The 129,856-nt window shown below is 40.4% G+C and overlaps 2 protein-coding genes and 3 long non-coding RNA genes across 17 annotated transcripts; 1 reads left to right on the top strand and 4 right to left on the bottom strand.

Annotated features, from left to right (window-relative positions):
• Positions 1-20,770: 20,770 nt before the first annotated feature.
• Positions 20,771-76,630, top strand: TPD52L1 (TPD52 like 1). Of its 12 annotated transcripts, none has more exons than XM_080586272.1 (9): positions 21,121-21,163; positions 22,043-22,127; positions 42,329-42,444; positions 48,256-48,404; positions 59,308-59,409; positions 65,719-65,733; positions 68,412-68,450; positions 70,500-70,560; positions 74,816-76,630. In XM_080586272.1, the coding sequence occupies exons 3-9, from the start codon at positions 42,370-42,372 to the stop codon at positions 74,945-74,947; spliced, it is 573 nt and encodes a 190-aa protein (XP_080442398.1). In that variant the 5' UTR covers positions 21,121-21,163; positions 22,043-22,127; positions 42,329-42,369; the 3' UTR covers positions 74,948-76,630. The 12 variants fall into 12 exon arrangements, with proteins under 12 accessions (XP_080442395.1, XP_080442394.1, XP_080442398.1 ...); XM_080586273.1 differs by lacking the exons at positions 21,121-21,163; positions 22,043-22,127 and adding exons at positions 29,404-30,507; positions 30,614-30,737; XM_080586271.1 differs by lacking the exons at positions 21,121-21,163; positions 22,043-22,127 and adding exons at positions 30,987-31,094; positions 31,822-31,993.
• Positions 68,565-74,809, bottom strand: LOC308192566. Its single transcript, XR_013948893.1, has 2 exons — positions 70,467-74,809; positions 68,565-70,429 (listed from the first exon to the last, which is right to left on the bottom strand). It is a non-coding gene; the product is annotated as an uncharacterized lncRNA (long non-coding RNA).
• A 2,603-nt stretch (positions 76,631-79,233) lies between the features above and the next one.
• Positions 79,234-88,998, bottom strand: HDDC2 (HD domain containing 2). 2 transcript variants are annotated; one of them, XM_080586276.1, is made up of 6 exons: positions 88,844-88,997; positions 88,520-88,641; positions 87,495-87,597; positions 85,153-85,221; positions 80,600-80,738; positions 79,234-79,373 (listed from the first exon to the last, which is right to left on the bottom strand). In XM_080586276.1, exons 1-6 carry the CDS (start codon positions 88,904-88,906, stop codon positions 79,279-79,281), a joined length of 591 nt encoding a protein of 196 aa, XP_080442402.1. In that variant the 5' UTR covers positions 88,907-88,997; the 3' UTR covers positions 79,234-79,278. The 2 variants fall into 2 exon arrangements, with proteins under 2 accessions (XP_080442402.1, XP_080442401.1); XM_080586275.1 differs by lacking the exons at positions 79,234-79,373; positions 80,600-80,738 and adding an exon at positions 82,861-83,273 and having other exon boundaries at positions 88,844-88,998.
• Positions 88,999-101,159: 12,161 nt separating this feature from the next.
• On the bottom strand, positions 101,160-105,048 carry LOC308192759. Its single transcript, XR_013949120.1, has 3 exons — positions 104,244-105,048; positions 104,048-104,089; positions 101,160-103,618 (listed from the first exon to the last, which is right to left on the bottom strand). It is a non-coding gene; the product is annotated as an uncharacterized lncRNA (long non-coding RNA).
• Positions 105,049-105,979: 931 nt separating this feature from the next.
• On the bottom strand, positions 105,980-114,412 carry LOC308191962. Its single transcript, XR_013948427.1, has 3 exons — positions 113,921-114,412; positions 110,175-110,329; positions 105,980-106,868 (listed from the first exon to the last, which is right to left on the bottom strand). It is a non-coding gene; the product is annotated as an uncharacterized lncRNA (long non-coding RNA).
• Positions 114,413-129,856: the final 15,444 nt, after the last annotated feature.

The following is a 129,856-nucleotide window of genomic DNA, read 5'->3' as shown; positions in this document are numbered from 1 at the left end:
AATGTTATACGTGTAAGTGCCTTATTGCTTGAAACAAAGGAAAGGTGTTCTCCACCCTCCCCCGATAGAGCAATATGGGGATTTCTGTAAAGTAGTCCTACACACAGACATGTTAAGCCAAACTAAGTACTGCTTTGCTCAGAAGGTTGAAGAACGTTGTGAGTGAACAAGGTATTTTTTTAAGAATGGCAAAGTTAATCTGGCATGCCTATTTTAATCTGCTGATCTTCATCTCATTTCAGAAATATTTTTTTTCTAACTTCCTATTCATCTTCAGACTTCTGCAGAAATGCATCTTATATGTGTTGTCAGAATGAGTTTGGTCTTCCAGCATACTCAGCTAGGAGTTTTCAACCACTAAAAAGAACATGCATTTTTTTGGAAAAGAGACTTCAACTGAAGTTAAGTTACAGCAGAGCCTTGAGTATGTGTAACCTCAAACTCCAAGGCTCTAATGGGTCCTGTTCACACCACTCTGTGCACAGGGACGCACTGTGGCTAGGTTGAGGTTTGGAGCAGTTTAACAGCATTTCAGTGGTATCCAGCTTGAACTAATGTATCCTGTTCGTACAAGTCTGTAATTCCTCTGCAGCAGATACCTTGATGGACCAAACCATCAAGGGAGGTCAGTGGAGCAGTTCTTGAATCTCTGCCCTGCCCTTCATTGCAAGATGATATGGAAAAATAACATCATTCATTTTACCATCTTCAGATACCTTCAAAATGTCTATTGTAGGGTTTTTCTTTTTCTGGGATTACTGTCCCAGAGGTCGGTGGAATTTTGCCTTTTGTGATCTAGATTTTCTAAAGGATCTGCTTTTTTTTTTTTTTTTTTACCAACATTGCTCCCACTTTTTTGTCCATCTATTTGAAATCAGGTGCCAAAATAAGCTACTTTCATAAAATTATCCCGAGTTATATGAAATTCAGTTACAAATTATCTTAGGAAAAAAAGAAGTTGGAGCTACAAAATACTAATTATTGGAAGGAAGTTGACAGCTGGTAACTGGTGAGGGTTAGATGAAAAATGATGTTTATGAATCTACGATAAATACTTTTTAATCGTAAAACGGTTTCACTATGTTCAGTTTACTCCACTAAGAGTTTGTGAAGGAGAAAAAGAAATGAAGATGAGAAGATTATCTTCTAGGACCTTTTCTCCTGAAATTCATGAGGGTTTTTTTTAGAACAGTAGAAGAGGCCTTTTTCCCCCATGGAGTTCTTAATTAGTGATATGGCTGTCACTTAGAGTGTTATTTCTTCATGAAGCATCATACACGAGTGCTTAATCAGGATTCAGCTTACAAATCTGAAGTTTTTGGTGATAGGTAATTTGATTTAGTGTGATACTGAATAAAATTTTAAGTGAATTATCACAATATCTTAGTAGCTTTTATTTCAGTATTATCTCCAACTGCTAGGCATTAACTCGTTCTATAACCCACTGAATAGGAGGCACCATGTATCAAAGTATGTCATTACTGTCAAGAGTTACTGTTTATTTTCAGAAGTTATTTCCTTGAATGTCATTCTGCTTTCTTAAGACCAGCAGGCACACAACCAAAATGCTGTTAAGTTTTTCTGTTACCCGTCTTTTGCTTTTAGCTGATAATTATATTTGTTGCATAGTATAGCAACAATGGTCTTCATGCTAAAATTTGACAAAGATGTTCAGTATTCCTGGGCAATATTTTACAAATAATTAATGTTCAAGTTGGTATTTCAAATTTATACCAATAACCACTGTTGAGTATGCTACCTTTGTGGCTGTTTCATTTTGTGTCGATGTTTTGTAAGGATTGTTTTTTGCTACCCTCTTCAGAGTGCCTTTTAATTTAGGAGGTCTAGAGACAACTCACTGAAGTCTTCTGTTGAATCTGCCATAGTAATGTCTGATTTTAAACTTGTACTGATGAATGTATAATTAAAATCCTGTTCTTTAAAAAGCTATAATGACACAGGTTGTATATGCACATGTACATGCATGGATACAAGGGAAGATGTTCTGCCAATGTTTGTCCTGCTGGACAGGACCTTTTGAAAGTAAGTGAATTTTTTAACAGTTTATTTTCAAAATGTTACCTCACTAGTATTCAGTAGTAGGTATGTCTCTGTACTGCTTCACTTTGCAAAATACAATCACATTCATGGTAGGCAGTTTAATTTAAAAGGCTGTGCGATGAATCTGGTGTCTGTTTTGAGAGTGAAGTTCGTAAGTCAAAACTTGCGGTACTTCATTTATTTTCAAGGCATTCCTTTCACTTAGACTGATATCCCAATCCCCTGTTATTAACAAACTTAAGAAGTGCTTCCCCATGATGAAATGGAAGAATGTAAAGTAGCATTTGAATGCACTCCACCTGTCTTAGAACTAACATTCAGAAATTGGGGGAGGGGGGAGGCAGGGGTGCATTTAATGAATTGTGGGAAGACATGTATTGTAGAGTTCATTCACTTGCACACAAGGGGTTTTACAATGTCATCTAGTAATGTCTACCTAATAAAGTTTTGAAAAAGGGAAAAAAAGCTGTCTGAATGTTTCAGTCTTTTTCTCCAAACAATTGTATGCATGAATGGTAGTCAGCCAGCTCCAAGGAGTCCTGATTAAATCTATAATCTTATGATTATTATGTAATCATTTGTTTTAAATGTATTGAAAGACATGTACTTCAGAATGTCTTCACACTGTATTACAATCACTACAATATTAGTCTATTTTAAAATTTGAAGTTAAATCAGAGGTAAAAATATTAATGACAGTAATTTTTATATTAAAAAAAATGCTAGGTTTTGTCATCCATATGCTACTGGTTTCATTTTTAAAAGCAAATTAATACACAAGAACACACAATTTTAGTTTCCTGTGAAGCATGTTTTAGCATAAAGTAACCTAATAAAAATGAGGAAAAAAATGCCATAGTCCAATTTTCCCATTCCCTTGTAGGACCACTTTCTAAGCTCCGTTGTTCAGTGACAGTCTTTTAGATAAAGTAGTCTTTACTGTAGCTAGCCATAAAATTGAAAGGTGGGCTATTAATTGAACCAGGTGTTGTTCTCAAAAGGAGCTTGTCTTAGTTTCCATGCTAGTGAACTGACAATACTGATGTGAAGTTTTGCCTAATGTGTTGGGCATTTTTAAACACTTTTAAAAATAGGATTTACATGTTCATGCACAGGCAGACAGGTAGCAGACAAGGTAACACACTCCTCTACATTTTGTTTCTGTATGATGCAAAGCTGGAGAGGAGAATAGGGGCGGGGGGATCACGGCAGTGAAATACACAGCTTGAAGTCCATGCTAGGTTCCTCTTGGCAATGATTAATCTGTCTACTTTCCCTCTTAAGTCCCCCCAAAACAGCCAAGACTTGCAACCAAATGTCAAGGGCATCATACCAGAGATTCCTTATCTGCAGGAATTTTAGCGTGCAATCTACAGCAATGAAACGATGGTCAGGAGTCCAAACAAAGTAATATTCCTACAACTGAAACTGAAGTTAGATTTACTTCTCATTTGCAGTCTCAAACTGTTTGACAAGAAACAGAAAAGCAGGTTTTGATTATAAATCTGATACTTCTCTAATAGGACAAATGTGCTCTACAGAAATTACAGAACCACAACCATAACTTCAGACACTTCCCTTCCAATGATTGACAAGTGCTTTTGTGGGTGCTTCAAATAGTGAGTAAAGGAAATAGATGTGTAATGATAATGAATGGATTTATACCTGCTTGTAAGAAATTACATTTAACTATTAATAACTAAATTAACATTCAAAAAACTTTGAATAAATCCATTTGAATTTGTCATGTGTTTGCTTAGTTCTTTGGCTTTAGCAGCACAAACAGGCACCGATGTGTTGGAATGTAGGACATGTGAAATACTGGTTAATGAGAACATAATTAAAAACTAGAATTAGCAGCCCATGGGTAAAGTTGTCATGCTTTGGAAAAGTCAACATCCTCACCAACCTATCAAGTTTATTTGGCAGGGTCAGCAAGTATGCATTTAAGTCATCTTGTTTATATACCCTATTCTAAAATTCTTTGTTGGAGTTCCTCAAATGAAACTAAGTAGATGTGCGCTAAGGAAGAGTATCTCACATAGACGTTGCATTGTTGGAAGGTAAACAGGGCAGGAGTTAGTAGCTCTTGCAGTGAAGGAGGATGTCAAATAAATTCTGCAGAGATCTCTGCTTGGACTTTGCTCTCAAATATATTTGTAAAGCAATCTGAAGAAAGGGGCAAGTGATGGGGTAACAAAATGCTGATGACAGAGAGTAAAGATGAGAGAAACAATCAACTGCATGCTTTTTGACAATGAACAGTGAAGTAGAAGAAGGCTCGTCACCACTGAAATGATACAACTGATACATAATTATGATTGTAATAAATGCCTCTGTATTTGAGTGCAGCAGAAAAGATAAAGTAGTGACTGAGTATTCCTTTATCAGATGAACTAGAAAGCATTAAATGAGTCTAGCAGAATCTGTAACAAAGAAAAGATTAGTTTTTATGCAAACAGTGAAAGACTGGTGGAATCTCCTGCCAAGGAATTTTGTACATGGTGATGTGGACAGCAGAGCAGCTTATAAAAGAAACCCATTTTTGACTCGAATGTTTGGAGGCCTGGACAGGAGTGTTTGGTTGCGTTACCTTGCATCCTTTCCCAAACATCTGGTTTTGCTGTCAGAGGTAGGATGTTGAGCTCCCTGGAGCCTTGATCCAGTGCCGTATTTCTAGATCATTCTCTTATTATATTGAAGGTCACTAGGTAGGGTGAATGTGACAGTAAACTACAGCAGTTATCCATTGGGGATGGCCTCCCCTATCCTACTTGCCTGTGGGAAACACTATCCCACTTCTCAGGCGGACATGCTGACAGGTAAGACGCTGATTTGCAAAGTTGAGAAGTGGTTTGAGCCTGCCCACTGTGTAGCGTGCTGTTCTCACCACCACCTCATTTTGTTTCCTGACCTGAGCAATGTTTTTGCCTCAACCTAATTTTCACCTAGGTTGCCCCCTTATCCTCTTTTGGATCCACTCATCACCTCAGCCCAGGCTGTTTTTCTCCCTCCTCCTTAACAATTACACTATTATAATATTAAAGGATCTGAAGCTAAGCTTTGTTTTCATTATCCCTTAAGAGTGATAAAACACATGGAAGTCCATGTTCTGTACCAGTCTAGGCTTTACCTCCTTGACCTACCTGCATACAAGTAATATTGCTTGTCTCTAGAAGCTGCTGTCTCTTAGCTGCAATTTTAGATGCCCACTGCCCACTTTTGTCTGCCTTCTGTCTCATCAATCACATTTTATTTATAAAATGAAGTTTTCTATTCTCTTTCATGTTGAAAAATACTGGACACTACCCAATATCCTAATGGATTGTAGGAAAAGCGTAGTATATCAAAATGAAATCATAAAGCCAATTAAGACTAGGAAGCACCCTTGTGTGATTGAATGGAGAACACTCTGCTGATCGCTCGTACACTCTTCATTTTATGATTTTTTTTTAGTATGTTTATAATGCATCTAGTTGCCTGCATGGTGGTTTGGGGTGGCTTGTGGGGGCGGATAAAGAAATATTACGTTAGTGAAGGGTGGCATCAAGTCTGAAATCTCGTTGTGGATGGGTTTTAATGATGATACTGGTGACCCACTGCCTCCTGAACCCCAGTCCCAACATCACTGCATGGCCCAACTCATGCTACCCATTGCCCTTGGCAAGGCTGACAGGGGTGGCCACAGGAATGAGGCACCTGTAGAGAGCGGGGCAGAGCTGGGAGTTGCCAGCGGGGGCCAAGTGGCCACACCACCCAGCCTAGGCACCCCCTGCCCAGCCTGGCTCCCAGCCGCGGGGTGCCTGCTGCCTCCTGGGGCCTGCCCGGGGTGAGAAACCCCAGCTGGCAAAGGTAGGGCAGCGTCCAGTGCAGGCCCAAGGCTGGCTGCAGCCATTAAATGTTCCCTCTGTGACAGGAAGGCCCTGCCACCCCTGAGGGGAGCTCTGCCCAGAAGGTTTAGGCTTGGTGAATGCAGCGTGGGCCTGGCCCTGGGTTTTACCTTGGCCAGCAGCCAACCTGGCTGATGGCTCCTCTCTGAGCTCCCTGCTTAACCCAGGGAATCTTCCTCATCCGTCCTCCTCCTGCCCCCATCTTCCTGGAAACCTGAATGCAGATTTTCTTCTTTTAACTCGTATCTTGTCAAATAGCAGTAATGGGGGTCTCAAGCGTTTGGTGTGTTGCACCAAAATAACTTTACGAAGCAGAAAACGTTTAAGCCTGTGAACTGCTGGAAAGACTCTATGTGCTGCAGCAGCACACTGCTGGGGGCAGGCCCCTTGCTTCTCAGAGCTTCCCTCAAGGCTTCTTGATTTCAACTTTTTATTTTCAAACAATACGTACTGTAAATTTTAGTTTTACTATATGTTTATTATTTATTAAAAGTACTTCTAAAAGCACGTCTTTGTCATAATTTCATGTGGCTTTTATGAGGTGATGGACAAGTCAAAGCTCATAATACACTGCCTAGTGGCGCACTTTTGCCAAATCAAACATTTATTTGGTACAGCTTTCCAATAAAGCCTTCAGTGTTTCTGACCTGCAGTGTCTGCCATTGCCTTTTTTCTCAAATTCCTTTACAACAAGCACTTTATGTCACCACTCTTCTTACAATGATATTTTTAAAGAACAGGTTACTTAGATGACAGGCAACATGTGGCCTCCATTTAACTATCATTTATTAAATCATGTTTATCTGTTATCTTTCTTATAGCAGTAAAAGGAGACCAGACAGAGAAAAACTGACTTTTCTTCACCAACAACGAGCATTCGAGGATTAGACGTGATTGTCATAACTGTAATTCATAAACACTGATCTTCCACAGGGTCCCCTTGTGAGCCTGTGGCAGGCCTCTGCCTGAGCAGGGGATAAGCAAGGACCAGCTGCCTCTACCAAAGCTAGTAATTCAGCTGATAGCCTGACAGATGCGGAGTGCCCCTAAAAAGGCAGCTTAAATGTGAGCTGCAGTAACTGCTTTGGTGCTGGCTGCCTGTCCTTAGCTTCCTTTTTCCCTCGCTACCTGAGGGGTCAGCATGGGCGCAGAGCACTGGGCTCAGAGTGCCTCCATGGGCTGGCTGCTGCTTGCACCACAGGTCTGGCCAGGCAACCGAGAACTCTGCACCTCCTGTCCCTGCTGCTGGAAGCAGGCGTGGGACCCGCTCCTGTCAATGTGCATCACTGGATGGGTATCATTTTGGGATGTCAGGTTTTCAGACCACTATGTAGATAAGTAAATGGGTGCATCCTTCAGAACCTTCAGAACAGAGGTTGTACGTCTACTATGAAGTTAGCTGATTAATATTCCTCGATCTTAGGGGATATAAATTAAATTATTAAATGCTTTAGCGTTTTATAAGAACGCACATTATGCAGTTTATGGCCTGTATGTGCAATCAAGTCACACACAGTATTACAAGTGTGGTGTGAAAGCTTTTGCTCTCTTACAGCCTGTTTTTATACATACATATGCAAAATATGATAATTATGTATTGTAATAATTTATATATTACATTATATTTTCATATATAGGTAGATAAAAACTGCAAACCGGTATCATTTTTTTATTCCTTGAAGGTTTGTCATGCTACATAACAAAAGAATTGTTATGAAATAATTTCACCATTGCCTGTTTTCTTACCCATATACTTTTCTAGCTGTTTAAATTCATTATTATTTTGCTAGTTAGCTCATTTCAATGGCAGTCTTTGGCACTGATTATCCACATTCCAGTGTGGAAATGTATTTCTTTGCTTAAGCAGTTGCCTTTTTATATGATTATTATCCACTACCTTTAATATAACAAGAAGAACTGGAAGATTGTTGTGGATGTGAACATATAGATATTTTAAAGTGAAACAAGAACTACAAAAAGGATTCAAAGTTATGAAGTTGGTGGCAACAGATGATTTCCAAGAACGGAAAATGAGTGTTGTGAAGACAGATCTCATGAGAATTGTACATTGTTGTTTAGGTTAGAGACCAAGCATATTAGACATATAAGAAGTGATAAACTTAACACAACTCACTGATGAAAAGCAGAGACCAGCCATTGTTTCTGCTGGTTCCTGTGAATATTGGGCATACAATATTTAAAATGAGCTGTTCCACGAACAGAAAGATTAATACAGTCTGGTTTCTTGTGTATTTATTTTTGCTGTCCCTCCACTATAATACATCCTATATGTACATCCTATAATACATCCTTCACCTAATACATCCTATATGACCTTATTCCTCCTCATTAAATCTCTAGAACCTGACAGTTCTCGCCTGACACCATCTCCAGCTGAGCAAGAAGTAGCAAGTGCTCTACCTTTTTCAGAAGTATATATGTGCCAGCTGATCATCTAGTACAGCTGTGCTGATTGCCAGATCAGTTTTCAGGAGTGGGTAGGCTGGCTGGCCAGGTAATGGTGACCTAGTGCTGCAGTCTTTCTTTCTATTGAAAGCAATCCTGCTGTAGTCTCTCTTGCCCAGGTACTGATTTTTCACAACTCATGTAGAAACTTGACACCTTTAAGGTTCATTATTCTATACCACTGTGCAATGTGGTGTTAAAAGCCCCATTTCTTTAGAATCCCAAGAAAATATGCAGATTTCCATGCATGGTCTTCTTCTGCATGTATAAGCATTCCCTTTAACTTCAGTGTGAAATTTCATATTTTTGAATATTAGTATTAAAGCATAGCAATGGTAATTAGATCATTGAAAGTGGGCCAACCGTATGCTGGATACCACTATGGCTGGTGGGTATGAACATGTATAAAGATGAGGAGAAGAGATAAACAGAAAAACACAATAAGAATAAATCCTTGATCCGGGAACTGAAAAGTACAGATAATTTTGATCTGATCTTTCACAGCTATGGAGACTATTTGTTCAAGCATAGGGTCTGAATATATCAAGAATCTCCAGTAACAATTTCTGGAACTAGAATTTTCTTATTCCTTTGTGGTGCTTTGGATGTCACCAGCCAAAAAGTTGCTAGAGAAAGATATCAAAGAAAAGCTGGTGATAAAATATATATTATATTTAATTTGTTATTAATATTTTTCTTTAGATTTAAACAACAACAACAACAAAAAGTGAAATCTAGGTAACAAATTAGAAGTTGCTTAACAAACTTCACTTTTATGCATCACTGCACAGACTAAAAGACCCGCATATTTTCAGCCGTGGATTGTTTCTGAAACTGAACAAATGATAAAAGACTGAAGACTCCAGTCTTCCCCTGGAGTATATCTGTTGTCATAAGCTTAAATGCTACAAACACTATCGCCAATATGTGTTTTTCAACTTTCTTAAAATTATTTTTTCTGTCATCATAACAGTTTCCTCTGAAATTTTCTGATGTTGGAGAAAAAGACAGATTTCAGCTATCTCCCCTGATGTTCTCTTAAGGCATTTCTCTCATTAAAAGAAAAAGCCACAGTTAATTACTAGGGACTTAAAGACACTAAGGGAAAAGCAATAGACCAGCATAGCTAAAAATGAACAGTTATTTTCTGTAGCTATGCCAGTGTAAGTGCACCTTGTGGGCATTCTGTTCTGGAGTAAAGTTACTTTATCTTGGAAAAATCTTTATTTTGGAAAAAAAAAAAAGGTTTTTTTTTTGTAATGTTGATCCTGAAGCAAGTGCTCACTTGCATGTTCTATTCCAGCCTGGTGACAGTGGAATTATTAGGTGATTGTAGCCTCACCCTTCATTTTCACCTAGCAGTTGAGTATCCACAAAATATCCAAGTATCCACCCATGAGCCATGCGGTCCACCTAAGTCTGTCCCCTTACCTAGAAGGGGCTTAACTTCAGTAAGGAAAGCAGATCACTTTCAAAAGCCCCAGTATGGTTAAATATAACTATATATGGAAAAAGCTTTCTGATTCAGTCTGGTTATGTTGGCAAAGGCATGACGCCTTAAGAGACAAAGCACTTCATTTTGCTAAATCTGTCATGTTCGTGCCTGCTTATTTTATTGACAGCCCACCATGCCAGAAAAAGGAAATGATCAAGTGGGTTAAGAGACGTGACATGAGATTTATTGTGTGTTAGTGGTTTACATCATGTTTAAGTGATATTGTATGACACGGTCTTCTGTTACCAGGCACTTAATGAATTTGTGCAGGAGTTAACGAAAGTTAAAAATGAACTAGTAGAAGAACAGCACATCAAGCGTATTTGTTATTATAAATCAAATTAAGGAATTTTTATGAGACATTTTGCATGTAATGAAAAGGAAAAAAATGCAGCCATTGCACTGAATAAGGATATTGTGCTCTTTGCCCAAGAACAGAAAACTAAATTGGAGTAGACATAATCACTGGAGTACTGTTCAGAAATGCATTGAAATGGGATAGTGTCTCCGTGCGACCTCAGTGGGTCTGATGGATGTGAGGTATCTTTGAAAAGATGCCATGTACTTGGGAGCCTAGCATCAGCTTATCTTTTTCAGGAATGCTGCCCAGACTCGCAATTTAAAGGAGAAGGAGCTGTTTGAAAAATGTTGGGTAAAAGCATACGTCTTCAAAAGATTTTACATAGAGACTATAATTATGTTTTCAAAATAGATTTTAGCCAGATGCATACTCTGCATTTTATTGTGCATGAGTTCAAAGGTAGTTGATGTTAGAATTACCTCCCTTTTTTATGCATAACTGAACAAGAAAGATATTTTCACTTACTACATATTTCTGTTGACTTTCACTGGGGGCAATGTACCCCTGTCACTCAAGGTCCTTGGTATGTTGCTGCCTCAGCACAGAGCTCTGGCTTTCTGCAGATTTGACCTAGTCCATCGCAAGAATAATTTTTTCCTGCTTTTCCTTTGGATAAGGTATATTAAACATACAAATAAAGATATTTCTTAAGTGAAGTTTCCCAATCATTTTTGAACAAATGCAAATTTTCATTAATAAAAATATCCTGTGGCAAAGAGTTGCACAGCTCGGTACATGTTACTTGAATCAGTATTTTACTCATGTTTATTTGGAATTTGTGACCTTATACCAAGCTTAGTTGCCAATACTCGTTATATGGGCATGGACAGTGAACTATCAGCCCCATGTCACTCGTGAGACTTCCCTGCTGTATATATCATTTTTTATCATTCTCCCTGTTCTCCCTCACCCAATATGGCTTTTCCAAGCTGAAGAACCCCAGCCTGTGAGATGCTCACAGAACAGATGGTCTTACAATGCTCTTATTGTCCTTATTCCTCTTCTCCATACCTTTTCTAGTTCCATCAGATTGTTTTTGAGATAGACAGTGTAGTACAGAAGGTTGATGAGAGGTACACATAGTACTGAAGTTCTGGGAAACTGGAATTTTATAATGGCTTAATCATTCATTATGTGTGATGCTTTTTTGACTGCTAATGAGCAAGGAAGTAAAAATTTTAAAACATCTGCTATAACACCAAGATCTCATTTCTGAATCCTACTTAGTCTTTACTAGACTGAGAACTGGACAGGATCCTTAACACAGTGAAGAGACAATAGAGGAAGGAGGTTGTTTCAATTTCCTTCATTGAATCTTTTATTTCCCCCATGCAAAAAGAAGAAAATTAGTTTTGACCATTTATTTAATGAAGTTATTTGTTACTACTTTTTCTCACATGTAGATTTTTTCACTATATATGCAAATATATATATCCTGTCTTCGCAGTATTATGATCTAAGGAATAGCTCTAATAGAGTAAAGCAACTATTCCTTCTGTTTTACTATTCCTTCTCCAGCAGAGATAATCCCTCTTGATTATTACTTCCAGATTAGCAAGAAGAAACTCTGCAGTGGGCAGCTGATACATCACCTGATAAAAGGAAAAATCCTCCTTCCAAACAGCAGTAACTAAAAGACTAGAATGTGCTCAGATGGAAGAGAGGTTGGGTCCTTCCCAATTCTTTTTCAGAGTTCTGACATTCTCGTTTATTCAAACAGTTTTCAAACCCCACTTATCTCTCACCTATAGGAATAAAGATTGTTTAAATAAACGATTCAAAAAGTTCTCTTTTTACCTATCCATAGACTTTTTATATAGCCTTACAGATTTTTTTTCCAAAAGGAAAATTCCCTGCTTGTCTTTTTCTCCACCCACATTAGGAAGTTAACTCATCGGAAAAACTTCCAGCCTGCTTATTGACATTGTGGACATATCTGTACAGTAAAACTCAGACTGAGCAATTTGTTTTGCTTTGAAGGTTATGCAAATTAGTAAAATAATGAAATAATATATTTCTTATGTGCAGATTATTTTCCCGTATAAGTTATCTCTATATTCTTATTACATGTTTTAGTATTCATTAAAATATTAAAATGTTACTACATAACTATTATATGTGTATGTATATAATTTGAGTCCTGTTAATTATTGAACTCTTTTTTTTTTTTAGTCCTATCTATCTGACTGCACTACGTTTGTATGGGGTTATGTTTGTTCTCACTCATGTTTAAGCAGCAGCACTGGCAACAAGGCTGCATCGAACTGTACGTGCAATTACACTGAAACATTTATGCTAACCGATCCTCCCCACCGCAGATGACCTAAGGTTAGGCCAGCTCTATTTATTAATTGAGAACAGAAGCTTTTCATGTCAGTGCCTATTGGAAGTGCTAGCCTGAACTGAGGATCCCGTCTGAGCTAAGCAGGGTGGGTGCTGAAAGGCAGAATTGAGTAGGAAAGTAGTGATGGTGGAGGTCTTCCACTGAACAGACAGAAGTGTTCTTTTAATAAAACGTAGAGAGGTAATGCCTCAGAGACTGAGCTTGTCATTACTACACGCTGTTTTCAGTGCAGCAGATTAAAAAGCAGACCTAACTGAACAGTTAGAAGCTGGAAGCAAGAACTGTTTTCCAGGAAAACCTGCCTTGAAAAGTGCTTTGTGTGCATGTCAGGGTTTGGGAGGCAGTGGTGTGATTTTGCAATTTGATTCTAATTGTGCTCTGGCAGGCTTGTGTCTTCAAGCTCTTGGGTTGGGGCAGTGCTTGAGAACAGACACATTTTAATATGATTTGATTAGACTTCCGTGAAGCAGCTTAGTCATACAAAAGTAGCAGACAGATACAGTGTGCATAATGGTAGTGAGAATATTGTGCTAACGTATGTTTTGCAGATACTCCAAAAGTTGTACAAGTTATTGTCATTTCTGAATATGGTTGCTGATACCAAAATCAGAATCAGAATCAGAAGTAAATCAGAGTAAAGATGATTGCAGACACATAGCTGAGACATCTCTACCTTAGTGGAGAGGTCAGAAAGTGCAGTCATGCATCCTTTTCCCAAATTGCAGTAAGACAAAAGGCATCTTTCATAGGTCTGATAGACAATTTCACCTTGTGCATAGAATGGTGCACACACATTTAGGCCTGCACCTGAGTGTAACTCTTTTTCAGCTAGACAACATCCTAACATCTTCAAGGCGTCCTCAAGACAATAGCCTTCTGCACCCTCCTGCATTACATTTCCTTGTTTCCCTTCTTCTGCACTCACATAGCTTTCACAGTTTCCCTTTACGAATATTGTAAACACGTTGTTCATGTTCTACTGAAGCAGGGCAAGCCTGTGGACACCTTTTCTCTGAGATCTAATATAAAAAGGCTAGGAGTAGCAGCACCTGGGCAGTCTCTTTCCAGTAACATCTCCAAAGAGCAACCACCCTACAACAAAATGTCAGTTTGTCCGTAAATCCTGCCTCCGTCCTCCCTAACATGAGTACGTACAAGATCCTTCTCTTGCTTCCATCCTTGCTGTCTTTTACCGCACACAAGTCCTACAAGGCAAGCATGGATCCCCACCCATACCCTTTCTAATTACCACGACTGTTCCTCTTCTAATGCTGAATTGCCCCTAAACTCTAGTACCACTCACTGTCCCATATCAAATCTACCCAACTGATTTTGCTAACCAAGACTAGAGCTCCCTGAAAAATCTTGCTCTTTTCTCTTCCAACTCTGCTCAAGCTAATTGCTAAGCCAAGGACTGAGTCAGCCATCTTCCACGGTTGAGTCAAGCTGCTCAGGTATGTTCATTTTGTCCTAGACTGAAATATAAATAAGAGCCTTGCAAATGGTGAGGACATGATGCTGATCTTGGAAATGAGATGATAACTATGTGGTAGACGTGCTGGCAGGGATGCATATATGCAAAAGGAGCACGTTAGAGAGCTGTACGTGCCTGGCTGTCATTACCTACTGGATGTAAATACCCAGTCGGTGGGGAATTGAGAGGGGGAGGCCAGATGAATCACTGGCACACATACCCATTTAAAACAGCTTTCAGTGCTAAAGTTACAACAGGTGAACTGTAATGCTTAATCTTTAAATACCCATGATATCAAATGATAAGTGTATGTTTCCTACAAAAATGAAATACGATTCAAGCTTCAACTTAAACTGTATTTCAAAAGGTGACTCCATTTTTAATGTGTGTTTATAGCATTGGTTAAGAGTGTAAAACATTTAGCACCATCAAGTGGTAAAACGGTGTACTGCTTATTCATAACAGTCTAGATGATTAAAAAAGCAGACAACCGTATAGTTGAATACTACAAATATGACTAAAGAATCTTTGAATACAATTTACTGAGGTTATATGAAGAAGTTCCTGAGCTTTTCTCAGAAAAAGTTCATGATTTAAATACTTGTGCTTCCAGCCAATCTGACTTGGATCAATCATCGTTTCAGTTTGAATGTATTATAATATTCAATATTGGTGTTTTTCAGCCTAAAGTACTGAGGCTGAGTTTATTTACAGGTGATCAACATGGAAATAATGTTTGTTTTAAGGTAAAAGCTGGTGTCGATTTCTCAGGTATTCTGCTCTTTGTGATGCCTTAAAAATGAAGTTCTGTGAAATGGGAACAGAACTAGTAACCTGCATTGTCATTAGTCTTGCTTAATTTTTCCCCACTGGCCATTGAATATGCTTGAATGCAAGCAGCTACTGGTAAAGGACATCTGTCTTCAAAAGCAACAACTGTAGACAGACAAAAGGAGTAGAAATTAAATATAGAATTTAAATCAGCACAGTTAATTTGGCTGTAGATGAATAACAACAACAAAGTCCTTTGCTAGGCCAAACCCAATTCTGCAATCTGATGAGATTTTAAATTATGCAGTAATCATGCATCATTTCAATTAGCACCAGCCTGGATAAAGGTAACACTTAATATATGCATAACTTGATTAAAGAAATAATTGACCTACCTGTGGGGTAAAATGATCTATAATTATCTTGGTTGATTGTTTCATAAATGTTTGTAATTTTGTCAGTGTGTGCTTATCAAATAAGAATGAAAAAGACCTTTTTTTGTGCTAAAAAAAAAAAAAAAGGTTTACTCCATTAAATTCACATTTTTCATTTCTGAAAAATTCATTTTAATGAGAAACAGGCCTTAGTGGATGAGATCACACAACCAAAGACAAAGAAGAGACAGACAGGCAGGTCTCTGACAAGGAGATGGAGATAATTTGTGCCAGGCAGGGATTAAAATTGTGGCAAACCAACCTGAATAACAGTGAACAGAAAATCCTTATGTTACATCAAAGATAGTTTTCCTGATATCTCTGAATAACTCAAGGCATTTAATTGGCTTGACTCCTCATGTTTATCTGAGGAGAAATATCTGATGCAGGGAACATTTCAACATTTTGCTGTGGATACAAAAGGAAAGAAAATGATTTTTGTTACAGTTTAAATTCCTTTCTGTAAATCTACTCGTTAGTCACATAAGCACAATATCTTATTAACAGGTGAAAACTTAGTTCTCTACTTCTTATTCTTAACTAAGCCTAGGATTCTGGTAATGGGAAGTAGAGAGCATGCACAGCCTTTATAAACTCTTTGAAAGCTAGGCAAGTCAGCTTTTCTTGTCTGCCTTGGAAAGCTTTGGCAGGAATACTCTGAGAATTGGAGTGCTTCATTTCAGGCCTTTGCGAGGAGAGTGCTTTATAGATCACACATCCTCCAATTTGATCCTCACATCATCTTGACTCTCCCTGCATGCAGAATTCAAAACACCATGGAGCATGCAGGGGTGTCACATTTATTGCATGGATAAAAACATGGATTAACAAGAGGAACCTGCTTCCACTAAGAAAAACACAAAAGTACACAGACATCTCAAAAATAAAGATGTGGTCTGTGATGTAATTGTATTATATTTTGGTTTTAGTGATCCAGATAATAGGCAGGAATGTTTTCCAGTTGGTTCAGTCGTTCTTCATCATGTGGCAGGATGCACTTCCACTTCAGTCTGGAGATGTAGGATTTAAACCCCAGAAATGTGCATTAAATCCATCAATACAGCAAAAATTAAATGTGTTAGGCATTCCATCAGTATCAAGAGTGCTTCAAAGAGAGAACTCCTTTAAGAGGCTGAATTAAATGCTTCCCAAACGTATCTTGTGTACCAGCTTCCCAGTGCATACATATAGATGAATGTTTTCTAATCCCATAAAGAATCTAAACAGTCCCAGTCACGCATCCCACTTCTTAGCTACATACGAAAAATAAATTGTGCCCTTGCTTTTAGGATAGCTTATCTTTTGGATATTAACAAAGATTCAAATATGAGTTATGCTGAATTAAAATTCAATTTCATTGGATCTCTCTGTCAGAGATTAGTTTTGACCCATTAAAATTTTAATTCTAATATAGATTCACTATTTTGCAGTATTTTTCCATACAGTGAGTTTATTGTATAGAAAAAGTGACACATTGCTAGGTAAATGGACTCAGAAATGAACTGAAAACTGTCTTGAGCTGCTGGCCTTGAAGCAGTGTGATCAGCAGCAAGAAGCACAGGGACACCACAGGACAACGGCGGTGTCCTGGGCTGCCTGAGCCAGTGCGGTGCCGGCAGGTCGAGGCAGGGGATCCTTCCCCTCTAATTAGCACCATCAATGCCAAACTCGGCGTGCTGCCCCTGGAGTGCTGCACCCAGTGCCAGGCAGACATCACCACACTGGAGCGAGTCCAGCGAAGGGTCAGGAAGATGACAGGAATTGTTATTTGGGGAAAGGCCGAGAGAACCAGGACTGTTTGGCCTGGAGGCTCAGGAGGGATCTTATCGCTGGGTATTAATACCTGATACTTGCAGTGTCAATGGGCAGTCTCCAGGCTTTGCATGGTGCTGCAGGACACGGCCAACCCTATCTGCAAAACACAGACAAGCTGTCAGTGAAGAACATGTGCATGGGGACAGTGCAGGGAAGCTCGACAGGGAATCCAAGAAAAAGATGACATGAACCAAGAGATCCAGCCACTGGGGCCATGAATCAGAAGTTACACTTCAGGTTTCACAAAGGGTGGTTGGTAGGGGGACCTTCCTCTGTCCCCAGCTGTGGGGAACGTACGGCTACCTGTGAGACTACTACAGGGTGCAAGCTGGGGCTAGGTGTGCTTCTTTATCCTTAGGTCAGTATGTACAAAGGTTTTGTCTGCCTGAGTTAAATCGATTGGCGTTTCATTTCTGATGTATGTAGTAGCGGTGTGTCAGTAGACACATCTATGCCACCACTTCTGTTAAAAGACATTTACTGTGCTCTTGAGGAGGTGGGTCCAAGTGTACCTGGACCACTGATCTAAAAGGAAAACCAGGTTCAATACAATCAGGGTTTTAAAACAATCTGTAGCAGGGGACACATGCCTCAAGTTGCAGACTAAACAGGGAAATTAATTTCTGAAACAACCTTTGAACAGTTAAAGCATCTTTCTGCTGTGTGAAGGTCTCTCAAATCCCCTAGGGACTGCCAAATGACACTGGATATTTATCTGTAGGTGACTGAATTCTCTCTGTATGGAATAACTCAAGTGCCTAAAGTTGGACATCTAGTGGTATTTCAGATATCTTAGGGTATCCTGCCTGTCCCAAGATGACACTTCACAGATCTCCCATAGATCACATGGCAGCACTGTGTAGGCATCTCAGGCATCAGTTTTGAAGCTCCTCCCCACATTTTGTGGGTTCTTCATAGGTGTGTGCTGATTTTGGATGTCTTAGCACACCCTTCAGGAATGACTGTGATTAATCTCTCTATCTTGTCCAACCTACGTGAGTCACTGGGATTTAGTCGTTGTTTCTATTTCAGATCTGACACCCGTAGGTGTCAGCCACACATGCCATTTTAATAGCCCTTCTCCTGATGGTATTTTGCTCTTATGCATTCACATTTGTTCTCCATCCATATAAAAACATTTGTAATACAATTTTCAACAGCCCAAGATTTCTGAGCTTCTATATTCTAATGCATTGTAGGCACAATCGTACCTTCTGGAAAAATTATCACCTTTCAGCATTCATAGCTTTTCTTTCCAAAAGTCTCCAAGTTTTTAGTATTTCAGCAATAAATTACAGTTAAAATCCCACTTCCTCAAAATTACAAATGTAAATTAGAATTCAATTCTATACAATCACTTTGTCTAAAAATTCTAGTCTGATACAATCTTCACATTCTCTCTCTCTATTTTATTGGATTCTGGTGAGCTTCCTGGTGTGCTTAGCTACTTGCTCAACATCCATCGGTCACCTTACATTTTATCTAAGACAAACTAGGAAAAAATTGAGAAGGTGGGGAAGAGACAGTTTCCATTGACAAGACAGTCAGAAATCTGTTGAGTGGTGGAAAAAAGTATTTCTTTTGCATCTAAATAATCTTCGATTTAATCTCTACGAGTTGCCATAATACTGTGTTATTGACTGTCATACTAGCCGTTTATCAAAGACTACCTCAATGGTTAATCAGAATATTATTGGTTATAATAGAGATGTCAGTTGACATCAGATAAAGATCTTGATCCAGGTTCTTTATGCAGCATTTGTAGTTGGAAGCAGCTGCTGATTTTCTCCTGATAGCAGTACAGTGATCAACGCCAAATAGCCAATACGAAGTTCAGTTCCACAGACCCCCTGTTACGAGAAAGTCAGCATGTTCAAGAGAAAATTGATCTATAGAAGAATCAGACAGGCATTTTTAATTCTTACTAATAAGAAGAAAATAATTTTCTGCACACGGTTCCACCACAGATCATGCTTCACACAATGCTAAACACTGGAACAACTTCAAAACAACAGGAGGTTTGTATCTTCATCTTACATTCTGCTAGTAGCAGCTGGAGAAAATACGTTTCATAGGAAGAAAAAAATAAACTACTTGAATACTTTGTCACCAGACCATTAAGCTAATTTTGAAAGTAGTTTCGTAACTATTAGAACAGTCATGAAAATCTGCTGATAAAAGTGTAAGAATGTAAGATTTCAAAAACAGATTAAATTGCTAAAGAACAACTTTTTCAGGCATTTTTATTGGTTAGAATTGTTGACATCCAGTTCCAGGTACTACAGGGTTCACATGAAGGTAAAATAAATACATACTTTGAATGCATTCTGTATGATTTTACATGTCCCTAGCACTTCCTGTGCAGCCTGGAAGAAACTTTAGGGAAGTCTGGTAGACAGATAAGAAAATCCATGCTGCACAATTGCAACTTCTTAACAACTTCTTATGGATCAGTACTCATGCAAAAGACAACATTGTCCCAAGGTAGACATAGCAATGTGAGAAAATTACTGTGATGCTTCTTGTTTCCATTGTGCCTTTGGCCCCTGCCCTTTCTTTCCTGCATCCCTGAGGAAGGGATTAGTATTTGGTTACTGCGGTGGGCTCACCTCATCTGGGTGCCAGCCACCCACCCAGCTGCTTTCTCACTCCCCCTCATCAACAGGGCAGGGGAGAGAAATAAGATGGGAAAACAAAACAATAATGACAACAAACAAACAAACAAAACAACAACGACGACAACAAAAACACCACCACCAACAACAAAAAAACTCGTGGTGATGGTAAAGACAGGGAGATCACTAACCAATTAATATTGCTATTGTTATAGCCCTGTCAGTAAATCAGCTGCTCAATTTCCATCACACTTCACAGAAGTGTACTTTACAGACAAGTATATGTTGTAATTACACCAATTGTTTCACCTGTTGAGAGAAACTTCTCAAGCTGTTTCATACATTTATTGCTGGACTTGGGTTTGAGTTTTTCAATGCAGAAGCTGATGGCATTTCCGAGCTCAACTCTTGTCACGGTAGGATGTCTCATTATTTGAAATGATACGAGCACAGGAATTCATTCTTCTGACAACCTCTGATATGCTTTTGTAAGTGTTAAGTTCTAGCCTAAGGAGATGTCAAATCACAATGAAGAGAGGCTTGCCTAGAGAAAACAATTCATGTTTTATAATAATTCAAATTCAAAACCACCAGCACATGCATGTTAAAGCAAAACATTATTATATATATATATAGAAATCAAGGCTGCCTTGGCCTTAATTTTGTAAATTGTTAGAAAAACGGATTTGAGAAATAAGTTGACACTATGAAATGTTCCACAATGTTTTAAGGCAAAGAGCTTATTTTCTACCTCTTTAACGTCACTGCATAATCATTTTCTTTTGGATTTGCTTCTCTTCATCTAAAATGTTACCTGTTAAAATAAATTCACAGAGAAATGCTGAATGCTTCCTTGGTGTCTTTACTCTCTTCCTTGGTCACTTTTGATATTAAAGGTGTCAAGAAGCTAAGTGTGCTCAGTGTGTCCTGGAAGGCATCTGTTAGTATCAGATACACAACGGGTTGCCCAGGGAGGTGGTGGGGTCACCGTCCCTGGGGGTGTTAAAGGAAAGGCTGGACATGGTGCTTGGGGACGTGGTTCAGTGGGTGACATCGGTGGTAGGGGGATGGTTGGACCAGATGGTCTTGGAGGGCTTTTGCAACCTGAGTGATTCTGTGACACGGAGGCCTTGGAGCCTTGCCCCCGGCCTCGGGGTGCCGGCGGGGTCCCAGGAGGCGCCTGGACCGTGCCCTCACAGGCCGTGCCGTGCCGTGCCGTGTCAGGCCGTGCCGTGCCGTGTCAGGCCGTGCCGTGCCGTGCCGTGCCGTGCCGTGCCGTGTCAGGCCGTGCCGTGCCGTGCCGGCAGGTGTCGCCGCCCGGCTCCGCGGCGCGGGGGCGGGGAGCGGCGGCCCGGCGCCGTCAGAGAGCCGCTGCTCGGCGCGGGGCGACGGCGGCTCCGGTGGGGCCGTGCGGGGCCATGGAGCCGCAGGCACGGGGTGAGTCCGGCCGGCGACGGGACAGCGGGGACAGCGGGCGGGGGGAGGCTGGACCCGGTGCCGGGGGAGCTCAGCCCGGAGCCGCGGTCCCCCCGGGGGAAGGCAGGCAGGCAGGCAGGCAGGCGGCAGCCGGGGCGGCTCTCGCCGCTTGGCAGCGAGCATCTCCTTTGGGTGCTGAGGCTCCCGGGGTCAGGGCAGCCGCTCGTCCCTCTCTGGGTGAAACTGATCAGAGGAGAAAGTTTTCGTGTGAGGTTCGGGTGAGGTGTGGGTCGGACGGAGGTGTGCAGCCTGCACAGATCGCGTTCCTCTCAAGGTCTTGCTTGTGTTTTCTGAAGAGCCTTTTGGCTTCATCACGCGTGTCCACAAGCCCACAGCACTAAGCAGGCGGTAGGACAAATATTTCCTTAAAACCGGAATGCTTAGAAACTGTGTTATCTCATCTGTCTAATAAATAGGGGGAAGAAGGAAGGGGGGAGACATTTCCCTTTTGAAATTGTGTCAAAACATTCTTCCAGGATAGGTAAAAAAAAATTGCATTAAACAAAAATAAAGGAGGCAAATGGGTACTGCAAGTGCTGTTGTGCGTAAAGGTTTTACATCGGGAAGGTGCAGTTCCTGATGCTTGGGAAGGAGAAGGGCTTTCTGGCTAAACCATGCTGCGTGTGCCGTGGCTACACGCAAAATTGTGGCTCTTTGTGGCTACATTGGCAAAATAGACATGTTGCTTAGTTTCTGGTGGTTTTAGAAGTCAGCATAAACATTATAGCGAAAGGCTGTTATCTAAACCAAACACATCTGTACAGACACAACAGCGGGAGATCCTGTTCTTTGAGCGGGAGCTTGGTATGGTAAAAGTTCTGATCGTTTCTTGTTTTGCAGAGTTGGTGGAAGATTATATCTGATTCCAGTTAGCCAGATAGTGGTATATATTCATTTGAATTGCCTTTCCCTGACTAATAAGCATGTAAGTAAATACGTTAGAATCATAGAATCAGGGGGGTTGGAACTAGATGATCTTGGAGGTCCCTTCCAACCCAAGCCATTCTATGATTAAGGTTGGAAAAGACCTCCAAGATCATCTGGTCCAAGCATCCCCCTACCACCAATGTCACCCACTAAACCTTGTCCCTAAGCACCACGTCCAACCTTTCCTTAAACACCCCCAGGGACCACCTCCCTGGGCAACCCATTCCAATGCCCGACTGCTCTTTCTGAGAAGAAATGTCTCCTCATTTCCAACGTGAAATGTTCTTAGTTGTGTTAGTATTCTTAATGTTCTTAGTATGTGTTAAAAATTCAAGCCAATAAAATGTGTCTTCCTAATCTATGTTGTGGTCAGTAGCTCTGTTGTTGCCACAGGAAGGTCTTTTTCTTTAATAACTTGATATGAATGAGTATCTGTTAGATACTGGGGGAATATAAAAGCATTTTGTATTGCTTGGCTTTATCTAATTAGGGATTCTTAACTACCAGTGCAGTGTTTTTGTTGTTGTTTGTTTGTTTGTTTGTTTGTTAATCTTAAACTTAATTTTAGTTGACAGAAAGATGAATACAGGCCTCTTCGAGGCTATACAGTCAGTTCTTCTCAGTTCTTAAGTCACTTTTTTCTTCTATTTTTCAACTGTTTGTTTTATTCCTGCAGTTTCTCAGAACAGTCTTCCATTACTTTAAAAAAAAATAATAATCTTTCTTTGATACACTAGCAGCACAAGCTAAGAGTTTTGTGGTAAGTATTTGCAAGTCAGCAAGTTTCTGTTCCAAAATGTCCTTTTTTCCTTGTAGACTTAATTCACTGCATGCTACTGCAGTTACGGAGCCTTTTGGCAAAAAGGGTTTAATATATATGTCTCTAATACAGTTGAATTCAATGAAGTACATCCGAGCACTGTGCAAAAATCTGAATTTTTCAATTCCACTATGCCATTTGCAGAGCACAGTTATGGGAGGTTACTAGCAAAACAGTAGCAATTTGCTTTGGAAAAAAAAGCAAAAACCAACAAACAAACAAAACCACTGAATTCAAGTAGCTGCTTAAGCAGCTGGAGAAATATTTATACATTTTAATGAGTTTATGAATTACTTCTAAAGAACCTTCAAATACCCACAGAGAAATGAATCCTGAATAGTTTGTTCCAGTGCGCTCTGCTGGGGGATTGCATTGCAATTGAAAAGACAAAGTAAAATCTATACATTTGAAAGCACTTCTGAATTGCTCCTATTTAGCATTTTGAAGGCTTTCTTCAAAGGGACTTTTCTAAATAAATCTGTGCCATTTTATATCCTCCTGAAGGGAGGCCATGCCTGGGTAGATCAACTTCATGTTCAAGAAATATAAAACATGGATTTCTTCAGAACAGGAAAATATGTTTTGTCAGAATTTTTACATACTGGCATGAATCAGCCTTATAAATCTTACTCCAGCTGTGCGGGAAAAAAAGTATTATTCCATGTAACTGAGTCAAGGTACTGCATAGAGGTCACAGCAAGTATCAGGAGGTTGTGTGGTGCAAGGCACAGCATGTTTGCCTATGGTCCAAAGATTGTGAAAGTTAAATGCTCTGATATTTAGCCGAAAGCAATAGCAAGGTTTCATGGACTGGAACGGAATTACTGTTATACTTAAGTGTATTAAATATGTCTTGCAGCATTTGATGCCAACTAGATAAGACAGACTACCAGGTGGAGAATATTAGTAATTAACATTAAAATTATTTTCTACAGAAATAACCATACCTTCCATGTAAACAAATTCACACATAATAAACATCATAAATTGTACTTTGCGTAAGTTGTACCTTTAAGCCTCTGGCTGCTTGTCTTACATCACTTTTTCCTCTGAATGATCCTTGGAGCTAGGTGATCCTGGGAACGTCAGCTATACATAGGTACGTGCTAAAAATTCAGTAACAATTTATTTGTTTTTCTTCTGGCTATCAGGCATTTTTAAAGAGAAAACTTTGGAAGTCAGAAGAGCAGCGCTCCTGTCTGAGAGACAGGAAGATCAGAACTGTGTATTTGTGTCTCTTGATACTTGTTCTGCTTCAGGTCTAGATTAACTCACTGTCCTGTGTAGTCCTGCTTTCTAGTTTAAAATTGTAAATGTCCTCTAATTATCATAATACTATGGATGTTTTTGTCTGTCCTTTATCAGAGGATTCCATGTTACTCAACTCTGGAGCTTTGCTCTTAATACTTTTCTCTCCTTTTGCAATGCTTCTCCTTTTTTTTCTTGTATCCAGCTATAGTCTTACTTCCTGTCATACTCCTCTTGTGTCATCTCTTGACTCAAACTCTGATGAAGCTCTGAGGTGCATCTTTCTGCTCTTTACCCTTCTACCTACTCAAAATCTTTGCAGCTGTTGCTGTTATATCTCTGGCAAAACCTGGTCAAATGATAAAATCTAGTTTGAAGTACATGACATGCACAGCTAAACTGGGAACTTGCAACAAGGAAGACAGGTACTAGCTCCAGTGAAAGACATTAGAAAACTGCAGCTAAAGTTCCTTTTCAGTTTTCTCCTAACTTGCAATTTATTCTACCATATATGTGCTCTTTCCCACCGCTGAAAAGTATTTGCCTATGCTTGGCAGGGCATCTCCCTGTCCTAGGAATTCTTCTTACAGCTGTTCCTGGCACATCTGCTGCCAGTAGTTACGCATTTTAGCCATAGTGGTGTGCCCAGCTAGAGTAAAATACAATACCTGTCAAGTACTGGGGTGAGAGCTGTAATAAGTTTGTAAGTTAGACTCATCCTCGTTGAGTCCTGTGTCTCATAAGCCTGTAGCACAGCATTGCTTTCCAGCTGATGTGCTCCACCTGTGGTCCTCAGGCCAGTCACATCTGGCACGTGAGGTTACAGAGCAGGACAGGCAGCACGTGCCCTTTGTCTGAAGCTTATGATCAGAAGAAAGTCGTTAGAGGCTGCAGTGTTAACACTATGGCCCTTTCCAGTCATACTGGCACGTGCTATCTCAGTCTGATGGTGTTAGCCTGGTACGGTGTACAAGACTCCTTGGAACAGGGCACTGGCAGCTTGGGCAGCATTCTTTTCCATTCTTGCTCCTAAATAGAATCACAGAATCGTTAGGGTTGGAAAAGCCTTCCAAGATCATCTGGTCCAACCATTCACCTACAACCAGTATCACCCACTAAACCATGTCCCTAAGCACCAGGTCCAATCTTTCCTTGAACACCCCCAGGGATGGTGATGCACTTAATAATAAAAAGATAATGAATCTGGGTAGAGGATCTCACTGTGGGAGAGGTTGCTTGGCAGCAGCTCTGTGCTGTGACAGTCTCACCAAAGGGCAGTCTTACTGGGGAGGGCAGCAGCTTCCCTTAAGTTCGTGTTTGAGGTTGGTAGCTTTACCAAGGAGCATTGACTTTTGTTCTGTGTTAACCTTTCCTCTAGGTGCTGAGTCAAATCACTGGCTTGGGGCTGATTTACTGCAGTTGTTCTATGAGAAGAAAATCCCTCTACTCTGTTGAGTCCATCAGCATAGGTTTGTCAGTGTTGATACATGAGATGAGGCAAGGGGAACCTCAGTTTTCTTGCCCAGCAGCAGCTGCTAGGTCCTTCTGTTGTGAGCAGTGCATTTATATTCCCCACCTACCTTTACAAGGGTTGGGTGTGCCTGCCTCTGAGGCTTCAGCATCCACTCTGTTATCCAGGAGTTTGTGCCATCTCCTTGCTGCCCTCTGGAGCTCATCATTGCCCAGCTTCGGAAAGCAGGAGAGAGGACTTACCAAAAAGGTCAGGAGGATATTGGGATAATTGGACTGGCCAGCGAAAACCTGTACGTATGACTGCGTGGTGGAAGTCTCAGCTGCTGTCTTAATACGATGGCATGACGATGAGGTCAAGTGAAAATGATAGGGCTGTAACTTATAGTGGGATTCTTAAATATTTAACAAGAGTGCCCAGAGCTTGAGATAATTGATCTTGTATCATTCATCCATTTTTACACTAGATGGAGGGGAATGCATGGAATGAGTTATCAGTAATATCAGATTTTAAGCAAATAAATGTCCGAAATAAAATGCAGTGCTGCTGTTTTACCCTTTTGAACCTGTACTACTTGCAGCTTAATGACACTTGTCACAAGAAGAGATTCAGTTCGCTGAGGCTGAGAAAAGCTGAGTGGTTTCATGCTACACAAGAGAACTGAGAATAGAACAATGGTGGGATTTGGAAAAGAAAAAAGGACACCTCCTCTAAAATCCAGGGCCAGTCTTATGAGGCACTGTAACCTTGTCACTTTTACAATGATGAAGATACAAAATGCAGAACATACGAAACGAAACATATCAGACACCAAAACAAGTTTTTAAATGCTTGCTCAATTTTTTTATCCTATATCTTTATTTTCACTGGGCTGCTGATACAAGTCTTACTATGAAGCAGCTCAAGTACACTCTGAGTCTACTTTCTGTCAGTCTTCTCTAAGGCATTTGTGGAAAGATTAGTTTGTTAATGGTATTCTGATGTGCCTTGCTGAGTTGTCCAGTACAGTACAGGAAAGTGTGGAGCTTTTAAGGAGCTGTGCTTAGGGCGCGTGTTGCTTGAAGTTCAAGGATGTAGCACAAGCTTGTCAGAAGACTACAGAGTGGTTGAAGTATATTCTGTATGAACATATTAAGGAATATAATTGTGGTTCAGTAGTTTGTTCTAGGGTAATCCTGAAATTTGGTTTTATAAAAACTGTAGTCAGCCTTTATTTCAGAAAGTATTTTAAGGGTAAAATTAGATCTTACTAATCAGAAAATACTTCTTGGAGTAATACATAAGTACTAGACCTGGGCAGGCTAGTTTTGTTTGGTATCATTCACATCTTGTAGAAACACAGTTACAATGACAAATTTTAGAAATGGGGTCTACTGGTGCTCTCTAAAATGGATATTTTGACTGCAGCATTCTCTAAACCCCTGACATACCAGAAATGGTGAGAGGGAACTGAAAAATCTGTATTCTATTGCATTGCACTGACCTTCTCAAAAACCTTAGGCACAATAGTTGGTTTGTGTGATTCACTTAGACAGAGGTAATGCTGCATGGACATCTTTGATATCCATGGATCAAAATCATATTGTAATGTCTGGGTAGGTCATCATTACTTTTCTGCATTCAGGTATGGTTTAGTGTCACAGGTGGATAACTGTAAAAGACATGATAACTTGGCAAGTGCCCGTGTTGCACTTTAGCATTGAATCTACTTTTCTTTCTCATGTCATCTCATTCCCTTTCTCTTTTGATTTGTAAAATGAAGCTGAATATTAGCAGTGAGGATCTTTCTGCAAATGATATGAAAATGCAAAATAAATGCAAAGAGCTGGACATGTGTGAAGTAATACTGCCCCAAGTGCAGTCTTTATAATGATTATAAAGGTCTTACACTGGGTCTCCTGTTCTCCCTCTTCTGCTTGGCACATTTTACTTGCTTGTAGGACTTAAACCATCTGGATAATAGTAAATGCTTCTGAAGTGCTATTCTTGTTAATTACTTTTGTGTAGGTTTTCTTGTACTTCTTGATTTTTTTTTCACTTATTCCAGTAACAAGGTGTTGTTTTTTGTATTAATGGCACAGTAAAATGAATGATCCACTATTGGATCCCCTGTAGTTTAAGCTCCCCTTTATGCTAAGAACATACAGTTCCCATTGTAAATAGTTGCATAAAATACTAGTTTTGGACTTCTCTCCACATTATCTGTCAGGGAGTTTTTTTACTTAAGGATGGTTGCTGAAAGACGTCAATTTCTGCAGCTGAAAGCTAAGGTTTTTACAACAACCAAATAAGAATAATACAACAGCAAAATTTATAAATACAGGTTTACAGAAATAAGGAAAAGGCATGGTTACATGTGTATGTCCTGTGACCAGATATAATAGCTTCTCTCATTTAGTCCAGCTAATGGACTAACAGATGGTTAGGAACTGCCTGGTCAGGGATCCAGTTCTTATGCAGTTTTTACATCTTTGTGTTTCTAGTCACAGAAGGAGGATCGGGGGAGTTCAGATAAGCAGGTAGTGGGTAGCTCAGAAGTAGCTCGAATACCTTGTGTCACATCCAGAAAAGGGAAGGTGACAATATGCCTTGAGCAGTTGGCTCCTTCTGAAGCAAGGAGGGCTGTCAGGACAAAATGCTTGCTTCTGTTTTTAGTGTTGTGTTTTGTTTTTAATGTTTTTTTTTTAGGGTTTGTTTTTTTTATAAAGTTGCTCTGCTGTCACGATTAATTTACCTTAGCATGCAGCCATCTTTGCTGTTCACGAAGAACCTACCTGTTAAAGTGTTCTAAAGCAATGACAGTACTTAAAATCTGTAATGGAAAGCAGTCGCTCCTCAGCTTTGTTCCAGAGGCAAAACTGGGCTTTTAACATTTTTGTAAGTTAATAGAATTTAAAGTAATTTTAACAACAAGAGATTCCTCAAAATGCAAACTCAGGATTTAGCATTTAGTGTGACACAAGAACTAGAGGCTCTAGTGGTGTTTTTGGCAGAGATATATAAAATTACACCAGAAACCTCGATATATGTTTATTTATTTATGCAAGAATGAAGTTTTTATTGATATGGTGTTGGTTTACCCAGTGAAAAGTGTTTGTTCAAAATGTTTTTGTAGCAGACAGTACAATTTTAATTTATTATCATGTGCTTTCTTGCTGAGAGTACTACTTTTGTTTGCTGGTAAGTGAAATTATTATTTGCTTTCCCAGGCCCCAAGGGACCAGATCTTGCTCATACTATTTCTTCATCTTTTAAGAGCTATCCTTTCTGTTTTCTGTTTTCATTTGTATGACCCGACTTCTGCCTTGGTTTTGCTTTAACTTGTGAAACACTGTCCCTCTTTAGCCATCCAAATATATGTTGTCTCTCTCTTTAGTAACTGTGCCTCATTGTAAAGATACATTAATAGTTGCCAGTTACTAATTTATAAATTGCAAGTAAAGTATGAAAACATGATAAAAACTACATATATGGATTTAAAAGGCTGTATGATTTATATTCTGTAAATGTTTATAAATAGTGTCTGAAGAGAGACGATGCTTTCCATGTTTGCTTCTTTAGGAAAAATGTAGGTGGGTCTGCATTCACCTGTTTGTTCAGGTGTTCTGTGTTCACCAGTTCCCTCCCTGGACAATTGCCTTGTCACCTGGGTGAAACTAAGGTGGTGGATGCTTGTGGTTACAAAAGGGTTGCTCATAACCATCTTAAAGTTTTACAATACTTTTTCATAATTTCCTTGGAATAGTTGCTTTCAGTATGGTTTAGGTGATAGATTGACAGATATCATAGATAGATAGATAGATATCATTAGATGATTTTGCTAATAACTTGTGCTGATGTTGCTTTAAGCATTTTAGGAGCTTATCTAATTCCTCTTTCTATGTTTAACACTTTAATTAAAATGTTATTAACTCCACTGAGTAGATCTCAGGTCAGTCACTCTAGGGAAAGCCAACAGATTTTTAGAGGACGACTATTTGAAGTGAATGTGTTCTTTCTTTACTGGGTTGGTACATGCTAAATTTTCATTAAAAAGTGATCAGAGAGAGTTGTATTTAAACACAAGCAGATTTTCCTTAGAGAAAAGTAAAATGTACGTACATTGCAGAGTTAGAGTGGCAATTATACCAGGAACAGAAGATTATCTTCTGTTCAAAGTATTTTAATAGGCAGATGGCAGCTATTAACTTATTATTGTGGGAGGAAGGAATCAAAGTCATAATCAGGGAGAATGATGTTTGCCATGTAATTAAACTATCTAACTGGTGCTGTACACTATTATGTGCCTCTGAGCATACTGAAGAACCAGTGAAACCATGTGGTCTTACAAGAGTAGGTCCTTCAGTCATGTTGTGGGTCAGATTGTGCAGAAACATTGATTAGAGGGGGGAAAAAAGATGATGGTGAAGAAGGAACAATTACTCGAATAGGCTGATTTAAAAAAAAAATGTCTGCTGAATGTTGTTACTCCTATAAACTGATTCACAGTTCAGTTTAAAAGATTTAAGTAAAGTCTTTGCAGAGTTAAATAACATACGTTGTCAGGAAACTTGAAGACATATGCTATGGGTGGAGAAAAATATTTCTGTCCCCTGTGGTTTTAAATTGCTTCAAAAAATAGAGAAGCATAGATAATGAGCAATGTATGCAAAGTCTACATTAAGCAAAAGGAAAGGAGGAGTGTGTGTAATAGTCTGTACCATTCCAGAGAGGTTCAAAGATGATCTAGATCCAGAATTCAAAGGCTAGTTAGCTGTGTCTGTGTCAACACAGAAATATGGCAGGAGTGGTATTTTTGTTGTAGTGAAGTGCCACAAATGAGAATTGGACTGGAGAAAGGTGAGTAAGCAAGAATGCAATGTTAACATTTAAGATGAGTGGAAATAAAGGCATCAATGGAAGTTATTAACAGAGACACAGGCATTGGAATACTGTTTTATTTCAGGAAATGACATCGTGTTATGCCCATCCTACAACAACATCCTTAGAAGAATCTTCTTATATGAGGCAGCAGAAGAGTGCAGAAAAGAGCCAGACTCTCCTTTGGTCTCTTCTCAGACCTTCTTAAGGTACAGAAGGTGCAATAGGGATGATAGCAGACAGGGTAATGTGTATGGCTTGGGGCAGAGGTTTGGGTGATGCTCTTAAAACTGTGATCTAATGCAGTTGTGAGGGGGTAGATACTCAGGTGGTGCTCCCAACCCTCTTCCTTCTCTCGTCAATGTGCTTGCCATTAGCTGTACCCAGAGCAGCTGTCCCTCCTTGGTTTGGGGATTATCTTCCCTGTTGATCTTCAAGGAGGAAGAACAAGCTTTGTCTGTGATGGTGGCCACTGTGGCTGATACCTGAGTGTGAATCAGGGACCTCAAAGATGGAGGCTGTACGGTGTGGCTGGAAGCGCCTGCCAGTCTCCATATCCTGGCCTAGTAAGTAGTCACTTGTCCTGGAACACCATCATTTGTGTAACCCAGGCCGCCTACAGAGGCATATCTCCTGTCCTCAAATCCTACCCAAGAGAAAAGGCCGAGCAACCTGTTTCTATGGGAACTTCACAGACACCCGGGGCCCTAAGCCCCAGATGCCTCCACCCACAGGCTGACAAAGCCAACACGTTTCTTTGTAATTGCGTGCTACAAAACACTGAGTGGGCAAAGGCACAAAGTGCTGATGCCAAAAACTGTGAGGACCTTAGCATGGAGCTGAACATTAAGAGCAGAATAATAAATACACCGTTTCACAATTCAAGGTGCTGGCTAAAAGACTACAGGAAGAACAAATGAACCTTTGGTTTGAACAGGCCCAGCTTGATGGTGCTATTCTGGTTGAGGAGTATTTTGTGGGGGCTACGTCCAAAGAAGTCATGCCACTAACTCCAGTGATGTTTAATTGGGAAACTCCAGGTTTCTCAGGTCAACCATCAGTAGGAATGACTGCCTGGATGTAAGGCTGTGCACTTGCAAGCAGTGAGGTGGCACAGGTTAAAGCTACTTTTCAGTAGGTTTGGAGTAATTGTTTTAACAAATAATGTTATCTTAAAGGGCCTATGCAAGGGAATGCATGATAAAATGGTTAGCTTTAAAATAATACTGACAAAATAAGCTTTATTTTCGTTGGTTTTAAAGGGTCATTTGTATGTAATCATTTGTATTGCAGATGGAGGCTTCCAAGAGTAGGTCAAGTTCCTGCAGGCAAGCCTGGTGGAAGTCTGCCCTATCAGATAATCACCCCTTTGGAAGGCAAAAGTGAACTGGCACCAAGTAGCTCATCGTAGTTCCAGGGAGTTAAGGGCTACTCCAACCAAAGCTGGTGTGATGCTTAAAAACAGGTTTGTGAGAGGAAGGACACAAGAGCTGCCTGGTATGTGGCCTGTGTTGATTCGCTACTGCTTCAGGATAGCCATGAGCTCTTATGTAGTTTAACATCAGCATTTAAGAAAAGCTTTGGTGGCAGGATATGTGCCTTCATCCCAACATTGTGGGTGAATTATTGTCAGTAATTTATAACTGTGATACTGCCTACTAGGCTGAGTCACAGGTCATGGACCTTATGTGCCAAGCAGTATGCAAAAAGGCAGTCCTGGTCCTTAAAAACTGTAATCTTTACTCTCCCAACATGAGGGACTGAGCAGATATCAGGAGGGATAATTTGTCCCTTTTCTTTCAGCACTCCTAATTCTGTTTTAGTGTATGTCAAAGTGCTGAGATTTAATCTGTATTAAAGCAATGGGAATTATGAATTTGAGCCTGAATAGAATAAGACTCTGTCATGTACCCAGTTATAATTGTTTGCTGTGTATTTTCCATAGGGAGTTTACAAGATCAGAAGTGGCATATCTGCCTTATATGTTGAGATAGCTAGTTTTGTTTAAAAAAAAAAAAAAAAAGCTGCTGGCTGCAAGATTCTTCTCATTTCTAATTAGACTTCTAAAGATCTTATTACTTATGCTTTCTGTGATCTAAAGGATACAAATTACAGCTACTTGAGGAATTTCTTTTTTAATTAAAAAATAACACTTTATCGCTTCTTGTAACACAGATACTTTGTTGGAAATTAATTGAGGAGACTCATGTGTTTAATTATACTGCAGTTAGATTGCTATCTAGTGATACTCTTTTGCACCTGGGTTTAGAAAAGTACAGCAAACTGATCCTTTCTTGGGAGAGGAAGGTTATTAAATCATGCCATTAAGCTTCTGTGATTTTTGATTCAGTGAAGCAGATGTGTGAGCTTAATTATACAGTTGGTGGCATCACAGTCACTTCTACCAGCTGAGGATGGGACCCAAGATGCCTGTCTATTCTGAGATTGGAAAAATGTACCTTTGTGTATTTTTAGTGTGAAAGGGTGGGTTTAAAATTTTAACTGACAACTTCCACCTCTGACTGCCAGCATTTCCATGTCATAGCTCTTATCTTCCCCTATGTTTCTTATTCTTGAGTCTGATTATATATGCTTTATTCCTTCACTTGTGTTATGCAGTCTGTTAGAGTTTCTAGAGTACCTAATTTGTAGAACAAGTCTCCTTTGTGACTCAGTGTCATCCACTTTCTCATTCCCTATTATTCCATCGTGACTTCATCTTCTTTCCTTTTTTTTTTTCTTTTTCTTTTTTTTTTTCTGTTCTGCCTAAAGAAAGGGAAGAGATGATAGCTCTTCCACTTGTGGCATCTTTTTCTCTCCCTTGACCTCATGGAAGGTTGTGCAGAATGATCAATAGAAAGCACAGTAAGTGGTACAATACTGTCATTACTTTCAGTATTGACATAATAGAAGCATCTGCTGTCTTTAAACTGTTGCATTTCACAACAATTGCTTTGTATTTCCATAGCTACAGCTTAGAAAGCAATGTCCCCGTTGTCTTCCCCGGGTAGGCAGGATTATTATTTTATACAAAGCAAGCTACACATTTTTGGATAAAATGCTTAATAACGTGACAACCAAGCATTTCTGGATGTTAGTTAATTATTTTGTTTGGAAGATCAGTTCCTAGGTTGAAGCTTGGTACCTACTTTTTAGTAAGTGATATATGTATTTTTACCACTATTGCTGTTTTCTCTTACCTATTGGACTTTTTGATTATCATCTCAAAAAACACCCTTTACCAATGTGTGTGGCTTCTCAGTGTCGTGGTCAAGCTGTGGAGATGGTTCTCTGCCAATTATTTTTTGCACCGGTTGTCTTCCTCCACCATCTAACTGTGTTAGTGGGGAAAAATAACACAGTGAGATCCTCAAAGTATAATTACTTTTCTGTTTAAAAAAAAAAAAAAGTGAAAATAGAGAATTAGCACACTACAACTGGCTGCTTATCCAGGGACTTCAAATAAAAGTGTTCCTTTGTTTGGAAACCTGACAGTCTGCCTCATAGTTAGGGACAGATGCCTGGTTTGAGGGAGTTAAGAGATGGGATGGAAAGCCTAAGGTCGGTAGTGAGCTGCTCCAGAGTGACTGAGAACATTTCTTCTGAGATGGTCAGCTGTATCCAGGAGGTCTTGAACACCCAAAAGCTGTGCTCCTTCCTTCTCCTTGACACTATGCTGGGCCCAAAGCCCAGTGGAGAGAGGAAAAGATCTGCCCATCTATATCTCCTCTTACAGGGAGCATACTTGAAGAAGGGAGATCGAGCCCCAGGAAGGGGGCTTTATGCCTTTGGTCAACGTGACCAGTGTGGCTTGAGTTCTTCCCTCTCTGAACCAAGAAGAACCCAGCCTCTAGTTTTATTTCCCAATCGTAGCTTCAAAACCAATCTTCCTTCTACTTTGAGTTCTGAGTCCTCTAGGAGAAAGACAGTCTGTGTGGTAATTGTGGAGTTCAAGCAGTTTTAGACTTTTCCACAGATTGAACCAAACACAGAAGAGATCCTCCTTCATGTTCTTTCTTTTCTAGTTGGATTAAATGAAAGCATATCTTCCCATTTAGATCTTCCTGTGGTAACAGGAGCATAGAAAGGGTCCTGGAAATCTTTGCGATTTTTAATATTTTTTTTTCTAATCAGTTTAGTTTTTTTATTTTAAGTGCTTCTAGGCCCCCTTTCCCACCCCCACACTACTCCCCTTAATCTCTGTATCTGGCATTAATTCTACATTATAAAGAAGATCAAAGACACTAATGCAATGTCTGGACGGTGCCTTTGTTCTACTTACCATTTCATCCCTTTGAAGTTTTAATTGCAATTTAAATTTGTAAACAAGTTTTTTCTAATATTAAATAAGATGGAGTTGTGCATACCTTGCTTTGCTGTTAGCTGCAATGTAATGACATGGCAAAAGAAGCTGTAATGTTGTTTTGCTTAGTCTAAGAGTTACACAATTAGAAGATGTTTTCTTCCTTTGATATGAATGCTAAATAACGAGGTAGGTATGCTATTTTTAACAGGTCATGAAACAAAAAATTAGAGCAGTGAAAGGACTTCAATACTCGACTGTTTTGTTAGAGTAAAGTATCATGTTCTATTTATTTCTCTGAAATAAACGTTGGGGAATGTACAAAAGCAAAAAATTGTTGTTCTTGCCTTTAACTTTATTGTCACCGTGGTTAATTCAGCAGACATCACTGCCAATAATGTGTTGTTGCATTTTTGTTTTTGTTTTAACAAGGTCAATGTACAAGAATTAGCCTAATAGTTATACTGTAATAGTGCCTTTAATGGTGCCTCCCAGAGTTAAGCCTTGATCGAGCTTCTTTGTTGAGCCTGATAGTAAACAGAAGAAGTACAGAGAAGGCAGCGAGGTCTTGTTAGCTGACCATGAGAGATGGTAGATTCATAGAATAGGTTCCAAGATTGCTTCTGCTCCTTTGATGTCGTGTGATTTATTTTTTTTTAATTTTATTTTTTTCCCCATGAAAGAGAATTGCTGGGCACCAGACACAGCAACTAAGATTGAGTTCAGGAGAAATATGAATGATTTGATCTGGACAAGATAGAGGAGCAAGTAGATGCTAGTAAGTGGTGCTGTGTGGACTCACCATACCTCTAGCTTGATGTGCAACCTGTTAGTGGCCTGCTTGAATGAGATTTGGAGAGCTTTTACATTAGATGAATTCATGAAGGTCAATGCCTAAATTATTGTTCTGCTGGGAAAGGACACGAGATACAGGATGCCATGGATTCTAGTGTTGTCTGGTAATCTGTTAGGTAAAGCTCCAAATTCATCCTGGGAAGCTTGCAACACCTGTGCAAAGTAAAAGCCATTCAGTCTCCCAACAACCTCTGCCATTCTATGCAGGTGGAAAGTTCATTCCCAGGTCCAAATCTGGATATTGGTATGATTTTGAAATTATACCAGCTGTGCATCTGAACAAATTTAATAACCTTAACAATCCCAGTTTTTCCTTTTATAAACCACAGCTAGAAACAGGGCATGGTATGTGGTGTTTCTTGGAAAAGTGGGGAAGGAGAGCTGGGAATGCAGCATGAATGCAATTCCTCCAAGAGGAAGCACATATATCCTAGTTGGGAAAGGGAAGAACATTGGGAACCTCAGACCAATCCAGACCAGTCTTTTCATTTCTTTTTTTTTTTTTTTTTTGATTCTGCTGTGAAATATCCCTCAAAATTAGATTTTAATCTCAGCTACTTTCAGCTCACTCCCCGAAGTGACCAATACTCCATGGCTCGTAACTATGAGCTGTGCGTCCTTATGAGAGCAGTACTTGTGGGTGGGTTTATATGACACCCTTAGAGTGTACTGGAGGGTGATAGGCTGCTTCTTGGAAAGCTGCCCATGGAGGATGGCTCGGTCATCATCAGACACTCACAGTATTTCCCTCTGTGTGGAGGCTCTAGTTGCAAATATGAGAGATGGCAGAATCTATAGAGAGAAAGCAATAATTGGGAGAAATTTTCTGCTATCCTTTGCAGAGCAGTACATTGCAGAGATGCCCACAAACTCTGAGCAACTGGTATATACCTTGATCCAAAGCAGAAGTTCAAGGCTCAAGAGCAGTATATTATGTTGTCATAATATATATGCCTGAGCTGATAAACATCACTAATTACAAGAAAGGAAGTCTACTGATGCAGCTGTAGCCTGAATTTAAGCTGGCTGATAGAGCCATATGTTGAGCTCCATTTCAAAAATAAATATGTCCTAATTGTAACAACTCTGCTTATTGTAGCTATGTAATCGATGGCATTGCTAACGCAGACCTTGACTTCCATTCAGCAGGATTAATCCATCAGCATAATGCATCGCTATGGACTGGTCTGGGGAGAATCAGATCTTATGGTCATAGAATTACATGAGTTTCAGGCCAGTGAAGTCAGTTTGTCCTGGTTTCTGCTGGGACAGTTAGTTTTCTTCCTAGTAGCTGCTGTGGTGCTGGGTTTTGGATTTAGGCAGAGCACAGTGCTGATACCAGAGGGATGTTTCAGTCACTGCAGAGCAGTGCTCGCACAGAGCCGAGGCCTCTCCTGCTCCTGGTGCTGCCCGGCCAGCGAGGAGGCTGGGGGTGCCCCAGGAGCTGGGAGGGGACACGGCCAGGACAGCTGGCCCAGGCTGCCCACGGGGATGTCCCACACCGTGTGGTGCTGCGTGGAACAGTAAAACTGGGGGGTTGGCTGGTGGGGGGGGGGGTAGGGGGCTGCTTGTGCGCTGGCTGGGCATTGGTCCATGGCTGGTGAGCAACTGCATTGTGCGTCACTTGCCTTGTATATTCTTTATTATTACTATTACTTTTTTTTTTTTCTGTCCTATTAAACAGTCTTTATCTCAACCCACAAGCTTTTACTTTTTTTCCTGATTCTCTCCACCATCCCACTGGGTGAGGGGGATTGAGTGAATGGCTGTGTGGTGCTTAGCTGCCTGCCAGCTTAAACCACAACACAGTTAACTTTAACAATCAGACTAGGAATTCTAGTAGAGTAGGGTTATTTTAGTGTGTCTACTTTTGTGAGCATGCAGTTAAAACAGCTTTAGTTTCCTGCACATAAAACCAGTTGGCAAGTTGTTAATAATGATTCTGAGTAGGCATTTATTTGTCACTTCATGTGGAAAACTGTTAGCTGTTGGGAAATTTTGCAACTTTGAAATTTTGTGCTTTCTAACTTTTGTCAGATAGGGTCCTCACTGGAAGTTAATAAGTAATAAGTATTTCTCTAATTCTGTAAATTAGGAGAAGGAGTAACTTAAATTAACTTTATAGCTTCCCCATACTTTCTGTGGGCTGTTGTGAAAGCAGAGCCTTGAAATGTTACCTAACTGGATTTGTGACCTCACAACAAGTGGTCTTTTTGTCTGCGTCTTGCACAACCGAAATCGAAGCAAACCATTCAGGGCCTAGGATTCCACTGCAAGGGAATGAGACTTGACAGGGTCTCCAGAGGCTTGAGAGCAAACATGGGTAGTTTAATAGAAAATAGCCTGCCTGTATATTGCACAAACTGTTCGTTGTGGTCATATAAAATAGCCATGGGTTAACTGATATTTTAATAAGCAGCTAGTGATCATTTGAATAGTATTATTTAAGGTAATCTAAAGCTAAAGGAAAAGATGAGACATCAGTAACTGTGTAGATATATCAATGTAGTATGTACCTATATAGATTTTGATATATTTAATTCCAGGTGAATTAGAAACCAGTTAAATTCTTTCTACTGCCAAAGAAAAAAAAACATGAAACAACCAAGAAAAGCTCTGTGTTGTATACTTGGTTGCAGCAACTCTCTATAAAGTGTATGTCTGTACATGCATATAGGTGAATGTCAGCATTAATAAAATGCCTTTTTTTTTTTTTCTTGGGCAAAGTACATAATTGCTGGAATTCAATGTACATGATGAAGTACAATAATGCAATGTTATCCTAAAATTCTAGCTTTAGGTGACTAAATGCAGCACTTTATGTTGTAGAAAAATAATAGGCTTTAACTATTTATCTGAATCAACTCATCTTTGTATGTGTTTTTCATGAGTTGCTAGACTAAGAGTGTTTAACAAGACGTATAGCTAGATAACTAACACACTAAATAGGGTCCTACCTCATTCCTTGATTCTTAATTACTCAGGCAGTTAATTGGAGAATACAGGAGCTCACTGAGATTCCTAATTCTATTATGCTTCTGTATCTGGTACATCTGTAACCGATGTCTGAAAGGTGTATTGCTACCTAGTTGAAAGGACCCTACAGGTAAGGTGGGGTGGAAGCTGCGCTTCCTGCACAGAGCAGAAGGTGGAAGAATGCTTTGGGCTAGTATGAATGCTTTGTGCTCAGCAATACTAGCAATAGGAGCTGTTTTACTACCAAAATCAATAGTCACCCTTACTTGTATTGGTGTGAATCTAGCTGCAGGTTCCTGTTCACCCTGGGGACTACAACGTTAAGCTGTTTTATGAGTAGGAAAATCTCTATAGCATAATTTCCTGTGAATCAAGCTAATGCTGCAGTTTCCCCAGGGGCTGCGATGAACTCCCCTGGGTCAGATGCCGTAGTAACCTCACAGGAGGCGTGCTCTGGTGGAATGGATGCCATGGTGCTCAGAAGAGCAAACTTGGCCATTTTTTCTGTTGTTGTAAAAGAGATACTGTGAATGACTTTTGTTCTCTGTTTGGTTTCTCAGATATCTCATAAAAGAATGAGCAAATCTAGTATTCTGTCCGTCTGTGAAATCACTCTAAATCTTCTCTACCAACTGACTGTTTTCATCAAGCTTGTTGTAAAAGAGCTCTAACGCTGTCTGAAGTCTAATACAGGACTTAGTGGTTATTAGAGGAGAAATAGGGACAGGCACTTAAGTCAAAAAAAGAAAAGAAGGAACAAAGTCTTGTGAACCCTACTTGCAGACTGCCTTCCAATTGCTTGTGGACACTAAAATCTCTAGGGGTTAAGTTCTTTTATTCTTTATTCCTCCATTTCCTAAGCTGAAGACTAAGAGAGACAAACTAGAGAGAGGGAATCTGTGAGGGCAGCCCCAGACACTGAAGAGATCAGGTCAGATTCAAGAAAGGAGTTTCTGTTGCTCAAGCAGGGAATAAACTGGGAAGTTCAGATGAGGTAGCACCGGAACTGGAACATCCTACCTGTGCTGATAGGCCTGCCCCAGGACTAAAGTGGTTCATCATAAGTGGTGAGGGGATACCAGTGAAGATGTCCTCAGCATAGAGTGGAATGGCAGTGGAAGGTGAAGTTGAAGACTGAAAGCTGCTTCTTTGGGGGGGGACAACAAAAAACAACCAAGGATCATGAGAGAAAGGCAGAGACTGAGAACAGCAATGGAGGAGTCAGAGAGTAGGTTGCTAGTAGGTTCCTTGTACTCATGTGAGGAAATTTAAGAATTGAGACTGGTTGAAAGAAGACCAAGATGCACAGTATGGTGGAGAGATTTTCAGACTGAAAGTCTGAGGTGACTGAAGTAAAGCCGATGCAGGACAGTGACCATTAGGGAGGACTGTGGTAGAGTCTTTAGAAAAACGGTGGAGGTGGAGGGATCAGACTAGATTTTAGGGGACTTGAGGCTTGTATGAGAAACAAGATCAGAATTGTGACAGGCACTGGGTAAGGTTGCAGAGGATCATGCAGAAGATTGACGTGCATGTGCATTTTTTTTGGAACGGATTTTTATTTCAGTAGTATTTTGAAGATCAAACTTGACCATTTGGTCTAATTAAATCTTACTCATTCTTTGGTGATTTTGGTCCATGCTGGCTTCCACATATCTGTCTATCCATTGTCTAACAGTTCTGGCCTCTTTACCTAGGCAATCCCAAACTAATACTATCCCTTAAGTACAGATCTGTCTCCTTCTTAGCTTAAGTATCAGCTGGTCCCAGATCTCCTCATCTCATGTCTTCTACTAATTCAGCCCCAAGACTTTCCTTAAGGGTTTTCAACCTTAACCCTATTGGCCCTAAGATTCACCCCAGTATTTCCAAGAGCTGCTGCTCCCCCATCTGTGAAGAAAAGGAGACTGCTGCCAAGACCACAGGGGAGTAAGTTTAGCCTGATTCCCATAGCAACTCTGTTAATCCTCAAAAAAAAAAAAAAAATCAAACAATTGTGTTTAGGATGGAGTGGGGCTAATAAAGGTAATTTAGGAGCATTCCTACTGAATAAATGTGCTTTTCTTTTGTTGTGACTTTGGCAATGTAGGATGTCCTGGCAAGTTGATTTTTGGGTAATAGCAAAGGTAGGAACTTCTTTTAAATGCTTTCTTCTTTTTAAAACATTTTGTGCCTATGGGTGGTGCTCAACTTTTGCATATGGTGCCAGACAGGGGATCTGCACCTGCGTTACTTCTCTTTATCTTACCACTCATGGGAGGCTGTAATTAGTAAGACTGAGTTTGCCACATTGTGCTCTGCGGTGAAGCTGCTGCTAAGAATCAAATCTGTTCTATTCTGTTAAATAGGAGGAAATCCAGGTACACTGTGGGAGTCTATATGGAAGAAATGATGAAAGGCTTGAGGGAGTTTTGCTTTCTTCTTTTTCTTTCTGCATACTGAATGAAGTACTCAGTTTCACATTGTTGAATACTCTAGGCTTGCTGCTTGTAACCTCTACTCCCTAATGTCAAAACTTAGTTAAATTCTAATCTCTGTGGAAAAGAGTATACAGACCTCTGTGGAGGCCTAAAATAAGTTGGTCTCTCCTGTATTAAAGAGCATACAGATGTCAGGAGTCATCTGAGATGGCTGGTTAGCCAGCTGAAGGACTGAAATATAGGGAAAAGTGCTGTTTGAGATGTAGCCAGGAGGAAAACTTTCTTCTACAACAGAAACAGATTAAGAACTTCAAAACAAATTCTAAAGGAGAGAGAATGTTTTCTGTTATGTTTTGCATTGTTTTGTTCGCAGACAATGAAGAATGAGAGTCTGCTATTGAGTGAGATCCCAGCTGCCACTCTTCTCTTCACTGAGTGTTTGGGAGACAGGTTATATTGTGGTTCTTCTGAATGTAATATACCAGTTCCAGGTCTCACAGACGTTTTATGTGAATAGTTTGGTTATCGTACGTACTGATGCTCATCTTGGGACACACAGAAGAAGGTGGTGACTGGAGATATAGTATAATTATTCTCCCTTTACAGGTTTAGATGAGGAATCAAGGTATGTTTCTCTCTAACATTTAGAAATTTGCAAGCAGGAGGTATGGCGTTTCCTTCTGCAGACTGTGTCCATCTGCAAGGTTCTCAAATTGTTGCAGAGGTATTCCTAAAGTAAATCATGGTTGGTAATATACTTCCTATATTGCTCAATGTGCTATTGGCACTTTTCACATCAGTGATCCGCATTAATCAACTTCCTTTTTTTGAAGAAAACCAGTGCTTTTTAGTTACAGTTTTGTTTGGGGTTGGTTGGTTGGTTTAGTTTTTGCTTTTTTGTTTGTTTGTTTGTTTTTTGTTTGTTTGTTTTGCTGTGTTGTTAGAAAAAAAAATCTTGCTATGGACTAGTGAGATCCAAGGTGATTGCCTTCTTGGAATGAGTGGTGCTTTAACATATTAAATTGCTTTTATACATCAGTTACCATCTAATACTTCCAATAGTTTTTCAAAAGTAAGGAGAAACAGAATCCACATGACCTTTAGCAGGAAAGCATTGTTTTGTTGTTCACTTCTTTTTTTTCCTAGTGGGTGAATATTACATCATTCTTTGATTTTAGAGGATGACAATATTACAGCTGAAATAACTGATAGCAGCTGTCTTAACTTTTTAACTCTTTACTTTAAGGTCTGTTGGAAACCCAGGCTTTGAATGAGGCAGATGAAGACATGGTCACTGATGTTGATTTCACCAATATGATCTCTGAAGAAGAAAAAGAAGAGTTAAAAATTGAGCTGGCCAAGGTAATGAATTTGGATTTCTGTGAGTATTAATGTTTCTACTTCCTTTAACTGAAATATATTCATTGCAGGGTGAAGTACACATCATAAAAATTGTTCTTCCTTTAAGTAGAACTATTCTGGGCTACAATGATGTGAAACAATTCTTTTCCTTAGATATTTTTGGAATGTTAGCTATCTTTCACCTGATGATTATGAAGTTAAATATGCCATTTTAGTCAACAAAAGCCATTTGTCTTTATTTATAAACCTTCTTCTACAAAGACTGAAAGGTGTTCCTCTTATCAGATCCATGAAATTGTTGTTATGGTGGTGTGACACCTGATAGAAAAGATTCTTTGTATGGTGCTCAAAGGAAAAGCTGATGATGATGGTTACAGACAAGACTGATGATGATTGGTGTAGCAATTTCACTACGATTCTGTTTTCTTCATCACTGATGCATCTGGAGACGGTTGCAATTTTGATTTGCATTTATTGTTTGCCTAATTAAAGAACTTCAGGACACTGTGAAAAAGTTTAAAAATAGTACTTAATAAAAAAAATAACGGGAGAAAAAAGGTGTGAACTCTGTGGTCTTTTGATTACAAAGGTTAAGGTGATTGTCTAGATTCAGCTTATGATGAGAGAGTGCTCTGTGAAGTGTTTGCTGCTATTGCACGTGGAAAGGAATCATCCAGAAGACAGCTCTTTTACTGAGAATAGTTCCTGTATTTTGTATGACAGAAATATTTAAATTACTGTTAAGTCATAATATTAAATACTCTAAGTCATATTCCTAGTGACTCTCAAGTCATTTACCTTTGGTGCTGATTTAGGATTTTCTAGTGAAACAAAAAAAACAAAAGATTTTTTTTCACTTTAATGTTACATTGATCCTTGTTTCTGAGTTGCTAGTTACTTTGCTGATCCTGTTACTTCAGTAAATTACAAGAGGAAGCTGAAATTTTATGTACTCAGTTCATCACATAGCAATGAGGTAGGAGTTGCCATGCTCATTATTGGCCTTTTGTCAGGATGAGAGGCACTGGGCACAAACTGGAACACAGGAGGTTCTGTCTGAATATCAGAAAGAATTTCTTTAACTGGTGGGTGACTGAGCACTGGCATAGGTTGCCTATACAGGCTGTGGAGCTTCCCTCCTTGGAGATCTTCAAAAGCCACCAGGACATGGTCCTGGGTAACCTTCTCTGGGTGGCCCTGCTTGAGCTGAGGGGGCAAGGGGGGGCTGAACCAGTTGACCTCCAGAGGTCCCTTGCAACCTTAACCCTTCTTTTATTTTCTTCCCTTTTCTGAAAGGGACAGATGAGGTATATTAGAGAAGCAAGGAAGAAAAAACACTTCCTGCAGACATCTGAGAAAGATATGCTTCTCTCAAGGGAACTTGTCTCTAGCGTTTCTAGTTATATCTTGTGCATGCAGATTCCTGTGGGAGCTGAGAGTTCTCAATGGCTCATGATAGAAATGCTTTAATTTCTGTACCAACATACAAGTGAGAGATTGCCTTTCAAATATTTTTATCTTGGCTGACCTAGAATTTTTTTTTTGAATTTGCTCACAACAGTTTACTGGCATGCGACTTACGCTTAAAAACAAAATAAAACCAATAATTATACTAAGAAAGGTTTGGAAACTTCAACTTAGTGAACAAAGTCTATATTTAAGTGAGGCTATGATTCTTAGAAAAGACTTACAAATACTGGTAAGACTCTTTCCGAAAAGAAACCTCTGTGGCAACTGGATAATGTTTCCTTTTGAAAAGCTGCTTGTCATTACTTTCAAGCCCTGAGCTACCACTACCAGTGGTAGTTTTGTTTTCTTCCATATCCTTATATGTTGGATAAGACTGTCTTTTTGAACCTGTGGGATCACCCTTTGCTTGTATTGCTCTGAAAGGTCCAAATCTTCCTTAATGCTGCAATCACTTAATATTTGATACAATAGAGAGCTGTTGTGCTTGTATTTAAACAGCAAAATAAGCATCTGTGTTGTCTATCTGCTGTATATATTCTCTGTATTTTACCCCTAGTTCCCTTTCCTCCCTGGCATGAGGAGGGGAACTAAAACTACTGTTTTTCTGACAGGTTTCTTGTGTCCTCTTTTCTTCTGCTAGTAGTCTTTTTGTACTGGAAGCTTTTCAGAGCATGGACTAACTCAGTTCTTGTATTTGTAGTGTGGCTAATACAGCAGGGTTCTGACTCTAATCGGGCTTTGGCATTTCTACAATACAAGTAAAATGAATAACTGTTGTAGGAACTTATAACAAGCATGTGAATTAATGAAGGTCAGCCTGGCACTTCAGAATAATAGCAGAAAATTGTAGACCAAAAATTTTATGTAAGGCCAAATGCTTGATTGCAGAACAGATTTTTCTTTTCCTCCCTTGGTGTTAGGAGTGTGGTGCAGTGACCCCTGACCCATGACAAGGGCTGAGATTTTGAGTTATTCCACTTACTGCTGTCTGTAAATAAATCTTTCCATTTATCATTCATCTCCAGCTACTTGTTTCTGCCCCTTGTGCTGCACAGGTATTTGTGCACCTCTCGTCAATGGATATAGGAACTGATGTGACTGAAAACAGCAGCTCTTATTTTTAGTCTGATGGCCTTTATATAGTTCAGTTTCCTCTGATGAGGAGGGCTGTGCAAATGCCCAGAACAGGATACTACACATTGGGTGGTAGTGTGGTAGGAAAAAAGGATGCTTAGTCTAACTTAGAAATACATGATTAATTATGCTGTCTTGTGTTTTCTGCTGGGGCCCCTTAATATTTAATCATTTACTGCCTTGATTGTTAAAACTAGCATAATAAATATTCAGCTTACTGTTCAACTTAGCATTCAAGCCTTTCATCTGTATTCTTACAAACAGTAGCTGAATCTTTCCACCTCTACATTTTACATAGTACTATGTATGTTTCACAATACAGATAATGCTAATTTACATAATTCCTTATTAATAGCAGTTTATCCAAAATGTTCTGTTTTACTGCCTAAGTACTTTTTTTGGAGCTGTTTTGTGAATGTCTACTTAAAAAAATGGGAAAGGGTATATGTTGGAAAATTAGTTGCTGTTTTTTCAGGCATTCCACCATCTTAAAAGGATGTTGAACTCCTTAAAATGTACAGAATTATAGAATCATTTAGGTTGGAAAAGACCTTCAAGATCATCAAGTTCAACCATCAACCTGACCTACCAAGTCCTATCAGCAAATAATTTGCCCTAAAATAATCAAGAAAGGCAAAACAAGGGAAAATGCTTTCTTGTGTTTCTGTGCTGGAATTCACTGTCTTCCTTCCATATTATTAGTCAGTTCCAGATTTCAGAGAGATGTCTGTTTTTGTGGATCTGTTCCTGAGATCACACCTTTGTGTGATTTACATGTTACTCGTGTCAGCTACTCATGGGAACTGTAATTTCTTAGGTGGTCAACTCTTTTTGTTTTTATGCATGATCAATACAATAATACGGGAAAGGAAAAACAGTAATAAACTGTGTTTCTTAAGACCACAAAAAGAGAGAAGGGAACATTGTCCCCATAGGATGAATCTGTATTCTTCTGATTGTTGCACTTAGAAAGAAGGAAAGCATAAGGACTAGAAGCTTGTGTTTCTGTTGACTTCAGCCCTGTTTTCATAATACAACCTGCGTTTATAGTAATGGACTTTTCAAAAGTGCCTAAACACGTGATTCCTGACTTCCATGGGAGTTAGGTATGTAACCAGCTTAAATGCTTTCAAGATCCCACTATACCTCCCTAATCCTTTCTACCTACTTCTGTTTTCAATCACTAATATCTGAGCACTTCAGGGAGGCCTTGTGTCCACCATTAGTTTAAAATGATGGAACTTGAGGAGGGTTTTGTCAGTTTTAAACCAGTCTCCAATCTCTACAGGAAAATAATTTGTTATCTTTAATACCATCAAAAATGTTAATGGTTGCTCCATTGAGCACAGGGTTAATGCTTGCGTAGGGCTTTACAGCTTTGTGTGTCTATTCAAGTGAACAGATGGAAGGATATTTTAATAGAAACCTTCAAATGTTTACATATCCAGGCACCTACTGATCAGCCTAGTGCTACCCCAAATGGAAAGCATTAATGTTAAATTCTTTAACAGTGTTACTCAGGCAAACTTGTGAGAAACAAACAAAGGGAGTTGCAAACTGCCATCTTCGGTGTGCTGAAATTTGTGATTTCTCCTTTCTGTAAGAATTTTTACCAGTTATCCTCTCAGAATGGAAACTCATGCTGCCTTCTTGACAGCATTTCATTTGCAGGTTAGGGATATAATGGAGCATAATGGATATGGGGAAAGGATAAAGCAATTTTTGGTTGTTTGGTATTCTATCAGTGAAGTGTTGGCCTTACAAGACTTGGTGTATGCTGCTATCTGGTTTGCTGAGGTTATGATTTTGCTTTGTGTTCATAGTCTTGCTGCTTAATTTTCCTGAGCTCCTTGAATAATTTAGATAGCAGGTAGTGACAAAGGAGAAACTGATAGCTGGTGAACTAAAGGGTGAGATTTTTCAAAGGACAATGAGTTTGCAGCCAGTTTTACAGGGAAGCAGAATGCATGAGTGTGTAAGATAAAAATAATGCTGGTATTGACATCCTAAATATAGCCCTGGAGGTCACAACTGATTCTACTGCTGCTTGCCTCATTCATTCCCTGCAGCCTATGGAGTTAAATCACAGGAAAACTGTCATTCCAGGGAACTTAACATAAGGTAATCAGACACGTTACCATATGTTCTCCTATTAACACATGGAGGAAGGAGCACAGTTGGTAAGGGAACTTAAAAACCTGAAGTGAAAGGCAGCTGCTCTCATGTCACTTACCCTTGTTAACTTCAGTACCTCTGAGTGCTGCTTGCACAATTGGCTTAGGAGGCTTCCTAACGAAGAATTCAAACCTGTGCTCGCAGGAGTGCTGTCCAAGGGATAAACATCCTGAGTCAATGGCTGACTGTTTCAGTGGTCCCTTTTCTTAGTCAAGTGTTCTGGTCATTGCCATGCTAAAGCTCAGTTTTGGTTTAAATATGATTGAAATAACATCCACTGCAGGGAGAATTGTTTGGATTGTATGTCATCTTTACAACTTGAATTTACGTGGTTTGGTTAATGACTAGGAGCTCTGAAAACATTAATTTGTTGTGTTTTTTGAATGATTCTATACTTCAGGTAGTGCCTTTACATTAACAGTCTGCCTGCTATTTATTTTTATTTTCAAGTATGTAAGCCTAACCTATAGGGATAAAACGTGATACTTTTAACTCATGTGGTATAATATGATTTATTTTAACCTGCTCCTATGAATTTGTATCAATTTTTATATGTGTGCAAGACTTAAAAAAAAAAAAAAAGTGCAAATTTGAAGTTAAAAGCCTGTGCATTGAGAGACAGCTACCTGAATTATTCAGTCTTCTTTTGTCCTGCTGATTCCCATTCTACTTGTGAATGAAAAGCTGATGTTCAAGACTCCTGATGCTCCTAAGGCAGATCTTGGTCAAGCTGCTGAATAGTGAATTCCTGACTGGAGAATTCTCTCTGTCTTAAGAGGTGCACGAGTACAATAGTGCACATGGGTGGCACAGTTAGAGTAAGTTACTCAGAGCAGTAGTGTCAAACATGATCTGGATGTTTTTGCTCTACACAAGCTCTTAAATCTCTGCCTCTCTAGTCATCTACAAAAATAAAATAAATAATAAAACAAGTTTGTGTGAGACTCATTTAATCTCCTGGCATAGTGTTTATTGTGCTGTGAGAACAGGCTAACGTGTCTCTCCTTTCTCCTCCCTCTTTGTTTCTCTCAGCTAGAGGACGAAATTTCAACTTTGCGGCAAGTATTAGCAGCCAAAGAAAAGCACCTGGTTGAAATTAAACAAAAGCTTGGCATAAGCCTGATGAATGAACTGAAGCAGAACTTTAGCAAAAGCTGGCATGACATGCAGACAACTTCTGCGTGAGTACAGACTGCACAAATTCATTGTGATGTGTTGTGTAGCATGTTGGGGGTATTGCTTTGATGAGCCCTGGTATGAAATGTATCAATAGGAATACCTGCCAGAGGGAGTAGATGACAGGGACAAATATGTCAGGCTTCTCAGACCAAGGAGACCTGAAAAAAACAAACCTTCCACAGCAGCAACATGCTTTGCTACTGTGTCACACCTCACCCTTGCAAAATCACAGCAAACTGAAACTCTTATGGAACTGAGAAGGTCATCTGCATGTCCCATGACACGTTCCTACAGAGTCCTTACTAAGGAGAGAAAGAATCCTTCTTGATCTGTGTGTTATATTTTTTGAACTTCCAAGACAGACAACATAAAAGAAAGACTACTAAAATATTAGCAACTATTAAAAAAAAAAAAAACAGTACCATCATCTGAATTCTAAAGAATAACTGACAGAATCAGTTGATGTATGACTGTTGAATTCCTGATTTTGTAGGTCCAAAAGAAACAACAAAATAGATCTTGGGGTAACTGTGCTATCTTTGAGGTTTTATTAAGTCCTATGTATATCAAGTTTTTTGTTATTTGCCAGCATTGTGTTCTTTGGTAAGCTGCATATCCCAGCCTCGGTTTACCACTGTGCAGTGTGGGTAACTAGTCCACAAGAGTTCAATGAAACTCGTCTTGTATGTGTAAGCAGCTTTAGGTTCCCAGGGTGAAAGGTAATGTAGAAATGTGAATTGTTACTTCACTGCTGCTGTTGAAATGCTTTTAACTTGATTTTTTTTCTTCTAGAACAAGACCAATTATACTGTGGCAGTCTGTGGTCTAACCCAGTTACTGCCTTCCAGGAAGGTGCATTTGAAAAAAGTCTGAAATCTTGGGTGAGGAAGCTGGGGAGGGATGTTATTTGAGTTGCATCTTGCTGCCAAGAACTCTTAGCACAAACCTTTTGTCTAGGTTAAAGAAGGAGTTAAAAATACACATATGGAAATAGTGATAAGACCTGTCCTGAATCTTACAAAAAAGTGTTTGAGCCTGGAATAGGTAGTGTTTTTTCTAAGTTTCAAACACGTTCTGTTCTGTGTCAATTATGTAAAAGCTGATTGAGAAATAGAGCGTCACTGAGAGAGATGACAAATAAAACTGTGAATTCCGAAGCTGCAAGAAGGCCGTGATAATTACTGAGGGGTTGGTCTCAGCTAGTACTGATCTTTATACTTATAAATATGAAAACACCATATTCTATATTCCTCTAAAACTTTTTTTTGGTCCAAATTAATAACAACATTGGTAGAAAGAAGAACTTAACTTTCATGAAATGCTGTCTGAAAAGTTACTTTTTTTTTTTTAATTTTATTTTTTCGCAATTGACAGCTGGATTTGAGACTCTTAGGGAGAAGCAAGAGTGAGTTTCTCCACACCAGAGGTGAGCTGGGTGTCAACAGCAAGGCAGGTAGGGCAGTGGCACCACCCACAATGGAGCAGTCCCACAGGACCCAAAGAAAGAGAGCAGAGCAGGTCCAGTAATATTAAACTCGATTTAGCAGATAGCAGAATTTCAAAATTAAAAACTATAAATTTAAAATTTTTACCAAATTCTAAGACAACTTTTCATTTTCCCTTCACAGTGTTGACATTTTCCAGAAGGATAAAGAGACTTTAATAGACTTTATTAGTATGGTATCTGCTACTCTTTAAGATGAGCTTCAGAAACAATGAGCCAGTAGGTGCTCAGTGTCCACCTCAAGGCCACCAGTGTTTAGAACTGAGCAGGAGGAGTTCATCTGTGCCCTTGAAAATCCTGTTATCCATAGTTCAACTGCTCTGTAATTCTGACTGACACTTACTGTATAAATCATGGTAGTTCAGCATTCTTAAGAATAGATGTGTTAAGTAATAGAGGTGATTCATCGTTGTTACACCAAAATAGCAATGGGGTAGTGTTACTCACCAATATTCTCTGATTTAGTAAGGTTGAAAAGCTTGCTTTAAAAAATAAAAGTTCAAAATATTTACATTCCTTTATTTTAGGCTTCTAAATCCACAATTAGTCATTTTAAATTCCAAAGAGATGTGTTTTTAAGGAGGCTAGTTTTGCTTTCACTCAATCTTACTGGGTTTTGTAGTAGCTGTGCTTTTCTAGAAATTAAAACCACTTTTCTTTAATGGAGAGCTTTTCAAACCCACAAAGAACAATTAGGTGCCTTTTTTTTCCCCCTTAGTATTAATACTCTTTTAAAGCCCTCTATTTAGGGATGTATTCTTAGGGCTAAAGTGGACTTAGAGACTCAGTACCTAACTCAAAGGATGGATGCCACCTGGAATGACTGAATGTAAACTTGAGATCCTGATTATTTTTAAGCTTTTACAATTTAAAAGGTTGGCCAGGTAGTTTAAAAGTTAGCCTAAGTATGGTTGGTATGTACATGTCAGGAATTATCATTAAAGAATTCTGTTATGATTAAAAAGGTTAAAAAAAAAAATTGTTTTCATGCAAAGGAAAGACAGAGCTTGAGGTCAAGTAGACTAATGTCCTTCATTCAAGATTATGGCAGGCTCAGCATACAGTTCTGCACAAAGTCTGTTTCCCTGTCATTAATGCATGCTTTGGTGTATGCAAAAGCAATTCTAACCACCTCTAGTAAGACTTTGTATTTGCAAAAGTAATGTGCAGCTTCTCCTGTATTAAACCATTTTTTTTAATCAGCTTTGTTTTTCTCTAAAGAAAATCTGTAACGTTGTTTGCATTTTTCAGTCTTCTATGAAATATACATGGAAGTCATTCACTTATGATGTTGACCAGTATCATAATACATTTTTTATGCTCCTTGTTCTTCTGCTATTCTTCAATGCGCTGATATTTAGTATAACGCGTGTTAGGGCAGGTAGCAGGCTCAGCTGGTATGATTTCCCACACACAACTTTTTTAAAGATCAGGGTTTCAGTGAGTAGAGGTGGGTGGATATTATGTTAGCTTCAAGCAATTCAGGTTTTTATTTATGTTTTAAACATAGATAATTCATTTATTTAGATGCTAGAAGAAGGATAATGTTAGCAGATTTCCAGGTTATTTATTTTAGCTTAAGGAGTCATTAAAAATATCTTTACAGTGATATTTAGAGACCACAACTGAGCTTTTCTAATTAACATTCTGCTACAAAGGAAAGGTTTTATCTAACCTAAATGCAGTGTGTTTACTTAGCTAAATATTTTTGATTGGTGGTGCTTCTATAAAGTTTTCACAGTGCTTTCTACCCTTTGGTACTTGAGATTTTCACTGTGTACCACATACAGATAAGATGACTGCTTCGAAGCTCAACTATTCCATGATTCTGTACAAAATTAGGTTAAATCTTTACAAAGGCAAAGTCTGGAGATTATTTAGTCCAACTCCCCCATTCAGAGCAGAGTGAACTAGAACAGGGTGCTCAGGACTATGTCCAGTCAAGTTCTGAACATATTCAAGGCTGGAGGCTCTACAGCCTCTCAGGGCAATCTATTCCAGTGTTTGATCACCCTTACTGTGAAGAACCGTTTTCTTATTTTTAAATTGGCCTTTCCCTACAGAAGCAGAATAAGGATCTCTTCTTCAACTACTCACTGAAAACTATATTTGCAAGCTTAGTTCTGCTGATAGGGAACCTGAGGACAACTGTATAGGTTTCCACAAATAGTGGGAACTCATGTTTTGTAATTCAAATTTCTGCCGGATGATAAGAAAATAGAAAGTAATAGTTACACTGCATGTGTTTTGGACTTAAAATCTACAGTACTTGGAGCCTCCATTAATATAACATTAAATATATAGCAATGTGTGCCAGAGGATCAGAATCTTCTCAGGAAGTTGGCTATAATTTGTGGGCAGCCACAGGCCTACTGTGACTTTTAAGAACTTGGTATACCGTGTTCCCACACACATGCTTGTTATGAGTGGTAGTAATGGAAATGTGGGTGTTCCTGTTCATTGCAATATGTAATCACCTTTTGACATTTTCTCCTCTAAATTTGCAAGTAAATGCACCGGTTGTGTAAGTGAAGAAATAGGCATGTTGGCTTTAGCAAGCGCGTTACCTGTGTGTGGGTGTGAACTATATGGAAATAAAGGGAGCCTCTAACTTCCAGTGGTTTTTGGTGTCTTTTGGGTCAGGCCTTTCAATGTTCGTGCCTTTTTCAAAGACATTGTTTTTTTGGCCATTTTTCTACATATACCTATTGCCTTGAACTTGGAAGGGAGCCATAATGGAAAGTAAGGTTGGAGAAGGGACTTCAGGAATTTAACATAATCTATTCTCATTGTCCCATTCCTGAAAACTATATGGCCATTTGTTTATGCCAGAAGCTTCAGCTAATGGAAATTCCGTAGTGACTTCAGGTGATCTGTTCCAGATCATTGAATGTACTGCTAGTTTCTCAGAGAAAAATCCACTCTGATTATGGTTTTGACCCAGAAAACGTATACACATATATTGCAGATATCTGTAAATTTCTTATCTTACGATAAGAAGAGGAGGCATGAGTGTAAACTGGAATCTCTGTAATGACCAGGTTTTAAAATATCCAGGGGAAGGTCAAGGGAAAAAGGGATAGAAAAAAAATAAAGGAAGGGAAGGGAATGGAAAGGCAGAAATGAAAAGAAAAGGAAAAAACAGAAACAAAAGGAGAAGAAAGGAAAAGGGAGGCAGAGATACATTTAATCTGCATAGGTTTTTTTTTTTTTGATGTAGTTTACAGTACAGAGCCCACAGACAGTATTACTGGCACAATTTAAGGTGCGATAAACTGTGAAATTTTGTCCTGGAATGTCCTAAGATCATCTATGCTTAAGCCAACATATGGCTTTTCTACTCAGGTATTAACTGTATCAGAACTGCTTGTTTCTTCTCTCATTCTATGCTACACCACACAAGTAATGCCTTTCACAGTTGTATCTCCAGTGTTTTCCATGGTTTTGAAGACTACAGTGCAAGACAGCACAGACTATTTGTCACTGTTGCCTGGAATCTTTCCTGACCCATGACTCTTCCCCAGCCTGCTGAACAGCCAAATCTTGTGTGCTGCACACAGATTTCTGGCTTGAGGCAGATTCCCTGTGGCCTGCAGAGGGTCGGTTCCCTCAGCTTTGCCCTTCTTCTCTCTATGTGAGAGGAACTACCTGGGGCATAGTTCCTTTGGCTGGTTTAGGCATATGCACCCATCCAAGTGCCAGCACAGTTTCGATTCTCAGCATATCTGGGAAAAGGAAGAATGTCTAAAAAATACATCTGTTGTTGTTTTTGAAGTTGGAATGAATTTCATGTGAGCAATTAAAGAAAGTAGACACTTCAGAGTGCATCTTGGAATATGAATGCTCTTAGAGAACATTTTAAGTATATGTTATCTGTTATTCATATATGTATTTATTTCATTTGAGCATTAGAATTAATTAATACTGAGCTTCTCTTTCACAGAAAATTAACAGCAAAAGAGTTTTCTGGTTGAGTTTCTCAGAGACTTAGATGCTTTACGTTGATTCCAGAAAATAACATTCTTAAGCTGACTAATAGTTTGAAAAGAAAAAAGAAGCAAGCTCCATAGGACGTGGCTTGTGCCACCAGGCTCTGCTCTACAATATGGTTTTGTTGTTAATTGTTTGCATTTTGTTGCATCTTATGTAATCTTCATCACAGAAGTGGGTTTCACAAATGGATTAATTTTGCAAGCAAGCATTGATGGAGAAGAACAACGCTGAATGAAGATGTGCTAATTAGCTGTATGCGTTGTCATATTTTACAGAAGCTGATTTTAAAATCTTTATTATTCACTGTAGTAGGTCAAATATGCAGCTTGCCATGCAAAATATTAATATTATCTTTGTAGCCTACTTCTGTCATTAGGCCGTATATTGTGCTTATGAAGGAAGGTTAGATTTAACTCTGCCATGTAAAGGGCAGCTCTGTGCTGAGCTGAGCTGAGATCAAATAGCATGCAGTACGATTATCCTGTCTTATCCTGCAGATGATGTTGGTCATTTAAACATCAAGTTCCCTAACCTCTCTATATGTTTGCTGTTTGGCTATATTTTATATGAAACACCATTTCATAAAAGCTAATGCAAGAAGGAAATAGTAATCTTCCTTAATTTGCTTTAAGTGGCTGTAAAAATGAGCCAGTGAGACTTGGTTGCCATAAGATAATACAACCTAAATGTCATATATGAAGCTGTCAGGTAAAAATGCTGTCAAAATATGCTGCAAGTCTGTTTTGTCAACAGTGTATGTAACAGTACTGGAGATGTGATGTATCTTAAAAGCTTCTTTTAAGTGTGTTGAGAAGAACATGTTGTCAGAATATAATTGTGCCATATCAATGTATTTTATGATAACTTCTAATAATATCAGTTTTATAGACATTTTCTATTTTAAAGGAATTCCTTATTTAAAAAAAAGACGTTATAATCGAAGTCAATGGATAAATTTTTTAGTTGAAAGTCATCTGAAAAAGGTAATATTTGAAATGATGAGTTTGATTTACAATTTTACAGTTGTACCAGCAATTCACATATACCATATCCATTTAAACCTTTTTTGTCTACAAAATACACTGTAAGTATTAGTAAGTGCTAAATGAAAAGCATAAACCTGGATCCTTGTTAGTCACTATAACAAATTCTCCTGTGCTATGGAATACGTTTAGATGCCACAAAAACAGAGCAGATATTCCTACTCTAACTGCCTAAGTCAAGAGTCTCTTGTATCAAGTTAGCCTGTTTCTGCTTTTACTAATTCTACTGGGCATCTGGCATAATGTTTTTAAACTCATGACCATGATAGTGACATTGTATGACTGTAAGAAAGAAAGGAATGGAGCCTGATGATGTATTTGTGTAAAATGCACCACACTGTGGGCTTGGTAGAAGGTGGTATTTCTGGAACCTCTGTGCCCTAAATTCACGGTATTCCAGTTCCTGCTGGAGCCTTTTTGACTTGTGGTTCAGAGTCATGAACTTTATTTTAGCCAATGATTCACTATTGAGATGCTTTTACCTTTCCTGATGATCTCAGTGATCAGTACTTGCCTAATGTTGGCCACTAACAGATGCCAAAAGGATGAGAATGTGAAGGTATTGTACATCACTTGGCACACCAGAGCAGTTGGTAGGAGGCCTTGAGAAAAGTCATACCTATAGCACTTTATTCCCTAGGATGAATGTCAGTAGTTCTTAACTGGAATAGCAAACTTCATTTCTACACTTAGAGGTTTCTGAAAATTATGCAAGCTGTTCAGTGTCTTAAAACAAAACTACAAACTGCTGTGTGTTACATGCAAATATGAAAATTGATGGCTCATATTATTAACGTTACATACAATCGAGAAGGTTCCCAGAGGTCAGAAAGGATATGATGGAGGTCACTGATACCGGTGTGGTGACAATGGGAAGGTACTGAATGAATGCTGTAAATACAATCTAGAAATAAAAATATCTAAACCTAATACTGTGCTGTATGGCAATACAGAGTATAACTAAATGCAGTAAGGCATTGTACTCTGGAAAGGTCATTAATTTATGAAGAAGACGTTGATATGCATAATGGTGGAGAGGCAGGGATGGTGTGTTGATTCTTAAGCTAGTTATCTGCAAGGTCTACTAAGATGCAAGTTATCGTTTCTTGTCTCTGCTGGCAGGCATTACAAGTTGCACAGCATTTTTACCTTTGTTGGTTTTGTTCCTTAAAGCTGTTCTTCAGCATTGCTGGTGGGGGAAGGCATGTCAAAGGTCATTTTTGCAAGTTGATGCTGAAAAAAGACCAGTTGCATAACAGTCTTAGCTGGATTTACACTGTTGTGTAACATCAAAAGTATTAGAAACATAAATGCAGTCTCCAGGTCTTTCTTGCTGGTAAAAATACTGGGGAGGACATTGCACTTAGGGGATTTACAGAGGAAATGCAAATCAGAGTCATTTCAGCCAGTTCCCAGAAGGTGTATTCTGACCAAAGTAATGTTAGAAATACGAAAGGGGCTCTACTGTTTCTCAGTTGAAGGGATGTGTGTCTGCTGTGTGGGGGCATTTGGGACTATTCTCTTAATGGTTTTACATGGTGTGAAGAACCTGCAGCGCAAAGGCAGGACATGGAGATACAATCTCATAAAGCTAAGTATGCCCTTGCATAAAATGGAGTGTATTGAACAACAACAACAAAAAACTCAGAGTGAAGGCTGCAAAATACTTTACTATGTACAATCAGCCTGTACTTAAACAGTGTTTGTTCCTAGATATATTTTTATATGATTATCAACTTCATTGAACATATATATAGAATTTTGCGTATGCTTTTGTATGGCTAATGATATGGCTAGTGATATGGCTATCACTTTGATCTTGAAAATATTCTAATCCTTATTATGGCCCTGGTTCTCAGACCATCCCTGTGATGCTTTCTGATTTCTGACTCAGACCCCCCCATAAAAGGGTGGGGAGGTGACAAAGGAAGGGAAGTGTTGGGGGTAGATCTACTTCTGCAAATGCAACTTAGGGTAAGAGTTCAACTTAATGAAAATTTGTCTGATAGTTAAAAACAGGCTTAAGATTTGAACTGAATATCAACACAGTAATTTGCAAAAAGATCCATGGTCCCTCTTGCCTGTCTTCTCGTAGTAGAACTAGCTGAGCCAATGGTCATCCCAAAGTCTGTGCCAAGGCTGGGTATGTTTGGTTAGAGGTGGTGTGACCAGACTGGATGGAGCATAGGTGAAACGAGCTTTGCCCTGCTACCAAGGACCTTTTAGACCTGGAAGTCAAATCTTGGCCTTCATTTTTGTCATCAACAGAACTGTGCTGAATAGATTTGGAAACCTCTTTAGGAAGATGTTTAAAGGCATGTATGCAATAACGTGGGCATTTTAACAAATGCCCATATATATGTATAAACTAGCAGGTAATGGAAAGGTGTTTTGTTTTTTTTAGTTATTCGCATAGGCAACACTTACGTTCGTAGTTCAAGTGAGGCATCATCAGCATCTATTTTAGGGTCTCATTCCACTCTCTGAGATGAGAGTATGTCCACTGACATCAAGAAAATGACAGAGATTTAACCAATCAAGCTAGAGAACGAGGCCTCAGTGAAATAAGAACATTGCAACCTTGCTGTGTCCTGTGAAAAACAGCAAGGCTGAGGAGAAAGGAGACCCAGTAAAAAACATCTCTTTGGTTTTGTTCGTGCTCTGCACCTGAAAAAGAGAAAACGGGCATAACCAGCGCTACTTCCTTTCTAATTACACTTTGTGCTCCCTCTGTTACTTTTGCAATGTTTTAGCCTTTGTTGCCATTCAGCATTAGTGGTTGAGATTAATTCAAGTCATCCAACAAACTCCTGGTTTCTGGAGATCTGGTACCCTCAGCTGCTTCCTTTAAGCTTCCGTTCTAGTCAGTGGAGACAGAGACGAGCACCTTCACAGATTGACACGTTTCACGTGGCAGTTTTAGAACTTGTTAGGCAGTCTTTAAGGTATTTTGGGGGTTAGGAACATAAAATCAAAGTATTTGTGCTGGGGAAAAAAATTGGTTGATAGAATTCTGTCTGAAAGAGTAAAGCATTACCTGGTATCTGCCTTCTAGCCCATGGTTTGTACAGCAGAGGCCTCACTGGTGGACTTCCAGCTGTAGGTACTACCAGGGCTAAAAGGGCCTGACGTAAAATGTGATGTGCCTTATTGCAAATGTTAATCTTTTCTTATTTCTCCTCCTATCTCTACCAAGTTATATTGCATTCATATATCTAAAAGTTAGAAGAAAATACTCTGTTTCTGTTGCAAGAATTAGGCAGTGGGATTTTTGTATTAATCTCTGGTGTATTTTGGTACACATTTGCAATCTTACGGAACTTGTTCAAAGGAGAAGTAGGACCAAAGGAGTTGTACTTCTGAATTTTTCATGATCGTTTCTGCAGTCCTTGTCTGCCAAGGTGCACCACAGGATACAAGACTGATTGTAATAAGCTCTCCTTCTCTTACTAGGCCAGTACTTCTAATTATGAACTTGTCTGTGTCACTGCTCCCAGTGCCAGATGATTTCCTTGGAAGGAAATCTCTGACATGTTCAGTTAGTTTACTGAGCAAAAAAAGGCATGTGTACAGAAAAGCTTGATTACTATGAGAACGCGACTTAACTGTACTGAAGGATCTGTGTGGATTGGAGCATATAGTCCAAATCAGTAAATTAAGATGATTTTGTGTTTGAATGTATATGCTATGCATGAAATGAGTAACTTCAAAAAACAAATCAGTGATCGGTGCTATTTAGAATATGCATTCACTGTCTAGATTTTTTCATCTTTCTTTCTTTCCTAAAACCTTCTTCCTTTACGTTTAAAAAATAAAAAATATAAAGGTAGAATTGTAGCATATGGAAACAAATTTGATCTATGTTGTCTAATTTGAAATACCAATAAATAATTTTGAAGTGCATCTTTTAGATGTATCTAATGTGTATGTATGCATGGAAGAGCACGTATGTTAGCTGATTCTTTCTGTGCTTTAGAGTGCAGGTTGTGCCAGAAAGTCAGCGTCTGCTGAGAGAATGCTTATTTGATGTAAATTTACAGAAATTGTATCAAACAAGTATTCAACAAATCACTCCATTCTGCTTCTAACAGCTTGTGCTTACCCTCTCTGAAGATGTTATCTTCAAGGGGGACAGACAGGATGAAGGATTGCTCTGAAGAGTGCTTTGCTTGCATTAGGATTAAACTGCATTTACAAAGCTGTGCAGAAGTGGGCAACTTTGTAATTTGATTTGTGCTACAGTTACTATTTTTCTTGAGTTTTTGATGGGTGGGACTTTAAGATGCAGAAATAAGGAAAAATAATAGCAGGGGATTATAGCCTTTCTTTTTAAAAACTTATTATTTCTGTTCTCTGTTTTTGTAGTTACAAGAAAACACACGAGACCCTGAGCCATGCAGGACATAAAGCAACAGCAGCTATCAGCAATGTAGGAACTGCTATCAGCAAGAAGTTCGGAGATATGAGGTACAAGGATCTGCTTCTTCTCTGTTCTTACTTTGACAGACTTGTTATGTTTTTTCTCCTCAGCTTTTCTTTTCCACCTACATTAGTGTTCTAAAGTTTCAAGTAGTTTGTAATTAAAGTAGTTTATAACATTAATTGTTCTGAACCAAAAAGAAGGGATAACGATGAATGAAGATATAATTTTAATTTTACAAGCTCAAGGAAATATACAAATAAAATACTAAATACTGCAGTTAGATCTTTATTAACCCTGTTTTATTCATACATAGATTCTGGAGGCAAAGATCATCTGAAGAAAACAAGCTTGCCTTGGAGCTGTTCCTGGAAAGATAAATAATATTAAATAAATAAATAAATAAACATTTCAGACTGTTTTATATCAGCTCTTTCAAGTGTACAAAAGATAAAACAAAAGTAGTACCACATCCTGAAGACGGGCTTTGTTACTTAGGAAACTCTTACTCCCTTGTCTTTTCTTTTTTTTTTTTTTTTCTTCTATCTGTATCTCACTATCTGCATACTTTCCATATATTTGTTTCTAGGTGTTTTTAACTTTCAATGTTTTACTTATCTGAAAGGCGTTTGATTATTGCCTTTGAGCTTCACTCTGATAGTCCAGGCCTCCTAAAATAGGAGGCAAATTTTTATTCTGTTTGCATAGGGAAAAAAAAAAAAGAAAAAAAAAGTGAAAATAACAGGAATTGAGGGGAATAATTCCCATTTAAGTACAACTTAAAAGCTGAGCTTTATATGTTGGTATATCTTTAAAAGTGTTCAATCTAAAGTTCCTCAAAATGAAATCATAAATGAAGAAATTGTACTCTGCAAATCAGCACGTAAGTTTTCAGCTTAATAGCAGCATTATAGAATTTCGTCTCAGGTGTTTCAGGGAATTTATTTTTTGTGATGAAATAAATGGACTTGAATAACTACAATATACTGTCTGAGCTGCAGAATTAGGGTCTCATTTATTAACAATAATGGTATATATTCACTTTTTGGTAATTCTCACTGTGTGAATCCATTTTACAGTATTTCAAATACTTTCTTGTTTTTTAATGCAAATGGATTTTTTACCACTCTCATCTTTACTTTGAATCTTCAGGAATCTTTAGAGTCGCATCTGCCTCTTACATACAGCTAAACACACCCTCTAGAGAATTATTGCTGTTTTTATAGGCGCAGGTGAAAAAAGGAAAAACTTCATCATGGTATGATCTGCTTTACAATGTCTTTTTCCACATTACAGTTTAAAATAGAAATCTATTGAGTGACTTACAACCAGTTTATGAACATAAGCTAAGAACTTTTTGACTTAATAAAGCTAGACAGATATTGATAGTATATGCCTAGGAAAGGTTATAAAAGTAAAAAAATGTGCAATTACATTTTCCTGGTACATTTGTTTGGCATCCAGCAATCTAAGCTGAAAATTTTCTGAAACAGAGGTGGAAGCTTTCATTTAAAAGTCTTTGACAGGTTGTTCTTCATAAACTTACTATTTATTTATTTAACTTGCAAGAGCTTTTGACATTCATAACACCTCATGTCCCTCCAGATTAACAGATAGTTATGTGATAAAGAGGTGTGTGAGGTGTGTTTATTCGTTCATTCATTCCCTATTTTGAATCTACTTGGTCTTTACTTTGCCTTCTGGCTCTTCTATTGTGAGAAATATTGAAATATTGTAGTACTACTGCTGTCCTTCATGTCATTAACGATTCCCTGAGGTTTTATCATTTTGTTCAGTTCCTTCTTTACAGGCTGAGGTTCCAGTTGCATGAGTTGTTTTCACAATACTGTTTTCTGCCTCTGTTTCTTCTTACTGCCTTCCCTTTTTTCACAGTTGTATTGTGTATTTTTGAGAAATTCATGATGAGAAGTGGCATGTGGCACACATCTATTCTGTTTTGTCTTGTGCTCTTTCTAACACTTCCTCATATAACAAAGACAAGGCCAATGCTCAGTGAACAGGTTCTGCTGCTGCTTCAATGCTTTGGATCCTACAGCAGTGCTCAAAGAGTTGGTGTGCAAATACCTAGAACACTGGTTCTTGGTGCTGGAGGGAAGGATGACTAACAACTTAGTACTTCTCAGGTCCTATTGCTTGTGCTTTGCATAGTATGTGAGATTTCTCCAAAGGCAGAAATGTTTTCACCATAATAAATGACATTTTTCCTTTAATATTTCCCTTAATGGCTGCTTTCTTTCACCTAGTTATCAATGCCAGCCCCTACCCCCATGGTGATCACACTTCTGACTAGCACGTGGAAAGCAGATGGGTGGTATTTAACTCATTAGCCCTTTAGCCAAGGGCTCAAAGTAGAAGCTAAGTCCATAAATGTTTTGATTAATTGAGAAGCTTGTTTCTAGTAGCTTAATTTGATCAAAATGATTACCTTAAAACATTTTTCAGGAAAATTTGAACTTACTAGCACTGCCATTTTTTGTGGAAGCATGCTGTTTTTAGTTAGGTTTTCAATTATGAGAGCTTTCTTGACATATGGCAATGAAGAAGCAAGCAGTATAGCCAGTGTCCCCGTGTTACATAAAGCATGGCATGAACCGGACGTTCTACATCTGCTGAACAGCCTAAGTCTGGAGTAACGCTTTGTATGTTCACCCCGGTAATGAAACTGGTGGAAGATCTTGGTGCAGGTTCAGTTCTGTGAGGGGTCACACTGTAAATGTTATCACATAAATGGCCGTGTTTAAATTCTACTCCTCTCCCACTCCAGCGCTAGCCATGGTTGGAGGAATAAGCTGTAAGGAGGCACGCATCCTTTGTTTCATTGTTTGCTTTTTTTGCTAATCCATACAATTTTATTTCAGTGATCATGCATATGGATTATCATGAACCCATCCCTTAATGCTGGTTTAAACACACATCAGATTCTGGCTTAATTCTATTGTTTAGGCATTAAGGCTGATGCTCACCAGTGGCATCCAGATGCTAATCCCTGTTCTGCTTTTGTTCAGAATGGACACTTGAAACTGCTTTCTAAAATCCAGATGATCATCGTAATTCCTCATATGTTGAGAAGTCTGATGTGTTTGGCCTTTACCCCTGCCTGGGGTGGTGACTGTTTTGAAAGAGCTTACAGTCATTCTGATGCCATCAGGTTTTTTTCTTGCCTTCCACTCTCAGCTCTTATCATCTCTGTGAACATTTTCTGACATGGTTAAGGAAGGCAAAGGAGAAGAGGGGAGTCCCAGGTCACTCATAGGGCAGCAATGTGGGCCTAGATCTCTAAGAAGCAGAGGTTACACATTTCAACATGTTATTACATTTCAACATGTCTCTTGCTGTGTTGAGCAGATGTGATATGTGGCTGAGGGTCTTTACCCCCAGCTCCTTTACATAATGGTGAACTTTGGATCTTGTCCTGCAATACTACTGAACTACTCTACAGCTGTCTGTGTGGGTCTAAGAGTTTCAGATCTGCTTATGGCTTATCTAGAAACAAGTCGTCATACCAAGTGGGAGAATTTCTGATTTTTTTTTGTTTTCTTTTAAAGAAGAAAAAATAAATAAGGAAACTACATACATTACTACTATATGTACACTACCACTTACATTACTATCCAAGTAAATGCATTTAAAGACTAAGCTAACAAAGGCATGCATGCAGATTAGGATGTCAGCAGTTATACTGCTTATACATCCTTCATTCAGTTGTCTCATACATTCTCTTTAATAACATGATCACGCAGACCTCTTTCAAATTCGTTGCCTGGGATAAGCAAACTCTGAAAATGAATGAAGGTAATATAATTCCTCAGTGCTGCCAGCAGCTGAAAGGGACATGTGGAAGGAGACAGAGGACAGTCAGGAAGAGCTTGGTGGTGTGAATGAAGCAGATGAATGTGCCTCTCAGAGAAGACTGGAGCCAACAGAGAAAGCACAGGAGGTCCCAGAGTGGTGGAGGAAAGCAAAGTTCATCCCTCTGGAAAGGGACAAGGGAAGTTCTGGAAATGCAAACCAGATACTGGAGGAAAGAATTAACCTGTTGCCTTCTAAACATCTAGAAGATAGCACAATGACAAAAGCAAAAAAGGGTTTGTCAAGATTATTTTGAACTGGCACCACCTGTAGTAGAGGATGGAGTGGAGGCACAGGATAGTGTTACTGTTTTAGCAGGAAGAGGGCATAGGGAGCTGAAAATTACATTCAGGGAATAGGGAAGAGGTCTCATCATAATATAGGATTATGCAGGTATCTGTCCTGAGTCTGTTGCTCTTCAGCACTTTCACTACTGGTTTAGGTGATGGCATCATGTATGCACTTAACCCCAAGATGACTGCAGTGGGAGGGAATCGAGGCAACTTTAGACAGCAGGAGTAGAACTCAAAATTAAATGCTGAAATAAAAACTGATGAAGGAAAGTAAGGTACTGTATTGACAGAGGGCAAAAAATCAAACACAGAGATGGTGAGTACAGACCAGCCAGCTGGGCACTGGCTCTGCAGAAAAGGGCCTAGTACGTGCTAGGCTAGTGGCTCGCAAATGTGACACAATTCAATGTTGTCATGCTACTTTTGCTACTACAAACTTAATTCCAGCTTCCACAGGAGTGTTGCCTACAAGATTTGGGGGAGGATTGCTCTGCTCTGCTCATTTCAGATAAGGTCTCAGCTGGAGTATCCAGGGCAGTGCAGGGTGTGCACGTGAACTGTAAGAAATGTGGAGAAATAACGCAGCAATATTCAGAGCTTCAGAAAATACAGCCAGTGACAGTATGTGAACAAGTTGGCATAGAAAAATGGGACTGAATAAAGAAAGAAGAGGGAGAATGTAGTAATGTAGTAAGTTTTATGTGCAAGTTCAGGAAAACATTCAGCTATGAAACTGAGCAGTGGCACAGGTTACTTCTGAAGGCTGTGAAATCTCTCACATTGGATGTTTTTAGAAGCAGGTTAGGCCAATATCTGTTGAAGATGGCTCAGGAATCATTAACCTGTTTTAGTGCTGTGGGAGCGGATGCTTGCTGTGCCTTCTCTTTGTGCATTTCCATCACCTAGGGGTGCTCCGGACACTTAAAAACTGTTGCTGAAGTCACTGAGAGCTAAATTCCCTGAAATATGTAGCTGTCATACACCAAGCTATCATCCTTAAACCTCAGTGTCTCTTAATATCCCCTCTAAAGGAGATGATGATATTATCTTGTTTCAAAATGTAATTTCCTAAGCATTTCTTTCGGTGACAGGTGAAACAGCTGTTTTCTCTCATTTCTACTGTCACTTGCCCCTTCAGTCAAGCTGATTTTTAGAGCTCTGCAGTAACACAGATTCCCTTATCACATGGCTGTGCAAATATCTGTGTTAGCATGGAGCAGGGGGTGGCTGGTACTGGGAGGCAGCAGGTAGTAGAAGAAGGTTATGACTGGCAACAGTATTGCTGAAGCTGCTCTAGGCAGAAACGTGTTGTGGAGATAAATCCATATATGTACGAGAAGTGCATGTGTACATGGTGATGAGCCCTGTAAATAACTGTGAAGAAATCCGTGCTTTTCTTCAGAGCACGGTGTGAATAGTGTGCAGTAAATAACGCATCACACCACGCACTGGAAAAGGATGTGAAGAATAACTATTGAAGAATGTTCATTAAGCGTGTGCCACCTATCTGGCTCGCTGCATGAGGCAGGTGTTGCCTTGAAGTGGTCGTTAATTAAGGCTACATCAATAATACACTGATGAAGGAGAGGCTGTCTGCCTCATCATTTCTTGACTTTGGCACCTTAATGACATCCTTTAAATATTGCGTATCAGTGTGACTGTCCCAGTTCCGCTACCTTCATTAAGTTTCTTGTGAGCTGGAAAACAGTGTCGAAGTGTTTCAAGTACTAATTTAAACAAGGAAGAGGTATTTTAGAAAATGCAATTCTAGGAATTAAAAAGTTTTTTATTTTTTCGTTGTATCTATCTCAACTCAGATGATTAAAAAATGTAGAGGGAGGAGTGAGGAAGACATTTGCTGATGTACACGTAAATTTCCAGTTAGCCTGTACTTCCTCCTTAATGAGGGTAACGTAGGACTTTGAGAGGGAAACCAGTTAACGTTGATTAAATCTGATCTAATGAAGAGGATATACAACTGTGTGTAGTGAAGGAGTGTGTGAAAATTCTTGCCTTGAAGGAATCTGAACGGATCCACAGCCTAGTGTGATTTCCAGCAAGAAGATTTGGATGCAAATGATTTTCTTTTTCTCCTTGGGCAGTTTGGCATGCTACAGATACATATGTAAATTTTTGTTGCATTTTCATAATACTTCTAACTCTTGCCTTTCTTTTCTTGTGCATCCACCAAAGATCGCATTCAATTAGGTAAGACACATTATTGTCCTCAAAAACTGCCTCTGTATTTAACAGGATTTATTTTATGGAATGTAATACAGTAATCTCTCTCCTTTCAACTTCGTTATGTATGATAAAAATATTTTCTACTTAAAGTGAAATGCCTCATTTTTACAGCATGTTGAGTATAATGAGGAAAGGACTGGACAGCGTGGCTAGAGTATGTTTGCCTTGCTCTTGAGTAGATTAGTCTCAAATTCAAATAATGAATGCATTCAAAAGATGCTCTTGGGGAAACCTGCTTATATGTAATACCATTCTCTTAACCATCATTTTCTGTCAGAGGTTGGAACTCTGCACACCACAAAATTTCTATTCAGCCAGCACATTTTTGTAAAGATTTATTTAAAAGAAAAAATTACCGCCTCATCAATAAGCAAAATTACATTAGTCATGAAGCCTACATGCTGACTGTTTAAAAGTCTTCAGCCCTGGGAAAATTTCCAGTGGTAAGACTGATTCTTAACCTAATTTAAAAAAAAAACAAACGGTATTTGTATTTTTTGCAGCTTAAATATACTGATGCTGTAAAGCACTTCGACATATGATGAATTATGTATACTGAGAGATTCTATACGCAGTTTGGCTTTACGTCAGTACACCCAGCAGAGAGGCTGAACAGCCCTGAGTGCCTGCAGTCCATCTGGCCTGGTAGTGCTGCCAGTGCATGGGGCAGCTTGAGAAAAACTTCTCTGTTCAGCTAAGTGTCGTCCTAATGAGGGCTCTTACTTCATTGAGAAAACTTCAAAATGTGGTATAGATTGACCTTATTATCTCACTCTGACATGAAACAAAACATAGTATCTGGCAATATTTGTCATGAAAGATCTCCGTCCTCTGCCTCTGCACTGAGCCCCTGAAATCCTTCACCATCACAGACAGGGATGTCTTTAAAAAAGATTAGTATTTTAAGTTTCCAGTAAAACATGATATGTATTGTCACTATTCTTACAACTTGCATCCTCACCTTTTTAAAGAAATTAAAAGATGAACTTAGTAAAATATTCACTTAGTATTCAGATCATCTGTCACATGCCATCTCTCAGCTGTGCGAATTTAATTTGGCACAGTGTAATCTTCTTATTCAGATCTTTATATTTGAAATGTTTTGCTGCTAGAAGAGGAGCAGTGTATGCTGAAATACTTCCAAACTCTTATTTTCTACCTGTTCATCATGTGTTATAAGACTAACACGACAAGCATGCTTGTTTCAATTAACTAGAATTGTTAAAGATCTGCACTCATGAAATGTTTGGGCTAGTTTTTCATAAATCTTAAATATGATGTGAAAAATTGAACATGAAAACTGTGTTGTCTGGTGTCGGTTTCTGTCTATCTGAGTTTAGCAAAAGCTTGGCATGCACACAACAGAAAACAGTTCGTATAAGTCTCTCTGTCGCACCTTCTTGCCAAATAGCTCCCCCCGCCCTGAATCTGTAAAAAAAAAAAAAAAAAATTGCTTTTGTGTATTTATCAACACAGTGCCTCTCTGAATTTGTATAGTTTAGAACAAACGTGCTGTTTATATGAGAGCTCTCATTTTTAATGCTATGATCATGCTTTGCTTGATTGCCGCCAAATGTTGCTGTCCCTTAACGCTCTTACTTTTTTCAATCAGACCAAGCTGCAGCTGTCACTCAACACTGAAAGTAGCCACACATGAATTTTGGAAACAGCACATACTCTTGCAGTGTGCAACTTACATGTTCAGATGTAAATGTAGTTACGGACAGTTCTTGCACTTCAAATAAAGACTGTTCAGAACAGTGTTGATGCTTCCAGCAGTAGTGAAATTAGGACAGCAGATTTGACTTTGGTGGCTCAGGTAGAAGAATGTGGCTAGTTAAGTCAAGAGGTTAGGATGGGAAGCCAGCTGCAGGGGTAGAGGTGCAGAAGAGGATTAGGAGATTTTTTGAGTGTTGTAGAGACTCCATCCTCTGCCTTCCAACATCCTGATACACACACTGCTGGGAAGTCTGAGGAGGGAAGAAAAGAGCGTGGCAAGGAGAGGTGGATGAGAGCTTTGGAGAACAGTGCTTTCTATGCTTGGTGATCCCACAAGAGATAGGAAACTGTTACAGCTGAGTGGCTTGCTTGCTTCTCTGTTGAAAAAACCTCTTGTGTTAGGCTATACAAACTGGGGGCTAGTACTGTCCATTTTGGCTATATGCATTTTACATGCAACAGAGGCAGGCAGTTGCCTGCCTACCTACTGCTTTGAACCAGCTCTGATCAGGTTCACAGACCTGAGGCATGCTGCATTCACCAAGCACAAAGCTTATTGTCTGTGACTGAGGAACATGAAGGTAGCTTTCCGTTCCTCTGTCGTAGGTTGCATGTCTGTGTAGATAGCGGGGTTGGTTCTGTGTCCTTTAAACGGATATTGCCAGGAACTTCATTATTCTTTGAGCCCTATGCAATTGCTGTTCAGTTGACCTGACAGTGTGGTGGCAAGATCTTCAGTGCTGAATGTGAGCTGGAATTCACAGGTAAGTTTGACAAGCTGTTGCCATCGGGAGTGGAGTGCCAGTACTCTTATGTGAACTTTAAAAATAGTTATATTCAAAAAATAAAAACAGTATGTTGTGATCTTTTTGCAAACTGGATTTTACAGCTTTTTTTCCATATCTTTTGCTTTCATCCCACAGTTACTCTATTCGCCATTCCATAAGCATGCCTGCAATGAGGTAATATGCTACCCATATTGTGCTCACTATGTTGACGTTCAGCATTGTAATGAGGGGGGAACTGCATACCTTGATCCTAATAATGCAGTTTCTCAGTCAGATGGCTTCAATCAATTAAGGTTATTCACGTAGGTTATTCACGTAGATAAGGTCTGTAGGACTGGCCGTCTGTGGTTTTCTTTTTTTTTTTTTTTTTTTTAATTGCGTTAACTGCTTAACCTCTTGTTCGATCTTTTGAATAAACGGAGCAGTTCTGAGATGTATTTGGGTAGTTGAGTGTTATTGGATTTGTATTACTGAATCTGAAATTCAGTTGTTTTGCTGTCTCTAGAACATCATCCAAAGCCCATTAATGTCAGCGATGCTTTCCACTCCAGCAGCTTTGGATCATGCTCCTATGCAGGGATTTTATGAGTGCTTTCTATATTTTAATGGCTATAATCATGCTTTACTTGACTGTTGCCAAATATCAATGCCTCTTCAAGTAAAGCTCTTACTGTTTTCAATAAAATTAGGATCCAGCTTCCTTTTTATCCTCCCAGTCTCTAAATATATTAATATTCTGGCTCCCTGCCAAGCGTATGAGGAAAACAAACCTCCTAACCACACAATGGATGCCACTTCGTTCAGCTTTGGCAGGTGAATAGTTTAAGGCAAACACTCACCAGAGTGACCCATGGGTCAAACAGAAATCATAAAACAATTTCTTGAAGGGTCCTTTTGACCCTTCAGCAGAGACCCTTTGACCCTTTAACAGAAAAAAAAGTAAATCTGCATTGTTTTTCCAACTGGCTTCTGCTTGCCCTGTCCTTAAATTAGAGTCAATTTAACTCTAATCTGATGAGGGATATGATGTAAATGTGTTTGCAGAAATAGAGGTCACTACCATGCTCTTGATAAGTTCCCAGTGCATGCAAACAGGAACATGCAAGTTTTAGCAGCCATTGGCTTCATCATTTTGCAGAGTAAACCATAGGCTGCTGCATTTGCCATTCCCCGTGGATGGCACAGGTGTATGGATGAGCACCTGACAGGGAAAGGTAGTTCCTGACATCTTTTTGTTTTGTTTGGTGAAGAAAGTATAAGAGGAAGCCTGCTGGACAGCAGTTTCTGAAGTGCAGACTCTTCACTAATCATGAAGCACAAAGCTTGCTGTAATTGAGAACATTAGAACAGTGTATATGTTATGTTCATAATATTAAGACAGATAATAGTTGTGGTCAGTGTGTTCTGCCTGCAGGAAGAAATGCAAAAAAAAAAAAAGTTGCATGCATTTAAAATGAGAGAGAAGCTATGTTTCAAGTAATGGAGAAAAGAATGAGGTTGTAAGGCAAGCTAGCAAACCAAGTATGTCACATGCTTTAAGAAGGAAAATCACAGCTGTTGCTCTTCTTAAGATATGTTCAGCTCACAGTTCTCCCACAAGCAGAGCTGTGTTCTTTTCAACGGGAAGTGAAGGCCAAGCAAAGCTTAGCTTTGTTAGACAGACACGCTAGGAACACAGCCTCCCTAAAGTCTTCCTTTGAAAGCAACAGCTTACACCTAGGTCACAATATCACAGATGGGGGCGAGGTTCCTCAAAGGCATTTGGGACCCACTTCCTATGTAGTTTTAATCTCCATCATCATAGCCTCTGCAATGTTGAAGTTTGAACAACCATCTTTTTAGTCATATTAATTATAAACTTATCAGAAGAAAAAAATTGTTAATTGCACTATGGCAAAGCAAAAATAGATAAAACCATAGAAATGGAACATTTAGGCGATTGTTCTCTGGTTCTTCCTTCTGAGAGCATAATAAAACGTATCAGAGGATGGGCAGGCCAGTCACTGCTTGGTCTCAGTTACTAGGCAGGTTCTGCTTTTGCGACTGTTCATAAGCTATCAGTCTACAGATCTGTGCTGCCAGCCAGCCTTCATTTGGTCCGTTGTTGCTTGGTGAAAACTGAAGAAATTGTGAGGTTACCTCATTAACATTTACTTTATTTAATTATTTAACAATAATTACCTCATTTACAACTGACTTGCTTCAACTTTCTTTTTCTCTTAGGAATTCTCCAACTTTCAAGTCATTCGAAGAGAAGGTTGAGACCACTGTCACAAGCCTTAAGGTAATGGTTAAAGACTGAGTTATATGGCTATGCTTGAAGTGTGACAGCTTAGTTGTCCCTATCAGGACAGGAAGGTGATTGAATTTGCTGTTGAATCAAGAATTTCATGCAAATATCATGCAACTTCAGAAGCACTATTAGAAAGTGAAAACAAATCAGAAAAATCTTCTTTCTCTGCTTTATTGCTGTGAAGCTACTTCTGTTGCCTGCCAAAGTAAACGAGCGGTCTCAAAAATGCCAAAAATATGGCCATATTGAAGTGGAAAGAAGAGACATCTCAGGTGTAACCACGGTTGATTGTGCTGTGTGAGGCAGAGCCATGTGGAGACGCAGGGTCCAGTTTTGAAAGCAGCGTGGTCTCATGAGCTTTGTGCTGTGCCATGCCAGGCAGACACAGCTGTTTGTCTACAGACTGAACTGAAGTCCTGGCTGGAGCTACTCTGCTTGCAGCGCTAGAGATGTACTCACTGAGTGCCCCTGACTCAGCTGGTGTGGGAGCTATCATGTAGCTCTGGTTTGTCATACCACTTATGCTCTCAGCACTGAAGTAGTCTTTCCTTAATGCAGGTGTCCATTTTCTCTCTGATTCAATGTTTTATCTGTATTTAAAATTTCAGAACTATATTAACGTATGTGCTGTGGGACAGAAACATCTGATGAGAAAGTTATCAGGCATCACTAATAACACTTGTTAAGGCAGGACAGAGAATGGCAAACTTGCATCAAAAGTGGGAACAAGAGTTTTTGTCCCCTGATGGTTCTTATTCATCTGATAAGTGTGCCCACAAAATGGCATTTTCCTGCTATAGAAAGATTCTAACATTTTACGTACAGTCTCTTAGTAATCAAGGGCCAAATGTATCACCTCATTTTGTGGGGAACTGACAACACTGGATTAATGTCAGCAGGCATTACAATTTGTACAATATTAAAGTGGCAAGAAGATGGCCATCCACCAGGGAAGGGGCATTCCTTGTTACATAAAATGCAAATTACCGCTAGAACCGAAGCAGCAGGTGCACGGTCAAGGTCTGTCTTTCCAAACCTCTGTGAAATCATACAGCAGGTAATATTTGCCAGTCAGTGTCTAAGGAAAATACAGAGCAGTAGAGAACTTGATTTATTTTCACGTTCCTAAATCAGCATGTGCATCAAAGAGTGCTGAGCTGCACTATCATTTTCAGCTTTTTCATGTTCACTTTTATTAGGAGATAGTCTGCTTTGACAGCTTTAAGTCATGATAATGTAGGGTGATGGCATCTCCATTGCACCCTGTCAGAGACAGAAACATCATTCCAAGGTGGGAGGCAGCATCCCAAGGAAGTCTAGTGGCAGAGCTAGAACAAAACTCTGACCTCTGGGGACTGAGCTCAGTACCTTTATACACATTCGTGTTCATTCTTTCAACCTTAGCTGAAAATTCTTTTTACACTCGATCTCCTTGTAAGAAAAGCCATTCTTGCAGTGGGGTGCCGCAGCTAGAAAGATCCGAATTCCTGCCTGTTGCAGCTGGGTGTTATCACTTGCTTATGGTTTTGTGTTCCTTCTACTTATGTCCATTTAGATAAGGGATGCAGCTCACTGGAACACCTCAGGTCTGAAGTGGAATATTTTTTTTTCCACCACTTGTCAGTTAGAAGAAACTTTGTTGAAGAAGTGCAGCACTTTCTTTTAGTCATTCAGTCACTAAACCTACTCTAGGGCTTTTAGTGCTGTCAGTACATTTAGCTCCCAAGCTTGCTTTTGGACTCCTCCAGTCTCCACAAATCCATTCTTCCTACAGTTATGGCTAACCTGTGAGAAGGCAGCCCAAAGCCTTTTCACCTTGCTTTGAGGGCTAAAGGAGAATTGTGAGTGATGCTGTTTCTGCATCAGGGGTGGGGTGGGATGTCTGTTTCCACGTGTCACTTAGAAAGAGGAAAATCTGATTCAAACTGCTCGGCTCTGAAGACCGTTTCTTCTCACGGTGATTTACTTGAGGAGCCTGATCGTATTTTGCTGATTGAGCCAAGGCATTCTTCTGGAGGAATTCCTTGTCATGCCAGCCCTTATCCTGCCAGGTGCTCAGGGTGCTCCTAGATCCCCTTTCACGGAATCTTTAGTTAAACAAGACAAAACAAAATGTCTGGAGTCTAAAGTCAGCTTCTGCATTCCATGCAACTTCCATTTCATTGTCCAGCTTTATTGGCAAACCCACTGACATTTTCTCAAATATTTTCTGCCTGTATTCTCTTTCTTTCATTTCTTTGGGCAAATGGAGGAAGGAAGATGGAGTCATGGACCTAGGGTGCCACCAACACAGGCTGTGAACAACTGGGAATGTCTCAGAACTGTTCATCCTTTTTCCTGTCTTCTGAGGCTTCTGAGGACTTGAGGAAGTCCTATGAGGGAAAAGTATAGGCTGTCCTTCCAATTCTAGGGTCCTCCTGTGATCTGAAAAAATGGAGAATGTTCTAGAGAGGCTTTCGGCAAGAGACTAGCAGCAGCATTTTATATATATATATATATATTTATTTATTTTATTTTTGGTCATGTTAGCTTCAGATCTTCAGTGTCCTATAGTGTTCTGTGGTCAGTGAAAACTGGCTTTCAGATTTAATTCATTTAGAAGTCAAACTTCTAATTAGATTTTATTTGCTTTTGATGGTGGATTTTGGATTGCAGCTTTCTTAGGAGAGTGAATTAGTTTACCTTCCCGTGGAAATCAACAGGAACTGGGTGCCTGATTCTTAAACTTTTCTGAAAATCAGAATGCTGATGAACTAAATGTTTGTTGTGAATACTGGGGTGTTGGCCAGAAGCATTCAGTAAGTGACTTGTGTCATTCTTGTTTTCTCATGGAAGAGTAGGCAGAAATGCAAACAGAAAATGAATCTTCATTAATAGTTTTTAGGTACCCAAATTTAGATGCACCTTATTGGAATCATTTGAAATAGTGCAGGAATAGTCTCTACCTTCACATTCACTGTGATCGGTTTGAATCAATGTTACTTTTGTGGAGAATTTTAATTAGGAAACAGTCATGAGCTCTGCCATGAAAACTTAACAGCTTTACTAGGCAGTGGCTGCATTTTCATTGCAAATTCTGGGCCTACCAGCATTTATCTATATATATACATACATTATTCTGTTACTGGAAAAAATCAAGGATAAACTGATACTTTCTAGTCAGCCGCTGTGCTGACTTACAGAATGGATAGACACTTACCTCTTGAGACAGGAACTTTTAATAATTGTGACTCAAACTGTCAGAGGAAATAGTCGAGCATTCTACTACCGTATTTTATTGAAATTTCAAACCAGGCGAGCTCCTGTGCTAGCTGATGAAACAAAGGATTACATGGGATTAACCCTTTGGAAACTTAGGACACAGTGTTCATTTAATTAAAATAATCTTCCTAAGCATTTGGTGGCTGGTAATCTGGAAAATTGCCATCTTTTCTTTAACACCTGCTGCAGTTCTAGGATGGAGTGGAAAGTTCTGTCCTATTCTCAGGCATGAATCAACTTAGATCAGGCTTGTCAGCAAGACAAAACCACAAAAGAATGCTCTCTTACCGAGACAACCCAATCAAACCTGCTTTGTCTCCTCTTATAGTCTTCATCATTTCCAAATATTTAGGTAAAGCTTTTTCTTGTTTAGGAAAACTGTATTTCAGACTTTCAGCCATATTTTTTTATTATTATTATTATTTTTATTTTTTATTTTACTTCTTATATTTACCAGTTCAGCAAACTTTAGTATTTTGAAAGTAGATGACTTGTGAGCACAGTCATACCCATTAATGTAATTTGATTTTTTTTCTCCCAGAAAAACGCTGTATATATACCAGTTAATTTTAATACCCATCCCTTATTCAGCCTGTGCAGAACTGGAAAAAACAGGAAAACAAGTGTGAGGTGCTCATGTAAAGAACCACACGAAGGTCACTGGCATGATATAGGATCCTAAATTCAAATCTACTTAGGGGACAGTTCCTTAAGGTTTATGGTAATTCTGGACAGATTTGACGATTGTGGCTGAGACGTTTAAAAGCTGGTGGAGGAAAGGGGTTGCTTTATTTAACTTCTTGTATAGCTTTGTTCTTTTTAAAAAGAAAAAGAAAAACAAACAAACAAAAAAAACCACCACCACCCATGTTCTCTGCCTGCTTTAAACAGTTCCCAGCCCTCTGTGGCCATGGGGTGAAATGCAAATGGGACTCGCTACAGCGTGAGCAGAGGAACTTGCTGTTCTTTCTTTGCCTTGTTTCAGACCAAGGTTGGTGGGACAAGTCACACTGGGGGCAGTTTTGAAGAAGTTCTCAGCTCCACAGCCCACGCCAGCGCCCAGAGCTCTCTCGCTGGCACCCGGCTTCCCGAGAGCGAAGAAGAGCTCCAGTGCTAGGCCAGCGGCCTTGCTCAGAGACTTGCCTGGACCGTGGTTTCTAGGCCTCTCTCACTGCCCAATTTGTGCAACAAGGTTTTGTCAGTTTTGGAAAATTGCCTCCCTAGGCTAGTGCCGGAGAAGCATTTCTTCTATTTGTATTTTGGATATGCCATTTTATCGTCGGGTATTTTGTACGCCATAGGAACCACACACAAGTAATTGACTCATAACGCTCTAAAATCTATAACGTGACCAAAATAATTTTCATTTTAATGTAACTTCCTTCCAAAAATTGCTCAGTCTCTCTTACTTAGTTAAGTATAGTGTTTTCTATCTGCTGGTTTCTAACCCCCCTCTCGGTGCCACATCAGACAGATGGACCTAGAGCTGTGCAAAGATTGCTGCCAGCAGTAGGCCGTAGACCAGCTGGCTACCTGCCATACCAGGTGCCCTTTGATCAGGAGTGTCTGTACATGATCTATTTCCTAATGGAATTAAAATCACTTATTGTCGCCCCAAAAAAGTTTTTTGTCCTTCACTGATAACAGTCTGGCATTGCCCTTCTCCATCCGTTCGTCAGCAGAGCTAAGGACAGGAAGGCACACCCGGTTATTCATACAGAAATTAAGCTGATCACAGCAGCCGATGTAAGCTGAACGTTGCAGCAGGAAAAGCTTCCGTTTAAAAATATGTTCTGTTGCTTGCTCTCTGTGGTTTGATAAGACTCAACGGTATAAGCTAATTACAAAGGGAAGTAGAGCGGGGGGGAACCTCTAATTTTTCCTCCCTATCTTCCCCTTAAAAAGAAGGGAAGGTAAATTAATTATGACTGAACAGCACGAGCCTCAGTCAAGTTACAGCCTTAAGTGGAATACAAACCCAACAATTGAGTAAAGATGTGCCATAGGTTAGAGAGGCCATGCCTTCAGTCCACATTGTGGAGCTGCTAACTTGACTCCAGTATCCTACAATACACACAAGGAATAAGTGCTTAAGTTTTTGCACCAAATTTTTTCCTGCTTCATTCTTGGGCATAATTCTACTGACTGCATTATATCTACTTAATCACCGAGAGCCAGCCATCTCTCAGCTTTGATTCAGCATGTTTTCTTGCATCCTTTTAGCACTTCTTTTTAAGAAAAGAGCAGCACACTTGTGACAGTGTCTTGCTGTCTTAATGAGCACTTGTCAGTCTGCATGTTGTATTACTCAGTTCACCAGACTGAGATGAGCACAACTTTAGCAAAAGTATAAACAAAATGGAAAACAGTCTGGCTACTTTGAAAATGGATGCTTGTTTTGAGCATAAGCCAAAGTTTCAAATCAGTGTTAGTGAGTTTGACATTACAGACTGCTTAAAATCTTGTGAGGAAACGTGGCTTTAAGTGATTTTTTTTTTTTTTCCTGTGTGGCTTTTGTTACAGTTTTCACAAAGTTAGAAGTCATTTAACTTATGTCTAGTAGAACATTAAGAACTTTGGACATCTATCTCAAATGCCTCTTTAGTGTGATTTTTAGCATGGAAGCAAATTTAATTAGGTCTTTAGTACAGTTTTCTTGTGTGTTTGCTAGCTTATTTTGCAGTGGTTTTGTGCATAAACATGACTTTATTTAAATAAATAAAAATATTAATGGTCACTTAGTTTGTGTAAATGAAGTTATTGATATTCTTAGCAAAAATAAATTTCTCTTACTCTTTTACTTTGTGATGTTTTCTTTTTAATTCCATGTATTCACAAGCAATACTGTGCATCTCTTTTCTAAGCCTTGCTGTCACAGCAGAGTATCGAGGTAAATTGCAAATATATAAATTGCCATTCCTCCAGTTTTTAAAATCTGTTCACTCCCATCCAGATCTGAAATTCCTCCTGGAAATCTGTGGCCCAACTTTTGAAAATTTTGAGATTCAAAGGAGAAAAATGACTCAACTGTGTTCAGTAAATGAGAAATGTGCAGCAGAGAACAAAGGTTTGCATTGAACTTTTGAGCAGGGTCAGTAAAGGTAAAAGGTAAGAATGTGGTGGACTGGACGGGGAATTAGCCCTCATTTTTGTGTGTGTGTGTGTGGAGATATATATATATGTTTCTGGGAAAGCAGTAAATTGTTTTTTAGCTACATTCATTAAGAGCACAATTTAAAGACCTTGTATCAACTAGTTGAGGTAGGTTGGCCAGACAGGCTTCTCTTCCATATTAAGCCTTATGTGTTACTGTCATTACAACAGCTACCACCCTGAGTAGACTCCATCCTGATAAGAATAGGTCACGAGAAAGATATGGGAGAAGGAGATTTCCACACAGGTCACACATCCAGGCAGGCTGTAGCACACTTTTCCTACATGTGAACGGTACACTTCAGTAGTGTATTAGGAAGCCTGACGCCACTGGCTATCTGCTGGCCTTTCTTTCAACTTGTCATCATGGCTCAGGCTTTCTGATTGCACTTTTTTCTCCAGCCTCTTTCCATCTAATTTCCTATTTCTATTAAAATGCAGTGCCCAAAGCTGACATATGATTGCAGCAAGTAGATGGGAATGTAGCGTTACATGGAGTACATGCCAGATGTATTTAAGCAAAAACAAAATCCCACACAACACACTCAAACTATGGCTGTTTCCCAGGATAATATTTACCTTTCTTGCAACAGTGTGCTGCTGACTCAGGCTCAGTGCTCAGTCCCCCAGCTCCCCTGCAGAACTGGGTATCGCCAGCCAGGAAAGCCTCCGGCTGCGTTGGAGGAACTGACTGTTCCTGCTGGGGCAGCACTTACTGTGTGTTCTCAAACATCTTTTCAAGACCACTTTTCTGGTTTGTCAAGATTGCACTCAATCCTGTCCTTCAATGTATCTGGCACGCTTTTATGCTTGGCATTCAATACAAACTAATGAAGACTATGATTGCACGCACCTCAGTGGGATAAAAATAGTGAAGAACACTGGGCCCTGGACAAAGCTCTGCAGGGCCCACCCCACCTCGCTTGCAGTATGATGATCAAATACCAGTAACTACTATTTAGTGTCCTACTGCTCAGGAAAGTGCAGACTGTTCTTTCAGCATCTCCACAGGGCACAACTGCTGCTTTGTGAGGTTCCCTGAGCAGAGTAGGCATCCCACACCTCATCCAGCCCAAGATTGCAGCTCTTGTGAACTGTGCAGGTCGCTGGAGGCAAAAGCTCCCAACCCCTCAGGGAAGTGCTCTGTGTCTCTGCCAAAGGCACCAGCCGCAGAATGCAGTCAGGCCCAAAGGTTTGCATCAAGGAGACATCTCCTGGAGTCATGGTGCCTGAAGACCTGTGCTCAGCTAAATTACCTGCCTTAAAAGGGGATTACAATTCAATTTATTTTCATGCTGCCTCATCTGACATGAGGCTGAAGATAGATAGAAAAGCTAGCTCTAGATCTCTACCATATAATTTTTCCAGGTGCAAACTTTCATTATCCGGTAATTGGTACATCATCCTAATCTCCTGCTGCATACTTGATACAACAGATGATAACACATACACTGGTCTTGTTTTGGCATTTAACACCACTACAGCTTTACTTGACAACATACTGTACTTGAGCATTATTACTTCCACCAATACATCGCAGCAGGATTGCTACCGGTGTGCAACAGCTTGAACAAGGGAAGGCAAGCTTTACACTGAAGTAGAGTTATCTGCATTAGACTGCACCATCCTCAAAGGCCCCTTCCAATCTCAACTGTTCTTTGATTATCAGTTATCTCTGCAAGAGTTCGTAAGGTCACCAGTTTGAGGTGAGTGGGAGTTAGGCATACTGGTCTGATGTAAACCTCAGCACCATTCCCTGATAAAACACATAGTAGAAAAAAAATGTATGAACAATAAATGCATCGAGAAAGCGTAACCATGAGATTACCAGGGTTTTATCCACCATCACTTGTACAGATCAAAGAAAATCTCATCTTTAAGTTTGTCAAGAGCTTCCAGAGAAATGTGCTAATTGGTCTTGCTTCCAAGTACTACAGTGAACAGATATTAACCTCTGTGATGCAGTGTCCTTAAATCCACACATTCCTAGAAGCCACACAACAAGACTACCTGTCCCGGTCAGTGCACTGCATGAACAGATTTGTTTGCAATCAGATAAATTTTGAACTTACCTGAATTTTGCCAGCAGAGAGCCTATTTGTGAGGCTGCATCGATCAAAACTTATTAAAACAACAACAAAACCTGTTCCTAGCCAAGTGGTCTCAGGATTTTCAGCAGTGAATACACATTAAAAAAAATCTGCTGGCAGAATTATTTATGTTATTGGAGGAAACACAGCACAAAGAATGTAAAACAAAAAGCATTTTAATATAGCTACAGTATTTAGGAAAACCTCAGGAATGTGGATGACATGTAGCAGCTGTTTTTTTATTCCTTTCTCTGTTGATCAGAGATACCAGCTGGAGTATTTCTGGGTGAACAAACTTTCCTGCAAAATAAAAGAAAGAGAAAGTTAATGACAAATGCTCTCATTTTTCTGCGTGTGAAAGGTTGGCAGTGATGCTGCGTAAGGCTCAGAATAAAGTCCAAACCATTCTTTTAAGAAAGGCAGTAGTCCCATTTTATTTCTACTATGGAATAACTATTAGACTAGTTATGGTCATTTCCTCCTGTCCCTCCCCTCACCCCCCCAGAAAAAGCTTATACAGATATTTTTGCTCTATTACGAAATTTAAGAACTAAAAAAGGGATGCCCCCTGACCAGGACAATCCTATGCTACATATCCTGCTACAAGTAACTACTCCAATTACAGCTGCACTCAGGGAATATGCTCTAGGCTCTACTGAGAAACTAGCTTAGTTTAAGTTACTGAAATCTAATAGAAGGGCAAAGATGCCGCTAAGAAAACAAAGTATTCCAGCTCTGTTGATATTGAAGTTACATCATTTTTCAGAGAGCTTATTTCCCTAAGGAGCCACCAAGGTACAAATGGGATTTGTCGGTGACACTGGCCATTGTCTGGACAGTGTGTTAGGTCCTCTCCATACATTTGTTTGTTCTGTTTTTCCCCAGGACAGGATTACTTGTAGTCAGTCTTTTCCTGGTGTTCAAATCCCTTGCTAAAATCATAAAGACAACTATTTTACCTATGTTTCCTTTTTAATGATTAGTTTATTTTAGGAAGGATGAGAAGCAGTAGACTAAAAAGTAGTACAACTGTACCTAAGACTTTTCACTGAGCTGGTTCTCACATGTACCTTGGGCAGGTCACACAAGACCACAGCTCATGTAGGGATAACAAATTTTACTTCACTAGTTTGTGAAACACTAAATAAATAGGAACAACTTGCTCTCAGAGCACCAGCAACAACTGAAGCCTCCTTTACATCCCTCTGATGATACAAGGAGATCCTTAAACACATCCTAGGATAGTAACAACTGAGCCTCTCTAGGACAAAAGCGACGTAAAAGGAACTTGGCATAAATGAGATTCAGGTTCAACACATGCAGATAAATGCAAGGTCTCTTCACTCTGCAATAATTTCCCCCAATATACTTAGGGTATTTGAGCAATGAATAAAATAACTAGCTCTCATTTGCTTTGCATGTCTATCAGAAAAAGAAGGCAATTCATATATTTCTTTTACAAAAACAAACAAACAAACAAAAAACAAGAAACCAACCCACAACAAACGTACACACAAGTGTCATACCAGCAGTTGAATCATAAAAATCCTGCAGTCTGCCAGGTGTGTTTTCCAACTCTTCGTACTCAAATGCTTGCAGTATCATCTCACACTGATCCAACTGTTTCACGAACTTGGCTTCTGCAGTATGCTGGTTTTCGTATTCCTGAAGAGATTTGCAGATTACCAGTTATAAGAAAAAATTGTATAGTCTGAAACAGTGTCAGAAGCCCTTCATAGATCTAGAATTTTCTTCACTAGTACAAGCCACTCCATAAATATTCAGTTACCCCTTTCACACTCAAATTTAAGAATGCTATTCAGCAAAACACTTAGATACATGGTAAATTTCTATTAAATGTAATAGGATTTAAGGGCAAATTCTTTTTGCATACTTTAGCTTAACATATTGGTTTTACAAGCCAAGGTTTTGTTTGCAGGGGGGCTGCAGGGGTGGCCTCTGTGAGCAGAGCCCAGCGGCTGCTCCATGTCAGATCAGAGCCAGCTCCAGCAGGCTCCAAAAGGGACCTGCTGCTGGCCAGAGCTGAGCCAGGGAGTGACGCTGGGTGGGCCCGTAGGAGAGCAGATTTAAGGAAGGGGAAAAAATCCCCTGCGGCCTGTGGAGAGGCCCCTGGTGGAGCAGGCTGTCCCCCTGCAGCCCACGGGTCCCACACGGAGCAGATCTCCACGCTGCAGCCCGTGGAGGAGCCCCCGGTGGAGCAGGTGGATGTGGCCTGGAGGAGGCTGCGGCCCATGGAGAGCCCCCGCAGGAGCAGGCCCCGGGCCGGAGCTGCAGCCCGTGGAGAGGAGCCCACGCAGGAGCAGGGGGTCTGGGGGGAGCTGCCGCCCGTGGGGGACCCGTGCTGGAGCAGTTTGCTCCTGGGGGATGGACCCCGTGGTACGGAGCCGTGTGGGAGCAGTGCCTGAAGAGCTGCTGCCTGTGGGCAGCCCCCGCAGGCTCAGTTCGGGCAGGACGGCATCCCGTGGGAGGGACCCCGCGTGGAGCAGGGGCAGGGAGTGACCTTGAAGGGGCTGCGGGGATGAAGCATCAGGGACTGACTGCAGCCCCCATTCCCTGTTCCCCTTCGCCACTCAGAGGGAGGACGTAGAAGAAGGTGGATGGGGCAGAACAGGGGAAGGTGTTTGTAGTTTGCTGTTAATTCTCACTGCTCTGGTTTGTTTTTAACAGGCAATAAATAACATTAATCTCCCTATGCTCAGTGTCTTTTACCCATGATGATAATTGTGGAGTGATCTCCCTGTCCTTATCTCAACCCTTGAGCCCTTCTCCATCGTATTTTCTCCTGCCCTTCCTTTGAGGGTGGGAAAGGAGAGAGCAGTTTTGGTTGTGTTTAGCTGCCCATCACAATGAAACCATCACACTTAAATATGTACCAAAGTGCTTTGCTGAATCAGGGAGAATATGGAGACAGCCCTATAGGACACACGAGCTAATTAACAGGTTCCATTTAACAATGTTTTCTACATAAAGATCTTTTTATGCCTTGCTAAGGCTATGAATTACCATGGTGTGTGCCTATGCATTACTATTACTTATTTTTAAGACCTATTTTGCACTTCTCTTCACCACTTGCTCTTTTTATAAGGAGTTGTTCTTCACATTTTTCCTGTCACTCCTCCTTAATCTCTTTGGTCTAATCCGTCTGAGCTGTTGGTCTTTATCTCTCTCCTAGGAGATGGGGAGGGCATTAATTTACGGGTTTCCTCCCCTTCAGACTTTAAGTCCTCTAATCTCTCTGCTATCTTCACCCTCACCCCATTCACTGTCAGTATGTATCTGTGAGTCGTTCACATTTCTAGGCAACTTGAACAATTTTGCTGCCATTTGCCTCTAGTGATGGTTGCAGACAGGTTCACCTGTCTTTTCTAAATCTACTGTATTGAATTTGAATCCACTATTGAATCTACTGGTCTTCTCCTGACTTCGGCTGCAGGAAAAGGCTTCTTTCCACACAAGTTATCATTGCCTTGACACCCTCAGCAGGTCTGACCCCACTCATCATCCTCACCACAGATAATCAGACCAGAGGCTTCAGTACACACCAGGCCCATCTGTGCTGCCGCACTTATTTATTACACTTACTGCTTTACATTTGAAAGTCAGAAATCCAGATTTTGATAGCCATGATTGGTTCAATACACTACTCTACTTGAACTTAAATTATCCTTTAAGTTCTCAATTTCATTTTTATCATTATTTTAATGATCAGTTTATTTTCAGTGTTTTTATCTTCCTCTCCTCCATTCAATCTGAACTTTACCCCATATTTTATTTGTTTAAATACTGAAGGTTATTTTCTATTTATTTCTACTATTTTGTTTTTTTTTGGGGCCACTGAAAAGAACAAACACTTCTGGCAGCATTAAAAAGGACAACTTCAGGAGGAGAATGATGGCTTGTAAAGGTCTCTTCCACCTCCAGCAATTAACTGGGAGTATCAACCTGTTACTGATCTTTGTGCCGTACAACTCACCTGATCTTATTCATACCTCAGCTTACATTAACCTCAAGAAACATCAGCTATTATATGTGCAGCTGGGCACAGTGCTCAAATAAACACTTATTTTTTTCTTCCCCACAGTGTTTAAGAATGTGAAATGAAAGCATACTTGGGAAAAAGAGTACCTGGTTCTTCAAACACCACAGTCTGGCTTTTAAAATGACTCCTGTGATTTTGTTCTTGAAAATAAAAAAGCAGGACAGAGCTGAAGCATGCACACCTATTTACTTTAATGTTTTTTTTTCCAAACATAACCTGAAGGAAGCTGGGAAATAAAACTATCTCAGGGGCATCTTTTTGCTACCTCTCCCCTGCACTACACAGATGCACTTGAAGACTGCCCACCAGTACAAACCAAAGCAGCAGTCTTCCCAGGGCTGAAGGGAAGCACGGGCCAGAGAGTAGGGCTGAGCAGTACAGGAAGAGCTCGGTAAGAGTCTCAACAGATCTTCTCCCAGCCACTGTTCAGCTCTGGGCTATAACTTTCTTCACTCACAAAGAGAGAGGGAAATGCCTCTGGCTAGCTAAGAGCTGCATATCAAACCCAGTGATCATGGGCTTCTTATTTTCTGCCTTAAAAAAAAAAATCTTTTTAAAAAGTACTTAGTTGTTCCACTTAAAATAAGACTAGAGGGACCGCATGTGAATATTAGATTTTTAGGTTACACTCATTGCTATGTAGGTTACGCTCCGACTGCTACACTGGAGATGCAAAACCAATAAGTTATCCTAAAGGTAGAAACAAAGAACAAAAGATCAAAAGCATGCATATGTTAAATTACAGTTAATGGGCATGATAACAAGCTAACATGCTGAAGAACTAACTGAATACTGAATCAGCTCCTATACAGGCAGAAGCCTGAGGCAAAGAAAAACAGTATGGAAAAGAAATTCTATAAGACTAATCTTATCTATCCTAAACTCCTTTTCTTCAATTTTAGCAGCTTCCCGAGGAAGAAGGAACCAGTGTGTACTAAACAAATGCACATATGCTATTTCCTAGATCTGGTTGTGCTGATTTATGCCCTTTACCTTGAAGTACAGCACTGAAAACCCAACCCTGCTGCCAGCTTCAACACACAACTACAGCAAGAAAAATGAAGCAAAACAAGCAGGTGGTTATAATCCAAGGCAGAAATTGGCTGCCAGTATCTGGAATTTAAATACAGCCCAAGTGGAAAGGTAAGAATGCCAGCACAAAATACAGCTTCAGGTTACAGAGGCCAAGAAACATAACTGTTTGCAACACAGTGTGAACAAGAGTTTGTGAATGCATTTGTCTTCATGCGACTGCATGCCAGGAGAATATAAAGCACAGTAATTACAAACATGAAGTCTTTGGAAATAATCTAATCACCCCTAGTTTATAACAGATCTTATCAATTAATTTTCTGATGCATGAGTTCACATCAGAAAGTTAAATCACACTCAAATACAGAAGATACTATCCAATACAAACATTTAAGGTACCCAATACCAGCCAGCAATCAGCACTGTTTGTAGAAAAGCACTATTGTTTTGTCAGTACTTCACATTTAAGTATAAGCCAAAATCTACTAGCAAATATTTTAGCTTAATGGGATGTCTAATAAAGAAATGGATGCCACATAAACTATTACATGTATAAAAAGCAGAAAATACTCCAAGATATAATCAGTTGCCATTGTTTTTTTCCCTCTATTATGAGCTGAAAACAGCCAAACGTCAACAAAAGAGATAATGTGGTAAAAATAAAAAATAAATAAATAGATCTTTCTCCAAGAGTGCTGGATGCAGAAGATATACCCTTCTTTCAGTTGTACACACCATGCCCAGGGCAGGTCCATCTGGAACTTTGAGAGGCCAAAGGCAGAGACTGGTTATTCTGCCAAAGTTTGGGGTTCCCTTTTAAAAGGGATTCGTAAGTGACCTTGATTCACACTGTTAGCTTTACCTCCAAAGCCAATGAATCTACCTTGCTTGAGATCAAAATAAGAGATGACAGTTCCATGGGTCAACAGAAAGAGCATAAAGGGTTACCCTCAATCTTAGCAAAGGACTAAAAGAATGCAAACTTACTTCCCAGAGTTCATAGATTTCTTTTTTGAGGTCCTCTGATAGAAGCTGGGTCAGCTGCTGCATAGCTGCCTGAAAAATAGAAGCCATTTGTACATAGCCATTTTTGAGTGAGTGAAAATATACTCAATTTATCACTTTTTTTCCTGAAGAATTAATTACCTGTTACCAAGTTTGTGGAAACATATACTACACAACATATTACTTGAAAGTGCATGTGTACATGAAATCTTCCAGAGGAACAGAAGGACCACTTGGTAGAGGATCTTTTATGAGACCATTTAAGTGAATTGCTAGAAAGCTAATCTGAAAAATTAAAAAATAAAAATATCTTCAAGAATCCAAAAAGAAGCCCAGAGCAAAACAGGCAAGTCAAATAGCTCTGCCTTCCAGATTTAACAAGTCAAGGCAACACTTGTACTTACTGGGAAGATTATAGGTACAGTTCATAGAAGTAGCTTTAAAATCCGAATTCCTAGTGCTGACAAACAACTGTCCTCACCCAAACTCACAACTAGCCCATTTGCACTAGTAGGGCTGACAACAGCTACTGACACAGGCAATGCAACATAAGCCTTTAAAAAATCTCTGATTTTGAAAAACAGACAACAAAAATCCATTTAATACTCTGCAGCAATAAAACACAGTACTCCCAGACTGAAATACCATCTGCTCACCAACAGTTTTGGTAGAAGATTTAACACAATATCGAACTGATGGTATTACCAGCAAGCAGAAATTGTTCTGCATGCTCTTTGTATTCTCCCAGCTAATCAGTCTCGTTTCTACTGTTTTCCTAGCAACACTTAGGGCTGCTTCTGAAACGATCAACATCACAGGGAAGACAAAGGTTTTATGCCATAATTGTTTCTCCACTTGAAACGTAGGACACAGTTATGCAATATGACTGAGCTGAATCAGCTACTCCCCATCACTGGGGAGCACCTTTCAGCTCAGATTTCATCAAAATTTGATGTTAGCAGGGCAAAATGACAGGTAATGCCAAAAAAAGGTAGGATTTTTTTTGTTGCCTTTTTTTTTTTTCCGGTTTCTTTGTTTCTTTTAGTTTTCTGCTGCCTTAGCCTTAGTGAGACTAGCTGATTAAACAATGCACAAGCAGACTAGCTTGCTCTACAGCTTACACTGAGCTGGTTGTGAAAGGGAAAAAGAGAACTCAGAAGCAGCAGCAGCATATGGATAATTCAGTACAAGCTATCTAAGCTCATGAAGCTGTTACCCTTACTGTATTTTTACAGCAAAGTATTTAACAGTTAATTTAAGTGTTTAATGCTTGATGCTGCTTCCTACTAAGTCAACAAAAAAGCCCTTAGCGAGCTAAATGAGATCTGCAAGGAGCTGCAAATACTGAAGAAAAAAATAACATTCTTAGGCATCAAAACACTTTTTTCATTTCCTAAATACAAATTAGAATTTCCTCTATTGAACGTGAACCCTGAAGGCTTTAGGGAAAGAGGTGTTTTTTTTATTCAATGTAAGGGCACACTAGAAAGTACACTGAAATAAAAAAAAAAACTAAAATTATAGTCAGTAAAGATAGTACTTCAAGTACACTGAATACTGCTTTGATCTTTAAGTTCCACTTCCTTAGCAAAAAGCTTACTCCTAGAATTAATCATAACCCTCACTCCCAAGTTTTAAAAAGGTATGCATAAAAGTGGGGAAAAAGAAATCACTGCAACGTTTTTTACACTTTGAAGAGCTAATGGTAGCCTCAAAAGAAATTCCGAGGCACCATGTTGCCCTCTAGCTGTAACTGAAGGAGTGGTTTACATTTTCTTCAAATAAAACATCAAACTAGAAACGATAAGCCAAGAGTTTGGATATGTACAAGGCCAAAAATAAAATAATTCTAGCCACACTGCACTCAGGAATGAATGACAAAAAGAAATGATACCTGTGTTTGGAGTCCTGTGCAAATTGTTAAAAACAAACAAACAAAAAAACAGTGTATGTCACTATCAAATTATCTGGCACCACACATCTGCCATTAACCATCACATACTATTATCAGTGAACCTACTCCCTGCTCCTTCCTGCTTGATAAGGCTGTCAGCAGGACTAACTTAGGCTACCAAAAATACTGCTAGCTTGGGAACAAATTATCAATGTGATTACTTCAAAGATTCTCCTTCTGTAACTTTGTACTTTGTTATGTTACATGTTAAAAAAATATTAAAACAAGCTGAAAACTTTGGGTGTTAGTGGCCTACTTGTGCAATGCCAATGACAGTGTTAGGTTGCTTTGAGGGTCTCTTCGCTACCAGCAGAGCATTTAAAACATTCAAAATGCTTGGCAGATGTGGTTTCACAGCTTATGTCTATACCTCTTCTCTCCTGTGTTTCTCCTCTTTTGAGATGTTGTCTGCAGGAGCAATATCTCCGACAATGCATTCAGCCATATCATGAACCAACGCTAATCGTATGCATCTGACAAAAAGCAAAGACAGAATAATCATTTTTTCAACATTTTAAGTTATGTCTTATTATTCATAAAGCTAAGAGCCCCCATAATTTATCCCTTTCATATATATACAGAGATTTTACATAATACATTTCACTTCTTTGCATAGGGCCTAAGGGCCTTGTTTTCCATTTAGACATGATTTTAATTCCCAATTTCTATCTCCTGCTGCTTGTAAATATAGATATAAGTAAAAATATAGTTTGCACAACAGCATACAATTCAAAAGTAATGTATGTAGTTTTCACATCTCAGAAAACCAAGCATACAAGAGCTACCTACATTATGCACTTCACATTATCCCTGTAACAGGTAGAACGTAATCTGCCGCCACCCCAAATTCAATTTATAAGCTGACAAAACATGCTTGCAGCTAAGCAGCTATGTCAGCCTGTAGCACAATCCTCAAGAAAGCCTTCACTGCTTTCATCAGCTCCTGAAGTGACAGCAAATACGATCCCATACTGTACTTGACAACTCGTTCAATACTAATGATGCTCTCTCTTCTATGCTGTATGATTTATGAGGCTCCCGATTGCTGCTGAGTGCTAACTCAGCCTGCCCAAATCCACCGAGAATGTCTTTGCCTTTGTTGTCTGTTGCTTCAAACTGCCTTTTACCGGGATGCCTTCAGCTTGCTTGTCTCTGGCTTGAGGGAAAGCCAGCTCAGAGCCTCAGCACTCTGATTTTAGTGATAAAAAGCCTTCGTCCCGTTCACCTCTCCAGGTAAACAGCTCAAAGGATGGAGGGAAGGGATGTGGGGAAAGCACTTCAAACACCGTCGGTGGGCCTTAAGAGCTCCTCCTCAGCAGGACGGCTGCTCTGAGCGCTGTGCCCGCAGCTCCCCCGTGGCAGCACCAGGCAGGGGAACCAGAGGGTCTCTCTCACCTGTCCTTGTTCAGGTTTTTGTCCTCGGTCACCAAGGCCATCATCGCCATCCTGTACATGTGATCCGACACGCTCTCTGGCTTTGCCACGTTCCTGTACACCCATCCCGTCCGCGGCACCCTCTGCGGGAAGGGAGCACCGCGGTCACTTAAAGGGGGAAACCTTAGGTTTTGAAGCGACACGTGGGCAAATTCCGCCCCGCTGCCACCTCGGCGCTCCGAGGCACCTGGATCTGCAGCCGGCAAGCCCCCGGCCCCCCCCGGCCCCCCCCGGCCCCGGGCACCTCTCCCCCGCCGCCCTGCCCTCCCGTCCCCGGCCCGGCACCTTGAGCTGCCCCAGCAGCCGCAGGAAGGCGAGCAGCCCGCCCCCGCTGCCCCCCGCCGCCATGGGCCGCCCGCTCCGCTTCCCGAGCGCCCTCCTCCTCCTCCCCTTCCTCCTCCTCTTCCTCTTCCTCCTCCTCCTCTTCCTCCCGGCCGCGGAGCACGGCCTGCCCCGGGGGGGCTGCCGCGGCAGCTGGCCGGCACCTCCCCGAAGGCCGGGGAAGGGGAGAGCCGCCTGGCGGGCGGGGGTGTAAGGTCCAGCGGGGAGTTTTTACACCCAGATCTCCGGCTCCTCTGTGGCTATTAGCTAATCGATTAACCGCAAGCAGTACTCTAATAATAACAGCTCAGGCCGAGGAGGAAAGCAACGGGAGAAGTCCGGGTGTTTGTGGATGTGACTGCTGTGATAACGGGAACGTGGTGACTTACCACGGCTGCAAAAACAGAAGAAGAAATCCTTCCATGTGCAGGAAAGGAGTAGATAAGATTACAAGGGGATAATTACCTGACCCAAATCACAGAAACACAGAATGGGTGAGGCTGGAAGAGACCTCTGAACATCATCTAGTCCAACCCCCTGCCGAGCAGGATCACCCAGAGCACATTGTGCAGGGTGGCATCCAGGCGGGTTTTGAATATCTCCAGAGAGGGAGACTCCACAGCCTCTCTGGGCAACCTGTGCCAGTGCTCTGTCACCCTCACAGTAAAGAAGTGCCTTCTCATATTCAGAAATTGCTAGCAATTCTTCAGTAAATTGACAATAAAGAGACGGACTAAGAGTAGACTTTCAATTTTAAGTCCACTGGACCTGGACCTGGAATGGCCTCTTTACACTCATTGTGTAATGTCCAGCACACAACTGATGTGCAGAAACAGCAATAATTAAAGGGCAGACAGCAGTACTGGGGGTGGTGAGAGGGGACAGGAGCCTTAATTACTCCAACGATGTGACACAAGTATACATACAGGTCACATAACTCTCCGTTGCGATGAAAGGGTCAGAAATGAAGTGTAACCACAGGCTGCACAATCTTTGCTCATCAGTATGTTTTCTTCTGATTAAATTCCCTACACTTGACAAAGCTTTTCTTCAAATCTTAAAATTGCCACGAAGGTAGAGGAGTAGAAGCTGGGCTGTTATTGATATAGGGAGCAGCAACAATTCTTGGTGAGGCCTTCTCTGTGAGTAGCTCATAGTTGGTCAAAACTGATCATATCAATGACCACTTAAGCATGTAGCATGCTTTTTCTTTTCTTTTTTTTTTTTTTTCCTAAAACAAACAAACAAACAAAAAGCATCATATTAAATGGAAGAAGCTAATGTAATTATTCAGAGAAAAGAGTGTGGTTATCACAGTTGCTGCACTAAGAGATTTAAGGTTATAGACTCCTGAAATCTGGCTACAGTCACTTCTCCTCACTTTTGCAAGTTAAATAAAAACACCAAATAAATACACTTAAATAAACAAATACACTAAATAAATAAATACACTAAATAAAAACACTTTGCAATCTGTAGCTTTTCAAAATGCATTGCATTTCTTTGTTATTTTTATATTACCAGTTGAAATAGCAGACAATGGTTTAAATGTGGCAATTAAATATTCCGCTTTCAGTAAAGAACATCTGCAGTTTGCCAGATATCAACAGATGGCAGAGTATTTTTATTTTTTGCTCCCGTGTATACTTAAACACACTCCCAAATAAATAATACAGCCCAGATGCATTTTGGTCACAATTTAAAAGCTATCTTCCCACAATAAACAAGGGAAGACATCAGTTTTACATTTGTATACAATCATAGAAATGTTGGTTGGAAAGGACCTTTGGATATTGCATAGTCCAGCCTCCCCACTGAAAGTAGGTCTGATTACAGTGTTGCCTTGACAGCTCTCAAAACCATCCAACCCTGGCTCTCCCCCCCAAAACAAAACAAAAGAAAACAGTACAACAACATGTTATTTGTCTGGGTTAACTGTCTTCTAAGTAAATAATATCCTCCTTGAACCTCCCAAGCCATTTCTGGCCATTGGTTGTTGTTCTGTTGCCTACTATTACCAAGAGGAGTTTAGCTCTGTCCTATTTGTAAACCCCTTCAAGTAGCTGTAGGCTGCTACTATGTGACCCCTTGCATTCTTCAACAGACAAGACAGGCCCAGCTCCCTCAGCCCCCAGCGGAAGTGATTTAGATTGTGATCATCTTGGTAGACCTTCTCTGTAAACACTCCACTTGAACTGAAGCAGCACACTGTCCTGGCAAGGCCTCACCACCAGCAAGCAAAGGGGGACAGATCAACTATCCCCCTCTGTCAACTGGCCATGCCCCTAATGTAGGCCTACTCTGTGGTTTTGCCTTCTTTGGGATGAGCACGCTGTTGCTCATATTGGACTTTGGGTTTCACATAACCCTAGGTTCTTCTCAGTAGAGCTGATCCCCAGCTCCATTTCTTCACATCTGGTACCAACAGAAGGGCTTATTCTGCCTTGGGTGCAGGGTTGCACATTTCTCCTTGAACATGTTAAGCCTTCTGGCAGCCCAGCCCTTAAATTTCTCAAAGTCTCTCAGAAATGAAGCTCTACTTTTTAGCGTGTCAATCATTCCCCCTACCTTAGCATTATCTGAAAGTAGGCTGTGGGTATGTCCTGTCTCACTGTCCAGGTTTTTGATGAAGATAACGAACCATGTGAGCCCTAGTAACAACCCCTAGAGTATTCAACTTGCTGTAGGCCTTCAGGAAGGTTATCAAGCCATCAACTGCTGCCCACTGAGCTCAGCAGTACAGGAGGTTTTCAGTTCATCTAACAGCCAGCTTGCTCATGCCATTTTTCCTCAGTTTGCGAGTGAAAATGCTGCAGGAAATTATTTCAAAAGCTGGACTGAAGTCAAGATCTGTTATATCCACTTGCTTTCTCCTTCTCCATGTAGCCAGCTACTTCATCATAGGATGCAGTCAGGTTGGTCAAATATGATTTGTCCTTCATAAATCCATACCAGCTGTTTTTGATTGCCTTCTTGTCCTTCACAGGTCTCTTTCCACCAGAGCTTCATCAGCTTTCTTTATCTTGCAGTCTTTCTGGCTGCAAACGGATTCTTTCTGGTTTCTGGGCAGTAGATGCATACCTTCTGAACTTAGACAAACACAAAAATAACGCAGAGTAATTTAATTTGTATTTTAAATAAGATGTTGTGTCTAGTTCAACAGTGCTATTTTTAAGTCTAACTAATAGCAGATATTTTGCCTTTTAACCCTTTCTGAAGGTTTCTATTCAATGTTTAATATATACAGCTCTTTAAATCTTATAACCCACTTGCTTTTGCAATTTCTTTAACACTTTTTTAACATGGATAGGTCTTGTACAATACACATAAGGAGGCATGTTTTTCAGTTTTGTGTGATAATTTCTTTGCCATCGGTGTCCTTAAGATGCATTTCTGGAACCAATTCTCCTGTGACATTAATGAGGCTGTGTTGCAGTCCCCAGCTGTGGCTGTCCTATAGGTTTAGAGAATGCTGTCAAACTCAGCATGCCCACATACACAGTTTGATTTTCTATTGCACTTAAGAACTCTGCTCCATTTGAAGCCTTTGGAGCTGTGAATGCTCTGGAGACCTGAAGTTTCCAGCAACATTGAGAAGAATAGAAAGCCGCTATGTAACAGTTGCTGAACACGGCAACAACATCATTTCACATACCGATGGGGAACAATTTCCCAGGCATCAGCTAAAAATAATGCTGTGAATTACTTCTTTTCAGCATGTAATAAATTTATTTAAATACATACATTTGAACATACTGTTTATGTGGATAAAATATACATGAGATACACTTGTACTTAATGCAACCCTTGTAATTCTTTAAAATTTTTAGGCAAACAGAACTGCTTATTTACAGTATTTTTCTACCCCATCAGTACTTTCTCCCAGGTTTCTACCCTGGGACAATACTAGAGCTATAATTCATGAGTATTTTCAAGTACTAATCATATGCATTGTGAATAGTATTAAATACATACAACTTCTGTAGGGCTGGGGGACCATAATATAGTACAGATTTTAGCTCTTTTAAAATCTAATGTAATTTTACTCTTGACTAAGCAGCCTGAAAACAGCAACAAATTTGGGATGCCCAGGTCCTTACAATTTTAATCAGGTTTTTTATGTAATCAAGAAACTAGCAATGATTTGCCAAGTCTCCGTACAAGATATTGTGATAAGGTTTAAGGATATTGATGTTAAAGTCTTAATCTTCCATCAGTCTCAGACGGCTTTCTTTTCCCGTCTTTCACTCTAACAGATGGCAATTCGAAAGGAGAAATGCGAAATTATTCGTCTTGCTACTGATGAGTAATTATCATTTAGTAGCGGGAGATGGCGCACTTTGCCCACAAATCCTTACTTCGACCACAAGCTGCTACCAAATGCCAGGATAAAATTATGTTTTAATTTCTTTAAGAAAATAGCACTGGGGAAAAGGGACGTTTTACACACTTGGCACAGTACTATGAAAAGCATCTCTGCAAATGCCAGATGACTGGAGAAAAAAATTTTAACTACTTTGAAGGTGGATCTTAATCATCTTGTGCTTCACTTAACGTAGTGCCGATACTAGCACTTGGGATTTTGAAACCTCTAGTGTGTTCTGCCAATTTGGATTCTGCAAGACCCATGTTGGTGAAATATCTTGGGAAAAAGTAATTAATTGATTAGATTCATTTGGCATCTTCTGACAGATTAAATAAACAAATAAACAAACAAACAAATAAATAAGTGAATAAAGTTGTGTAGTTCACTAGATATAGTAAGATGATTACGTATCACAGACCACTAAGCAGGAACAATAAACCCTGGTGTCCTCTTTAGGAGAAAAATGATTGATAAACACTTGCCAGATACTATAAAATGTTTTATTTCTCCAAGCCTTATTTCCTTTACTTCCTTTACATGAGGTAATGTTAGCAACAAGGTAGAAGTAGCTAGTAAAATCCTAGCAAGAATCCTGAGTAATGCTACAGACAAGACCAAACAGCTGAACTTACCTGTGTGTGCGCCATGGGGCTCTTTCCTCTCTGCCACATACTTTAGCTGCGACTTCCTCTATAGTTCAAGCAGGCAAGGTTCATAGGAAGGAGGTCAACATTGATGGTGTTGACTATTGGCTTGTTATTATGTGTAAATATTGACTAAGTCCATCCCAGAGGTAAGCAAAAGGGGTAAGACTTCATCAGTGCTAGTCATTAACACTGAAGACTGCACTTGACCAGAGAGCCTAGTGTTTCAGGAGGTTCTGGCCTTTGGACTTGTGAAGAAATTCAGATGTCCGTGTGTTGCCTGTAGGAGTAAAGGCCGTGTTCAGGCTTTGTAAAGTTTTAGCTCCACATGTGTGAAGGGGAAGTGGCTAATGCAGTTAAATGCATGTGGCCTAACAAATTGGTTAGGATCCCCTCATGCAGCCTTCCTTACTGAAAACTGCTGTGAAGGTCAGTAGACACAACCTGTGCTGGTGGTCCGCCTGTTGGTGCTCGTAGAGCTCAGGAGCTCTCCCAGTGTTAGAGTGTCAGCAAACCTGCCAAGTCTGACAGGCTGTGTTTGCGGGTCACCCAGCTGCACCCTTACATGAGGCAATGTCCACCGTCATTTACGCAGCAGGCTGTTTTCCCTCCTGTGGTCCAGCACCTCCGCTGTGGCTGCAATCTGTCATCTACCTGCAGATGCACAGAGCTGACGGACATTGCAAACGGGATTTAGCTATTGGCAGTGTAGGCGACCTGTAGGACCGCTACCAAAAAGAAAAATGTTCCCCTCATTGCTGTTGCATAACACCTTTGTCTTTTTTTTCTGATTTTCTGTCAGAACCCTTAGGAATGGCCTATCTAAACCTGCAAAATGAAGAAAATACAGTCTTCCTTTATTTGCGTAGAAGTAACAGATCGGAGGAGCATGGAACAGAACTTTGAGAATAGCACATTTAACGGAAAAAAAGTCAGTTTAAAAGCAAACCAATCTTACATGAGCAGAACATTTCTAATGTAAAAAGGCATCTGAATTAGAGGATTAGGTCACACTGGCTGATTAACATCATTTGATCTTCAGCTATTGAAAAGCCACTGGGCTTCTCAGAGAATGGAAGCATTCAAACTTTAAATGAAACCACAAGCCTGGCTTAGAAAAAACCTGCTAAACTGAAAACAACTTGCCTTGCTTCAGTAATTGTCATTTTTTCTCCGCTGCTAGGGGATGCATCCAAATCAGGATTTAGAAATCCCTCACATTTCAGTGTAACAAAGAAGAAATGCAAAACTGAATGAGTGCATCTCAGACGCTACCTGGGAGAGGCTTATAGCATGTGAAGCTTGCCTTGTTTTCCCATATCATATTTATTTCTTGTTTTGAGGTGGAAGAAAGATACTCAAGGATATCTTTTTTGTTTATTTTCTTTGTAATACATTCATTATAATCTGCTTTTTTAATTGTTTTTGGGGGAGGACAAAAAAAAATAAAGCTCACCCTGGACCACAAGACCCATTAAGGATCTGAGAGGGACACACTGTTGACATTTGATAAGAAAGCAAGAGAGGAAGGGAGTTTTACTTATTTGTTATTTTCTAAAATTATATTTGTTTTAACATGAATGACTGATGAACATTTTCAATGAAGAAAACTTTTGTGAATGTTTTAGCTTTTGCTTGGGAACCTCCAAGCAAAATCATAACAGACCAGCCTTGACCTTCTGGAATTCTCTAAGGTAAAGCAAGAAGAAAGGAGCCTTTATATGGTATTATTAAGCCCTTTGTCATTGAAAACACCAAGAACAACATGAAAATCCATGTTAAAAAAAATACTCTGGCTACCTCTCATTTCTTTTCTGTTAAAAAGCTTATACTGTTTTCACTTATTACGCTTAAATGTGTTTTGAAGGGATTTTTACAGTCCCTTGCTACTGTCAACACTGAGTAAGCAGACAGAAATTAAAGAATTTATTTCCTATCTCTAATGACCTAATGATCAGATTGCTCAAAGGTTTTTTCTGTGATCTTTAGAAAGTATTAACTAGCATGGATGAGCATTCTCTCTCTCTCTCTCTCTCTCTCTCTCTTTTTTTTTTTTTTTTTGGTTAATTTGAAAAAATGGTTATTTAAGAATCATGATATTATTTTTGGTCATGGTGTTATCTCAGTTGCTATATCTGGAGCAAAGCAGTATTTAAAAATATGGAAAAGCAGTGAATATTCTAGTTTGTCCCCCCTCCCAGAGTCATGCTGTTAGGTACTGCGCATTCATACAACGAGTTTAGTTTAAGCTCAAAGTTTACTGCATTTTCAGGAGTCTCCCAAATGCCAGCCAAGTCAGACCCTGCTTAGCTTCCAAAATCAGATGTGATCAGGCATGTAACAATGTAAAGAAAAATAAACCCTCAAAGGCACTCTGAATTATAATGTTTTTTTTTTTTTTTCTAACATACAAGAAAGTACAAAATGGAAGTTTTATCACAGCTCCACTTCCTGTTGAGTTCCCCCACCCACCCTTATTACTGTGAGCAACATTTTTCAAAATAAAGGCGCACTGATTTGTTTGTTATTTTAGGCTCTGAGAAGGAGGTCAGACTGGAACACTGTCCAAATATATGCCTCCAGTCCCACTAAGGACCTATAACCATGCTTATCTTCATCCGCTGTAAACCAGTTCATTGTCTTCCAGGGAGAGCTCATGATACCATATAGCTTTGCAAGCGGCGTTATAGCTGTATGTGCACGTGCATGTTTGCAGGACCTGAAACTGCTTCATTCCTCTTGCTTCTCACAAACAGAGAGCTGCACGCAATTAGCCGCAGCCTCACGCTCCCCTACCGCCGGGCTATTATTTTGCAGACTACGGAGTGAGGCAGCTCCAAATCCTCCCTTCTCTTCTGCGACCCCACATGGCAGCCACAGCTGGCCGGCCTGATCTGTGCTCCACCAGTCCTGTGGGTCTATAGCCCCAAGGCCACCATGCCCTACTGAGGGGCTGCAGCCTCTATGGAGACTGCTAAAGGCACAATCTGCAGCGACAGCTCGGGGCTATGGTCCCTCCTCTCTCATGTGACTAAAGCATCGTGTGCACTAAAAAAAAAAAATTTAAATAAAAAAAATCCACTTGCTATTTTTGTCCGAATATTTGAGCTCCTCAAATATCCCAGGAATAAATGCACCAGCTCTTGGCATTCTCTTGCTAATCCAAGGAAACCTTTTGCACGGGCCTCTGCTTTCTAACCTGAGATTGACTTTAATTATCCATTATTTTGTCTTCCTCTCTGTGAGCCTCCAGCTGAATGCATTGTGCCACCCAGCATATTAGTCAATCATCACAGCTTACGGAGCGCTATACTTTACATCTTGGCTTCGGTGTCATTCATGTGCACTGAGTGGAGACAGCAAGCAGTTTTAAGACGCTGGGTAGATTTAAGCATGCTAGGGCCTGTCTGCCCCGATAGTAAATAGCTTTGCTGACATTTAAGCTGCACATGGCTTGATGTTAGGTCAAACAAAAATGTCACATTATAATCACTTTTTAAATAGCTGTTTCCGGCTCAGTTAGTACTGTATAGTTCCAGAAGAGAAAGCACTTACAAGCTGACAGACAGAAAGAGGAACCGTCTGTATAGGATGTTTGCCTAATCCCATCCCTGCCCTTGCCTGTCAGACTCAGAGGCTTTGTTTGTTTAAAAAAAAAAAATCTGTGTATACAGTTTAATGCCACCGCACTTTTCAGCCGGGCAGACTCTGAAGACAACTCGTGAATGAGCTCTGGGGAGAGCCCTTTGATGTAGCTGTGAGGGGTTTGGGTGGCCCGGGCGGTGCAGTGGCCTCAGCAGCATGGGGCACCCGTGCTGTGTCTTGATGCGGGGACCCTGTGCTGCTGGGATGCCGCTGCTTGGAGGATACTTGTAAGCAAAATCCTAATGAGCTCTGACAGCAGAAAATGCGAGGGTTTTCACATTCCATAACACCACTCCTTAAATTAGGCTCTGCCTCTGAAACTCTCTGTGGAGGACGTGGACCACAGGGGAAGCCATGCGAGACTAACTTCCTCTCCCAGCCACCTCAGTTCGGTGGCTAAAGTTAGATGGTGTGACTGTCTGCATACCGTTTCAGTGAGGCTCTGGCATCCTGCACTGCCTGAAACGGCCCCTGCTATCCCCACAGGGCACAGCTGTGACTTGCCAAAGAGCACAGCGGTACTCCCTGAGGGCCTGCCCCGGCCCACCCGGACTGGGCAATGCGTCCAAGCAGCCTGTGAGGAGGCAGAGACGTGGGCATGGCTTCCCTCTCCACTGCCCCAAAATGGCTGGAAGTGAGGCCTGCACCCTGCCACCTGGAAGTGTGCCTGAGGCTGCTCCTTCTTGTCTCTCTCTCCCACTTCCCCAAAATCTGTTGTGTGAAATGCCACCCACCTGCGTCTTTTGTCCACTGTGTTACAAGCCCTGCTGGGGGTTACGGGTGGTTTGTTTTCTGGCAATGGATGGCACCTTTCAGAAGGTGACAGCATTTTCCAACGTGGAACAGATCTAGAAGGCAAAGCGTGCTCCAGACGTACCTGCCTGCCACACGGAGAGTCCTGCCCAAGCACCTCATGTCCTTGATACAGATTCATCGGGGCTGCTGACCCCGGCCTGTAAGCCTTTCTTGTAAGGCATTTCTGTCCCCAATTAGATCACAACTGTGGCACCAATCTGAGCTTGTCAGCATGGAAATTTCCTGCTATGGTGTTTTTCCTCAGTGTTCTGAATCAATGCGTACTCGATACAAAGTCAAAAATCAAGTTTATTCCTAAAGAAATATATTTCCAAGTTGCATTTAGACATTCAGCAGTAAATCTTCACAAATCCCTCATTTCACATCAGGGTTACAGAGTGTGGTGGCTACTGTCTAATCACATAATAATGAATGTGAGAGATAAGAAAAATTCTTCCACTTTCAGACTGCGGAAGATAAGTTTTTGCCAAATGTGGTCACAAACTATGGGGCATTATCAAGGGGGAGCTGGGAAGAATATTATAGCCGCTGAGAGGTTAGGATATGATGATCTTTTGTTTACAGCTTTCCAAGATTTCTTTACTGAGAAGTAACTTTGGTTATGCCTCAAATTTTTTATGAAGAATTTCTTCTCTTTTTGGCACAGTTAAACGTCTGTGAATGAGTGCACCCTCTCAGCCACAGACACGAAGGCAAGTAGTTGCAGCTGCATGTGAGCTCGGGGCAGATACCTTGGGGCTGGTGGAGAATTCAGCCCGACGAGGAGATGGGGAAGGAAGACATGGGGGTTAGGTGGGGGGATTATGCAACAGAGTATATATGGTGCACAGTATATTTGTTAAAAATAATCGTGCATTCGAAGTCCAGCCACTTCTTCCTGGTTTAAGCCATCTGCCAGTACAAAGAACGAAATGGGACCAGAGGAGCCAACCATGGATGAGGGCTCCTGAGACAGCATGAAAAATAGCATGCATCGAAAAAGAAATGTTGTGATTTGTGATCTTACTTGATACGGATTAGCTGACCAAGAGAACTCAGACTGGGAAAAAGGAAAGGCCTCATGGATGGTTTAGATGCAAACTTTCTAAATATGACTTTACTTTTTTGGTGTGTGTGCAATTCTTTCTTCTAAAAAACGCAGTGCTGATAGGAGTGGGGGAAAGAGAGCTTCTTTCATTACTTTTTTAATGACCTTTGAGGTGAGATCACTGTGAGCATGAACTTCAGCTGTTCAGCTGATCATACCTAAGTGGACTGTAGTTCGTTTGCATGCTTCATATGCTCTGTTGGTTGCAAATGCTTAGCAAAACTCTCTGGGTTTCACATATGTCAAGAAGACATATTTGATAGCTCAAGACACAAATTATCTCACCCTTAGGCTGTGATCTATTGTTACTACCTGGAAATGGAAGTTTTGTTACATTACATGTAAAATCAGATCTCACGTCCAGGTTTTCACTAGACAATCAAAATCTGTGCTATGACACCATAGGTATGAGAATATACATATGTGAATGTGTGTGTGAGGAAAAAACACTCTTTTTTTTTTTTTTTGCATTTATCATGATTGATACTGCAGCGTTTACACCTGACTAAAATGTGCCAGTCATTGAATAATCAACTTCTGTGTCTACATTTCTGCAGATTCGCTTAAAAATAGTTGTTTGATACCAGCGTCAAAGCCCGGAGAAACCAATAGAAAGATGCACAGTGATTTTTTTAGGTATCACGTTAAAACTCCTAGTGGTAGAAGAATTTAGCTCCATATTTCTTTGTATTGTAGACACAAAAAGTGTAGTTATGATAACTGGTAATAATTATTCAAATTAAATTTATTCAAATACATTTAATACTCAAATACATTTAATAGAAAAATATGAGTTCAACAGGTGACCAGAAGTATAATGTATATTTTGGAAGTACAAAGCTTTCAGAGACAAATCTTCATACACTTTGTAAATTTAATGCTACAGTGACATGGCCATCACTGATTAGGTTAAAAAAAAAATAAAAATATGGGATTTAAAGTTATCTAGATAGGAAAGGAGATCTTTTTCCTGTGTACAATTTGTATTAAGGTAACAGGACACAAAAAAAAAAATCAGCATGGGTGTCTTCAAAGGCATAATATCACCCCTTTGTCTCATCTTTAAAACAGAGGAACTTCTCATACGGTGCTGTTTAAATTAGAAAAAGTCACGCTAGAATGAGAAAGAAAAAGATGTTAACATTTCCACATTTTGCTTTGCTGACTGCACATTCTTTAGGTATATGTAAAAAATTATGCAAGGATTTTATGAAGTGCTTCTTTACACCCGCAATTTTACTGTTTCTTTGCAAGTGATTCATAAATCTTCCAAAATTTTTAAAGCTAAGACATGCAGCCATGCAGCATTGAAATTTCCGGGGATTTTTCAGTATTATGAATTGTCTTCTGTAGTAGATCTGAGGTACCATTCATTTCATATCCCATATTTTTCATATGGGGAAACAAGTACTGTAGCACCATAATGAATTTCTGCTATGCAGAAATATACTGATTTTAACTTACCTGCTTTTTAAACTAAGTTTTTATTTTAGGTGAAGAAAATGTTCAGACATTTACAGGATCTTTTTTTTTTTTTTTTTCCCCCACAAAAAAAAAGACTCTTCATTTGGACACCAGTATACTGTTTCCAATTTCTTGGTCTTTAATATTTTTTTCTATTTTAATGCAAACTTATAATCAATTTACAAGGTTCTGTGGACATTTATAAAAATAAGACAAGCTTTTTTTGTGAAGTGTCTGTATTTCATTGGGTGAGTGAATTGGCAGGTGTCATATATGCCTTCCTGTGTGCACTTGTTGAGAATATGTATTTTGTTTTTTTATTGTTTTCCTAAGTGTGAAATTGCTGAATGTTTTCATAAGCACAGGAGCAAGATTCCTGTCAGAGAGCTCTCTGAATGTGAAAATGGCACAGCAAGAATACAAAGACTCAAGAAAGCATTTCAAGACTGCTGGTAGTTACAATATTCCAGTGCAAGGCACTCTGATAAACCGCCATGCAGAAGCGTTCCCTTACAGCATACTGACACATCAGTGTGGTGACATTAGGAAGACTACAGCAATGCTTGGACGATGATCCAACATGAAAAATATTCATTGCTTTTTGGCCATTTGGAGGGGGATTCCACATAATGCTACAAAAGAGTCACGTTATCAAATTGTTGGGGTGAGATTTGCAATAATCTTGGATAAAGTGGTTGGCTGACCTTTGTAAACTTGTTACTATGCAATTCGCAATTCAATACGCCCACCCCAATAAAATGTCTATCTGTTGGCTTCTTTGTGGAGCTTTTTTTATTTTTATTTTTATTAGGTTTGATTTTTACAAATCTTGTCAGTAAGACTCCTGCTGTCTCAAAGTTCTGGATTTTTTATTTTATTTTATTTTTTTTTACTATGTGAACATTTCAATCAAACCAAATATGACAACTTAAAGAGGTGCAGATGGCTGTCAAGGAGGAGAGGACTGACTGTCTGAATTAACTAGTAGAAAGGGGAGTCTTGGCTGACTGAAGTTCGGCTCTGCTAATTTAGTAATGGCTTTTTACTCAGCCTCAGTTCATGGCTTAAAGTTTTGTGCCTTCCCTGCTGTGGATTGTTACTCTACTAGTGGTAAGCTTTTCTTTTTTCTCTTTTTGTTTTTTTTTTTTTTTTTAAATTTATCCTAAGGAACAACTGTAAATTCCTGCCCCAATTCCCGATTTCATAAGTATTTTTAATTTTATTTTTGACACTGGGGTGTCCGTTATTCATTGCTGTTATTTGACTTTATCTCTCTTGTACAGCTATAAAAAAGAAAGAAAAAGCATGCATTGAAAGGTGAAAGTTAAATCCTTACTTTCTCACAAGCCTTGTTTTTCAGGATCTGAGATTTATTTGCTTTTTCATGCTGACTGACCATCATTCCTGTTGATTCATAACTTAGCTCCTAGTAGCTATGTTGTAAGGTTGGTCATTTAGGTAGGTGTTATTTTGAAAGGAAAAAGTCTTCTGCTCAAGAAAAGCTGCAAAGTCGGGTTTGTCAGCAAAGGAAAAAACGTTGGTCTCATCTTTCACCATGTGTACATCATGAGTGTTTTAGCGTCCAAATTAGAAGCCCGAAGAACTATCAAGCAATAATATGTTAGTTATGATCTTTTTCTCTTCCTTTTCCTTTTCCTTTCTTTTTCTTTTTCTTCTTTTGTCAGCGTTGGGTTGCAGTTAAGGGCAGGTCTTTGATTTTTATTTTTCAGTTTTTCAATATGAACTCTTTTTATAAATGGATTAATTGAACATTCCTTCTCTTGTGGCCAATGGCCGAGATACTCAGTTTATAATTGAATTACATATTTAGATATAGAGTTACAGCTCCATTTCATGCAACTTTTTGCTTTGAATTTGTGATTTGCCGCATATGAAAGGGGAATACCTTCTACAGCAAGCTACTTCCATATGATCCCATATTTCACTGCTATGATGTGCTTACATAGAGGAGTTAACCTCGCTGCTTTAAGCTCATTCCCTTCCGAGGAGCCCTTACAAGTTTCCCAACAGTTTCCTGACAGTTTCCTGACAGTACTCCAAGACCTCACCTAGGTCTCATTTTCTTTACCTCTGGACACAGCTATAAGAAACAGGCTGTACTGTACTACATGCAGTTTGTGTTTCATTCTGCTTATTTTTCTGTTTTCTACATGGAAACATTTTAACAAACCTTCCTGTTGGCTTCTTGGCTGTAATACTCCTGAAAACAGTTGACATTTGGTGGCTTGCAGAAAGTGGAGATGAGAGGTTTCAGTTAACAAAAGTTAACTCTAGTGCCTCCAAAAACCTTGATTGCAGGTGTTAAGGCAGCCACAAAGCAGAGCACAGCACACAAGATGCCACAATCATTGTCTGTGATGAACACAGCTCAGATAGAGCCTGGACAATACTCACAGTTTGTCTTAATCTCCTGACCAAAAACATTTTGGAAAAGACGCTAGGAGTAATTTTTAGTCTTTGTGAACTGAATGGTTCACAACAACAAAAGACGAATGTGTCACTTTTTGAAACCAGTCACTGGAAATCATTTTCAATCAGTCAGCCTTGTCAAAAATAGCCTATGAAAATAATGCTAAGAAGCACTTTTATTTTGGGAATGGTCTTCACTGCCCCGGCCATCAGATATTTTCAAAAAAATGTCATAAAGAAGGATCCAAAGCCAAAATCTTCAGGATGCTTCCAGTCCCACTGGAGTTCTGGAAGTTTAATTCAGCGTTATTCTATTATTATACACAGCATAATACTCACAAATGAAATAGTACATTTAAATGCTTTATCCAAAGCATTGCCACGTATTTTTCTTTGCTGTCCAGATGCCTCTGTTTAAGTATCTCCCTCGTTCTCTCCTTAAAATCTTTTTATGTTTTGGAGAGGACAGATACTGGCAGCATGTGCCATCTATTGCCACTCTAGCTGGGTGTGAGAACTGGAAAAAATATTTGTCTTCAAATCAACAGAGTACTTTGGACTCAGGAATTTATTTTTATTTTTCAATTAAAACAAGAACATTAGGTCATGATCTAGAATTCCAAAATTAAATACATCTTTCTGAAAACACATTTTTTTTCCTCAATTCTATCTCTGTTTTTTCATTCAAATCTATTTGCCAAATTTGACATACATACCTGCATAGTTTCGGTATGTGTCTGCTTGTACTGACAGGAACACTGCTTAGTTAAAAAAAAAAAAAGACTCAAAGGTATCACTTGCATATTAGATATGTATCTGTTACTTAAACAACAACTTTTAAAATGACAGTCAATTTTTCTACCGAGTCCTACAACACAAAACCACGTTATCTTTTTCAAGAAACATACATACACATATATTATATATATGGTTTGCTGTTTGCTTTCAAATCATTCATTGCTGCTGCTTCGTCACAAATTTTGATTACAGAGACAGTCTCCCAGACCCTGCTAGTAACTAATTGCTGTAACTTGTGTGTGCCTTTGTGAAGCCTGCAGCGTGTCTGCAGATAAACAACTAATTAACACTTTTATGCAAGTGAAATGGATTTCCAATTATTACTGTCTTCCCTCTCCCCCCTGTTTTTCACAGGCATTTTGCTTAGGAATTACGGATGCCTCATTGCTTACCAAACTAGGTAGCCTTGTGTTTCTTCCTCCACCATTCAGAAAAGGCTTAATCAAAGCCAGAGCTGCTGCACCTGCCCCCGTGCTGCTTTGGTTGTGAGAGAAGCCTTTTGAGTGGTAGAAAGAGCTTTTTATATAAAACAAGGGAATCATAAAGAGGGCTGGGGCAAGAATAGCTGTAGCAGTTTATAGTCAGATGTAGCAGTGCCAGGGAATCTGCGGTGAGGTTGGGAGTCTGTAGAAGTATCTCGGGTCACTAGATTAGCTCAGGCGACTAAAGCGAAAAAATGCGACCACGAGCATCCAGTGCGTATGGGTACAACCCAGGAAATACAGAGGAATCTGTAACACGGTGTATTACAAGCAGCAAATAGGTGTAAACTAATCCTGTGACCTGCTTATCTGCAGAAAGCTGGGACTCGGTCCAGCAGCTTTGATCCTCTGAGAAATGAGGGAATGCAGCACCGTGTACAGCTAATTTGGTCGAGTTCACCCGGAGTACAGCTGGAGCCCCAGCGTGGCTGGGCCGCTGACCCCAGCTGCTGGGCAGCCCCAGCTCAGTTCCTCTGTCAGGAGCTCAGGCACCGTCCCGCAGGGCGGGTTTTGCTTTCAGAGCTGTGTGAAGGAGAAAAAATGAAAGCCCTGCACTCCTTTTGCTCCGAAGAGGGACCCACCTCTTTAGCACAGTAGTTCTCTGTTTCCACCAATGTGTTTGGAAACCTTTACAGCATTGCACTGGAGCCAGGGCAACTTCGATGCTTTATTTCTCCAACGCACGGCGAGTATGGAACATATTACCTTACCGGGGAAAATCCTGACTTGTAATATTGCTTTGGCACTTCCCGAGTGGTCTTCATGCGCTGTATCCCAAAGCGCCTCCCAGAGTAATAAATTACGTTACCCGCAACCATTATGACCTCAGTAAGATCCACCTACAGTCCAGAATAGCTGCATGTTACTGTCAGCTAATTAGTGGTGGGATTCGTTAACTGAGGAAGTGAGAGCCAGGAAGCTATCCCTTACTCTCTGTGGTGCTGCGGGATGGCACGAAAGCCATCAAAACAGTCGCTGACAGGAGCTCAGACAGCCCCAGGAGCTCGTTCCTCTTGCCCAGAGGAGGGGCACAGGCACACACAGTCACCCCTAACGCACACCACGTGTGTGGGGTTGTCATCTCGCCCTTCTGCAGCCACGGCCGGAGCAGCCAGCACCTTAAACTGACCTTAAACCCTAACCCTGCATAATCTCTGAACGTGGCCACCCTATCTGACTGCCCAGTCCCACAGCCTGGCACCCTCCAGACTCAGGATAAGGCTCACACAGGGCATGTTCCCGGCACAGCCGGGGGCTGTTATGTCCAAGCACACTTGGTGGCTTAATATAGCACTAGGCAAACCCAGCTAAGCTGTTTGCTGCCTTTCTGTGAGTCATCCAAGGAGCCCTTCTGGAAAAGGAAATCAAATAGTCCATATTCTGATGTGGAGTGAAAAAAGCATTTGTGTTTGTGCGTGCTGACATTGTAAGTGCCTGGCCTTGATGCTTACAAGCCTAAGTGATGGACGAAGAGAGGCTGATGCAGGGCTGGGGGAGAAGCATGCAGCTTCTTGTGCTCCAGAGGAAAAAGCATTGCCAGCAGCACACAGTGGGGGTGATGCTGCTCATGTCCCCCACAGGACACAGCCAGTGCCCCGTGATATCCTTCTGGCTGAGAGTGCCCTTCCCCTGCTGCCAGAACTGGAGCTGAGATACAAGGGGGATTAGGGTCCATGTGAAAGGCAGGCAGAGAGCAGGGCAGGGACAGGTGTGAGCCTGAACAGCTGTCAGCTGCAAGATATCATAGATATGCAAGATATGCTCTGGTGGATTGCTCCCTTCATGATTTTGTCTTTCTGCTCCTTCCCAACTTTTGACACCTCTCTGACAGCCTACAGGGCTCTTTGGTATCACTCCTTCTTGAATTCAGAGTCCATCCACCTCTCTTACCCTCCTTTACTCTGTCAGCAACCTTCCCCACCCTCCCACAGGCAGCAGATACCCAGATCCCTGCTAGAGCATTTGTTTTTTCCACATATTAAAAATGCCTTCGTGCTTTTTCTTCTCTTTCTCCACTCGGCTCCGCACCGCATATTCTGGAAGTCACCTTCAGACTGCACTTGAGTGTTACCTCTATTGCACAGGACCGGGATCACGTTACAGCTTTCCCCTTCTCGCTGAAGATGTGTGCTCTGATTTGAACTTCTCGAGAGTTCAGGGATGTTTGGAATCCAGGCTTTTGGCTTGGGTGCCTCTTGGTGCCTCGTGTCAGCATCTGGGAGCTGATAGAAGTTGTTTGTGGGCTGGGAAGCTGGACCTGCAGGATGGACGTGACAACAAATTTAAAAAAAAAAAAAAAAAAAAAAAGGAATCCCAACAAATTAAATCTGGTCCCACACTAAACTATGTGGCTTTTTTAAGCACTTTCTGGAGCACCAGCAGGGCTCACCTGGCTGCTGGAAATCCCAACAAGCACATGGATTCCGGGGGGCTGAGGCCACGCACCCTGGCCTGATGGTAAAGGCTTTCACGGTCTCGCTGGCCCTGCAAGGGACCAGTCCAGGAGAAGGTGGTGGAGATTGTCACAGAGAGACAACACCAGGCTCCCCAGGGATGTAGTCATGGCACCAAGCCTGTCAGAGTTTAAGAAGCATTTGGTCTATGCTCTTAGTCACATGGTCTGAACTTTTGGGTAGACCTATGCGGTGCCAGGAGTTGGACTCAATGATCCTTATGGGTCCCTTCCAGCTCAGGATATTCTATGATTCTAAGGGAGAAGGCGATGGGCAGAGCCAGCATTTTGCTGTCACCAGGGCAGGGTCGGACAGCTCAGCTTCACCCCCAGCTCAGGACCCAACAGGCACGTGGGAGGAAGAGGAGACACGTTTCCACACACCCTTCAGGCTGCGGGCTGCGGGCCCCTTCATGCAACGCCAGGCTGGGTGCCGTGAGGTGGCTGGAGCGCTGCTGCCCCATGAGGTGCTGGCCCTGTGCCCCCAGCCCAGGTGGTGTCCGTCAGGATGCTGAGCAAGCACCTGCCAGCCTGAATGAGCAGAGCTGCAGTTTTCTCTCCTCCTGCTCACAGGAAAAGAAAGCTTCCTTCCTGCCCCTTTCCTCGTCAGAGAAAATAGGCTGCCGAGAGACTGCCCAGAGAAGGCAGAGCACACCGGCGCCCACATGGAGCTGTTGCACCACAGGCTATTTTTAACCTATTTTTAACCTATTTTTGTTGTACTCTGGCAGCCGCATCCCCTGCTACTTTCTTTCTTCTCTGTGTCTCTGTATGTCTTTGCAGCTCCTTCCTGCTACTGTGAGACGTGTGAACTATATATGGCCTGGGAAATCTGCGGCAGTCAGTATTTTTAACCCGCCCAGGCCCCCAGTTTGCACGCTGCTGTGACGCAGATTACCCAGCTTTGCAAGTTTCTCATGGGAATCCAGGGTGCCCAGCAGCAGCCTGCGATGCTCGGGTGTTTATTTTTTACCCTCATTGACACAGCCTGTCAGCCCCAGGCTGACATCTCGAGACCTGGGAAGCATTAGCCCTTGTGCTTGCACGGGCAAGGGATGAATCCTGGCTACTGCAGATATGTGAAAGGAGGTGGCTTTTCCATCTGGCCACTTGTCACCGGATCACCTGGCAGGCTGCAGGCAGACAGAAGTGCTTGGTGCATAGGCTGCCCTCTTGCACGTCTGCTCTGCTCAAAACGTGCCAGGAATATGAGTGATGAAATCCTGGTCAAGATACATCCAGCGTACAAAAGACTGAATAAAAACGTAGGAGGAAATATTTGGGAGTCAATCCTTTGAGGAGCTCCACTTGCACAACAGGACTTTGTTCTTGTCCTTTCTTCCACAACTAAAATTCTCCCTGAGTAAAAAAAGTGCCATTGAGGGCAAGAAGTTTCCATATAATTTTTTTCTTGTTGTCACTTTCCAACTTCTAGTTTATGTTCAACAGAGAGAAAGCAAAAGGCTGTTTTGAGACTCCATGCTGGAAACATCCTGTCCAAAAGCATTCTTCATGCATTTTCACTGTAAGAGAAGGCAGGAGCCACTTACGTACAGCATGAAACCCCATCCTTCTCATGGTGTTATTTCTTCGTTGAAGTTCTTTGATAATGTTTTAGTCATTTGCAACCTTGTAAATTAACAGTCCTTATCAAAGTTTCTTCTGCGAAGAAATGATTTCTCTCTTTTTCTTTTAATGTTTTTGATGCATAGAGACTCAAATTAAATAACCGCTACCTGAAGTACCTTGTGCGTGAATTTACTACTATAGAAGAATGAACATGCCTGCCAGCATATATTTGCACATATCTCTCTGTTCCTGTATAAACATGTGCCTTTATCTGCTATTGTCTTCCGTATTGAGTTTCCTCAGCAAGCATCATAATTCTGGGGGAGAGGAAACAATTCCCAGTTTCCTCTAAGCCTTTGGGATGCAGGCGATTCTCATAGAATTCAGTGGGCTTTGGACCAGGCCCTCCTAAAAGCTAATTTTATTTGAGACATTTGATTCTAGGTTCATGAAAGCAACTGCAATTTGTGAAGATTATCTGTTCAAGCTTTAAGGATTTACACAGTTTAAGGAATGCTAATCAGTGTTTATATGGTAATAATTTGACCCCTGTACTGCTCCATTCAATTTATTTTAATTGCTAATAAGGCAGAATATTTCAGTCTGCCAAAAAGTGAAGGGTCCCAGTTATTAGCAGAAAACCCCTAGTTTTAGTACGGTTACACTAGGCAGTGTAACCAAGGTCTCTATTGGACTTGTGCAGGAAAGCCTCTTGTCCAGGAAACTGTTTTTCATGGTTGATTAACTCCTTGGATTTATAAGCGTTCAGGTAAAACAACACTGAGGACAAGAGTTTAGGAGGATTAAAAGAAGGTGTGAGATGTCACCAGTGAGGGTACCTGACCCCAGCAGGTGAGGAACAGGGGACAGATCAGTCCTTAGGGCTGTGCTGATGAAAGCTACCCCTGAGAACGACATGGGTGCACTGTGGTGTTAATAAAATGCACTCCCAGGTTAGTAAAGAAAATTCAGGATAACATTCTGTCAAAGGTGGAATACAGGATTAGATAAAGAAAGGATTTTATCTTGCTTGGGAAGTGGTGATTTCCAAGTGATATTTGCTCACGAAAACTGAAGTTTTTCTCACTGTATTGTAAGTTGCCTCTAATTGTCATCTTTCTATCAGAGAAGCCCTTAGTTTAAGCACACATTATTTTGGGATCAAAATGGTTTTATCATTCCAGAGATACTTTCCCAAGTGTTCCCATGACATGGAGTGGTCAGTGGACTTTTAATTCTGTGGATGCCAATTATAAAACAAGGCACAAGAGGAAGTTCATTTCTGGGCAGAGAGAGCACATCGTGGGTGGCCGCAGACGCCACAAAGCCTAAGACTTCAGCCACCTGAGAAATTAAATAATGAACCCTGACTGAGGAAGCTTGTGGGCATTACATCATTTGCACATAAAAACAAAAAATAGATTTATAGGGCACACGGGTGGCTGTGACATCACCAGCAGCCAATCTAGAAGCCTTAGCTACATCCAGCAGTCTAATGCCCTTTAATACCAGTCTTTGTAGACGGGTATCCCGCAGACCTACCTCTCTGCTTCGGGTGTCTGCTTTTCAGTTGTAGCTGCAGATTGGCTGTGACACGTTGACTCCGGGCTGAATTGCCTAAGCCGCAGCTGCGTGGAGCGTGCTTCGCATCGGAGGCATAGGATATGTGCCGAGTGTTTTTCAAAGCAAGCGTAGCCCTGGAGAGATGAACCGCTGCTGCAATTTTAATGGGGATTGGGAACCGACTAAAGGGGTTTCTGGAGATCTGATGTGCTTGAGATATTTTATTACAGTGGTACTAGCTGCTCAGAAGTGGTGATAGGAGTACTCTGGTTCATAAATTAACCTAAAGAGTTTCTAACAGCATGAGAAGCAATTATCTGAAAGAAAGGATTGCCTGCTACGGAAGCCAGAGAGCAGTGCCGGACAGCATCCAGCCCGCGGCCAGCGGTGGCAGATGGCATTGCTGCAGTGCTGCTGCTGGCAGCAGAGGGAGGGGAGCCCTAGGACAGCCATGGAGTGAAGGAGGAATGGTGGGGGAACCACGAGGTTTCCGGAGAAGGGGCATCGTCAGGCATGGGGTGGCTGCTAGTGATGAGAGGAGGGAGGTGGGAGGCACTGCAGTTCTCGGGGACTGTGGTTGTTTCTCCACGCACACAGAGAGCAGCTGTAGGGTCCACGTGCAACATGTCTGTGCCACTTTAGGCTCTACACAACTGTGTCCTCTCCCCAAAACACACCCTTCATCTGAGGGAGCGTGCTGGACCACGACAAGCTCATATTCCTGAAAAAGCCCCCCCGCGCACTGACCCCCGGCCGTCTTGCTGAAAGCGTCTCCGAGCTTTCTTTAATTAAGACTTTGATTTGGGCTCCAGCAAGAGAAAACAGACACGGTCCAGTTCCAGCGCCCAGATCCCCGTGCGCTGCCGATGCAAACCAGATGTCACGGCTGGCTCGCGGCACGCTCGCCGTGCGGCAGCCATGGCCTCCACCCGCACGCCACCGCAGGGCAGCAGGCAGGGCCCGCCCCGCTCGCTGCTGCCGGGATGCGTCTCCCCCTCACAGTTAGCCTCAAAATGCGTCCCCTGTCCTTTGATGTCCTAATGCCTCTCTCCTCACAGTACAAAAAACAAAAAAAAAAAAAAGAAAAAAAAAAGAAAAAAAAAAAAGAAAGGAGGAAATAGAAAAAGGAGTGTGGTGCCAAGGCCTGCGGGTGCCCCGTGGGGCCTGGCGGCAGGCCACCCACGAACTTGCAGGGTGGCTGGAGGCTGGCCCAGGGACAGGCGGGTGACACACGTGTCTCAGGGGGCCAACTGAGCGGCCAGGACATGCTCAAAACAACGGGATGTGAAATAAATGACTTCCTCCTGCCAGGGCTGCTGCTGGGTCACGCAGGAAGGCGGACAGGATTATCACCGCAGGAAGGAGAAGATGCATTTGCTGGTTACAAATTTTACAGGAATAGATAAAAGAAAAGGCTTTTCCTTCAGTTTTTCTGAACTTCCTCCACCTGCCTTCATCCTTTTTAAATAACCATCATGAGGACCCATGAATCTGGGGTCACAGTCCAGTGACCAGGGCAGGAGGACACAGAACAAAGTGAGGTGAGGGTGAGCAGTGCTGAACCCAGCTGAGCTGTGCAGGTGCTGCTGAAGCCATCCTGGTGATCCTCCAGAGGCTTTCCAGCCTTTCCTCCAGGTTAGAGCTGGGGAACATTTTCGTGGTAGACGAGGTAGCTGTGAGTTGGGCTGCTTGTACATACAGGAACATGGCAGAAGAAGATGGAATTTGGGACCAAACTGTGGCGGAGGTGTCTGAGGCAAGAAGAGACTGACTAGCAGCAGGCTGTGGGGGCTTCACCCCTTCCCTGTCTTTCCTTCTCTTACCCACTCCAGCACCATGTGATGTGGGCATGCAGACAGCCCATACCCCATTAGATGGAGGTTGGCGTCACTGTCTGTCTCACTGACTGTGACCTTGATGCTCCAATCCTGGTGTTGCCTGCATCCTTTTAAAGGCTACAATTCATTTACTTGGAAAGGTTTCATTGGGCTGACCTGCCTCCATCTTCAGAAAAAGCCCAATCAGTTTCCTCATCACTTTTTAACAATAAATTCATTTTCACCTGGCTCCAGTTGATGTCAGCAGAACCACCGGTGCCCGCAAGAAAACGAAGTAGTTTGTAGGATCCATAGGGAACGCAGGAATACAATGCCAGCAATAAGTAACTGCATGTCTCGCCATTGCTGGGTAATCTATGACAACAGAAGTGATGCAGACTAATGCCTACATGCTGGAGTTCTGTAAGTGCCAGTTGTGCCTTCAGAAGCTGCAGTAGGAGCCTGTCCACAGGCAGGTGTGCTGAAATCCTAGAATTACTGTCAGGGAAATCCACTGGAACACTCTTGTCATGCCTTAAAATATTTCTTTCCTAGATTATGATGGATAAATTGAAGCATGAGGCTAATAAGTCACATCTTACCCAGTCTACTTTAGGCTTCCATATGTAATAATGACTTTTGCAGGCAGACAGGTTTAGGTTTTGGTAATGGCAGTAAATTTTCTGTGATTGTATCTGTATATGTATGTGTGACCATGGCTGTGTGCCTGGAAGGTGTGAAGCATGCGTGTGAATGTGTGCTTGCTACAGGGGATATTTAATGGAAGCAGTGGCAATAACAACAGGAAAGAGAAATACCCTCTAGGTGAAAATTAAAGAGATCCACCTACATAGCTACACGTACACACTCTTTTAGGGATTGTTATTATGCATGTTGTACCCAGGCTAAAAAATAGTTGGTTGCATCTAACCTTATAACCAACTAACCTTATACAAATAGAGAAAAACACCGGGATTTTTTATTACACTTACCTATAATTCTTTGATATGTGTAAGAATGGTTAATGAGTAATTCTTGGACCAGTAAAACTTGGCTTATTTTAGAAGTTTACTTGTCTTACCAATGTAATGCCTTCTACTTCTAATTTAACACTAAAAAGACATACTTAAATATACATTTTAAAACTCCCTTAGGCCAAGTTACTTGGATTTATGAATTAGAAGCAAGGACATAACACGACTTAATTCAGGCTCCAGATATGGTTTAGCAAGCTTCTTGAGAAAGTCAATATATTTGTAAGAACAGCCTATGGCTCACAGAGATCTACAACTTCCATTGATTGGCAAAATAACGTAAAATCCTAAGTGGTTTTGTTTGTTTGGTAGTAGTGTTTTTTTGTTGTTGTTGTTGTTTTTGTGTGTTTGTTTTATTTTAATAACATATTGTAGATAATGTGTCCCAGATCTGTTGCACCCCATCTTTATTTCTATCCAAAATTCGTGTTTCTGCAAATCTTTTATTTTGTAGTGTGACTCCTTTAGAAAGAAGCATGATAAAAGAGAAAAGTGAAACCCTCGTACCTTCTAGTTGTCAGAGGTAAAAAATCTTAGTTTTTATTTTGCTATATGGAGCATGATTGCCTCACAGAACAGTTTACTACACTGAGCTTTCTTACATTCACACTCTCTTTGTCTCTGTTTTTCACTTTCTGTCATGGGATTGTTTTAGAATTTCCTATTTTCTAAAAAATCTGTATGTTGCAGACATGAAACCCTACCTGCACCAAAACAAACAAACAAAAAAACCCACAAGCTGATTTTTCTTTTACAAGACACATAAAAGTAATTCAGGGACAAATATGCTGAGCAGTTACAGTATCACTGGAAAAAAAAGTGATGTTTTACACGATAAGAGGTAAATTAAAAATTAGTCACAAACAATACTCACAAGAGACACTTGCAGAACTCCTGTGCAGGTCTGCTTGAGGATCAGGCAGAGGACTTCACCTCTGTGCTATCCCAGTCTTGAGAGACTCCAGCATAACCTGAGCAGCTCAAAGTTTCTGTTTTCCATGGCATGAGGAGAGGTAGGAACTGGCTTTATGACTCCAAACTGAGGAAAATGTTGAAGTGTGTCCCAAATTAAGCATTTGAATCATGTTACAAGTCAAATGTTCATACAGAACTGTTTTACAGTGTTTGGCTCATAATATTTGGTATTTGGCCAAATGCATAAATTAAAAATAACTTATCCTGACTCCTAAGGACACTTTTTTTTTTTTTTCTTTCAAAGTAGGTATAATTTATATTGCCCCAAAGACCTGTCTTTAAGACATGCTGATTCAAAGTGTCGCTTCTTTTTCACAAATAGGATGACACAGGAGGTTTCGCTATGAATCCACTGTATGAGCACCATTGTACTTAGGTCACAGCCTGTACAATGACCGTAATAGAAAAAAAGACTATTCTCCAAGGTTTAGGGAGAACAACTGCTTCTAAGACAATTCCCCTTCAAAGGCTGTTAGAGTGGAGAGTGTCTGCTGGTCTTCTTAAGCCAAGTAGAGTTGCTCAAAAGTCTCCAAGGGCAGTGCCTCACAGCTGCCCAGGAGGGGGGGTTGTCCTCTCTGTTACCCTGGGCAGTAGCGTCGGGGCTGAGGACCTCTTTGCAACGCACAGTATAAGCAGCATTACTGCTACTGCCAGCTGTGAGGCTGAGCAGACCCCATGGCCAGCGTGGAGGTAGCTCCTAGGATGCTCCAGCAATGGCTGGGAACCCCGAGCTAACATGCTCATAGCACCAGTGTGCTGTGTTTTTTTGTGTTTTTATTTTTTTTCTCTCCCAGTGAAGACAAGGCACAGTACAGAATGTCATCCAGGAGGATCAGCCCAAGAACATCATTCCCCTGAGAACTGAATGGCCTTTTGAGCTAGACAAGTGCCTTTGGCTGGAAGTGCCCTGGCAAGCACATTACCAGCAGTCCGCTCCCACACTGGCAGTGGGACCATCGTTAACAGGACAGCCCCCTCCCCCTGCCCCCTGCACGTCCTGCTTTAGGCTTCGTTGTAATAGAAGTAAGCTTTAAATTCTTTTCAGAGTTAAAATAATTTCCAGATCTTGAAAGACAAGAAGATGAGAGACCAGAGTCTAGTAACTAAGGCAAATGCAGCAGCAGGATTTGCTTTTGCCCCTTCTTGTCCTTGAGCCTCCACCTGAGCTACAGGGACCAGCTCTGAGAATGAAAGCCCACTTCTTTTTCCACCACTGCTTTGTATCAGCTGAGCTCTCTCTGAAGGGACAGGGGGAAGGCAAAACAACTTCAGCTACTATTATGCTTGTTACAGGGATTTTCAGAAACTTGAATGGCTGTTTCTTCACTCTATAAATTGCCTTCTATTGCCAGCTTATAAATTACCAGTATTATTATACCTCTCCTTTCAACATTGACTATACTCTTTGCCCACTGAAATGAAGATGGAAAAATAGGGGGAGGCACAAACACTGTTTTCCAAGGCCTGTTCTCATGTTCTCAGGATTTTGTGCCCAATAGCTTTCTACTCAGTGAGGCATTAAAATGCTGAGCTTTCAAGCCAGTAAGTTGCAGAAATGATCCGCTAGTCCCCTCGGCACAGAACGAGTCTGTCCAGCTGGACTGTTTCTACATATGCTGTCAGGCAGAGAAAGATGTCCACCAATTGTCACCTCCTCCTTTGGCTTCTGAGGCAACTCCGCATAATTCACTGAGTGTGCATAGATGCTGCTGGCACTCACAGCAGTGCAAACATCAGGGAGGAAGGCAGGCACTACCAGAGGAAACAGAGCATAATGAGAGCAAAGCTTAGCACCCTCCCACATATGTGTACACACGCACACATGTATACACCCGCGTTGTGAAATATAAGAAAGGAGGAGTGGGAGGGCAATGAAGCATAGCGGGTGTCCAGGGAGAAGGGGCTTGACTGTTGTGGCTTCTTTTCAGCCGCGAGGATTTAATGCAACGTTAATCTCTGGTGCTCTTGACGTCTCTGATCACAGTGGTCTAATTGCATTCGAGTCGGCGTTCCTAGCGCAAACATCTATTTTCTGTGGGAGAATTGATTCCACGGGAAGAAAGACGCTGCATCTCAGCTGGATACTGATTTTTATTCTCCAGTTAATTAAAGCAGAAAACTCTTTCCACCCTTGAATGACAGGAACGCAAAAAAAAAAAAAAAAGCTCAGGGATCACTGAGGTTGTTTTTAATTTGTTTGATTTCTGGCATTTAAAAAGAAACATAAAAGTTACCAAATTCAGTATATTAAAAAAAAAAAAAAAAAAAAAAGGATATTTGAAGACAAGGAAAAGATTTCAAATAGATTATCAGCCAGCTGCCTGAGAATCAAACCCTCTGATACTGATATCAGCTGCAAAGCTAATGTGGCTCAGCAGCAGCAAGCGGCAGTTTCTCTGGATGGCCACAACCTGGTACCTGTTGCTGTAATCACATCACGTTCCCCAACTTATCGAGGACCAAACTTATCCAGGACCAAATACTTCACAAAAGTCACCAGCAAAGCCCGAGGCTCCTACCTTGCCTTGCTGTGCCATCTGTCTCTGCCAGCAGTAGGCTTGCACTTCCAGGGCTGTGTGCTGATGCAGCTGCTGTGTTTTGCACAAGGTGTAGGTGCTTTTTCTTTAGAAAAGCCACTGTAACGCTTGGAAACACAGGTTTGCAGCTTCTTTTTAGCCACAAGGGTGCTGACCAGAAGTATGACTGAAAGAAGACCTCAGGCCTTTTAATTCTTTTCCAAAGCAGTACTGTTGTCCTGTAAGTTTGTCATTGCCATTGAAGAAAACAGAACTGTAGGGTCTAATTTAAGAGCAGGCAATATGTAGATATGCTGAGCTGTCAGACAGGATGAGAGAAAACCAGCTACTATGATTTTATCTTCCTAAAATGTTTTTCTCTGCCTACTTTTCAAAAGGACAGCTGTAAGGCAGCAAAGCTGGATGTCCATCTAGCTATGACTCTGACCCTCTGCTCTTTGAGAGAGCTCGTGGCAGTGGACTTTGGAGTTAGGAAGCTGTGCCCCTACTTCAAGGGATGTGCTACTCTTCTGCCCTGTTTTTTGTGCAACATGCTCCATGATCTCAGACATCAATACATTTCTGCTGCATGTGAGAACTGATGAGCAAAATGAAATTTCCTAGCACCACTGAAACATGAATGGTAACTGCAAAATCCCAATGGAAGGAGCAACTTATTGGGAATATTATACGGCAATAACAAAACACTAGTACTTGTCTAAACCATAATCTTCTTCTTTGATCCAAAATATTGCTAGTAAACATGGTTTATCCATCAACACGGTTGTTATGCATGGCTGACAGTGGAAGTCAAACTGCTGGAAAATATCCTCCATGCGTGCTAAATGGCAGCTATGTATAAGGTAAAATTGTTTATTGTTGAAACAGTCATAGAAAAATGTCCAAATATTTATTGTCCAGAAAAATGTACTTATTACAATGTATTTACTGTGCAGCTTAATGTTGTTTTAGTATGGTTGTGTGAATAGGATGTAAAGCCACATGGAAAAAAGTTCAAACAAGACAAAAAAATAGTTACTGTATAGAATAAATTGAGAGTGCAAAATCATTATTTCTCCCTTCAAGCTGTGGTTTCTTATGGCCAGCTGGAGCTGACTAGTAACCTGAAAGCTGAAAAAAATACCATGCAAACTTAAAACGTGTATCTGAACACTTGGGGTAAGCTGTCCCTTGTGCCAAGTTCTCTTTCACATATGTTGCATGAGAATTGATTGCCTTTGTGATTTTTATCCTAGCTGAAACAAATGCACATGTTGTTCTTATTTGTATGAATGGCTAATCCATTTTAATATGCTGTTTTGACACATGTACATGACTTTTGCAAGTTAATAGAGGTGACTCACATCTGTCATGCCTTCCCTTTGGTACTTTTTCCTCCATACTGGATTGTATTAAGGATAACAGGGAACTATGTCCTTGCGCCAATGCTAGTGATGTGATTTTTTTGAGGCCTGATATGCATCAGCTTGGTACAGTACCAGTAACCCCGACTTGCATCCCTTTTGGAATGACCCTTTACAAAATCACGAGTGTATGAAATTCCTTTAGGCATTTTGTCTCACTTCCTCAGCTTGCCCCTGGAATGCCTTCTGCTGGAACTTCCTGCGTGGGGGTTAGGATGGGGATAACTTTTTGTACAAGGAATAGGGAGATTCATAGTGACTCCTCAGAATTTTTCTTGCCGCAAGGCAAGGGTCAATCAGGCATAAAGTGGCAGCTGAGAACATTTCTTTCATGTTTTATTTGTACATGTCTATACCACCTCTCTGGACGTTAACTGTTTTCTCTGAAAATAAATATCTGTCCTAGCAAATCTCCCTCAAGTTGGTCCATTAGTCAAAGGAAAGAGCCAAAGAAAAATATTCGCTTGGGCTTATCTTATACACCTAATTTTGGCGTCAGATTCAGAGCAGGAGCCTGAAGTGGGAGCTGTGAATCAGTGTTTGGAGGATCATCTGCCAGTCCCCAGATTACAGTGGGAGTCTGCGGAGATTCACCTTGGGCAAGATGTGGGTTTCCTCTCTGAAGAAGTCAATGGTTTGATTGAATTCAAACCCATGTTCCCAAACTTATAATCAAGATATTCTTAGGGAAGAAGGTAACCTCATGCTGCAAGAGATTGAAGAACATCAAAACAGGAGTAATCAAACTATAAGCTTTGGGGGGGAAAAAACTGCTAATGGAAACCGAATATTTTCCTGAGCCCTGATTGTTTCCATCTGCACTACACCCTGGCCATCCCATGTAATTGTAACCGATTAGCAGGGAGGAGGAAAACAATTTTCCAAAAATATTTTGCTTCACTCATGCAATAAGTACATTCCGGTTCACAATTACTTTGTATGTAAAAGCCAGATCCTTCTGTATTTGTACGAAAAGAGTTATCTAAACAGGGGCTGCGTATAATGTATCTGCCAAGGTGCTGACCACATGAATACCCTGTGACACAGATTTGGCAAGAATGAGATTAGCCCTGTTATCTTGGCCAGGTTCCAGAGTAAGTAACTAAAGTTGGACAAACTAATTTTCTCCCACTTTCAGTAGGAAAGATGCAGAGCATGATGTGCTGCTTCATATTTTACGTAGTTGCTCTCAGTATGCATGGGGATATAGAATACTGCAGCTCTCCAGTAGTAGAAATGACAATGTCACAACTGGGCAAGCACACCTTCACGTATGTATCCTCTGACACTTTCTTAGTGCTGCTTAATAGCTGCTTCTGCCCAGTCACATGAGGGGAAGGTCCCTGTTCCCACAGCAGCCTTCACCCTGGAGTACTTTCTACTGACTTCAGCAAATTACCTGCTTGCAAAGTTGCTGAACGGATCGAAGGGTAAGTTTGTCCTAGGACTCTTCAGTATAAGAGGTAGCTTAGAGTGTACTGAAACTAATGATAATATAATATACGCAATATACACTACTAGATTTGAGGTCTCCGTTTAATTTTTTCCTGGTGCTCTTGGGCATCTGTCAGTTAGAGAGACTGTTATTGTTGTGGTAGGTGGGCACTAAGTGTCTGCTCAGGGGGGTCTAGGATCCTTTAGGCAAAAGGTCTGCCCTCAAAACACACCCTGCATGTGCCTTTGTGAAGGCAAAGACTTCATGCTAACAGCACATGCAATTGGCACTGTTAGTTCTTTTAAGAGAGCTGCTGGATAAATGGAGCTGGGCATGGACAAGGGAGACTCTGCGTTGGTCCCTGATTAGAATCAGTGCTTGAGACAATGCTGGTCTTGGAGAGCATTGGCATTGAGTTAGGATTCCTAGGAGCTGGAAATGACTTTTTCTCCCAGGGCTACCACTCCCATTAGCTGGAGACATGAAACCCCCCCTTGCTACAAGTTTGACTTGATATCAGACTCATTACTCAAGTTTCCTTCATTCAGGCAGTTTGACAGGCAGCAGAATACTGGCCAAACATCAAGCAGTGGGTATGACCACCCTGCAGCTCGGATCACCAAGTTTACTAGCCAGTCTCTCTCCGTAAACAAAACACTTCCAAAAGCATAGTGTTATGCCTTTGCTAATTAGCTACATAGATGAATGCACATATTTCATATGTATGCACAGTAACCATTGTGCTGCAAAAATTGTCGACCACACAAACATCCTCATCTTTGCTATTGGAGCTCATCCAGTTTGCAGGCATTTTCTGCTAAAGCTGCAGGTCTTGGGCTAGCTGATTTGTAGACCTCTTGCTTTCATTAACCTGTCAACATCCACGGGACTCAGCATTACTCAGCATCTTTGCTTCGTGCACAGCCTATAGTAGCTGGCAGGTTCCCTGCTAGTTGTCACATACCATTTTCCTGAGCAGTAATGCCCCAGCTTATGTCCCAGCTGGTCTTTTACCAAACTGGTGTTTTCTGTGCAAACAAAGCCTAGATTTTACCCCAAACCTGTAGTATTTGAAAACCCAGTTGCCACTGGATGCAATGCTGCAGCACAGCATGGGACAGCCTTGTCTTGTCTGGCACAGGCAGCTGCTCTGTAGATCCCTCTGTCCTGGAGGACGAACACTCATTTCAGGGCAGGTCAGCAGTGGTTCTCCCGCTAAATGTCCCCAAAGGGAAGGAAGCACGGTGCTCCTGCCAATCCTCCCATACAAACACTGCACAAGAGCCTGGAGCAGGCTGCTAGAAATCAGCCCACACTCAAGGTGGACTCTACCAAATATTTCTCGTATACTGATGAGTACCCTGGGCTAAGCAGCAGGAAAAGCCGGGGGGGGGAAAAAAATCAGTAAACAGGAACCATGCAAGATTCACTGTTCCGTACAGTTCGGTTAAGCCTCGCACTGACAGTGAATTTGTTTTAATATGACGCCAAAGAGGAGATGCAGAGGTACAAGTTCACGTGAACCGAAGTGAAAGAAAGAATCACAGAATCCAAGAAAAGCCCAGGTTGGAAGGGGCCTCAGAGCTCAGCTGGTCCAACTTTCCCTGGTAAAGAATGAAGTTCGGTTTTAGCAGTAATGATGATAAATATCACAGTTTAGCACAAAACTTTCCAAACTCCCTCTGACATGAAACTAAGTATTAAAAAAAATGTTTATTTTAAATGTAGGTTTTAAAAACTTGGAAATGGCCCTAAACCAGGACATGCTATAGCTTTTTAGTAAAGAAAATTTTGGCTTAACTCTATCTATTTTTTAATATTAATTCAGTCAAAGCTTTCACTGGAAATTGTCCTGAAAAGTGATTTTACAAAGGCATAAAATCTGTTTGATTTGATTAATTTTAATTACAAATAAGATAAAATAAATGTCATCTTTGCTTCAGTCGTGTTGTAACCATTAGTACTTCTCAATGCTGCTTAAGCAGGGATTTAGATGAAAGACTGTATGGAATATGGCTTTTGTTAACATTAGGAGAGCCACTGAAATTCCATTCTTTCAGTTTTAAATCTGACACTTCTTGCAGGCTAATACAAAGTCCCAACGCGTACATGTAAGTACATGCAAAAAACAATGCAGTCAAAGAACTGGATTGCAGATTAGTTAAAAATTACTTTTTAAAAGTAGACCAACTGTGTTAGTTCATGCCCATTTGGTTTCCCACCCCTTCCATTCATATATTTTATTTGCAGTTCAGACTCTCTGCTTTTTTATTTAGTTAAATAGAATATTTTATTCAAAAATTATCTGTGTGCCAACAACTAATGAAATCCAAAGCTTTTTGAGCTATGGACAAACATCTCATTTTCAATGGGCCAAATTCACCTTCTGATGAAAACCCAGGATGAAATTACGCTACACATAAATGTTCTCCAATATACACAGCAATTTTGCCTCAGTGTCATCAATTCTAACAGGCTTGTGCCAAAAAAACACAAAAAAGGAACTGACGTAAAAAAGGCAGTTTTCCAAACGCCCTAAAAGTTAATGATGTCAATTTATTATACAACCAATAACAGAGAGCATTTCCTTGGCCATATTATTTTAACTTCTGGGGGCACGTGTTGCATACTCAAATCTCAGCCTCCATCTCAAGTCAGAGATGTGGCATGATTTAGATAAATAATGTTCAAAATACTGTTGGCCACTTTTTCTCTGACATTACTTTATCTTAATCGTATGCTATATTTATTGGTGAAAGAAATATCACACTTTTCCAAGTTCTAGATACATCTGTGCTGCACGTCTATCCCTTGTGTATTATTTCCTGCTTTGTTATTCTTTGTTGCAAGCAATATTCCCTTGTAGCTGCTGGAAACCCCAGCAGACTGGTAAGATATATCTCACGCCTTTTTTTTTTTCCTTTTAACTATGAAATTATGGTCATTTTTAACGCATAATTTCTTTATGTGAAAAGGCAATTCCAAATGTTGAAAATATGATTTTGGATATGATAAAAAAGTTCATAAGTCTTACTCGAGGCTGAAAGTGACAAAGCATATTTGGAAACTGACTTTTCTAAGCTTTGCTTCTTTTTCTGGTGGAAGAGAAATCAACCACAGAATTCTGACTTTTGCAGAGGGAACACACTTGCATTTCGTAATATAAGTTATGTTTTCTGTTGCTGATATATGTTTTCTTTTTCAACCCTCTATCGACAATTTCAGATTAAAACTGAAGCCTTGTATGCTTTTCCCTTCCTGTTAAATTTTTAGAAGGCTTTTTTTTTTCTGATTTGTTACTTATCTTTTGTTTCTGTGAAAGAGTACTACAAAATAAGATCTCCACAATAAATCAAAACTATACATTGTAATAATTATTTATCTGTTTAGTTTTTCTCAGAGTTCAGGAACACATTGATTAATATTAGCATGCAATTGCTAATACACAGACAGACATGCAGAGGACAAGCATGTAAAGACAATAAGGAATAAAATTATTCATATTATCAAAGTGGCTGAGCCACAGCAATCAGAGGGCAAAACTATATCTTGATCCATGTTTCCATATTAAAAACTAGAATAAAATAGATGGAATGGTTGCTAGGACCATGTCTAATTGGGTTTTGACTCCAAGGGTGGAGATTTCACTTCTCTAGGCACCTGTTTCAATGTTTGATGGCACTAGTTTGTGAAGAGAAGAAGAAAAACGAACAAAAAGACAAAGACAAAAACAAAAACAAACAACAAAACAAAACAAAACAAGACAACTCCTAAATGGAGCTTTTCTTCTTACAATTCAAATCTGTTGTCTCTCATCCTACCAGATGTCCTGTGCTCCAGTCCTTGACCAGCTTGGTGGCTTTTGCTGGACTCGCTCCAGCACATCAGTGTCTCTCTTGTACTGGGGAGCCCAAAGCCAGACCGAGCACTCCAGGTGTCTCATCAGTTCTCAGCAGAGGGGAAGGATCACCTCCCTCAACCTGCTGGTGACACTTCGCCTAACACAGCTCTGTCCGAGGTAGAGACATTTATGTACCACTGCAGAAAGCAAAGGGTCTATTGAACTGTTCTTTGCCTAGGTAAAATAATTAAGCAAGGGCAAAAATTAGGAGTGAAAAATGACTTTGAAATAAGACAGAGTAGGATTACTGGAAATATAAACAAAAATGTTTTTGAAAAAAATATATGTTTTGAATACCTCTCAAAATCACTTCAGAAAAAATAGTAATGCTATGTAAGAACGATATTGCAGAAGTCTGAAGGACATATTAATTTTATTCTGATTTCAACATAATAGTATCAGAAGATGAAAGAACGATACTGTAGTGAAATTGGCATCAGGATGATCACAGCTGCAAAATATCCAATAATTCAAGTAGAAAATAAAGGCCAGAATCTTAAAGAGCAAATTCAAAGCAAAGATATATAAAGGAAACCTGAAAATCAAGAAACAAGCAAAACATATTTTCTCTGTACATACAAGAAACGTGTAATTTTCCTCATGAGTTTTACCTGGAAACATCAGAAGCTTCAATGTCTCTTTTTTTCCTGCTTTCAAAGAAACTCTTCTAGGTCATCCCATTCAACTGTTTACAGAGAGTTTGTGCTAAACAGATGTTAATGACAAAAAAATACACAATGAATTAAAATCAGCCCCTTCAAATTGCTGAGACGCCTTAGAGATGCCTTACAATATTTGTTCTCCATTCACACACATGGTCTTGAGGAAAAAAAATATAGTCAACTCTGAGTTTGTAATGTGGAAAATGTGCATGTGTACACACTTGTGCACACGCAAACATATTTAACAAACATTTTAATATTGGCTTAACTGTCCTTTTCCCTCTTCACCTCAGAATAAATAGAAAAAAAAAAAAAAGATGATAAACCTTTTAATTTCATTACAAAACGATGACCTCCACCATCACCTCTCTGTTGCCTCCAAAATAGAAGGCCAAACTCTATTCAGGTTTGCAAATCTCTTAGAAATGTCTGAGAGTTACTGAAATCACTGGTGGTAGAATCATTGCACAAGCACATTACATGAACTAAGATCCCTCTTAACCCCAAAAATCCTGGCTCAGGGAGGACTTGCCTGCTTTCCATGAGACTTCACACTTTCACCAGCTGTCAATATCAGTTTGCCATTGCAGCAATATGAAGGACTGTGAGAGTCCTGTACGCACGTCAGTGCATACTGAAAGAAGCAAGGGGGGGGGAAATTATATAGAAAGTGTCCCTTACATGGACGAGGATTTGGAAAGTGAAATGACTGGCCTGGGGTTACAAACCAAAGGCAGCCCAGCCCCACTGCTGTCTGGGCCTGTGTTCAAGCCTACAGCCACATATTTCTTGCAGGAGAAGCTCCTCTGCTATGGTCTAGAAACTCTCGCAGACTCTTTGATTCAACCAGTATGGTTGCTCATAACAATTTCATTAAACTATTTCTGTGCTGTCTCTTGCTTGTTAGCCTTTCCCCTGGTAGAAGACTATGTTGAAAATAGCATGTTCTGTGCTCCACTCCTAAAACAAACAACATGCAGATAAATATGGTGCAAAGCACTTACCACAACTGAAAAATAAACTTCTAACCACAGTGAGGGAGGGGAAAAGAGCTGGGTATTTTGTGGTCCTTGAAGGAAATTGAAATCTGCTTTTTGGTGGAGACATGCTTCAAAGGATGAAACCCATCAAATGGGGAAAAATGTCTCTTTTTCTTGGGTATGCGCACAGCACATATTAATGGTTGCCATAAGTTAAATGGGAAGTATTATTGATATTATTGTCTGTTTATTATTAAATAAAAAAATTTAAGCTTTGTTCTCTTCTCCAGTGGATTAAAGGAAGACATCACCCTGAATCAAATCTGATCAAGCTGCTTTTTAGCATATCATGCCTTTCTAAAATACACTTCAGACAGTGGCTGCTGCAAAACATTTTGTTTAGTGCCTTGTTTATTATTGTTTTTCTAGAGGAAAAATTGTCCCAAATGTAATTTATTTTTCTCCAGAATTCCAACGGTCTGCTATACTTTAAAAGAAAGCAGATGATAAAGCCTTCTTATAAAATTGTGGGTCTTCTTTAAGATACTTCACAAGCAAACTGAAAGAGGGAAAGAAATAGAGAGAACGAGAGAGAAACACAGGGAAGGAAGGAAGGAAGGAAGGAAGGAAGGAAGGAAGGAAGGAAGGAAGGAAGGAAGGAAGGAAGGGAGGGAGGGAGGGAGGGAGGGAGGGAGGGAGGGAGGGAGGGAGGGAGTGTAAAGAGGAAGGGAGGAGAGGAGAGGAGAGGAGAGGAGAGGAGAGGAGAGGAGAGGAGAGGAGAGGAGAGGAGAGGAGAGGAGAGGAGAGGAGAGGAGAGGAGAGGAGAGGAGAGGAGAGGAGAGGAGAGGAGAGGAGAGGAGAGGAGAGGAGAGGAGAGGAGAGGAGAGGGGAGGGGAGGGGAGGGGAGGGGAGGGGAGGGGAGGGGAGGGGAGGGGAGGGGAGGGGAGGGGAGGGGAGGGGAGGGGAGGGGAGGGGAGGGGAGGGGAGAGGAGAGGAGAGGAGAGGAGACTTTAGTTCAGTTGGTGTAGTTAATGAGGTTAGTTTTTTTTTAAATCTAAAATGACTAGATTTTCTAGACTAGCTTTCATGTAAACATTCAGAAAAAATGTTTGTGTGTGTACTTCAGAAATGCCCAAAAGGATTATAAGAAAATAATTTATATATGTTATTGAACCAGACATTCTCATGTCTCCACAGACTCTCGGATGATTCATGTCCTTTCCTAATGACAATAATGCAGTAGACTTCTAGCACTAGTCAGCAGAGCTGGCTTGGGCTGGTGACCTGGAGATGAAATGTTTACTGCCAATCTCCTGGGCAACCATCTCCCCCTACAGGCACCTTTAAATAAATCTTCCCTTCCGTATTTTCAAAAGACACTGGAAATATGTCATTTGAGGCTACGGAGAATACTTCCAAAAATCCTTTTATGTAAAGTTTGTTTTCACAAGTATTCTGCATAATGCAGTCAAAGTTTTCTTTCCTTAAATTTTAAGTAACTTGCAGATCTTAACATGGTTTTCTTCTTTTCATTTCTCAATGTCTTATGCCATAGACTGTGGCATGGCACTTTGCCCGTGAGCATTCCTGCTTTAGACACTGCTTAGGAGCATGAATCCCAGCTGTCATCTCTGCTACAGGGAGGAACCCAAAATGCTCTACATGCTCCCCGTCCAGCTTCCTCTCCACACTGCCTCCCATACTGCAGGTAACCATACTTCTGCAAACCCCATATTAAAACTGAATGTTAAGAGAAAAAAAAAAAAAAGAATGGAAATATAAAACAGCTTCTAGTCTAAGCTACTAAATACAATTTTAAATGAGGGATTATGGGAGTAAGTTGTTCTAGCCCAGCACACATGCACACAGAGTATTTATGCATAGAAAAATCAACATGAGAAAACAGAACCTGGCACCAAGCTATGTTCTTGGAGATCAGCTAATAATCTCCATGTTTAATATCCCCAAAAGGCGATGCTTAATGTTCCTATTGGTTTCATTCAAAGACATGCCCATCTGTTTGCGAAACTATCATATAAAAACAATGGTTCCCGTTCTCAATGCCTTACTCAGGCCTTTGTGAAACCAGTTACTGGAATTTTTTTTATCTGTGTTAAGGAATTCAAAACAGGGCACAATAAATAAGTTATAGTTCAAATTTTAATATGATGAATATGATTTAATATGATGATCCAAGGGCAGAAAGCTGCGGAATGTGTTTGAATGCTGCCTTTGAAAAAAGGCAAGGGATTTTACATTTTAGGGGAGAATCAGGTATTTCATTAAACTGCCTGTGTATATCATGATCAGATGAAAAGTTGTGCAACCTACAGCTTGCTTGAAGTCAAATTTGAAGAGATCAGGCCAATGGCTGTTGGCTGGGTTTATTAGAAATCCTGTACTTGATTGCTTAACAATGCAGTTGTAATTAGAAGAGTAAAGACAACTTTATGGAATAAGAAACAATTTAAGTGTTTTATTCTCCCCAATGGGATGGTGAGAACTGACAAAGCAGAGCTTGGTGGCCTCCCTACATTCTTTCTCATGAAGCATTCCTGCATGCTCGGTTGTAAGCCCGGTGTGAGACTGCAGAGCCTTTTGAGACATCCTCATGGCTTGATGCAAGCCAGGAAAACATGGACAGGTAGGTATCAAAGACAGCGATGGAAAGGAAAAAAATAGTTGAATTTTGAATGAGAGAACTGGAATCAGTCCTATTCACAAAGAACATCAGGAACTCCTCTAATCAGGCAAGCCATCAGGGATCTGCATGCATGGAATATAGCTGAAGGATATTCAATGAGCTGCGCTAGTGACAAGCAATTTATTTTCATCACTTTTTTGTTCCTTTTTGATCAGCATTACTAGATTTTGATCAAATTTTTATATTAATATGTTTTCTAGGTTTTGGTAAGTAAAGAACAGGTCTGGTTTTGAGGTTACTAGAGAGAAGGAAGACCTAGGAAGAGAAAGACACAATTCTAAAAAAAATCTTTCTTTATTGACCCTCAGAAATTGAAAACCAAACAATTTCATTGGCTCCCAGTTCAGTTGTTTCTAACTGTGCAGCGAGTGAGGAACATGAGATTCCTCCTTTACACAGGGCATTTTTGATTTTTTTTTGGCAAGAAGTCAAAGTATTGCTAAGACAGTAGAAAATGGACGCCATAAAATACAGGTTTTCACTCTAGGCAGATGTCTGGGTAAAACATCAGGGAAATCATTTTGTCCTAGTTAGATGAATGTGGTCAAGGCTTCTACAGATGCTGAATGTAATTTCTAAGAAGGCTTTCAAGATGGACAACCAGAAGAACAGGCTTTGTTCACATCCTGTGTCCTGCCGTGGTGTTTGTAGTTTAAAAGTATAAGGTTTTAGCTGGCTGGCTCAAAATTCCATCCTCATGAATTTTATTATGCGTCTGTGGGTCTTTTGTACATAGTCTTTCACAGGTGGTTGAAGAGAAAAGATTTATAGGGCTGCAAAGTACCACAGTGGGTTATCTGTGCCATCCTTTTACTCAGACGTAGGATGACATTTACCAAGACAATCTGAATGGGAGGTTTATCTTACCTTCTTTCAGAGATCTCCAGTGGTTGAAACCCTCTACTCTCCCTCGTCTGTCTGCTCCAGTGTTTCAATATTTATATATTGAAAAGTACTTTTTCCTATTGTCTAACTTAAACCTCTTCACTTAATATTAATCTGATTATTTCTTGTCTTAAGTCTAATGGATACGGGGAACAATTAATTTACCTTCTTTATAACTGTTTACATATTAGAAAACTGCCATGATGTCCTCCCTCACTTTTGTCAATTCTAGACTAAACAAATCCCTTCCTCTGACCCTTCTCATAGGTCAAATTTCTTTAACCTCATTTTTTTTTCTCCTTTGTATTCTTCTTATAAATTCCTTTACAGGGGCCAGTGGGGTCCCAGGTTCCTTCCATTTTCCTTGGTGTGGTCTGGACAGCTGAGGTCTCACCAGAGGAAGAGGAGACAATAAACTCCTACCTTTGACAAATGCAATCTGAAGTTGCATTCCAGGTATATTGCACCTTTGCAATAACACTGTTTATCTATGACAGGTAAAAATAAATTGTTGTAGGTGAGAATTCAGAGACCCTCCTTTGTCTTGCTGGGAGATGTAAGGATCTTAGCGAATTCTTCTCAAATTGGGTTGTAATTTCGTAATATGTGTTGGTCACATTAATATTTTAGGACTTACCTTCAGTTGTGGTTCAGGAACTGAAGTGTACTGTGAAAATATTTTTGCCTGCAGGTGGGGTAAGATGGTAGAATGACAGAGATAGACTGGTAATACTTTCATGAAGTCAGTCAATGTTGTCTTACTTCTTTATATTCCTATAGCGTCCTACACACAACCACCATAAACATGCTGCCTGAATTTGTGGGGGTTTTGATTATTTTTCAGGTTCTCTCTGTCAGTATGGGTAACACAGTAAGGAAAGATACAATCTATCTGGCAGTTAAGGAAGGAATGGCATGCAGCTTGGACTTTACTTTTCAGACAATTCATATGGCAAAGAGTAAGAAATGGACACACACACACAAAAAAAAAAAAGGAATTTCTACAGAGAAAAGCTCCTCATACAAAGGTTTTTGTCCTCCAGTAGCTCACCAGGCTACTTTTACAGGGGACTTTTTAACAAGAGGTTTCTCTTTTGGAAAAATTCAGGCAATTGTATTCTACCACAGGGAGCAAGTTCAAGAAATAGCTATACTCAACAATCCTCAAGGAATATTTTTCAGAGCACCATCAGGCAGCCTTGTATTGACTACATGGCTGTCTCAGTGGGGCATTTTGTGCATTCAAAATGTAAGTGTAGGGATAATAGTGATAGACATTTTTAAGGCAAACTGTTTACCAGAAACAGCCTATGAGAAAAGCACATAAT

Source organism: Anser brachyrhynchus (assembly GCF_964034855.1).
Source record: "Anser brachyrhynchus genome assembly, chromosome: 3".
NCBI lineage: Eukaryota > Metazoa > Chordata > Aves > Anseriformes > Anatidae > Anser > Anser brachyrhynchus.
Note: the sequence above shows the minus strand (reverse complement) of the source record. Positions and strands in the feature narration are given on the sequence as shown.

Coding starts and splice junctions, on each gene's coding strand:
- HDDC2 (XM_080586276.1), bottom strand. CDS start 88,906: ATGGCGGCGGGGGGCAGCGGGGGCGGGCTGCTCGCCTTCCTGCGGCTG. Junction 85,222..87,494: donor AGAAACACAGGAGAGAAGAG/GTATAGACATAA, acceptor TCTATTTTTCAG/GCAGCTATGCAGCAGCTGAC. Junction 80,739..85,152: donor AAATCTATGAACTCTGGGAA/GTAAGTTTGCAT, acceptor AAATCTCTTCAG/GAATACGAAAACCAGCATAC.
- TPD52L1 (XM_080586263.1), top strand. CDS start 31,040: ATGGAGGCTGTACGGTGTGGCTGGAAGCGCCTGCCAGTCTCCATATCC. Junction 42,445..48,255: donor TAAAAATTGAGCTGGCCAAG/GTAATGAATTTG, acceptor TGTTTCTCTCAG/CTAGAGGACGAAATTTCAAC. Junction 68,451..70,499: donor ATAAGCATGCCTGCAATGAG/GTAATATGCTAC, acceptor TTTTTCTCTTAG/GAATTCTCCAACTTTCAAGT.